Source organism: Trachemys scripta, chromosome 1, assembly GCF_013100865.1.
Source record: "Trachemys scripta elegans isolate TJP31775 chromosome 1, CAS_Tse_1.0, whole genome shotgun sequence".
Taxonomy (NCBI): Eukaryota; Metazoa; Chordata; order Testudines; family Emydidae; genus Trachemys; species Trachemys scripta.
The window spans coordinates 82,304,188-82,448,366 of NC_048298.1; the positions used below are offsets into that span (position 1 = coordinate 82,304,188).

A 144,179-nucleotide genomic window follows, 5' to 3' on the forward strand; every position below is an offset into this window, starting at 1 on the left:
AAAAGTACAATTCCCCTTTAAAATAAGGAATATCGTTTATAAGTACGAGGTTCAGGAGCCCGGGGAGCTTTCTTGGATCAGCAGCTACAGATAAATTTTCTGTTGTCTTCAGCCATTTATCAGAAGTGATGGGGTGGTTCTATTGTCTTTTTTTTTAAAAAAAAAACAACATTGAGAATTTAGGCCTAGATTCTCCTTTCTGTTTAAGGCCACGTTGGGCTGCAATGCTGCACAGCACAAAGTAGCCTTAAACCATCCAGAGCTGTGTTTCTCAACCAGGGTTACATGTATCCCTGGGGTACACAGATGTCTTCTAAGGGGTACATCAACTCATCTAGATATTTGCCTAGTTTTACAATAGGCTACATAAAAAACACTGGCAAAGTCAGTACAAACTATAATTTCATGTAGACAATGATTTTATACTGCTCTATATACTATAGTTGTTTTCCAATTGATTTATTTTATAATTATATGGTAAAAATTAGAAAGTCAGCAATTTTTCAGTAACAGTGTGCTGTGACACTTTTGTATTTTTATGTCTGATTTTGTAAGCAAGTAGTTTTTAAGTGAGGTGAAACTTGGGGTACGTAGGACAAATCAGACTCCTGAAAGGGATAGAGTAGTCTGGAAAGGTTGAGAACTTCTGATCTAGAGGTTCCCAGTGAAGAATTCCCTTGAATTCCTCCTGTCCAGGGATTTTTTTATTTATTTTTTTTTGCTGGCACAGCGCTTTCTCTTCCAGTGTAAGGGGAGGAGGAGGTATACTGCGGGTAGACTAAAGCCATGTTGGGGCTGGAAGAGTGAAGCTGGTGGGCAGAGAAAAGCATATTGACGAGTTTGCAGCCTCAGTGCAGTCTCTCTTGGTTGAAAACACCCCCCCCACACACCCATACACACACCCACACCCACACACACCCTGGTCAATTCAGTCTGTAGTTACGACTCTTAGATTCCTGTTATTGCTAGGCTCTCACAGAGCAGCATCTGAGAGTAACACTTTCTACCATCTCTAGTTGGCTAGGAGACTCTGTCCCATCTGGTCTCAGTTATACACACCTTTGTCATCTCTCGGCAGGACTGCAACTATGCAGTACACCTGGGCGTAAAGGCTTCAGTGCCTAGGAAACTCCAACTAGTACAGAATACTACAGAGCAGCGCGAGGCCAAACTGCAGTTCGCGAACGCATGTTACTCTCTTGCAGTTAAAGTGTGGCTCACGGAGCATGGGGGAGCTAGGGGCTTCTGCCCAGCAGGAAGGGGGAGCCTGCTGGGGCTTGAGCCCCACCATCCCCATTCCCACAGGGCTGAAGCCCTGAACCCCGGTAGGCATCTTCCGCAGGGCTGAAACTCAAGACCCCCCCCTCCTTGCAAGGCTGGTCCCTGAGCCCCAGCAGATGCCTCTCATGGGGCAGAAGCCATGAGATCCCCCCCCCACACACACACAGAGCAGAAGCCCCTAGCCCCGCCATGCTGCCACAGGGCTGAAGCCCTGAGCTCCGTGAGGCGCAGCTCTCGAACTTCTGAAGATTGTCGTATGCAGCTCGGAGGGTCAGTAAGCTTGTTCACCGTGCTGCAGAGCATCTCCTCAGCAACACAGGTTATTGTGAGCATATCAAACCAGTCCTCTGCTCTCTACAGTGGCTTTCCAAGGACTGTTGAATCAAGTTCAAAGTCTAGGTCTGTATATTCAAGGGACTCCATCACCTGGACCCAGCTAATAGAACACCTAAAGCTCCAGTATGAAGATAATGGCCAACACTTTGCTCCTCTGGCACAATGGAATACTCTGCCAAAGCTCACCTTTGCATGAGACAGAACTTTCTTGTGGGTTGGTTCAAGACTATGGAATGAATTCCCACAGGAACTAAGAACCATCACAAACTTCACTATCTTCTGCTCCAAGTGCAAGGCACATTGCTCTGTTCTTGCCTTCTGTAACAAAATACTTAGCTAGGAATATTTTTTTTAAACCAAAAACCTACCGAAACAAGACACGCCACTTCACATTCCTCTCCCCCAGGGATAGTGCGAGAGAACAAACAGCATGTGACAGATGTTGGTCACATTGACTAAGGCACTCAGATACTATGATGATGAGCATAGTATTAGATCTTGTATAGAATAGAAGAGTGTGTGGTGGAGCTTATGTCTGCTACACCTAGTCTTCTGCTGGGGTACATGGCATTTTAAGGAGTTTAAGTTAGAGCAGTCTGGGTACTGCTCTAACTTGTGCAGAAGCTGGGCTCTGGATCTCTGCAGCCATCCTTCTCCATTATATCTGAGCTGCAGGTGGATGTAGCTGAAAATCAGAGACTTCAAATGCAAAACTAAAAACAAAAATAGACCCGTAAAAGAATCAAAGTTTTTATCAATTTTTTTTTGGGGGGGAACAGGACAGTTTCACGGTAGCCATTAATTCCGATCGACACTAAGCTCTCACTTAGAGGCCCTTGAGCAAACAATTACTTGTGTATGCATGGCACTTTACCACAATTTTGCAAGCAAATTGGTTTACTTGTCCACCTGTATTTGCATGCAGTTGTGGTAAATGTAGATAATTGCAGGCACAGTTGTGGAAAATGCATGTGTAGAAGTAACCATGAAACTATACACGCATTTTTCAGTGAACAAGTGGACCTCTACTCACTGAAAATGTCTCTTGGTAATTTGTTCTGGGTTTCTTCTAGGCAATCAGTTTATATGCTGTGCTACTGGTTCCACCTCCTCCCAGTAGAAAAAAAAAACCTTTCCACATAAACTTGTGAATTGACACATAGATATTATGTTGATGGGCAGATTACGAATTCCTAGATAGAGTTTTGGTTAGTTCCCTTCTAGCTGAAATTCATATTGTAGGAAAATACTCTTTTCATTAAGTAAGGAGCATTGTGAATACAGTTGCTACATAATGCAGTCATGAAATTCCAGTCAGTGCCCCCATCAGCTTCTAGTTTTTAAAAATAAATATGTGCACTCCTCCAACAAATACAACTGGCATAGATGGCAAGCATGGATCAGAGCTGGCATATTTCTTAACACATCTGATGCTTTCGTTCATTAATGAATGTTTCCAAGAAATAAAATATCACAATTTCAGATATCCATATTTTATCAAGATGGAATGAAAGCGGAAACAAGGCAGTAAAGAAAGCTGTTGTGTGCTAACACTGGCCCAAATAATGCATACGTTTAACCATATTCTTTAGGAGGATGTGGTAAAGATCCAAAAAGATCACAATGATTAGTCCATATTAGTGGTAAGCTGCATTGCTGTATTTACTGTGTTGCTTTCTTTTCAGTTCGAATGTAAGAGACTATTACTTTATAAGTTCCACTTACTGCAGAACTGAAAAGGCATATCCTTCATCATGATGTTAAAGCTGATCTAAAAGGCTTTTTACCTTCCAAGACCTTAGTGGTGGGCTTTGATTCTTCTATTTAGAGGTACTGACTTTGATGACGCTTCAAGCAAGGAATTACATTCCTTTAACTGCTTGAGTAGTTAGTGATGTTGCCAACTGGCAGAAAAACAAAGTCCTGAATCCTGGAAATGATGGGTAAATAGAAGTTATGATTTTGTTTGGAACTGTAAAATTTTGATTGATTATGCACATTTTATTGAGGTGTGATCTTAAACTTTTAAACATTTTTAAAGTATTACGGTTTACTTTTCAGAATAGTTTTCAGTTTGAATAAGTGCAATTGCAGCCCAGATGTCATGGTTTCTGCAGTGGCTTCCTTCCAGGGGGGAAAGAGTAGCCTGGGAAACTACACAAAGATCCAAGAGGATCTCAAGAAATCCACTGTTTAGAGGGCAGACTCATGGAATGATTAGGACGAAACTACATGAGTTGAAACTAGTGAATTTTCTTACCTCTTACAGAGATTTTCCCTTTCTCCCTGGGAAGAATTTAGCCCCAAGTTATTTGATGATAGTTCAGTAGAATGTGCATTAAAGTAAAGGGGAAAGAATTGAGGTGCAGCGTCTGAAGAGTCTTTCATTTCTGTTGCAGGCGAGGTTCATAAAGTGAAGAAGTGAATTGTTTCTACAGTGTATTACGTGTTCTTTTCCCCCCCTGCTTGCTAGTGAACTGCTGCAGAAAGGACCCAAACCACTTGGCACAGCAAATGATCTTCTTTAAAATATATTTTAATAAATAACAGATACGCAGGACCTCTGGATCTAAAAGCACGAGCCATTGCTGCTTGGGCAAACAGATAGCTAAGATTGGACCTGGGAACTCAGGATCTAAAAGCATAAGCCTTTACTGTCTGAACTAAAAATCCCAGTTCTGTTAGCTCAAAGGCTGCCAGACTCATAAATGTCTATATGGTCTAGTCACTAGAGAGAACCAAGAGCCACATTGAGTAAGCATGGGTTACCCCTATGTTTCAGTTTTGATAAAGAGGAGGAAAGATTGTTTTGAGCAACCATCAACTACATGACAGAAGAGGTCACTTTCATGGAAAGAGATGTAATCAAACATATAGCAACTAAGGGTTTCATTATTTGGTAAGTTTCATGATGTTTGAGGTTTTCTGCAAGGCAAGTGTGCAGGAATATGTAGAAGAGAGCACAAAATTATTTTTGAACTGGACTTTTAATAAAGGATCTATTCTAAATGCCCTGTTTGCTCCCTACTGCCTCAAGAATTTTTTATTTGCATTTTCCTTTAATGATGTTAATTTCATAAGAGTTTCCTGGATTTTAAAAAGAAATGGACAAACTTCAAAAGCCTTGAATAACCACCCAGAAAGTCAGATGTTTTTGTGAATCTTATATGAACTATCCAAACTTCTTAAAGTGTGGAAAATTGGACTGGAAATCTCATGGGAACTTGATTTCTCTGTGAATTTTGGTATTTTGTTGCTTCCATGAATAAAGCTCTACAAATCTGCAGATATCCACTTTATATCTGCAGCTATCCGCAGGCCATGTTTGCAGATTGTTGTATCCACACAGGGCTCTAGCCATGAGACCAGCCTTTCTTGAAGTGTATCAGGATTTCCATCTCTGATCATAGCCAAACCAGGAAGAACAGAGGTGTGTGAAAATGAACTATAATTTTTGTTTAAAAAAGTGATCTGAAGCTTAAAAATTATTCAGTTTCAGCTGGCTCTTGTGTTATCCAAGTTAATTTGCTCATTCCTACAGTTTTGGGACAAAGCCATTACAAATGCTCTTTTTGCTGATTTATTTTTAAACAAGAGTTCTTTCTTAGACATGTGGAAGCTGTCTATAAAATGATTCAAACTTATGTTAAGGGACCAATATTTTGCTTGTGGCTATGTGCGTTTTTATAGTCCTAATCTTTAAATCATATGAAACTGAAAAATTGAAATCCTTACAGGAAGGACGGGAATCTAGTCACCTGTGTTGGCATGGGTTATCTTTTACAGTTTAGGAAGAGAGGCTGAGGAACCTAAACAATGGCAGTATTGTTGCTCTAAATATTGAGAATCAGAGAGTTACCTGACACTAATTTGCATACAGTACTTCAGTGGTCAATAAAATGACCCTCATGGAGGTTGCTGTGGAAAATTATTATAAAGTTAGGGGTAGATTCTGCCATCCTTCCTCACAGTGTGTGCTGCCTTACTCTGTGAGTAGCCCCATTGATTTCATTGTGACCTTTGCAGAGTAAGATACTACTCAACGTAAGTAAGGGTGCAGAATCTGACCAATCATCTGTTTCTATTCTAAATCTGTGCTGGGAAACTATTCAAACGTAATGTTTCACTTATCATGTGGTAAAAACCCTCTTTGTGCCAACAACCTGTATTGGCAGTAAGTATTAACATACTTCATGTTCAAAGTTATTGCTTGCTTAATAGATTTGAATACCCACCAGTAGGTTTTAATAGCCATCAACCAAAGCCAGATGCATAATCTGCCTCATAAATAGATGACATTAAAAATAAGGAGTTTGATAGTGCATCACTAGATAATATATTGAGTTTGCATTTATTTTCTGAAACATATGCAAAACAAAGTTGCCTGTATTTCCCTTTTTAAATTAGAACATCTGTTTTACTGTTACTACATTTTATATGTTTGATTTTTTTATATTTGTTCATATGAATTTTGCATTAACTTTTCTTATTTTCATACTGAATTGGCAATATCATTATTTTTATAGCCAACTAGAAAATTATTTTCAGTGCTAAGAGTTTATCTGCAATACATTTATCACTTCGTGATATGAATTCAGTATCTCTAAGAAGTTTGACTCAGAAGAACACAAATTCTCATAGGATTAGAGCAAACTATGACTGGGATTAACCATGTATCCTCTTACTATTAAATGAGATTTGAAAGAGAAGTAGTGAAATACTTTATATACATTTTATAAACTAAAACTCCATTTTAAAAGGGCAGATAACTATAAAATTGTATACTTAATTGAGATCAGTGTTGTGAAGGAGACATCTACATCAAGGAGTTAAACAGAAAATATTCTTCATGTTTGTTTGGTAAGGTTATTATTTTTTGCAGTACAGAGCATAACATACTTTGCCAAAAACAATGTAATTATTTTTTACAGAACACTTTTAAAGAGAATAAACTGTTACGAAAGAGGCAGAAAAAATATCACTGGCATAAACATTGTCTGTAGATGAGACTAAAATAATTAAAGTGAAATTGCTTTCATTTATGACTAACAAGCTCAGGCATTTTGCATGATCTAAGCTATATTAAAGCTTTTTGTGAAGAGATTATTTTTTGTATGATGAGTGCCTTAATAGAAGTATCATAGTTTATGGTAAAATAGAACAGCAGTACAGCTCAAATTAATTACATTTATTCAGATGAAGTAATATTCTACCAAACTATTCTACAGAAGCAGGGGGAGAAATTACTGAAACCTTTTTGCCAACGTTTATCCATTTCAATTATTTTTGACGGTATGTATTCCATGTGTGCTTTAGCTACAGTACTTTTATATCGACAGTTGGTAGCACAAGCCTTTTAAAGCACAAAGAATAGCAGCTCTTCAGCCAATCTGTGATAAAAGAGAAAAAAATGAAATCACTATGGAAACTGCAGGAAGAATCTAAAAGCTTTCTTTATAAAGTAAATGTCTGATGTTTGTGACTGCGGGGGCACAAAATTCATAAATCTGTATGATGCTATCATTTCTGATTTGTTATCACAGCAAATGCCAAGTCTAAGCAGCCTGACCTTAGCTTTATTAAGAGCTTCCTTTTTAGAAATAGTTACTATTCAACAATGGAAAGACTGCAGTGCTGCAAGGGGGGGGAAACTAATTTGTTTAAAATGTGGCTTTTTAAAAAAAAAAATCACACAGACCTTAAGGCTTAGAGAGTCAGGAACACTGTGAGGTTTTTAGTAATGCAGCAACTGACGGAGCTGAATGCAGTTCAGAAAACTTATGTTTTGTTTCCATTACATGCCTGTCTTTGATCTCAAATTGAAAATCTCCGACCTTCTTCCTCCAATGCAGAAGCAAATAAATACTAAAGAAAAGGAAACCCCCTCTTCTTTCAGCACACAGGGCCTCTAGAACTGAAAAATTAAGGTGACTGCTACTATGAACCTGTTTGGACACCAGACAGCAACAAATACCTGTCTCAGTGGAGGAGTTTAAGAGCACTGCAGAGATCTTCAGGCAGTGCAGAGTATCTTGGCTTACACAGGCCACGGTCTTTTTATTTCAAAACAGTACTAGTTGTGCTTTCTCTGTACCTGCAACTGAAGAACTAGAGGAACAGGAGGACAACAGTAAATCTTCTCATTCAAAACTCTTCATGTCACAGAAAATACTCTGAAGTCTAAGCAGGACGAAACTCTTGGTAAGTAGATCTTGACCATTACATTTGTTGCTGTAAACTTGTATGGATACTTTTCTGCCTTATGTGTCTAGTGCAAGTAAGATAAAGTTTTTTGGGAGGAAAGGCAGAGGAGATGGGGACAGCGTGTTCTTCTTTTAAGATTATGGCAAATTTCCTGTAAATTTTTGCTTTTCCGGTATTAATATCCATTGTATTTCATGTTGTGTGTGTGTTCCCATGCTGTTTTAGACATTTTATAAACACTGCTAGCCTGCTGTTTTGAGGCATTTATGAATAAATAGTTCTCCTTGATTAAATGAAAGTAAACAGGTTTGGTATTAGTACCCATATTATATATTTAAGCTTAATATGTATATCTCAATAACATAGTATTAAACATGCTGATAAATGGCTAGAGAAGCACAAATGTTTGTCAAACCACATGTTCCAAGTCTTCAAAACACATGGTGGGTATTTTAACTTCTATGGATTCAGTTTAAAATATTGATGCTAAATGTATAACAGGTATGATTTGAAATTATTTTACAGAAAAATAATTGATGTGGGAGAATACAGAAAAAAATCTCAAGTACTTTCAGATTTTAAGGTACAAAGGTGAATGCTACTATGGAGTATTATATTATTAACTATAAAGCTTTGTAGATTAGCAACGGGGAAACACTGACAATAAAATTTCTTGCAAAAGCTGGTAAATCTTTCTGTAATAAAAATAAATCCTAAAAATTGGCTTCTTTGTAGCTTTTTATGCATATAATGAAAACTAATTATCTGTGGAGAAAATTTGACTTGGTAGAATGAAATTAAATTGCTTTTTAAAAGACTTACTTAAACAGCGCTAGCTAGGGAGAAGTTCAATAATATTTTTAGCTCTGAATTGTCAATGCCTTTGCTACATTAATAAATCATGTTGCATTCTGCCTTTTATCAAAAGATTCAGAGGAGGGGAACTGCATATGGCACAATGAAGCTACAAGAGAAGCTCTGACTGTTTTGTTTTTTTCCCCCCTTCATCAAGCTACTGTACACATGGCCTTTCAAGATGAGCAACTCCCATAGAACAGCACTTACTGTGGTAGGTCAAAATTGGCTGTAAGTCAATGACAGTAATAAATGAATCATCAAATTATAATGTGTAGTACGCTGCTTAAACATGCTATATCCAATATTTAAGGGGAAAGTGATATATTGTCCTTTGATGTTTATCACATTTGAATTATTTTTTTGAAAATTTTATTTTTTTCTTATGATGTTTAGGGTTATGTATTTATTTATTGACTAACTATTGAAATGAATAAGACTAGAATTGACATACAAGTGCACAGAAAAGAAACTGTTTCATTTACCCAACAAAGCTGCAAATACAGCCTCTTTGTAGCAATTTATTTGTGGTATTTTGCTGTATATGAGTTCTAGGCATGCTGAACGGGTGTTTAAATTAAGCTTTTTTACTGTGGCTGAGAACAAGATGTAAAATATATATTTTCTGCAATTAAAGAATCCTAAACCTTGCAAAGAAAAGCTTTGGTTTTTTTGAAGATGGGGTACACTGACACAGGTCCTAAAAACTGGCTAGCTAAAAAGAATTTTTACCAACAGATCATGTATCAAATGTATAATTTGTTGATATAGGAATACAAACTGATGAAATATATCTTCAACACTAGTGTGCTACATTGTTATGTAGAAGTTTTGTAATAGTCTTGATGAGTTCTAATCTTTGACATTTGCTTTTACAAAAAGTCTAGTTGATAATTCAGTACCCTAATTATGTTTCTATGAAAACAGTTCAGACGAAAGATGTTATATGATCTTCAGCCCTGTACTATGTTAATAACTTTTTTTTTATATCAGAAGTGTCTCTTTGGAGAGTTTAATTATACTTTTTTTGAATACCTGTTGTTATAGCGTAATTTACAAATATAATTGAGCATATTTTTATTCATCAGTTTTTCTAAACTACTCATTGTAATTGCCCAAATGCTAAGCAAAATAGGCACTGGCTCCACTCTAATATTTACATGTTTTATTTTTGTAGTTGGCATTTATATTTTAAACATTTGCTGCAATAATAAAGACCAATATTTTAAACATATGTGTGTGTTTTGCAACAAGTAACTTTAAAAGGAAAATAAACAAGTGAAAAGTAAGAATTCTGCTTTGTATTAAGAAATCAAAGTCATTATGTTCAATGTAAATTATATCATTTGGGAATACTTTCCATTCATTTTGCAAAGCAATCTACTAGCAAATGTTAAGTTCGTAAGTGTTTATGTCCCTGGTAAAGTTAAATTTTTACACATAATTTCTGTACAAACTGAGACAAAAGGTTAATTAAGGTTATATGCCCTGAGATGTTATATGTATTTCTGCGTATATAACATTTACAGATAGTTGATATAATTTTTTATTCTGTTATATTTGATATGAATAATTTCTTAGTACATGGCTGTTTACTACAAAACCATTAAAACATTGAATCCCTGAGGGGAAATGGATACCTGATATTGGTATGTGGCTTTTTGTCTGAATGTATAACACTCTGAGTTAGCTGAAAGAGAATACTGTAGCAATGTGTCCTCAGGTAAAATTCTCAGACACTGGATTATTATGTAATATACAGTAGGAGTTCTGTTTTCTTTACAGTCTTCTTTGGGGAAATATAATCAAATTTTTCAGATCAAGTCATGTGGATATTTGAGGGTAAATAATTGACATTGTGTCTAGCGAATTATAGGTGTATAGCTCCTGGTTCTTTAATGGGAGTTGTGCACCTAATTCCCTATGTATATTATTGAAAATGCCCTCCTTAAAAAAATACAACACTTTAAACATAATTTCTCATATTTTGTGCTTTTACAAAAAAAGATTCTCATTGGAAACTGCTATAAAACACAAACTCTTGGGTATCAGTGAAAAGTCACATAGAAAAGGTGGAGTTTATTTATATATAGTAAAGTGCATATTATTGGGTGCTTGTGATTGACTTGGCTGGAATGAAGAGCCTTCCTTTATATCTAAGGTGGCTTTAAGGAAGTGTAGTAAAACTTCCATAAGAAACTTCTCTCCCCTTTTACTCATACCATAAAGAATATTCTCTCCTTAATGGACATGGTGAGGAGAGTTCTTCCTATAATATCATTAAGGATAATGGGAAGGCCATTATGCATTTGCAGGAAATGTAGACTAATCTGTCTAGTTTATCTTCCTATAATGCACCCAGCACAGTGATATCTCAATATCAAAAGAAAATTTTTCTTTTCACATTCCTCCTGCATCCTTTCAGTTATGATGTTTTTGACGTGTATATCTATATAAGCTAAGATGCAATTGTTTAAAACATACTCTAATAATTCTGCAAGACTTGTTCTGTTGAGTACCCAAGTATTGGGAGAAGTATTGTAGACTTGGTTCAAAATGAAATATTCAAGGCTAATGTGCTTGGGTAGGGTCTAATCAAGTGTTGACATCGAATGTAACCACACTCAGACATTTGTCATATGATCAACAGCTGGAGTTTAGAGTGCTCTTTTTACAATACAAAGTTAGTGGTCTTCATTTTGCTTTTCCCAGAAGTAGCACTCACGCTGCGTAGAAAAGAAATTGGCACATTATGGTACATACAGTCAAGCTGTTCTTTGGAATTGCAGGGATGTAAATCAGTGTAGCTCTGCTGAAGTCAATGGAGCTACTCAGATTTACGCCAGATGAGGATGCAACCCCTTTATCTTTCCCCAGCATTTTTCACCTCTTCCTTTTAATAGCAAATTCTTGTTTGTTATAAACTTGCATAAGATAGAAAGGGGAATCATCTTAAAACTCTCTGAAATTGGTAATAAAATGCCCTTTTAACATGGGGACAATGTTCACTTTTAACACATGTATATAGTAAAACATTCTTTACGTACCACTGCAAATACTTCAGTTGGTGACATAGATAAGATACATTTTCTTTATATACTGATATTCTGAAAAACTAAAATGAGACGTTCAGGAGCAAACCTTCAGCAGAGCATGAGAATCCACAGTCCTGGCCATGTAAAATGCATCCTGCACTGCAGAGGATTTTCTGCCCAGCAGGGTGTGTTCCAATGAATGACATTGATTTCCTATTAAAAAGTCACTCCTCCCTTCTTGCTGGACAGGGGTAATCTTAAAAGGCCACTTGACCCTTATCATTAATGGGGAAGCACAATAAAATCCTCACTCAAGTAGAAAATATTACTTTTCACCTTTAAAAAATGACCACTGACTGTTTTTCAAAGAAATTTCATAAAGCTTGTGCAGTGTACTTTTATGGAGCACACACGAGAAAAAACTGTACTTGTGCCACAGACAGTAAGAACCAATATTCTTTCCTGTTAAAAATCCATGTTTTTCAAGTGATATCTCTCATTTGCATTTTTATGATCAGTGGTAAAAATTATTCATCTTATATTTCATATTTTATCTTGGTCTGAAAGATTTTCTTTTCTGCTCCCCACCCTTTATATCCTTTAACTTTGCCTTTTTTAAAACAAAACAAACAAGCTCCCTCCCATTCCCCAAAGTATTTACTCACTTGCTTTTGCACATATACAATGTTTAAAATAAAGTCGAGACTGGCTTAAACAGAGGAAAAAAGAAATTGAGTTTAAAGGCTAAAATACTGACCCGACCACACTCACTGGGTGCCTGGTATGTAGAATCAATAGTTGTTCACAGATTATTGTATTGTCTACTGTAGGCCTAAGTGGGTGCATAAAAGCTAGAATATTATCCTTAATTTATGAGCTTGTGAGTTTTCTTGATTTTTGTCTTTACAATTAAACTCTTAACTTATTTTGTATGAAGCTTGATTTGCTAAAACGTGTGTATGAAAACCTAGGTGACAGAACTGGAAGGGGACTAGGATGGTTATCCCTCTACCCTAAAGTGAAATTGTTGACTACCTAGATAACCCTTTCTAACATTGTTTCCTTTTGGGATTTCTACAGTCACCCCAGATTAAAACCGGGAGCTGACTTCCAATGGAAAATCTTCTGTACGTTAAAGATAACACATGTAGCACTATGTCACATTATCACTAAACAATTCACTTTTATTAAAAACTAGAATATTTGCATAATATCTGTAAAACATGGCGGTGATTATCCAGAACTATTTCATTTAGCCTTAAATTATGAACATTCCATAAAGCACAGGGCATCAGTTATTGACCTGGTATAATTTGAATTCTTTATTACTACTGGAGTCTAATATTGCTATACCATGTCTAACACTGGGCTCAATCAGATTTCAGAACAAGAGAGCCTGAACTGAAGGTAGTATTTTTTAAGTTTTAAATGGGAACATTTCTATGTATAAGACACCAAGATCATTTCTTAACCAAAATGTAGTTATTTACAATTCATTTTTCCCCGTGGGGATATAAGGACATCTTTGTATTTCAGCAAAAGTAAAGCACTAGTAAATAAAGAGTTAAAGTGAAGGCAGGCTCACTGGTTTGTTGAGATCTGTCAGAGTCTGAGTGGCTGGCTACATATCTGTCTCAGGAACAATAGCTACCTGTATTCTGCACGGACTGCTGGGCAGGCACTAGCAATCTGGAAAAGGTCTGTCTCTGTTAGAGGTTTCTTAGTGAGAATCCCTAATGACAGTCCCACTTTTCATTGGGGGCAGGGGGGAAATCCTGTCTTCTCTCTTGATGAAGGACAGTGCTTTGATCATTGTCATTCAGCCTTGACTTGGCCTGAGGTTTAGGTTCTCAGCCTAGAAGACAGTAGGCTATCTTCTCTCTCTCTCTCTCTCTCTCTCTGACACACACACACGTACGTTTGCTGGTCTGTGCAGGCAGATTAGTGTCACAGCTGTAACTGAGGCACAGAGCAATAAACATAGCAGAAGCAATTTCCATGGTGGCAAGAGGGGGCACGGGAGGTGACGACAATGAGAAGGATCTCTTCTTCTGACAAGTTTTAGGTAAGAGAGACTATTTATACATCACTCAAGTATTTTATATCCTTCTAGAGGAGTTAGAAGTTGTTAGGTTTAAAATGTGCCTTGTTATTAAAATATTTTACTTTACTGCTGTATCCAGGCTGTTACTAGCCTATAAACCAGTAATTGCAGTGCTTTGTGTTACTAGAATGATTGGAGAAAATAGGCAAGGTTTCTTCACTGGCATAGTAGCTATTACAGTTGGTGTTTAATGAAGGTTTCTTCTAATGTTCACCTTTTTAAAATTCACCATGAAGCTTCATTCCAGGTAAGGTAAAATTATATTTAGCCATAATAAATACACGGATGCAATAAAATGGTGTGTTGCTGGCAGTACCCATGCAATATTAAAACAGTGCTCCTTCAACCCTAATTTGTAATTATTTTTACACTGTTAACTGCACTGGGGTCAGAGAGTTTTAAAAATTAATGAGGTTGCCTGCTGAGTTCAAATAGTATTATCTATGTGAGCTGCTGCTGCAGAAGGCTGAAATTATTCCAGCATATTTTTAATGTAGGTATAACCTTCTGACTTTAATATATTGCTTTTGGAACACTTTCCATTAAACAGTAGTTTATACACTCTACAATGAAAAGGGGATAGTGATCCATTTTAATAAGGACAAGTTGAGTATAAGAAAAATGCTTTTCCTGTAATGACAAGACGAGAACATTTGATAGAATGTTTTTAATTAAAATGGTTTAGATTATTACAGTTGCGATCAATGATATTGTACACTTGTTAAATGTTTACAAATAACTAATGTTCCAAAGACTGGAACAAGAACAAAAAACAATGTTTCATGTTGAAATAGAAAATTAAAATACTACACTGTGTAGCGGATTTAAAAGAACGGATAGAATAACTTAAAGAATAAAGTGAAGTAACTACAGCATGAGAGACAGTTGTGATAAACTGGAATAATGTACCACTGTTTTCAATCAAATATTAACCAGATAGTATTTCAGCACTTAAAAGTAGAATTTGGAACTAATCCTCAAATGGGGAGGAGGGGGGAATCTATTTACCGTACAATTCCCATATTGAAATAAACTTTCATATTGCAAGCTTTAAAGCATTGGTTATATGGATTATAATCTACAGTACATTGTTTAAATGAAGGGAAAATGGAAGGCATTTTGAAGCTGAATATACAGGAATCAGTGCTAAAGATTCATTTTATTCAGAGTCTCCCATTTACAAGACCGATTCTGAGCTTCCTGTGATATATTGTTATGTAAATATGGTGCAGCAAGGGAAAGCAGCACTATGGAGATTCAATTTACTTTGAAAGTTGTTCATTATAGAAGGGATGAATGTTATTTATTTGATGTGATTCAAAGGCTAGAAATGACTTTTTCATTGTGAAGCCTATTGTGATGGGTGCAGGGTGATCTAATCTTTTTAATTTTGGCTTTCACACCAGTGGAGATGAAAAGAGATCTAAGCTCATTTATTGGTTGCTAAGTCCTACTGGAGGCCTAAGTACCATTCGTGGTTGCTATGGCCAATCTGACCTCAATCTATGCAGTTTTAGGGACTTAAGCAATCCTTTTTTATTTAGGAGCATGTACCTTGATTTATGTCCAAAATTGAGCCTGAATGTCTTTGTCTGCAAGTGATAAATGGTGGCATACAATTCATCAGTTCTTACAAGTAAACACTGCTGTCCCACTAAAAATATGTTTTGTTCTGAGTTAATGGTATGGAACAAGCCAGTCTCCACAAACAGCTATCTTTTATTGTAGAGAGCCACTGAAACTTGGAGCAAAGTGAAGGAAATTGGCATTCATCTTTTTACATTAGCATTTCATTTGTGCTATCTGATGATGAGACTCTATGTAGATTGAGAATGAAAGGCTAGCATTCCATTTCCCTATCTGAATATATAATGGATAGATTCTGAATGTATTTATTCTATAGGGATAGTAAAAAGTCAGAAGTGCTTTCTCTGATAGTGTTTGTCTGCCACTTCATTATCACTAACTCTTAAAGTACATGCAGTCAAACAAACTGTGACTTAGCTCAGGGAAATTCCCAGTTTCAGTTTGAGGCAAGTACCTTGAATTCAAATAGTATCAGATTTTTGTTACTACCAGAAATGTTCTCCTTGTGTGATACTTAATGGTACTTGCACCTTCATGTATTATAGAGTCTCTTTCAAAAGAAACTACTGTGATTAAGAGGTTATTGAATGCAGAGTGGGTTTTAGGAGATGAATAGTAAAATGTTTCTTATATTAAAATTACTGGTTTGATTTGTCATTTGGAGTATGCATGCTAGGCTAATGTGATAATGATCCCAGATTAGCAGAGGCAAAATCATTTTCCGTTTATAGCATATTTCAAATACAGAATAATACTTCATAGTACTTTTCTTCAATGAGTTGTTAATTTTTGTACTAAATTGGCTACCTAGATTACTACTATGAGGGGGGAAAATGAGACAAATCAAGTGTTGTACCTGGTAGTTGACATTGTTAAAGAAAGTGAAACCTAATCAGTAATTACACATTTTTAAGCCAAAAGTGGGTTTGAGGCTATTCCTCTTTCTCTTCATGTAATAGCTTAAAATAGGAGTTTCTGAAGAAAGTCATTACTCTTTTTAAAAAAAATCTCTCTTGTATAAGAAGTGTAAGAAAAACATAATAGCTTAATGGCTAAACCACAGCCCGTTGAGAGAAATTTGGGGCCTCGTACATCAGGGTTGCTGGGGCTCCATGCCCTGCCATTTCACTTTATTTACACAGACATTAAACATGTTGGGTGGGCAAGCTTGGGACCCTGTGACAATTGTCCCCCGTTCACCTCCTCTCAGCAGTCCTGACAATGGCCCAGATGCTACTTGGATAGAACAAAATTAATTCCCCAAACAATTTGAGAATTTCTGTTTATTGTCTTTAAAATATTGGTTTTAAAACCGAAGTAGTGCATGCTGATCTTTTCATGTTACTAAGATCTGATGCATGTTTTTCTCATGTAGCTTTCAGTTACAGAATAGAACAGGGCGTTAGTGTTTTGTTTGAACACATAGAACTATTATTTAGTTTTTCTAATCTCAGAGCTTCAAATAAGAATTAACTGCAATGGCAGAAAGTTTCTCAATAGATTAGGCAGGTAATAATTGCAACTAGAATCAATGCCCAAAGAAATGGAATTTGTAAGGTGGAGCTTTACAGCACCATTGAGCTGCTTTTCAGCACTGGATTGATGGTAGAATTTGCCAGGACATTCCTTGGGGTTAGTTTACAATGATGCTACTGCTTCAGTGCTTCTAGGAGTAGCGCTGTGTTAGTAGTTAATGCTAAAGATGGTCTAAAAGACAGGAGACAGAAAATAAACGGGTTGATCTTTTTTTTAAAGTCTAATCATAACACTCAGATTTTCATTTATTGGATGTTTATAACTGTAAAAATCAGTATTGCATGGCTCAGAACCAGCTTGCTGAAATGTTTACATTCAAACAGTACCAAGCACAAAGGCCTTAATGACATTTTGATGACTTTCACTTAAGATGTAATAAAAGCAGAATGTAATGTAAAAACATAGTTTAAATAACTAATCTGTAATATTCTCATCTTCAAAACAGGAATGGGAACATCATCCTTTCTAGTTTACAGTTTGCCCATGTTGGTATTACAGTATTTATAAAAAAAAAAAATTCAAAAAGAAAAATACAGCCAGTTTATTAGTTGTATGTAAAATTTGTATTTCACAGTGTCCACAGCAATTTAACAGAGATTAGAATAGTTGCCTTGAATGCTTCTGGTGTATATTTGTGACCACACCCAAACCAAGTTGTGTGTCAACTGGGCTCCTCTTTTGGGTAACCATGACTCACAGGAGTAGCAGAATCAGGCCCCACAGTATATCCTTACTCATGTTTTTATTCTGCAACTTTTATTATACCTGTAATTCTCCGGTGTCATTTAAATACAAGTATTCATTGATACCACTGCTTCAAAATTCTAGATTTCTACTTAGAATTCCTCCACTTTACATTTTTATCTTCTTACTTCACTGATGCCAAATACAGCAGTATTGATTAATCAGAGGAGATGCTGTATAAGTGTTTCAGTTGTCACACTCCCATTGGAGACTGAGTGCATCATTTTCACCACTGACTCATCTTCCACTGGTCCATAGCGAGAGAGTTGATTTCTGTGCTTGGGGCTCCCTTGAGCTTATGAACCAGGTCATCTTTATTTGGTGTATGGTTTTAATATCTGTAGCAATATACTGACTTTCTCCTTTGGAAATATAATGTAATCAAGATATGTTTCAAAGGTGCAGATAGATGCAGGAAAATTGGAAATATTTTAAAAAACTCATAAAATCAGTGCTGCTCTGTTAATAAAGTTAATCATTGTTCTTTTCTCTCTCACACACTAGATTAACTGGTATATTAAGGGCCAGATTTTGAAATCTGGGTGTAGCACCGTCAAAACCTGTATTTGCTTTTTCAGATCATCTAGTTGTATACATAAATGAGTAGGCACTTGCAAATGTATGTAACCTTTAGCTTAGACACATGGATTTTTCTGGATACACCCATTGTGCTCTGCTTTGAAAATCTGACTCTGAGTCTGTATTTTTAAGAGAGAAATTTAAGAATATAGAAATAATAAAAAAATAATCTTATTGAAAATTGTCAGTTGTGTAATGTAGTTCATATTTATCCTGTGACACATACATGTGCTATTGGGTGATGGCATGTTCTTTAGACTCCTCCCCTGAGTAAGTTCCATCACAGAAAGTCAACTTATCTGTAAGAAAAATAAAAAACTTATGTGAAACAAATTTCTCCTAAAATTTACTGGAACATGGTCATTTCCGTCCTGGATTCTTTTACACTGTAATAGGATATTTTTGCAGAGGATTGGGTAGATCAAGTGATTGGTATGTCACATGCAGATAAATGCTTGAACTTGGCACAGGTTGGTGATAAAGATTTATTACCATTTGGTGGCGGTATGGCCACAGCATCACCAGTCTGCTTCCTGTCCCCCTCTTTTCTTGCTTGCTGTAGATCCTTGCCCCTTCACTAGTGCAGGTGCTGGATTTGATTTGGCTTCCAAGCCAGGCTCACTGCTATCACTCTGCTCCTCCATTCTCCAGAACAAACCCCTACTCTCAAGGTCTTCTGTTTAAAATATCCTTCAGTACAATAGCCCTACTGTATCCCCACCATTTTAGCACAGATCTATCCTGTGCACTAAGTGTGGTAACGGGCTTCAGGAAAATTCAGTAAGTAATCATGTCAGTAAAGACAATATCATAATGCATACATACAAGGGGGCAGAACTAAGGTTGCACAGGCGTATGAAAAGAGATTAGAGGAGCTTGGGTTGTTTAGTCTGACAAAGCGAAGGCTGAGGGGGGATATGATTGCTATCTTTAAATATATCAGAGGGGTTAATACAAGGGAGGGAGAGGAATTATTCCAGTTTAGTACTAATGTGGACACGAGAACGAATGGATACAAACTGGCCGGGGGGAAGTTTAGGCTAGAAATTAGACGAAGGTTTCTGACCATCAGAGGGGTGAAATATTGGAACGGCCTTCCGAGGGAAACGGTGGGGGCGACGGACCTGTCTGGTTTTAAGATTAAGTTGGATAAGTTTATGGAGGGAATGGTTTAATGATAAAACATAGTAGTCAAGGAAAACCAAGCAATGGTACATGAACAACATAATGGCCAACAAGGGTCAGGCTAGAGACTCTTGCCTATATGCTCGGGGTATTACTGATCGCCATATTTGGGGTCGGGAAGGAATTTTCCTCCAGGGTAGATTGGCCGAGCCTCTGGAGGTTTTTCGCCTTCCTCCGCAGCATGGGGCAGGGATCACTAGCAGGAGGGTCTCAGCCGATTGAAGTCACTAAAACACAGGACTGGGGACTTCAACGGTAGAGTACAGGGAAGGGTCTTGCGGCCTGCGGCATGCAGGGGGTCAGACCAGATGATCATAATGGTCCCTTCTGACCTTAATGTCTATGAGTCTATGAACCTTAATTCTGGCGTTTCCTATCTTGAATGCTTGACTTCCCTTGGTAATATTATTTTAATGTCATTTTTGTGTGGTTTTTATACACACACACACACTGAAGCTAATTTACAGTTTCCATGAGAATTATAGCTTTCAATATCATGAATTTTGTGCACGTAAAATTTCAATTATAATGTTGCACTGTCAAGGTTGTTTGTTTTGTTTTCCTACTTTTTTTCCCCTTATTCCTCTCATTCCCCATTCTCTCCTTCCCCCTGCCACTGGCCAACATTAGTTGACTCTGCCATTGGCCTGTTGGGTGAGTTTGGGCAAGTCACTTTGGCTCTCTGTGCCTCAGTTTCCCCATCTCTGGAATGGCAATAATGACACTAACCTCCTTTTTAAAGTGCTCTGAGACCTATTGATGAAAAGTACTATATAAGAGCTAGGTATTATTATTACATGGCAACAATCCTTGGTGAATCTGCATCCCTGCTCACACTTAATGTTTGTGTTTTTTGTGGGGGGAGAGTGTTAAATGTAAAAGCTGCTAGAATGATTGGATGGGCACTTATTAGCGTCCATGTGATTTATAAATTGAATACATAAATAATTTTATTAGTCAAAAATAACAGTTGGCAAGCGGTGTAACACAGTACTGCAACTTTCCTCTCATTCCTCACCTATTCAGTATGTGCTGGAGGTGAGTAGGAAACATGTTTTGGCTAGTGACCTGCTGGATAATTTCTCAAGTGTTGCATGACTGCCGACTATTCAAACATCACATGCTCTGAGGTTGTGTCCACAAAAGAAAAAGAAGAAATAATTCTGACTATATTTGCCCTCTGGCGTTTATAAATTCTTTAATCCAGAGATGTTCATTTTAACAGCTCCTGAATCCATCTGTGCTTAGCCCACGATTCCTTAGCCTTAATGTATCTGTAACAGATGATGTGCAAACTAAATAAACTCCTTACAATACTTTATGCCCTAAGACTGAAATTTACCTGTCCCTGCATAAAGGGTTGCCTGCAGTTCAGCCTATGCATACCCAGGTGCCTACCCTCAAACCTCCTGGTGCTCCTAGTGTCAGACAGCAGCAGCAGAACCCCTCCTCTCACTTTCTGTTTTCCATCTTGAAAAGGATCTGATCAGATTTCTCCCCAAACAGTGTACTGAGTTCATTTATCACATTAAAATGGAGATCCATCCACAATTCAGTCTTTTGGATTAGAATTTCTTTCCCTGTTCATAACCAATGTATATAGATGTGCTTGATATGCATTCAGTTATTTGCATATTCAATATGCTATTCTATATTCAATTTGTGAAAACACTAGTAAAATGGATTGAGTGAAATTTCCAGTCTCTCTCTCTCTCTCTCTCTCTTTTTTTTTAATGTCTTGTGGTTTTTCCTCCAGGCCATCAAGGCATTTCCTTCAGCTTCTTTTGCTCTCTTATCCTGTGTGCTGATCGTGGCTGCATTGCTTTCAAACCTCTCCTCTAGAGAGGTAAGAGAAGTTTGCAGTTTTTCATTTCTCACTCGTAATTCCTGAAGCACTTCTACAAAATAATCTTTATCTTCAATAGCAGTTGCCATCTTCCTCTGGGCCTGCAGCAGCAGAAAATGGCAGCAGCATGCTCATTGCTGAGGGCATAGACTTGAATATAAAGAAATCAATTTTCTCAGTTTTATTCATGCCTTTTGGCATTTTAAATACTTGAATCTACTTCTCAGAAATTGCACTATTCTGACAGCAAAGGGAGGAGATCCTGTACCAGTAAAACATGCACGTGCTTTTCTGAGAGAAAGCGAGAGAGAGGATCTGTCTATCTTAGGTACTTATATAGCCCCCATTACTGCAATATATGAACGCTCCACAATCTTTAATCCATTTATCCTGACAACACTCCTCTGAAGTAGGGAAGTACTATTGTCCCTATTTTATCCTTACCACTAGCTAAATTGAGGTCCTCTGGTCACAGAACAGGTGCGACACAGGCAGCAGCAGGGTGAACAATATGCCTTGAACCTGGCCCAAAGGAGCCCCAATTGAAATAAGACTGCATACTATTTGATCCTAAATGTTCAAACCAGAGTGCCACTTATACCAGTTGTGATGCAGACACCTCTCTGTTCAGCAAGCCTAAGATAAATTACTTTCACATAGGATACTAATTTATAAACAGCCATCAAGTGGTGACAACTTTCAGCCCTAAGCTGGTGACTTGAGCCCCCATTCTGCAACTGACTTCAGTGGTGTTCCACATGGCATAGCAGTACATTTGCATGCTCTCAGCCGCAAGATTGGCACCTTAGAGATTGAAGGATCGATGGTCTGTCAGCTCAGAGGCTGGCAGTCCCTCTTCCCTTAGCATCATGATTTGTTTGAATGGGCCAAGTATGATTCTTCTGCTACCAAGAGAAGACAAATCCTCCTTACTTTTCACTCAAATGCAGCAAAATCTGCAACAGAGATCACTTACTCACTTCTTTTAAATAGTTCCCAGACATTAGTGATGGAGAGTTGCTCCTCTTCCCTGAGGATTCCCAGAAGGATGGTTCTTGCCACCTCTTATTCAACATTGACTGTATATAAGAACACTAGTAAGGATTGTGAGCTGTACAGACTCCACTGCTACCAATAGGCAGATGATACCCTTTGACGTTCAATGTCTCTGTTTCGACAGAAAAACAGTGCAGAACCCCCGAAGACAGACTGCCCGAGAGAAAATGAGACTTGTGTCAAGAGTAACTGGCTCAAGTTTAATCTACATAAGATGGAAGTGATGTTGGTTGGCAGAGGAAACCATTTTGAGGCACTGGCTAAAACAGTGACCTCACTGAATGTGTCTGCTCCCGTTTGATCAGAGGGATGCAGTCTCTGCATCCTGCTGTACTCATTGCTGCTTCTGGAATCCCAGGAGGGACGAGTGGCAAATAAGGCCTTCTTTTACCTTTAGCTACTCTGCTGCAGTCACACTCTATTGCTGATTTAATGACAGTGACTCATATTTGTCAGCTCAAGACTCCACTTTCACAATATATTCATCTTTGGGTCAACTCTAAAGGCAGCTGGTGGAGAATGCAGCAAATTGAACATCTGTGTATACTCTCCCTCCCCCCCCCCCCCCCCCTCACTCTCTCTCTCTCTCTCTCTCCCTCTCTCCCCCCCCCCCCCAACCCCTTTGAGAAAGCAATTCTTCTTGAAAATTGACCACTGGCACCTGTTCACTGTGTAAAAGTGTCTTAAATTGGAGTGTCTTTCTAGGGGTAACTGATGTAGAGCAGCTAGATACTACAGTAATGACTGCTTTAGAAAGGTGTTTTACAANCTTTGAGAAAGCAATTCTTCTTGAAAATTGACCACTGGCACCTGTTCACTGTGTAAAAGTGTCTTAAATTGGAGTGTCTTTCTAGGGGTAACTGATGTAGAGCAGCTAGATACTACAGTAATGACTGCTTTAGAAAGGTGTTTTACAATAATAAAGTGCTATTACAAAGCACCTAGAATGGCCAGCCAATCAGATTGCTCGAGTGGGTGAATGTCCCTATGTCTCTTTCCATGACTGATCATTGTTCTCTTCAGGGGGTGGGAGCAATAGTTTTTTTTAAAAATCCCTTTTTCCTACTGCTCTGACTTAGGGAGCCACAGCACAGCTGCCTTCATCGTGCTGGCCACCAAGATATTGCATTTCTGTCCCCTGTGCTGTAAGTTTTGGAGGAGAGAAATGTCATCTCTTCCCTCTCTGTCACTCACCCCAGTTGGTTGCTGTAGCTCAGTGGGGAGCAGCGGAAGGGAAGGAGCAGCTGCTAGGCCAACCACTCAAGAGGTGGCCCCTGTTCTGAGCACCATCCTGTCCCACTGTGCTCACAGAGTGAGAGGAAGAATCATTAGTCGACCTCATATCTGCACAGCCTCCCCTTGTGGGGGGAGGCCGGCAATGCAGACTTTAACAGACTGCAGCAGCCAATGTCCCCAGGGTTATGGCCAGGCCGGATTTGGAAATGACTGAATGTGCAAACTCCAGAACAGTCCTGGTGAGATTGGGGATGCTGCTGCTACGGTTTCTATGGAAACAGAAGGGGATGATGGGAGCCAGCTGAGGCAGCTAACAAGAGCTCAGACTCAGCTGCTGGATGCTGATTTGATAATATGGACTTGTAAAAATAACCCTTTACCTTATTCCCCCACATCCAATCTCTGTTTCCATAGAAAGGGATCAGAAAGGCAGTAGGTTGCCAGCAGCAATGAATGAAAACTCTTGCTTGTCACTTTCATCAGCTGTCTGTCATGCGAGACCTGCAAATGCCAGTTTGCTAAAACCAGCTGCAGGCTCATAAAGTGTGTAGTAATTGTAATTTCAGAAGGAAAAAAAAGTGTGAAAGGCATTTTAAAGATATTTTTCCCCTACTATTTTTGCCCCTTTGTTGAATGGAATGACTTCAGGGATGGCATATTAGCTCTTTCCAACCTGTGAAGTTACACTAGATACCAGCACGGTCAGAATATTTTTCACAGATTGTGAAATCTCTACTTGTATAATACAGGCATTTTACAAATAGATACAGATATAACATATATTCTCAGAGGAAACCCAGATGTATCCATGCTCTTAACTGTGTATGTGCCTGGGTGGAAAAGAAGGAATATGGTTAATTTGTTATTCCTTTTAATTTGTCTTATTCCTTTTCATCTTTGCCAATATCATCCCTGCATTAGCATGTCTTGGTCTCAGTTTCATAGTGTTTCATAGTGTTTCAAGTTAATTTTTCTGGAGTTTTTCAAGTGATATCTCATGTGAAGGTCACTAAGTATTGATAAAAAAAGAGAATTCATTACTAAACCTTTGTTTATTTAATTGTTCATATTTTTTTATTTAAGATATTTTTACAGTGGGGGGACTATAGTAAAACATCTTCTGTATAAAATTAAAAAACTGACTATAGATTAAATTCAGCATCCATTTAGTTCAATGAGAATTATGCACTTGCATATGACAGGGCTGAATTAAGTGTAGCGACTGTTTCTAGTTTGGTAGATTGCTCCTGTTATTATTTTGCTAGTTGAGTGCTGCTAAATCTATTTTTTGTTTACTTTTAGAATGTGAGCTTGGGATTGAATGATGATGTAATTTCCTAATGGTCAACCTTCTTTAATAATTGAGTCACTTAAATAGAGATTTTGAAACAAAAGAAATCAGGACATTTGAGAGTGGGCTGGGGGAGAGAGCAAGAGCAAGCTGTCTTTCTCTCTCCACACAAAATATATCAGCAGCTTAGTGTTAAGGTTATTATTGCAGAATCCACCAGTGAAAACCCTAAAACATAGTGAAATAAGCAGCTGAGTGATGCAATAACTGTGCTACTCATCAGTTTTGCTTCTCAGCTTCAACTACCTCCTTTATATCAGCCATGTATCTCTAGCCTCATCTACTGCCTTGATGTGCCAGAGGTGCCTTGGCACTCAGCTACTGGGCGTCCAGACCTCTCCAAATTTCCACTCTCCCTGTCCCCCATGTCACACACATACATTCCTCCTCACCCCACCTGTGGCCATGCTGAGGCCTGTATCTTCTCCAGAGACCACTCTCAGACCCTCTGCTTCCCAGTCTGCTGAGTTATTTGCATAGCATAGCTTTCTAGAATAAACTGGTGAGAAAATGTTGACAAACATGAAAATTAATATTTTAGGTTTTGTTTTTCAAAATAGCCAGTAGAACTTGACAATTCTGTCAGCTATCTTGGCCAAACTCAGGTTCAGAGGAATAAATGTGTGTCTCTAATTAAAAAAACGGCAGAAGTACCTATGGTCTAACATGATATCTGAGTGTCTGTATGTGAGAGAGAGGGAGGGAAAAATATTTGGAGATGGTGGGGACTCTGGTTGTTTACTTAGAGGAACCCAAAGTATTGTGAGAAAAACAGGGCAAAATTTCAAAAAGTGGCATTTAAAAATATTTCTTCAGCACAAGTTAGTAAATGTTTTTTCTTAAAATTTTACATGGAAAATATACTAATCCTCTGAAGAGTTAGTGGGCCAAATTTAAAGATCTTCAGTGTATTCATTGAAGTGTGAAACAAAGGGATTTTAGTTCCACTTTCAGTGCAAATTTCAAAGCAACCTTTGCTATGGAGACTCCACCAACACCTCCAATGATACAGATAATAATTTAAATTTTTATTTTTTGAAAAAAAGCTTAGCATAAATAAATGTACAGTTTTAATGTAAGCATTTTTCAGTGTCTTTAGCATTTTTCAGAAAAGAAATAATTGAGTTCCGTTTACTGTATTAACTTTACTTTTAGCTTTGATTTAGTCTGCCTTCCTACTGCTCATTATAATATATTTAGCTGTTGCTGTGCTTCCAGTTCTACATACTGATTTGTCCTCCCAGAGGCATGGAAAATTTGACATGCAGTTTTTGAAATATTGTACTTATAGCTGTTGAAATGCTTCTAAAACTATAAACATCATTAGATGCTAAATAACACATCAGTTGCTATAGCGTACTGTGTTTGCATACACACAGGTATGATTGTAAAGTACTCTGAATAGCCTCGAGTGTGCAGGGATAATATAGCTCTTATAATAGGTGAAAGTACCTCAAAATCATATGATTTGTCTGCTTTAAAATAATCTTTACCAAAACTGCCACCTTGCGTACTGTCCACAAAAGGACTTCCTTTTATATTTTATTCCTTTCTCAGAAGTGTTTGCATAAAACTGCAGCTGGCTCTGTGAAAATATTTAAAGATACCGTTTCCTCTTGATTCTTTCAGTGAGACTTAGGCTTCTAAGACCCAGATCCTCAAAGGTATTTAGTTACCTAATTCCCATTGGTGAAGTTAGGCACCTAAATACCTTTGAGCAACTAGGCCTTGGAGCCTGGCACCTTTGAAAGTGGGACATAGATTCTTCAGTCCCTTAGCCACTTTTGAAAATTTTAGCTCACTGACTCTGCCCAGTTTGCTTTTAAGGCTCCTGCAAAGTGGCAATGATGGGACTAATGTCAGGGGAGATTGGTTAGAAGTACCTAAACCTTTACGAATGTGGTCTGGGGATCTATATACCTCTCCAGGTTTTTTTATATTAGCACCCATCGCCATAATATCTGAGCACCTCCCAGGAGCAAAACTGCAATCTTTTATTTCTTCTTAGTGTGACTCATTCCAGCAGGGGTAGTTTTAAAATGAATGTATTTATATATGAAGTGCGATACTCTTGCAATGTCAGCATATAAGAGTGCTATTGCAGTACAGTTAGTGCAAACGCATGAGTTCTGGAATGCAACAAAGCTAATGGTCATTCTTATTTCAGCCAGGAATGGGTTCCTTATGCTCCTGTGAAAGTTCTGTCTTCCATAGATTTTAGTCTCTCTCTACTGCTCAACCATTTCATTTTTCCAGTGGAATGTAGCCATCATGGGAGGTAATGGTTATGGTGAATGAGAGAAGAGATCTTTTAGATTTCTAGGATAAATCCCAGGCACCCTTCAACATCATTTCTATTGTGCTGGAGCCATATACAGTGCTATATGTATGGTAATCAGTCAGACTCTGCAACTCTGCTGAGGGGCTGTCTAAGGCTAGAGTCAGCTACTTATTACAGAATCATTGGGGTTGGAGATGGAAACAAATCTATTAGGTGGCCTATTCCAGTTCCTGTTGCCAATGCATTTTAATGCATTTTCTTGCATTTAGTTTTTAATATCCCCAGAAATTGAGCTTTTACCATGGCCTTTTACCTGGTTCCATACCTTAATAGAACCTGCTGTCCCAATACATTTTCCCCTTAATTTTCCCTTTCTTCATTTCATCCCATTATTACTAGTTATATCTCCTTGTACCACCCTAAATAATTTTTCACTAATCTTTTAGTGCTGAATCCCTTCAAATATTTACAGACTATTATGGTTCATCCAGTCATCATTTAGACAAATGATGCATATTTACCACTTTTAATCTTTCTTTATAAATTAAACATTCCAGTCAATTTCTTTGTTTCTTTATGTACTCTTTCCCTGATGGGGGAAGTGTATGTGGGGGGATACTTGGTTTCTGAGGAGGCAGTACCACTTCAGACTAAGCTTGGGGCAAGATAGATGTCTGAATTATTTTAAACCAGGAAAACCAAATAACTGGTGAGGTAATTATACCTAATTAGTAGTTACAACATCTACAGTTACTATAGTTAATTTGGTTATAGTAATATCTAATACATCTGTCAGTCAAGTCAGGAAAAATGTTAAAGCCCCATGGCCCAAAGAAATTCTTCAGTTGACAGCTCTTTCATGGGGCTTTGGGAGGGGAGCTATCAAGCAGCTGATTCCCCACCAACACAACACCTATGGCAATAGATGAAGTGGGGAATGAGGCAAACTAGGAAATGGACAAGATCATCAAGTTCCTCACATCATGAGCTGTTCAGAGACACCATACACAGGGCCTCCTGCCTCCGGTCAGTTCTTCTCTCCAGTGATGGGAGATCTCCATTTCACTCTAACTGCATGTTTTTGTTTTTTTTTAATAACACACCAAAAGAACTGACCTGGTCTCCTCAGTCTTCCCCTCCTGTGGTTTGTGTGAGGAGAAAATGCATGGATTTGAATGGGAAGTAACAGTGATCATGGAACCAGAATCCCTTATATGAGCTCACTCCCAGAATAACTTTGCAACTCTCAGTCATGGTGTGATTTGATTTATTTATTTGCCATTACACAGTCTGTCTCCTGTATAGGTCAGACTGGTCCACAAGTGGCATAGACAGATTTCTAGATCTAATGTGCCCGAATAGTCTGTGCATCTTTTATGGTGGATTAAATCCTTAAAAAGTAACAAATCTTAAACTGCTGGTTTGATTTCTTTAATTGTGTACTAATAATGTACTTAGTCTTTTTTTCTCAGAAAGGACAATGTTTTTTTAATATGATGTAGAAAAAAATTACCAAAAACCTATTTGTCTATAAATCTGCTCAGAAAGACTAAAAAGAAAAAGTTTTACCATAAATAGATTGTGGATTTTACTTCATTTTCTCAGAGAGAATCAAATACCGTATTGGGTTAGAAATTTGCTACTTATTAAGCAACTTCAAACAATTACTAGTCTAATTAATTACTAGTCTAATTTGAAAAAAGAGAAACAAAAGTTGTTTTGAGTAGCCAGTGAAGAATCATTACAGTTGCACACTGACACTTACTTTCAGAAATATGTATATAACTGAATCAGATTCCACTATTTTCAGACCTAGATGCCTACATTTGTGCAACTAAGTTCATAGGTACTCAGTCCACCTTATAGACCTAAGGTTATACTGATTTTCAGAAGTGCTGAGCATCCTGCAACTCCCACAGACTGCAGTGGGAGCTCTGCAAGATGCTCAGTGCCTCTGAAAATTACATAGGTGCTGAAAGCCTTGATACAGCATCTGGGATCTGGTAGTGTAGCTCCCCTGTGCCTGTGCAGAGTCCCATGGAAGTCACTGGGACCATACTAGAAGGTTCCCAATGCAGTAATGGGTCCAAGCTGTAGATTTAGGTGCCCAACTTTAGGCACTCATGTTTAAAAATGTGGATCTGAGTCTCTTGATAGACTCACACTGTTACATTTTCATCACAGTTGTCTTTGCTTTCTGCCATGGAGGTAGAAAATACCACTAAAAGAATCTGTGTCATAACAACAACTTGGAGGAACAGAACAATAGAGGTAGTTGTTAGTTAATTTTAAATTATGTTTTGGTGGGAGGGGGTTTCTTAAGTATATTCTGTTGTTTTTTAAGAGATTTTTGGAAGAAATACTCAAACCAGTAGGAATCACCTCTTATAAAATTCTTTACTTGTTCTGTAAATTGTTGGCCAATGGCAGTCATTTTAATCCTTTTTTTTTTAAATAAATGATAAAAGCGTATTTAGTGCAGGTATTCTAACATTTGTAGTAATGTGTTGGCTGAAAAAATCCTCCAATGTAGACCTGCTACAACTAAGTTATACTGATAATACAGCCAAAATATGATTAACCTCTTCAGTTTGCTGAGATAAAAACAAGCAAATGAATGTGCTTTCATCCATTCTTATATCATATGTCCCTAGTGAAATATGTTACATCCTACCAGCATATTTAAATAGGAACTTAGCACATTAGAGTAACATTGGAAAGAGTATCTTGTGTGAGTGTGTTTAATTAACAATACTGGAGAAAACAGATGGTTTATTTGCTTTTTTCTTTAGATGTTGCAATCGCCCTAAAATGTTTGATAGCAATTTAAATAGTTTTGAAATGTGGTATGTTCACCACAGGATGATGATCGTTTTAGGTTTGGGGAATTGTATTTCATGTTATCTTTTACCAGTGGTAATTCTCCTTTTGGCACAGTGCTAGGGCACTGTACACTCAGAGAAATATAAATCCAGGTTTACTTTCAGGTTTTGGGGTTCATGCAAATCGTAAATTCAAGGGATGTGAATGTATATACATCAATACTGAAATAATGGTTCACATGAATCCTTGAAAAACAAAATTACTGAGTTCTGCTTGACTCTTCCTTTACCCTTGCATTATGCTTATGTCAACAGATTTGGTACCATATGAAATGTCATCCACCATTTGGAAACATTTTTCAGTTTGAGCATCCTTTCATATTATGTGTGAGGTTATTTTTGAGTGTGAATGTTAAAACTTTCCTTGAGTCACGAGTTGTTCATAATGTTGGGAATTGTGCATTGAGTAAAAATTATTTCAGCAGTAAATGAGTGCAACTCCATTAAAGTCAATGGAGTTATTCCTCCTTACTCCAGTGTTGAATTTGGGCCAAAATCTGCTCTGGTTTATACTTGTGGAAATTTAGAGTAACTCTGTTGAATTTCATGGAATTACTTTTGAATTGCACCAGTGTAACAGAATAGAGATTGTCCCTTATTCCTCAGAGGTCTGCCGTAAGTATTTTAGTGATATTAAATGGGGTAGAGTTATGAGATTTTTTTAAAGGCCCACTAAGGCTGTAATTTTCCTCATTTCTGATGTCAGTGTTGAGACATGAATGTATTTGATGTCATCTACGCCCAATGACCTGAAAAGTTCTAGTACTGTTATGACTTGAATACCATAATATGGTGCTTAAGTTGAAATTCTGCTATCATATCTGCATTGTGTATCTTTTGTGATGTGGGTTTAAAGTGAATGTGACTCTGAAAACATATAAGATATAAGCTTGTCTTACATGCTTCCAGGTTACCTCCATTCTTCAAAATACTGGTGTCTACCTGTGGGAGCAGATCCCTTAAAAGAAATGTGTGTTGGTCAAAAATGGAGAAAAATGCTCAAACACTAAGGGTCTTTGTATTCCGTAGTTCTTTCCAGGTGGATTTGAAACCAGTTTTGGGTATCTGTTACAGTTGACCTTTGATAGAATAATTTAGATGTTTGAGCCTACTCAGACATGTAGCCAAAAGGGAGCTGTCTGGTTGCATGCATTTTTAAACATTTGCAAGCTGAATCAAAGATCAGAATGCAAAATTTAGGACTCGGAGATACCTGTGAATTTGTTATACTCTCTTGAGGACTTTGGGGAACTCTGAGCCTATGAACATACATTATTCTGAATACTGTATTTTCTGCACTGAAAATTGTTTTTGATTCTACAGTGTTTGCCTTAATTTTCAGTAACTCAAAAATATGTAAAATGGAAGTAGCTTAGCAAGCACGTGGCAGTAAGATCTGAAAACTCTATTTTATGAGCTAAAGTAAACGTTGTTTTACCTTTTCAAGTAGACCTCATCAGAATTTGAGAAATTATAATACGTGTCCTATAGCTTCCATTTCCACAGTTATAAAAGAATGATATACATGTCTTTGTAATTCACATTTGTCAAAAACTTTAGTATTGTAGCTGATGCATATTGTGTGACAGAATAATTTCTGACCATGTTTTAAGTGTAAATAGCATTCTTCTGATAATCTCAGTGTTTTCATAGAATAGTAAGATCCCAATAGAAATATTTAGAAGAATGAGAAGAGGACTGGGCATTAGGAGCTCTTGAGTTAAAAATCTAGATTCTGTTACTTGCTCACTCTGTGACATTGGGCAAGTCAGTTACCTCTCTGTAAGATGTAGATAGTAATAGCTTCCCAGTTCACAGGGGTGTTGTGAGGATTAATTAGCTAATGTTTATATAGCACTTTGAAGATATAAAGCTAAAATGTATAAGTGCTAATTATTTTAAAATTGATTGAATATTCTGTGCTTTATTTACATAATATCTGTTCTATATTTAGTGTATAATGATTCTCGAAATTCTTTTATAGTTTATTCCAATGAGTACATTTCTTTAGAAGTAGCTGCTAGGATACTGGCATTTCAGCATAACATTGATTATTCATCAGTTAATATTGGAGGAAAATGCTTAGTGGTCTAAGCATTACTTTTGAACTACCTAAATTCCCTGCAACCATGAGTTTGAATCCCAGAAGGGACCATTCACTCTTTCATCCTTCAATGGAGTGTAATATGAGCTCTATTAAATTTTCTTTGTGATGGGCATCTGGGTAAGGCCTTTGTAAACCAAGGTCCTGTCTGGTATTTGTGGACATGAAAGAACCCCATGGCTCTTTTCAAAACAGTAGAAGTTTCCCTTTGGCCAAACTTCTACTTCTTGCATAATATTAGCCAGCTGGCTGCCATCAACCACCCCAAACATGGTTGCATTTCAGCATGCAAGTGATTCCTATATGCTATAGTTTGTGTGGTGCTTTGTGATTCTTCAGCATGAAAGATGCTGTATGAATGAGACATTATGAGCATTAATCAAATCTAAGACGATGATCAACATTTAAGGAAGTAGAAATACCAGTGACTTTGTGATCAGGTGCCTTTCACCCCATGCTCCGCTCCAAAACACTCACGTTCAAAACTCAACCCCTTCTTGGCATTTGGCTTTTATTAACAATGTAAACTCCAGCCCTAGCCATGTCCCTACACTTGGCTGTTCCTACCGTTCCTCCACGAAGATTGCTTAGTCCCAGACCCTACGTTCCTCTGCTCTTCCCTTGTAGCCAGGGGCGCAAGTAGCTACACCTGCCACAGTGAGTCAATAGACTCAAGTAGCATTTCTCTGTAGGGTTCCAGTATCACTGTTAGATACCACAATAATCCTCTCTCCCCTTCTCCCCAGGATAAAAAAAATTGAATATAATATGCTATCCTGTCCAAAAAAAAGTTTCCTGAGTGTGCCCCTGTCAGGGATAACTTCTCTGGGTCTGAGGTAGAGGAGAGAGGATGGATCACGGAGGCAGTGCCTACCCTGTCTAGAATGTAGTATAGCTCAGTGGTAATTTCCCTCCTTATCATCTCCTAAGTGCTTTAGGAAGTTGGGGGTCTGATTGACCCAAGCTATGAACTTTTCTGCCTTGTTTAGCTGGGAGAAGGTTCACAAACTATTTGGTATCCTAACATTGAAGTACTACGACATAACAGCTCTCCCAGTCAATTTAGACATTACAGCTAGGCTAGGAGCTGTGGTTACAATCTCCTTTTTCCCAATCTGTGGCCTGGAAATCTTCTGTCTTTTCTAGGTGCTCCAACAAATTGTCAGTTTTTGGTGGTGGAAACCTCTCGTGGATCTAAAGGGAGTTAAATCTTTTAGCCCTGCTCCTCAAAACAGAAAATTGAAGAATCTAAATCAGATGGGAAGTAAAGCTTACTCCTTAGCCATGCTGTGTATGGAGATAGGAGTCGAGGTTTGGGGTATCATAGAACCTCTTTCCATACAGGGTCCAGGAGCAAGGTTACACAAACTCTCTCTCTTTTTAGGTTGTTTCTCTGTGTTTATTTTTTTCTGGTTGTTGCGGGAACTGTTTAAAGAGCAACAACTCCTGAAATTTATAAAAAATATGAAGAAAAAAAAAAAGCAGTGTTCACATGATTTTACCTTCCACTGCCTTTTGCTGGCGTTTCGTTCATACTCATTCCTAGAGCCCTTATGTCTGCAGGAGTATGAATCTATTTTATGGAGTATTTGTAAGGGAGGATGACTCACCTATAATAATTCTCCTCTGAACATCATAACAGATCAGCATTCTACCACTCCTTCCAAAAGAGAGCTGATGCTTTGATAACCTGTTCTATCTTTATCATTCGAATCCCTTTGCTACCTGTGTGAGTAACTTCACATCTTGCTTTAAAAGGAACTGATGACTAAAGCACGAGGGAGTGCATGCCTTCCATTGCAGTAGCTGGTAAAGCATGCCCCTTGTGGGACCAGAGCTTCAGAATGTTGAGCTTACGGAGTTCCCAACTTGGCCTTGTTGTAGGGATGTGGAGGCAGGAGTGGGTGATCTTTTATGTTGCATTTTCTCAGAGAACAACTAATATTCTTTCATAGTTGTGACTCTTATGATTACATCAAAATGTTTCTGCAGAGTTTCATCATAAGGTAAACTGCTTAGCATTTTGAAACTTGTAGAGTGTTCAAGACTTAAATTGATGATAAAGTGAAGAATAACTTAATTTATAGTTTGAAATGAAGCAACACTCGCTCTGGCAACAGTTAAGCAAGAAAATATCACGTCAAAGCTTTATCATGATCTTAACTCACAATCTAAAAATTAAAATGGCACACATTAAATGGTTTACAAGCTGGCTAACTGATAGGTCTCAAAATATAATTGTAAACTGGGAATCATTGTTGAGTGCATGTATTTCTTCTGGGGTCCTGCAGGGGTCTGTTCTTGGACCTATGCTATTTAACATTTTTATCAATGACGTGGAAGAAAACATGAAATCATCACTAATAAAGTTAGTGAATGACACAGAAATTGGGGGTGTGTTAAATAATTAAAAGGACAGGTTGTTAATACAGACCAACCTAAATCGCAAGGTGAACTAGGCGCATGCAAATAATATGCATTTTAATACACTTAAATGTAAATGTATACATCTAGGAACAAAAAATTTATGTGATACTTACAAGATGGGAGAATCTATTGTGTGAAACAGTGACTGAAAAAGAGATAGGAGTCATGGGAGATAATCAGCTGAACATGAACTCCCATTGTGATGCTGTAGCCAAAAGGGCTAATGAGATCCTTGGATGCATAAACAGGGGAATCTCAGGTAGGAGTAGAGAAGTTATTTTATCTATTTGGGATTCATGTGACTGCTGCTGGAATACTATGTCCAGTTCTGATGCCCACAATTCAAGAAGGATGTTGATAAATTGGAGGGGATTCAAAGAAGAGCGATGAGAATGAATAACGGATTAGAAAACATGTCTTATAGTAAGAGACCCAAGAGCTCAATCTATTTAGTTTAACAAAGAGAAGGACTGATTACAGTCTGTAAATACCTACATGGGGAACACATATTTAATAATGGACACTTCAGTCTAGTAAAGAAGCATATAACAGTCCAATGGCTGGACACTTAACCTACACAAATTCAGACCAGAAATAAGGTATAAATTTTTAATGGTGAGAGTCATTAATCATTGGAATAATTTACAAAGCATCATGGTGGATTTTCCATCACTGACAATTTTTAAATCAAGATTGAATGTTTTTCTGGAAGATCTGCTCTAGGAATTATTGTGGGGAAATTCGATGGCCTCTGTTATACAGGAGGTCAGGTGACATTATCACAGAGGTCCCTTCTGGCCTTGGAATCTATTAATCTGTGGATCTGTATTTGGCAGGATAGCTGTTCTTATGGGTTTATATCTGTCATGTCTTAATACAGGGCTTGTCACAGAATAACATGAGCTGTGTCATTTCAAACTAGGATGTCACATATATTGCGGAAAACAACCTTTATGCTTTCTCTCTCTCTCAGGATTTGCTGACAGAGCAGCAAAGTTACCAGAAATCATCTTTCTCTCACACTGCATTTTCATTCTGCAGATACTACAGGCTTATTGAACAATCCATCGACCCTTCTGTAGTGAGTCCACTTAGTGCAGAATGGCTGCAGGGAAACTATTCAGACATCCCGATTGGAACAAATCCCTTCAGGATTTAACGCAGGTGTGTGAAAAATGATGGGAAGATGACTCATTATTGGTTTTACACTAATGTTTGACAAGTACAGTGGGGGGAGTATTCTAATGACTATTGCCATTGAGAAATATACCATTATATACAATAATGGTCATAGCTTAACCCCTCTGAAAACCCCGAGTTTAAAGGGACATTGTTAACCTGAAGTTTTTGAAATGTGAAGTTTTCTGACAGAGCACACGTTAATTAGTATGTCCTGGAATATTTAAAAATCCCTTTAATACATAAGGTTTTCTTCTGCTCCTGGTAGATGTTTAGAACTAGAAGTGTCTTGGGTGGGCCAAAATGCTCAGATCCACTTTACCCTACTCGCTCTTTCTGTCTGCACACACCTGTCTGTTGCCCCCTTAGTTTCAGTTTCCATTTCAGCTTTGCTGCTGCCCTTATTGATAAGTGCCCTGTTGGGGGCACTTGTAACTTGAGGGGTGAGCGGCAACAAGAGAACAGTGGCGATGACCATATGTCAAAGTAAACAAGCTGGAAAAGTAGAGAAAATATTGTTTCACTTGCAATAATCACAGAGGCCACTCATCTCAGTAATAGCTATAGAGCATTGCTAAACCCAAATCGTGAGTCAAGCCTCAAAAAAATTTTGAGATGAAAATTTAAAAACATAACAAAGCCAACACAAAATGCATTTGTCTTCTGGTGGTCTGAGCCTTTAGGGTGCACTCGGGTCATGTTTTCAAACTTTTCTTTGCAACCATGATGGCTAAGAGATTACTTATTTAAAAATAATAATAATGACAGCTTAGATTCATGTAATCACTTGACTCCAGGAGCTGCGTGTTTGAGAAAAATGCCAAATATCACAAGATTCAGCATAATATTGAGAGTCTCTGCAACACTGGGTACAACATTTTCAGCGGAAAATCTTGGGTGGGATTTTCAGAAGCATGCTTTGTGTTGGCCTAACACTGCTCCCATTGAAGTCAATGAGAGTTTTACCATTGCCTTTAATAGGAGGAGAGAAAGGTCACTAATAAGCACATTTGGAAATCTCACCGGGGATTTTCAGATTGACTGTGGCTCTTCCATAACTCCTTGTTTGTTGCCTTTCATAGAGAAAAACCTGAACACACATTCCCCTTTCATTGTTTTTTACGATTTTTACATGTGAATTTAGTATTAATTTAAAGTGTCTACTTAGCAACTCCAGAGCGTGATGTCCCCCATCCACAGAAGATGTGAATCACAGAAAGGAAATTGGCAAGCTTCCCTACTCTGCTTTGCTAGTGAACCTCAGATTTGTTATTGGACCAGCATTAGAGTGGAGAGAGACCTCCATGTAGATTCTCTTCCAGTTCCTTTCTAAAAATCTCTGCATGAGTGACAATCAACACCAATTTTGTGGTGGAGACACATGTTCAGTGACAAATGGATCAAGGCATCCAACTGGTTTTTCACTGCAGTACAGCCCCATCAAATAGTTAAATATTTTGGTCACGACTGGTCTTGACTTCATTCCAACCTGGAGTCTAGAAGTGAAAAGCTATGAGGGCGCAATTCTGTTAAGTGCTGAGTCCTCTTAGCTTTCATTTAAATCAGCAGGAGTTGTGAGAACTGGGCACCTCAAAGGAATGCTTGTCGGATCAAAACCTAAATCCCATTACCTCTCCTCTAAGCTGTCCATTCCCCATTAGTATTCTCTAAATTTTTTACAATAACGAGATTAGCATGAATGGGCAGGAGCATTGGATTATTAGGCTTTTCTTTCCCTTGTGCATACGGTGCTCTTGAAGAATCAAGGAAGGAAGCATGATGTTCCCTTGAATGTAAATATATTCATTTTCTTACAGTGTCTCCTTGTCTTTAGGATATTGTTAGATTTCAGTGTTTTACTTTTCATCTTTGAACACTAAGCAAGTGATTATCAGTCCAATTGTGTGATTCAATCTGAGATAATAGATTTAGATAATTATGATAAATGAGATAATCTGAGATAATATAGAAACATATGAAATGTTTATGCTTAAATGCTTAAAACTAAGCCTGAGTTGTTATACTTTGGCCTCATATTCAAAGTTTTGCGTAAGTAGCATATTCAGAACTTAAACAACAAAGATTGCGTTCCATCATCTATTGTCAACAAATTCTGAAAGATTGTTACACACATTATTTTGTGATATAGTAAGTGACATTTATTTAATGCTTTTAATGACTGCATGTTCTTTGTTGCTGTATGTTGTTGCATAGGAAGCACGGGACGTTTACGCAGGTACGATAAATAAATGAATATTGGACTACATCACATAGGTCCTGGACAACAAAAGAGGCTTTGCACTGAAATACCTCCAAAGGTTAGTAAAGAAAATGTTGATTCTTTTCATGCCTGAAGAAATAAAATACAAATTACAATTTAAGTTGGTTAGAAATAGAATAGTGAGCAGGTTTGCTTGAAACAGTATTATTCCATTATTTTGTTCTTGTAAGTTGGTCACACTATAATTAACACTGAGTGGATAATTGTTTTTTCAGTTTGGTGACCAAACCAAAAAAATTAAACAAAAAAATCCTTTAAATTTTACCTGAAATTAATTTTTGTTTGTTTCTTTATTTTTTTAGTTTTGGGTTATTTTTACCCTTTTTTGTTTTTTTGTTATGTTTGTTTAAATAAATCTACATAAATTTCTAAACAAAATATCATTACTAAACGAAAAGTCAGAACATTTTGCTGTGAACACGTTAAAAATGAAATATTTAGACCTTTTAAAAAAATCATGTTTTGGCTGAAACTATTCAGCAAATTTGACCTGAATTTGTGAATAGTTTCAGTCAACTTGAAACCACATTTTTGGCAAACAAACTAGTCATCTAAAAACCTTTGCCCAGCTCTGATTATAATGCATTTCTTGAAAGCAAAATGGGACAGAAAACTTGTACACATTTTGTACCAAGTAGGTTTTTTTTAAAGGTTATTGGAGGTTCACCAGTGTTTTAATTTTTTTCCAATAATTCTACCGTTCCTCATAAAAAATAATTTGGCATAGAAAATGTAATTTCTGCATAAGTTTTATATTTTTAAGGCTATTGATTAATTGCAGTTAACTCATGTGATTAACTCAAAAAAATTAACTGCGATTAAAAAAATTAATCACGATTAATCGCACTGTTAAACAATAGAATACCAATTGAAACTTATTACATATTTTAGATGTTTTTCTACATTTTCAAATATATTGATTTCTATTTCAACACAGAATACAAAGTGTACAGTACTTACTTTATATTAGTTTTTATTATAAATATTTGCACTGTAAAAATGATAAACAAAAGAAATAGTATTTTTCAATTCACCTCATACAAGTACTGTAGTACAATCTCTATTGTGAAAGTGTAACAAATGTAGATTTTTTTTGTTACATAACTGCACGCAAAAACAAAACAATGTAAAACTTTAGAGCCTACAAGTCCACTCAGTCCTACTTCTTGTTCAGCTAATCGCTAAGACAAACAAGTTTGTTTACATTTACGGAGATAATGCTGCCTACTTCTTATTTACAATGTCACCTGAAAGTGAGAACAGGCATTCACTTTTGTAGCCAGCATTGCAAGATATTTACATGCCAAATATGCTAAACATTCGTATGCCCCTTCATGCTTCAGCCACCATTCCAGAGGGCATGCGTCCATGCTGATGATGTTCATTAAAAAAATAGTGCGTTAATTAAATTTCTGACTGAACTCCTTGGGGGAGAATTGTATGTCCTCTGCTCTGTTTTACGCACATTCTGCCATATATTTCATGCTATAGCAGTCCCAGATGATGACCCAGCACATGTTGTTTGATTTACGAACACTGTCACTGCAGATTTGACAAAACGCAAACAAGGTACCAATGTGAGATTTCTAAAAATAGCTATAGCTCTCGGCCCAAGGTTTAAGAAACTGAAGTGTCTTCCAAAATATGAGAGGGACGAGGTGTGGAACATGTTTTCAGATGTCTTATAAGAGCAACATTTTGATGCAGAAACTGCAGAACCCAAACCACCAAAAAAGAAAATCAACCTTCTGCTGGTGGCATCTGACTCAGATGATGAAAATGAGCATGCATCGGTTTGCTCTGCTTTGGATCATTATCGAGCTGAACCCATCATCAGCATGGACGCATGTCTTCTGGAATAGTGGTTGAAGCATGAAGTGACATATGAATCTTTAGCGCATCTGGCACATAAATATCTTGTGACGCCGGTTACAACTGTGCCATGCGAATGCCTGTTCTTACTTTCAGGTGACGTTGTAAATAATTGTCTGAGCAATTGGCTGAAGTAGGACCTAGTGAACTTGTAGGCTCTAAGGTTTTACATTTTTATTTTTGAATTCAGTTATTTTTTGTACATAATTCTACATTTGTAAGTTCATGATAAAGAGATTGCACTACAGTACTTATATTAGGTGAATTGAAATATACCATTTCTTTTGTTTTATACAGTGCAAATATTTGTAATTAAAAATCAATATAAAATGAGCACTGCACACTTTGTATTCTGTATTGTAATTGAAATCAATATATTTGAAAATGTAGAAAACATCCAAAAATATTTAAATAAATGGTATTCTATTATTGTATAACAGTGCGATTAATCGTGATTAAATTTTTTAATCGCTTGACAGCCCTAATGTTTTCCTCTGGTTTTCTAGTAATTTAATTGGGTATTGTACTGAATATATCATCATTTTTTTTAGCTTTCTGAAAATGCTAATAGAGAGAAGTTTTCCTGGCATGAAAAAGTAAATCATACACAAAGTTAGTTGAACAACATTTTATACATCACTCATCCTGTTACATCCATGAAGCTGTTCCATTTTCCTGTAAGGTAAGAGACCGATTTAGCTTCAGTTACATACAGATGAAAAGATATAATGCTCCTTTATTCAAATTATAAATTTTTAATGAAAAAAATGGGAGTGTCAAAATGTTTTTCTTCAGAAAACAATATAAGGAATAGCAAAAGCTGTGTATATTAAGCGCAAAGTGCTTTTCTACTCTCAAGAGATGCACATGCTGTCTATTTTAATGCAAGTATGTCAGTAAAGTCTTGTTCTCCCATTGAGCATTCTAGTTAGTTTGCAGCTTCCAGGTATAGAAAATTGTCTTATTGAAGCTAAATAGGAATTAAATTAGTAACAGAATGGTTTCATTATATCGTGAGCAAGAGAGCAAAGTTCATATTACTAAAGTAATGACTTTGTGGGAGGACATAAAAATCCTCTTTGAATAGATACATAACCCATTTATTACTTCTTCTTGAGGTACCAATGGACAGACTGGTAAATATTGGGAACCTCTGTCAGGTTTTAGTCTATGAGCTAGTTAATTACATGTCTTCAGTTTCCAAAAAAGAGCATTTATCCTGCAGGAAGAATGGTTGAAAGACTATTGTTGCATTATTAATAAAAATAGAGATAACACAGGATTCCTGATGCCTCAGGACGATAAGGTGAGACTGTAATGTCCCTTAGGAAACAGTTTTATTTTATTTATTTTTTCAGCTAGTTTTGCATTTCTTTATTTCCACAGGCAACTGTAAAGTGTGGAATCTGAAATGCATACAGCAGTTCTGCAGTAATAAATGATTGGAAGTGTTCAATGTCATATGAATGGATTATCTCATTCATATATTTCTGTTTTGTATTACATCTGCATAGGCTTATTCTGCAGCTTTGACTAGTAGCGCACAGTGCATGATGATGTACATAATGTTCTATGTCATGCAAGTGAAAAACAGTATAAGATAAAATAGTTTAGAGGAAACATCAAGCAAGATTAGCATTATTCTTGTGAAAAAATCATTACTAATCAATAGCTATAAACAGAAGAATGGATAGTGGATTAAACATGAAACTGATAAGTATACCTATACTATATGCCTGACAATGACATATGTGGAGGTGTTTTAAAGTTAACATCAAAACATCATGTAATGGTACTTAGATTATAATGTCAGGCTGTCTATTTATTGAATTAGCATTTAATGCTGTAGTGGCCAAGCCTGAGAATAAAGGCTAGCAAATTTGTCCAGTAATATTTAACAGGCAATGGAGCAAGGAGACCTAATGTGTGCGAGATATAAAGCAAATGGGAGTCCCTAAGCCTCAATATTCTTACCCTTCTGACTCAGCTTACAAGCAATCTATTTTCACTGACACGTCTCTCAAATGGGATTGATTATTTTTGAACTATATTACGTTGTCTTCATATTTACTGTTTAATATCATATGGCACTAACATTGTTCAGAAATGACAACATAGTAAATCTTCATATTGCGTTAATATTATGTTGTCTAATTGTAATAGAATTCAGGTTATTGAAATTTCTGGGCCATGATCATAATGTCTTAGGTAATTAGGTAAAAAGTGTACTTTAGGAAAAAATATATATCTTGTATTCAGTGTAATCATGTAATACTGAAATGAATCACAATATTGTTTTTAAATGTCATTTTTTAGTCATTGAGGTTTTGGGGAGTTTCCAGGAAGGACCATGGTTGTACAAACATTTATTTTTACCACTCAGTCTATAATTACAGCTTTAGTTGCAGAAATAAAATAATTTAGAAAGGGTCCAGTACAGTAGGTGACATTTGGGAGCGTTAGTAGGAAAAAATAATATAATGGAATATAATATATAATGTGCTATTTTTCTGCCTTACTAGGACACTATCAGGTTAGAAATGAAGCATGTAAAACTTGTGTTTGCCTTGGATTATATTTTATGATCTAATTTACTCTTCCACGTTTTTTGCTGTGTGTTTACTTTTTATACTTCACTCTGGCAGAAGAAAAACGTTCTTATCCAGTTTCACTAATACAATTTACTTTTTTTTTTCAGAGCAAACATTGCAAGAAAATGTTCAAATCCAAACACAAAACTGTTTTCAATTTTTTTTAAAAGGATAATTTTTTTTAATATTAACTTTTGTAATATTTTTAAAGCTTAAACTTTGGGTTTTAACTATTTCACAGTGTCTTTTTAAATGCCTCGGTTGTCAAAGGCTCATATTTCCAAATAAAACCTCTGTGTATTTTAAACCATGCTTGTATACTGGTATAGGGCAGAATTTTCAAAAGCATTTCAGTGACTTAGAGCCTAAGGCCCATTTTCAAAAGTGACTTAGGTTATGGCTTCAGTGCATAATTAACCCAGGTGATTGGCATGTGGCTCTTAGCACCCGAGTTAACTTAGCCTGGTGTGAGTGTCCCTGCAGCAAATCCTTACATGCGTTACTGTGCTCTCACTGTTTCTGCATTTGCCTGTGTGTCTAGAGGCATATCCCATGGTTCTCTGTGTTGAGATGCTCTAGGATTCTTTCCCAGTCAATTGTGGAAGAACTTGGGGGGAATTATGGAGGACTATCAGCACTCAAGTGATTATGTGTGCATCTTCACTTCAAAATGAGTGGGTTCCAGACAGAGTTAGAGCCCAGGCTCTGTTTTAACCTATACCTGAGGTTTAAAGAATGTACTTTAGTCCAGGCTTAAAGAATGAGGAGTACTTGTGGCACCTTAGAGATTAACAAATTTATTTGGGCATTAGCTTTCTTGGGCTAAAGCCCACTTCATCGGATGCATGCAGTGGAAAATACAGTAGGAAGATATATATACACAGAGAACATAAAAAAATGGGTGTTGCCATACCAACTATAATGAGACTAATCAATTAAGGTGAGCTATTATCAACAGGAGGAAAAAAACTTTTGTGGTGGTAATCAGGATGGCCCATTTCCATCAGTTGACAAGAAGGTGAGAGTAACAGTAGAGAAAAAAATTAGCATGGGGAAATAGTTTTACTTTGTGTAATGACCCATCCACTCCCAGTCTTTATTCAAGCCTAATTTAATGGTGTCCAGTTTGCAAATTAATTCCAATTCAGCAGTTTCTCGTTGGAGTCTGTTTCTGAAGATTTTTTGTTGGAGTATTGCGACTTTTAGGTCTGTAATTGAGTGACCAGGGAGGTTGAAGTATTCTCCGACTGATACAGACTAACATGGCTACCACTCTGAAACCTGTCTCCAGGCTTAAAGTACCTCCAAACCTGGGTCAGAGGTTTTTCTGTGTGGCTAGTAGGGAGGGTTGGGCTAAAATTCAGGTAAGAGCCCAGGTTAACTGTGCAGTGAAGACACATCTTTAGGCGCTTAATCACCTGAGGCTGGCCCATGCCCGCTGATTCAGGGCTTGGACTAAAGGGCTGTTTAATTGTGGTGCAGGCATTTGAGCTTGGTCTGGAGCCTGGACACTTGGACACCAAGAGGGCAGGGTCCCAGAGCTCAGGCTCCAGTGTGAGCCCAAACATCTACACCACAATTAAAGCATCCCTTATCGTGAGCCCTGCACGCCCGAGTCAGCTGCATATCTTTAATCGCAGTGTAGACATACCTTTAGGGGCCACACAAGTTTCACTGGCAGTCAATGAAACTGTGGCTCCAAAGTGCCTTGGTCTCATTGGATAAAGGAACTTAGGCTCTTAAGTCAGGCACTTTACCCATTGTCCTCTATGTTATAAAATTAATTAAAACGTCATTCTTTTGAAATGTGATTTGACAGTAAATACCCTGGTATTATTTAGAGTAGTTTAATTTATTTAATCAAGTCATGGGATGAACTAATACAATTGTAGTGCGGTGCCAAAGTCCAGTTCAGTGTGAAAAGGCAAACAGTGATATCCTCTGACTAAACTTAAGTAATCAGCGTAGTCTTTGGAATGACAGCTCTAGGAATCCCAAAGCTGGAGGTGAGGGAAGAGGAATGTTTTTTGATGATCACTGTTGTTCTTTCCCCCTTATGTTCTTTCTAAGTGTCTGCCCATTCTTCTTTCTGCATCCATCTATATTAGTCTAATAAGAGGCTGGTGAAAATATTTGGGGGCTGGGAGAGAGGGGGGCTGAATCCACCCTGCACTCTTGCTGCAGCCAGCGGCTCCTGTGCCACAGGGCAGGGCCTGGCTCCCTGCTCCAGCTCTTTGAGTCTTGCTTCTCTCAGATTTGGAGGAGTCCACCTCAGCATCACTAGATGCACATGTCTGCAGGAAGGCAGGGCCCTCCACTTGTGATGCTCTGCCGCTCTGTCTTCCTGGCTCTGGCACTGCCAGATATGGGGCTTCAGCTGCTTAGCTGGTCAGGTGCATAGGTGGGCAGGGTGGCTCAAAACTAGATTTGAGAGGGCTGAGTTCTCTCTAACCCTAGCCACCCGCATGCATAGTCTTTTTTTTTTTTTTAAATCTCTCTGCCTTTTTGGTTCTGCCCAACAGCTGGACAGTGGGAAAATGGTGCTGGTGTCCTTAGTTGATGTACATGTCCTTTGACACCAGCTGTAAGTTAAACTGACTAATCTTGTGCAAACCCAGTCCATTTTACTCGCAGCATGGGAGATGAGTAAAGCATTTCAGCGTAGGAATCATAGCATTGTCTCCCCCATGTCTAGCTCCAGATGTCTTTAGGTGTGGGTGGGAAAGGCCATGCAAAGCCTATCAGTGTTTTTAATTAGAAAAAAACGGTAATCTTTGGATTTCCAGTCAGACCAATGGACCTTTGAGGCTCCCCTGAAATGCTGTGGGACTAAAAATGCTGTGGGGTGTGTGCCTCCTGCTCCTTTACACTTTGATCCTTTGAAGAAGCACAGTTACAAATGGCACTTTGCTGCTGTTGCCATAGACTAGTGCTGTAGCACTTTTATAACGAGAACTTTCACTTTGAGCCCCATTAGATGGGAGAAGCCTTAAACAGGGAGAAAAAAAGTCTAGGTTTTTTTTTTTTATAGATTTTGTTAATGTTCTGTTTCTTTTCATGAAGCAAATAAAGGGCTTCCCATGACATACAGGATTTTGGAAACCTACTAATATAGTAATTAGCTAATTTCCAGTGCCAGAATCACATCAGTAACTGGAGGGACCCCTCTGAAGCAGCAGGAGTTGGTTGTGTGTGGGTTGGTTTTTTGGACTACACCACTAACTATGATGAGTTCCAAGCTTATTGGGAGTACAATTGCCACAGTACCATGAAAATTAAGACAGGCATTTAATTACTGTTGCTAAATTATTTGGTGTTATATCATACTAGTGCAGCATGAAACACACTATAAGAACATCTTACTTATGTTCCAGCATGTATTTACTGTGCACTTTCATTACATATTTGTAGAACGTACTCATGAGGAGATGTTTATATTTTATATTAACTATGAGAGATCCCAATTTTAAACTTTAGAGTGAATTTAGTTAACCTTCTTGAACGATCATTGCCAGTGGTTAAGGGATTAGATGGATGAATAGATGGGTGTTGCAACTTGCCATGGAGACTAGCGGATCCTGACTATTTCAGACCAAGGATGGGAGTAAATTTCAAAATTGAGGGCCCAGCCCGGGAAGCACACTGCCAGCAGCTCTCTCTCTTTTTTATGCCAAAGAAGCTTCAACTTGAACACATCTACATGCTACAGCAGCTACAGCATTGCATAGGGGGAGAGGGTGTTCTCTCAAGTAGGTAGGTTGCAAGTCATTTAGAACTTTACAAATCCAAAGTGATGCCTTCAATATCCACCTAGAAACCAACAGGTAGCCAATTCAGAGAATTACATCACTTCATAAGCAGGCTGCCACATTCCACACTAGTTTCAGTTTCTGGGTTGATTTAAGATAAAGTTGGAAGAAGAGCACATTGCAGTGGTCTAATCTCCAGGTGACAAAGACGTGCATCAGAGTAGCAAGGATCTACATCTGAAAGAAGTGGTCACATTCTCCTGGCCAAGTGATGATGAAAAATTGTCATTCTTGAAACTGCTGCTGTATGTTAATCTAGCAGCATTTTGAAATCTAACAATCCCACCAGTTTGAATTCTATTAACAAATGGCTGAGACACATCCTCAATATAAAGTAGGCAAACATGCTCAGTATAATATGGAAGGTATCTTTGCCATATCTACTGGCTGCTTCCCTCAAGTTACCAGCATTACCTTACCATGACCAGTCTTATCTGGATTGAGTTTCAACCAGTTGCCAATGATTTCAACCAGTAGTTTCATCCATTTCCTAATCTCAACCAAACACTGGACCAGACATTCAACAGCAGTGTCTAGGTTAGGTGAGATTGATACACTTTGACATCATCACCATATTGATAACTCTGCAAGATTAATAATTGCCATCATGCCTTCTCCTCATACTTCAGACTTGAATATTTTCCAGTGACTTACTTTATGCTCATTCTCTCTCGTGTGTGTGTGTGTATTTATTTATTTGGGTTCTAAATTATGCTCCGGGGATGGGGAGCTCTTTACCTCTCTCTCATAAGGGAACCTGGCTCTGAGGGAACAATTCTAATCACTTGTCCATGGACATCTACACCTTTACATTTGGATTTCCAATAAGAAAATATGATTGTGCCAGTTTCAAGATGGGGTTTCTCATTCTGTTAAGTAAATTAAAATGATTTTTGCTGCTGTCACTGACTACTAGTATTTTTCTGTATTTGCGTATTCTAATTGGGATTATTATGCAAGGATTTCTGGCTATTATTATTTTATTTTAATGTGTATGATAATCACTTGACCTTATGTCTAGATTTATCATTATTGTAATCTAAATTAAAATGTCACGGCCACCATCAGTCTCAGACTGACAGTTAGAACACGGACCTTGCCGTAATTTATTTCCTATTCAAGTACAAATTTTAATACCTAAATAATAATATAAATAATAACCACCTAGTTTGAAATCTAGATATGATCATACAGAATACCACCAGTCTGATCCTCCACTGGGGCTACCTTTTGCTGTGGAATGCTCATTGTGACTCTAACCACTGATAAGATTTGTTCCTGGTCCTCCTTCAAGCCAGGAGCAAAACATAATCTTAAAAAAAAAATAGCCTGATGGGGCTAGACAGTATCACCCATATCTGCATGAAGTCCTGGCCTTTGCTATTCTGCATACATGCGTGGTCGTGAGACCATAGTTAGCGTTGCACCAGAGATTTCAGTTTAACAGGAAAGACTTTGGGATCTCTGATGAATGTTTGGGAACAGAAATAAACAAAACATAGATAACTTAATTTGGAAGGGTTTAATTGTCTGTATATATAATATGTAGGCCTGTTTTGACTAAATTAATTGGAGAAAACCCCATATTCTACTATTTATTTGGTTTAGTGAGAACAGTATTTCCACCAAAAGCAATATTTCCTGTCAAGTGGGTGGCCTGGTACTTAAAAGCTTTGTTCAAATACGTTTATGTACTGCCATTATTTTGTGGATTTGGTGGTATTTAAGAGGCCACCATAGACCTAGATAGGGCACTCTTCCTTTCCTCCTCATTCGGTACTTGCGTAAAGTGACCTAGCAGATTGTCAAGTTGCATATTGCCATAATGAACAACGTTTTGATCACTGCGTGAAGTGAAGCAAATGACAAAATGAAATCACACAAATGATGGCTGCTGTTGCTATAGCCTGGTGAATCAGGCATCCAGGAGTTCAATGGCAGCTTCATGCATATAAATCTGATTTTTCATTCACCTTTGCCACTAAAGACCCAGAACTAACTAAGCACTCCGAAGTGTCAAAGCACTGTAGGAGCTTCCTCCTATCACACTAAGTGCACAAGACCAGTGAAATGATAACTTCAGAGAAGCAAAATTAGAGAGAAATAATTTTCTCATATGGGGGGCATTTTCAGAAAACTTTCAAACAGAAATTTGAGTTTTTTAAAAGTCTGACACATTTCTCTAAATGTTTATGAAGTAAACTAAATTTGAATCTCGTTCTGCACAGGTGAAAGATGGCTGTATTAAGTCACTGGCCTTTTCCTCACTGAGCATTTTCTGGCATTTTCAACCAGCATGCCAATTAGATCTGCCCTGAGTAGAGTTAGATGGTATAGTAATAAACATGCCTGTGATCAGTCTACTGTGTCACTCCCATTAGTGCTAATACCAGAGGATCAGTGTCAGTGCTGGAACAGTAGTGGGAGAATTTCTGACAATGCTCAGTGTATATTCAGTCACTGCACCACCTGTACCTTAGCTGAGAATATACTGTAATACTGGTGAGCTGTAGCTACGGTCATAACTAACTTAAACTTTGTTTTTATTTGGCTTTCTCTGCTCTTTTCAGTCCAGTGAGTACCAGTGATGTTCTTCCAGAAAAGATCAGGAATGGAACTGACTGAGTTGAAAAAAGTCAGGAATTCTTCCATGTATTGGAATTATTAGATTTGCCAAATAATTTTCTCCTTCACTTTTGAGTACAGAAGAAATGGCTGCAAAATATTTCCCCTCATCACTGCTGCATCTTTAATAACATGAGTATGTGTAAGTTAGGCTAGTAGTAGCTCCTCCTTTCCATCCTTTGTTTTTATTTTTCCTTAGTCATTTCTTCCCTCTTTTCTATTTCCACGCCAGTCGGATATGTACATGAGACTACAATGTTATTGAATATAGAGACAGTACTGGCAACTCCACACCTCTGTGCATATCATGGGATATTCAATACAAGGGACGGGCTAAATAAGAAGTCATGTCAAAAAAAGCCAATTATCTGAATTCCAACCTGTATAGCACAGCATGTTTACATTAAGCTTTAAAATAAAGTTTTCCTTTTCTTGAACTCTGTTTCCATTCAGCTTCTTTAAAAAAAAATCTCACCTTAGATCTGTCCCTTATTATTCATAGATTTTAGTTCCAGAAAGAACCATTAGATCATCCAGTTTGACCTTCTGTATAATACAGGTCATGAAATTTCACGGAGACAGTCCTGTGCTAAGCTCAATAATTTGTGTTTGACTGAACCATACCTTCCAGGAAAGTATTCAGACTCTTGGTAGTTTGTTCCAATGGTTAATTGCCTTCCCTGTTAAAAATCAGTGCCTTATCTCTGATTTGAATTTATCTGGTTTTAATTTCCATCCCTTGGTTCTTATTGTGCTTTTTTTTGCCAGGTTAAAGAGCTCTTTAATATCTGGAATTTTTTTCCCCGTGAAGGTACTCGCACACTGTAATAAGTCAGTCGTCTTTTTTATAAGCTAAACAAACTGAGAAGCTTAATTTTCTCACTGTAAGGTATTTTTTCTAGTCCTCAAATGATTTTTATGGCTTTTTTCTGAATTCTCTTTAGTTTTTCAAAATCCTTTTTAAAATATAGATACCGGCACTGGACATATTATTCTAGTATGTCTCACCAGTGTTGCATACAGCAGTAAAATCATCTTCCTTTTCCTACTCATTACTTCCCTATTTATATATCCAAGGATGGCATTAGCCCTTTTTGCCACAGCCTCACAGTAGGAGCTCATGTTCAGTTGTTTGTCCACTAGTCTTCTAAATCCTTTTCAGAGTCACTGCTTTACAGGCTACATCCTTTTTTTTTTTTTTTTTCTTCAGTAGTGGCAACTCCACACCTCTGTGTATATAATGGGATATTCAATACAAGGGACGGGCTAAATAAGAAGTCACCCTCAGTTTTCTCCTTTTTCCCCACATTTACAACATCTCGTCCCTATCTTTTTATCTTCTCTGTTATCCGAAACTCCAGTTTTTGAATGCACATTTTCTGTGTTGAGGTGGTGGGCAGGGCTCTACTCTGCTACAGCCACTTAGTTACATTTAGTGGAATATTGATTTTTCAGCATGTGCTGTAAAAGTCAATATTTCAGTAGACAGAACAAAATAGAACCATTATTACATGGATCAGTCAGTCATATTACTTCAGTGCCATGCTTAGCATAGATAATTGGCCTTCTCCGTGTATTCTTCTCCTTGTCTGTTCTCTTCTTCACACTCCACAGGGAGAATTCCAGTTTCTCAAGCAGCTTCTCTCAGGATAGTTAGCTCTTCTCTCTTGATAGTCACTTTTTCATCCAGACTAGCCATAAGTTGCCTCTGTCATTCAGTTTTTTTACATGACAGTCTAATTTAGGTTCTTCCTCCCCAACCTTGCCCATATATATTTCTTGCACACGCTTCTGTACTGCTACTTCTATGGCTCGGCTTAGGACAGTGCAGATTCTGGGTTCCTACTGCTCACTCTCTCTGACAGACAGAATGATGACCAGTCACCACCTAGCATTTACTTGCCCCCTAGAGCTCCTTCCTTCCACTTCCCCAGTTTGATTTCATCCTCACTCAGAGTAACATACAGGGAAGCAATCTCAGTGGCCTCTACTGGATGCTATTTGATCTCTTCTTAGAAGGTGTTGCTAAGAAACAAAAGAAAAATCCTCATCTGCGCCTTTTATCCCTGGCTGTCATAAGCATTTTTTTAATCTCCCTATGAGTAACATCCACTATCACAGTAAAGCAAGTCAGCAGCTGAGATCAGTTTCTGGGGCTGGGGCAGATAGACCTTTTAAGGAAAGAGAGGCCCAACCAACAGTAATGATAGCAGGGGTGTCATCATCCCAGGCTGACCTGGGGTGCCCCTTAAAGGCAGTCATGGTATTGCAGGTGAGTCCTTACTTGATTTTTCCCTTACCCAGGGTATCAACACATCTGGACTGACTGTTAGATGCTAAAGAGCACCACGTGCTGGAGGGTTTCATTTCTTAGCAGAAAAGCCAAGGCAAACCATAAACAAAATGCTCACTCCCGCATCTTAGCTTACCCGGTCATTCTTTGTTCATTTGTCCCTGAACTGAGTCTAGTGTTCACCTCTATCCAGACTCTTCACTAGGGGTTCTCTCAGTTCCAGTCTCTCCCCTGGTATTAGACCTCTTGCTTCTTATAGAGTAAGATCCTGCTCTGGAGTCAGGGATCCAGGCAGGTCCATCCACTGTGAATCTTCCAGGGAACAACAGGTGATCCTTGCCAGGCTGGGCTGCTGGCCAGTGTCTGGGAGACCCCTGGCTCAAACTATGCCCTCTTGGATGCTTGCCATATGCAGCCCTCTGTCTAGGAAGCTCCCCGCTCTACAAGCACCTCTTATAGGCTCTCCATTCTAGTGGGTTATCTGGAGAGCTCGCCCTCCGGATTCCCTGCTTGGCCCTTTGACTCAGGCATCTTTTGGGATTGCCTCTTCACACAACAGCCTCCTGTTTCCCTTGGGAGTCCCCACTTCACTGAGCTTGGGTAAACTTTATTAGTTCCAGGGGCTCATTTGCTAATCAGCCACCTGTGGCAGTCAGCTATCCCCAGGAGAGGCCTTCACATGGCAGTCAGAGGCAGACTGAGCCCTAGCTCCCCATAAAGGGCAGCTGCCCCATAACAGGGTGTGTGTTTGTGTGTGTGTGGTTAAATGTTTTTTTTAAAGAATATATTTAGATTTTTTTAAAGGGTTTAATATAGAGGAATAATATAATTAGCAGTTTACTAGAGCAATCGTATCAAAAATCATCATGAAAGATAAGTATAGTATACCAGGATTTCAAGATTTCATCACAACCACAGTACATAACTTCTAGCAACCTTCTCCTCTTTAGAATAAATAAAACAAACCTGTAGTGCAACAATGAAGGATATATGTCAATGTAATGACTGCTTTTTACATTAAGGGAATACAGTAAAGTGCTATAATTGTATAACATATCTCTGTCTGTGTAGAGCTTTTTATCACTTACAAATTTATGTATGTGCTCTGTTTGTGTTGTTTCACTGTTTCAGGTAAATCATTTTAACAAATATTTTATTATGACTTCTATAATTTTCTATTCCAAGACACATGCATGTGCGCACACCCACACCCAGCAGCAAAACCAACAAGAAACCTTTAAAATGGCGTTAAGGTTGAGTGTATGTATCAGTAATGTAAGGGTTAAAAACATTGCATGGATGGTGTAATTACCTCAAAACCAAGCATTACAAACCCAGGAAATTCAGAATTGAAATTATACTTACAAGAAATCCAAACACTATAGAAATGCAGAATCAAGACACCCCAAAAAATTTAACTCTGACCTTTACTGATGCCATGCAATTATAATATAATTATGATTAAATCATTCAGTGGTTGTGGTCCCAGAATAGATTAAACTAATTCTTAAATTTGTATTCATTTTTTCATATTTTCCTCTTCAGGATATCACTTTAGGGCAAAGTTGAAGTTGTTTGTGCTTTTCTTAACCTGTTTAGATTTCTGTATTTTAACTTAATTTAACTCCAAAAATCCTGGAATTATAATGCTGGGTTTGGGGATTATTATTACATCCCTGTTGTTTTTTTTTTACTTTTACATTATTGATATGTACTCTCAACCTTAGCTCCACTGTAACATAGTTTCCATCTCTTAGATACCCTGGGGGAGTGTTTATTAATTGTTAAAAGTTGCATAAATGAGCACTAAACAACAGCACGAAAAAGAATACTATCATGTGACATTTGGAATGGTTTGAAGACTGTAATACGAACCTTAAATTCTTTATTAATTTTAACTTTTAAGAGCAATTTCACCTGTAAAGTAGAGCAGCACAAAGCAGCCAAAGTGTACTAATGAATCTTGCAATTGACTTGTTGGCTTAGAGGACTTTCTGAGTGAGACCAGTGCTATGTGAAGGAAGGGCAGAGGGAGCCAGTTCCCTCAGTCCTAATGTCTTTCCCCTATGCTTCTGTCTCCGTTTCCCCAGCAGTGTTATTGGCAGTACACAGTGGAGCCAAGGCAACCGTGCCATGAGGAGCCTTTCAAACACTGATGTCCAAGCTAACATGCAGCCATGGAACACTTAGGGTCTGTCTACAGAGCAAAAAAAAACCCATGGTTGGCCTGTGCCAGCTGACTCTGGCTTGGGCTGTGGGGCTGTTTCACTGCTGTATAGCCTTCTGGACTCAAGCTGCAGTCTGAGCTCTGGGATTCTCCTACCCCCCAGGGTCCTCGAGCCAGCCATGGGTTTTTCTTTGCTGTGTAGACATACCCTTAAAGAGCAGTGATGACTGGGCCAAGTAATCAACCAGTGAGAATCCTTGAGTCATAAATCCACTCTCTTATACTACTTACTCATTATAGTCAATAGAATTGTTGCATGCACATTAGCAGAGGAAGGGTAGAGATTGGTTCAATTACCTATACTGTCACAATGGTTGTTGACCAGAGCCTGTCTGCGGCCTAAATAATCATGACAAGTAGAAAAAAGAATCATTAATAACTTAGTTTAATTGCAACCTATTTTCTTCAAATATAGCCTTTGCACATTAGTTATTTTTAACTATATGGAAGAAAATTCCTAAAGGACCCAGTTTTTAATTAACTTTAACTCATACATTAATTAGCATATTGTACATTTTCAGAAAATTTATAGTCAGAGTATGGAGTAAGCAAGAGGGGGGAGGATACAATGTTCATACATTTCAAAACAGTTTGAATCACTTCTTTATCTGCAAATCAAAACTTTCCTTGTGGGTCAGCACTCCACACAACTTAATTTAATAATAAAGAAGGTAATGGCTGCCCCGTTTTAAAGGGTTTCAATCCGTGTTGTTCAAAAAATGAAACACAGTGCTAGGGTGAGAGATGTCAACTGTAGTGGCTCACACTTAGTTGTGTTTAGTTGGTCGGCATCCATATACAGCATGAATAACAGACTGGTCCTAGTTTCAGCTGTATAAATAATATCTTACTCTTTCAGTTTGTGGATAAGAGTGGGAGAGGTTCTCTTATTTCAGTAGTCAATACCAGCAACATCAAAAAGCTCACCTACTGTATTCTTTGGCAAGCCACAAAGCCACAATGAACACAGATTTCCAGGTTTGCAGTTTACTGGAGCACCTCATGTAAAGTTTTGCTGCTGTGCCATATGTAGGGTCAGCTTAGGTCATGTCAAGTTCCCTATCAGCTCTGAAGTGAATTTTTTCTATTTAGGTTTGGCTCTTCTTCCTCTGACTCTGGCCTTCTCCCAGTTTAGTAGTGCTGCTGTGGCTCAGGCGGATGGAGCAGCCTTATAGCATTCCTACTGTGGCCTCAGAAACCCGTTTGTGGCATGGTGCATGAGGGTCTACACAAGGGCTGAGGTTGCTGCCCTGCCCCTCTTCTCTTCACTCATGGTGATGGCAGTTCTTTTAGGGTCTACCATTCTGCCCAGGGCATTGAGTCTTACCAAAGGAAGAGATTAAAGCTGCACCCTGGGGGAAGAGTTGGGAGCTGTTCTGTTTTCATATCAGCAACAGGACTTGTGACTAGATATAATATCTTCCCACATCTGGACTCCATGCTGAAGGAAGAACTGAGGTGGCAATGGAAACAAGTCTCTTAAGAGCCACTGCTGCAAAGGAAGGGCATGGGGTTGTAGCAGTGTCTCTCTGAAGCTTGCCCACTTAGCTCAGTGTTGCTGGCCAATTCCTGTGGCCACCTTGGGACCAGAAAGCTTCATCCTGCCTCTTTGAGCAGTAGCACATACCAGAGAAGGAAGGGAGGATCAATAGTATATAGAGAAACCCTATTTCAGGTCTTTGCTGAGTGCCAGGAAGAGATATTGAAGGAAATGTGCGTTCTTCTCTGAGGAGAAATGAGCATCACCCACACCACTGGCACTCTCAGCAATCGCCATTCTGCATCCTAACTAATCTGTACTGGTATGTCCCCTGCTAGTGTGAATGAGTGAAGTTCTGCTGTGTGTGTGTCATTAGAGTGAAATATCAGTGATATTGCATATCCATCTTTATTCTTTCAGTACCCTTTGGCCTCAAGCCAGTAAATTGAGTTTGCAATGGACTTAACACAAAATGATAAAACATAGGAAAAGAAGTATCATTCTTAACTATGAAACTTTTTGATTGGGTGGAACATGTAGGAAAAGGAAAACTCAGGCTGGGGGAAAACTGAGTGAAATGTATTGTCATAGTCTGAGAGGCAGTCAGACTAATCTGGTTTGGGTTATGCTTTGCGAGGGATTTTGTCACCAATGTTTCTTACTCTCTGTTTCTGTGGGTGGAATTACACAGAAAATGAAATTCTGTCACCTTTACTCTGTAAGCAGTCACATTTATTTCATTTATTTGACTTGTAGTAGAGCAGGGCCCTTTTCATTGTGGGTATGGGTGACAGAACCTGACCCTACATAGAGAAAGTAATAAATTGCTCAAATAAATTATTAAAAAGGACTAAAAAGTCACAATTATACCTAGCTTTGTATACAATATGTAAAAAGAGTAATCGAAAATGGTTTTCATAGGTTTTAATTTTATACATAAAGTACTCTTTCTACCTGTGAATAGGCTATGTTAATAAATAGTAAGCAAAAGGGAAACTAATGACTCAGGGATAGGCTACAGAAGTCTTTCATTTATGTATCACAAGTTCAAATCCAACCCAGACTGGTAGTGATCAAAAGTTGTTACCAGCTGTGACTGGGCGCTACCTGGTCAATAGCAAAATGGGGATTAAGGACTTCTCGTCGGAGTAAAACAGGGAGGCAGGGCAGTTGTTTTTAGCAGGAAAACCTCCATTTTGGAATATTAAAGTCACATGAAATACATAGAGTATGGGAAAATAAGATTTTCACTTTTCTCCATTGGAAATAATTTGAGCAGGATGCACTCTCTGAATCTGTAGCATGCTTGCTATGGTAAATTGAGTGGGGCTGGAGACTTTGTAAGGCACTCCTTGTTTGATGATCACGGCTGCTGCTCATTTAGAATCAAGCCAAATGTTGAAAAAAGTAAGTTTAAGCTTGAGCACTTTCTAAGCCACTTTGGCTGCCTTTTGAAAAAACTTTAGGCCTGAAGTCTGCTTTATTCATATCACCAGGAGCTTTTTATTGACTGTAATGGAAGCAGAATCCAGCCCTTATATTGTAATTTTATTGCTCTTGTTAAGAAATAGATGACCTAGAAGTTGAAAGAATTTAATAATACAGAGAAAACAAGGTATATTAGATTCTCTTATAAAATAAGAGAAGAAAACTCTTTAAATAGATTGTAACTCCTGCAGAGGCCAGGGTATTTGCATTGTTACCTAACAAGCTCTAGAAACATTGCAATGATATCACATTTCACTATACTGCTTTATACCCAGGGAAAGATGAGGAAAAAAGATGAACCACTTCTTTGCTTGTGTTGTTGTAACATATGTGTCCACTCTACTTAGGACGAATCTTTGGCTGACCTCGTTGAGATGAATGAAGAACATGGCAGATGAAATGAGAAGGAGGGGATTATCCATCTGAAAACTGAGGACATCCAGTTAAAGCTCATCTTCTTTTAATCTTCATGGTATGTTCACATTTATTTCACTTTGTCAGTAAGCTCATGTAAGATAGTTTAATTGAAAAATACCCTTTTCCCTTTTCTCAGTGGGATTTATGCTTTCAAGCAGGTAAAACTCAGTTATCAGTAGTGTGCAAATTATGTCAATAAACCCAAGGAAAAATCAATGGGAATATTTCCCTCAGGGCCTAGCATACTGATTATAAAAATATTAATACTTAATACCTTTATTACTCTCATATCTCTGCAACTGAAACATATAAAGATCCATCTTATCCATTTATAAGGAATACAGGATGTGTGCAAGTCCTTCAAATGCTGGTTTGTTTGAGAAGATTTATATTTTGGACAAAAGTGCAAGAGGGGCAAGGGGAAAGACAGCTGAATGCAAATTCATGTCTATCTTTGAAGGCGTTGTATATACATACACATAACCATTTTGTAACCATATGTGTAAATCTGACACACAGCAGACCTGACAATGTAGATAGGAATATCTTATGTTTTGAACTATCTGTAGTAACACTTTGTCATCTTCTGTAATAAAACTTCAGCTTTCCTAGGCTGAATTACAAATGTTTGCGCTCATGCAAAGCATAAATATAAATGTTGACAGTGTCATGCAACACTAACTTCTGTCATCCTTACCAATAGCTTGCCACTACATGTATAATAGCAGGTGAAGCTCATTTGTAAAATAGAAACTACACAGATTGCTTGGGGGGAAACATATGTTAGTGTTGCTGGATTTCTGTTTAGTTTGACTTCTGTTGTTTAAGAATGCAGAGATATTTTTAATTGAATTATTTTTAGCTTCCTGTGAGAACTGCACTATTTAACGGTCAATTATCATGTTCAACGTAAATTGATTTTTCAAGAACTTTTTATTGGCTATAAAGAAACTTGACTGATGTGTTTTCAGCCTTAGGATCAAATTCTTTTACAAAATGAGAACAAAAAACTAGCTTTAACAAATAAATAAATAGGAAAAAAGGGGCATATCCATATTGTCAGATACTTTTTTTGCCCAATCTTATCTCCATTGAACTCAGTGGGAGATTTTCCCATTAATTTCAATAGTAGAAGAATTGGGCCTAACATGTACAGGTGTCTTTGAGTATTTCTGCCACAAGGGTGAAGAGAAGAGGGGTCATAGGAGACTCACATTTAAAGTATTAATTCTATGAATATATTTTAAAAAATAATAATTAAAGACTTTTATGATGTGGTTTTAGCACACATGCCTCTCGCCCGGCAGACTTGGAGGTGCTGGGCTTTCCCTCTGGGCCAGCAGAGGGAAGAAAACTGTTGTTCCCATAAAGGATTGTGCCCCCTGTCTAGAGTTGAGTGGGATACTGTGGTTCATTGGCTGGAGCAGCATAAGCCTCCTGGCTCCCACGCAGGGCTAATAGACCCTTCCTCGTGCCCCAGCAGCACCACTTGCACAGGGAAAAAGAAGAACAGGAGTACTTGTGGCACCTTAGAGACTAACAAATTTATTAGAGCTTAAGCTTTTGTGGACTACAGCCCACTTCTTCGGATGCATATAGAATGTATGTGTGTATATATATCTCCTCAATATATGTTCCATTCTATATGCATCTGAAGAAGTGGGCTGTAGTCCATGAAAGCTTATGCTCTAATAAATTTGTTAGTCTCTAAGGTGCCACAAGTACTCCTGTTCTTCTTTTTGCGGATACAGACTAACACGGCTGCTACTCTGAAACTTGCACAGGGAAGAAAACCTTGGATTAGAATAGCACTGGGTTTGGTGGCCTTGCTGTGGTATCATGCTAGTAACCATTTGGGTGCTGGGAATGAATTTATCCCTTGACTGCCAGGTTGGCCAGAGTTGTGTGAGGTTTTTTCATCTTCCTCTCAGCAGCGGCTAGGTTAGGTTGTAAAATTTATTTTGTTGCAACTTGGTAGGTGCCCAATGCAGGTACTTGTTCAGAAGGCTGGTTCCCTGAACTGGAATTGGAAGCAGATTAGAAGACATCTCCTAAAGAAAGTGGGGAATTGGGTTCCTAACGTCTGGCTACAGTAGGGAGACAGCCCCCTCTTCCCCACCCTCCTTAGCCCTCATACAAAGGGAGGATGATGGGGTCTCAGCAACATCGCTGAGACCAGGTTAGCTGCTGTCAGATCTCCACTAGATGAAACAAATTACAAAGGAATTACCTGCATTGGGCAAGTTAATGCTAGATAGTTCCCAGATGTGTTACTTAAAAGTTGCAGCCTGGTTAAACCACATTCCTGGTGTCTTGTCTTTCTACCCATGATGTATGGGATGATGCTTCAGATTTGCCATAAATGGAATGCTTGCACCTTCTAATGAGTTTTGGCACTGTGGTCACAATTTTTGCAGAAGCAGATTTAATGACAAAAGAAGACATAATACAATTAATTCTTACCACAAGAGTGTCCCTGGTCTACCTCTCAACTATGGGTAAGTTGTCCAAATCAAGCAATTAAAGAGATCCTCAGTTCCTCATAGACTGCCTCACGCATTCAGCCTACTCAGGCCTGTATCGCTGACTTAGGCCTCAGTCCTGCAAGTGCATGTGCCTAGGCAGACCCCCATGCCCATACTCAGAAGTCTGCCCATTTCCCATTTTTGGGGCTTTAAACTGTAAACTCACAAATCATTACCATTGTAGAGGATATCAGGTTGCCATCACTCCAACTCTGGCAGTATTTTCTGGTAGGTTTCTCTATGCCGTCACATAAATTCCTCTTCTTCGTTTTGTTGGCCGTACAAGGAGACAAAAATGCTTTCCTCCAAATACATTGCTAATTCTACTAACATTTAACCCACTGTACAAACTTATCTACAAGACATAAAATCTCTAACATGATTGCAACCTGAAATACAACTTTCAATATTAAACAGGATGGCAATAATAGCCTGATAGAGTAAATCAAAGGATGGGACAGATGAATATACATTGAAAATCAAATATTATTTCACATAAATCATAGAATATCAGGGTTGGAGGGGAGGTCAGGAGATGACCTCAGGAGGTCATCTAGTCCAACCCCCTACTCAAAGCAGGACCAATCCCCAGACAGATTTTTGCCTCAGAACCCTAAATGGCCCCCTCAAGGATTGAACTCACAACCCTGGGTTTAGCAGGCCAATTCTCAAACCACTGCAATGTTCCAAGCAGTTGCAGTTTTTGCTTTTTATGCTGCAACTTTAAACGTTATTTATTAAAACCAACAAAACAAGGGAATTAAACAGACAGTCATAATCAAGGGTGACGTGTTTTTGACAGTTCTGCAGATGGCAGTAGAAGGGAGGGAAGAAGGGAGACCACATTCCTAAAGTAGTTATTGGTACCTTTGTTAAAATTAAGGAGTGTTTTACATATTGTCTTTTGAGAATTTGACACTAGTTATTATTAAACTTACAGCTGGACCTTTTCTAGATCTTTAAGTTACAACAATTTTACTTGTGGATTTTTCATATGGTCCACCAGAAGACTTTGAACAGTGCCATAGTGCAGAATGTTGCTATTTCGTGAATATGCAGGCCTCTCTTTGCAGTGCACTCCGAAGTGTTCAGGTATTCAGTGCCACCACACAATCTTTGTTTTGTCTTACTGCTTAAAACTCAACAGTGCTTTTGATATTCTCTCTTGTCTGGAGCTATGTTTTAAAATACAGGAGACTATTTATTCTTCCAGTATTGATACAAAATGAAAATGATAACAGAGTAAAAAGTTCCTTTTATGTACATGTTTTTGGGTTTTTGTCTTTGGGATTTGAGTGTCTAAATCTATGTTCTCTCCAACATATGAAATGACAGGCCATTCAAAATGCCCAAATATTAATTTTTTTTGCAAGTCTGTATATTCATCTGTCAACCTTGGGTGAGTTTTTTGGATTTCTATTAGCTTGTCCCAAACTGCTGGCAAGCTAAATTTCTCTAACAGGCATCAATTCGCTGTATTAAATGCCTGTTCTGCCCTGCAAGACATATTGATTATTTTTTTCCTCAGCAAAGTGACAAATACCATTTTCATGACTATAATAGAGATTGATTACAATTTTATGGAACACAGAGGGAGCTGATCTTGCAGAGACAACCTTGGGCCATATAAAAATTGAAAAAAATCATTTGAATTAATAAAGAAATTAATGAATTCATCTGTTGCTGATGAAGCCAAAGCATTTTTGAGATAATGAAAATACTGTAGATGCATGGTCATTGCTGAATGGGGAGGCGAGCTTAAATGTATTTATAGCAGCTGGTGTCTGAAATCATTTGCAATCTTTAGGAGCCCAAACTTAAACGTGACTTCAAAATCTTCTTTGTCTATTAAAGCACACGTAATTATATAATGTAGGACCAAGGTCGTATCTTTATTGATACAAAATAAATCTGAAAAAGTGAGGAAATAGTTTGAGCTTTTTGTGCCGTGTGATTTGTTTTAAGCATAAAAAGAACTACCAATTCCTTTAAGGCTTTTTCAATTTGCCGTAGACAAATGTTCTTACATACTGATTTACTGATTGTCATGTTAACTTTGAACCCTTATACCCTCACACTTTAGCAATTTACTCCACTGTTAACTTCAGTGGAGCCATAGCGGGGCAAGGTGTATAAATGAGGTTGGGTATCTAAATCTGACACACAGTTAGCTTATTCATGGCACTGACGCCACAGTAAAGTGAATGATAATACCAACAAAACTTATGCTGATCTTGCAGAGACAACCTTGGGCCATATAAAAATTGAAAAAAATCATTTGAATTAATAAAGATTCCTTATTGATTCCCTTTTTAGTATATATATTTTAAAAGTAAAAACATGTTTAAAATGATTGTATATTCATCCTTTTTATTTCCATTTCAGAAAATATTTTATCTTTTCCTATACATATATATTTTTTTACAAATGAGGTGTGAATAGCAGTTTAGCTGAGAATCACAGGCTGAAAATAAAACAAGGGGGGAAAAAGTCACACTAGTTAATGGATACTTCCCCCTTTATTAAATGTGTTCTTTATTACTGTAGTTTACAGTAAACTTTATTCTTTTATAACTGAAAAATATGTAAAGAATAACAACTGTACTTGAATAAAGTTTTACATTTAGAAATATAGACACTGAGCTAAATTTTCAAAAGGATGTGCGTGATATACAGGTGCAAACTTGGTCACAGTACAAGCAAATTATGAAATTTTACATTTTGCACATATGACACGGGAAAACATGAGGTTTCAAAAAAGTATAGTCTTGTCTGCCTAACAAACTGAAGGCTAATCATGGCTCTTACTTTCTGTCAAACAAAATCAATGTGTGTTTTTAAAAAAAAACATTGGTACATAGAGGTATTATAGTCAGATACCAAATATAAAAAAAGAAAAGCCTGCTATGGTATATGGATGAACAATGTTTCTCCAATTTTTAGTATTAAAAAGTGGATTTGGATTTTCTTTTTTGTTGTTCACAATATAGTCAAAACATAACTTTAAAACTAACAAGTTCAAATTCTTTTGCTGTAAAGGAACTACTATTGAAAGAGTCACATGTCAGATTTTCCCCATCTGTTGAAGAAATTGTCCACGAATATAATTTTATAATGGAAAATTTGGTTGTCAATAAGTAGCAGATACTAAGAGCTGAACACCCACTATTCCTAACACCCCTATTTGGTACTTCAGTAATAATTAAAAATAACAATGAAGCCAGTTTGTGTTTAGCCATTCTTTTCACGTATTAGATTGACGTTTTCCAAGCCTGGTCTCTGCCCAAAGGGGATTTTTTTTAAGTTTAAACAAGAAAGTCCTGCTGTTTTCAGAGGAGAGGAGAGTGAAAGAATTTATCCATTGTCTGGCTACACCGGAAGAAAGACGGGGTGCAATGGATGGATATTTTAGTGGTAAAAGTAGCCAAATATAATCTTCTACTAAGCCAAAATTAGGAAATCTTTTTCTTTAAAATACACCCCTCTTTCACCCCGAAAAACTTAAACTAGTCAATTATATGATGAACATTGCACGTTTACGCTCTGAAAACTCAAGAAATGATTATATTGAGGTTGCAGGCACAATCTTAGTTTATCCCTCCTTAAATATACGTGTTACTATGCAGTCTGTAATTACATGATCACCTACTGTTTCTCAGATAATACAGTACAATATGTTGTGTGCCCTTTTTTATTTTAATAGCCTCTGAATATAATTCCATAAAAACTGTCTTCAAAAAATTGCACATCCACACCATTTTGTGAAGCAATAAACTTTGGTGGTCATAAAATGGCTACAGAGAGTGAAAGTTAAAATAAGCTCTATTACTCCCCTTTAAAATAGAGACTTTGTTTTTTAACAGAAGCAGTGCAATATATTTAGCTGCTTATGCCTCAGTGACAATTTTTAAGTTATTTTTAAAATTAAATTTCGAACCAATACCTGCAATGAGGAAGCAATACATTAAATGGCAAAAGAAAAAAAAGTGTTATCTACTATCCATAGAATCTGACCCTTGGAATAATTTAACTGAAACTGAATAATGTAGGTATTTCAATAATAAGATGTGTAAAAAACCATATTCTGTGTTTAAGAGATCTGATAGAAACGTACCCAAAACTATTGAAGAATGAGGATAGGGCCGTCTTAATCCTTTGCAGCTGTTCTTGCTGTAATTCGTCATGAACATTTTAATTTTGGGGCTGTCTTCTGAAAGAAACTGTCAATATTCCATTTTATTTATGAAATGGTTTCATACAGAAGCTGCTTATTTTTACAGCCATATTTTGAAATCTGTTGAAATTTTGGAAACTGCAGGTCATTTATTTTAATTTGTTTTGTAAATATAAATCCATTTTACATATCGTAAGTAAAGTTATGAATAATGAATGTGTGTGATTGAGAATTAACTTGTATTCTTTCTTTCTTTCTTTCTTTTAATTAATTGTGTTTTGCATTGGAGTCAATGGAAGTTTTGCCAGAATAGGGACTGCAGGATCAAGCCCCGCATTCATGTAATAGGTGAAGCACTCTTAAATCAGTCTCTGTGGAGTTATTTAGCTGTTACCAATTACTCCTGCATTGTAAACAATCAAAGTGCTTGTATCTGCAGGCAGTAGATAACCTGGAAATCAAATATATCAGCTCTACACAGATCCATGAAGAGATTGTCCTGTCAGCTAAAACAAGAGTAAAAGAGCTGATTGTAAATAACACTCATAGGCCAAACAAGTTAGTGACATTTATATAAAAGAAAAAAAGGGAGAGAAGCCACCTATGGCAACCAGTTGAAATCTAATTGAAAAGTTGGTGAAAATAAGATCAAAGCCTTAAAAAAGTTTATTGTAAGTTTATTTTGCTTTGTACAATACTCACTTTCAGCTTATGGATTGCAGGCTTTACTCTGAGTAAGACCCGGAATAGCATGTTGATGATGCCACAAATTTGTAAAGCCTCAGCAATTTACCCTTTGTTCCAAGTACGGAATATATTGTTACTACTTAATTTTTTATAGATAGGGATTGCATTTGGAACTAAAAGTAGTGGACAATATAGGAAATAGTTTAAAATTAGGTTTTTAATACTAAAATTAATCTAGTTTCTATTCCAGCATGACTTGAAAAATGTTATCTTAATTGGTTTGTTGTCACGACCACTATTTAACATTATAATATTTTTCCTGGTTTTATTTCTCATTACCAATGAGAAAAAATAAGAGCAAAATAATCATTGTCCTTTACTGGGATTTTTAATTTTTATTTGTTTAGTCTATCTGATGGTTGAGACAAGAAAGGGGACTATGTATGATACTATTTAAAATTATTCCTTTATTAGAAATTATGTCATTTTTCAGTGATCTTGAAGTTTCATTCTGCCCCAAAGAAGTCATTGATAGTTTTGCCAGTTAGCATCATATTTACAGAGTAAGCAAATGGATTCTAAATCAGAAATATTGTTGCTGATATTTCTATACATAGTCCTAGGCTGACCCTATTATGTAGTTTCTTAGGCTTCTATCACAGGAACAATACTTAGTAGGCTTTTGTTTCCTTTATAAGTGAATGTGAAGATGATGGTAATATTTGCTTTACATTCATGTTTGAATGAAAATGTTTGGTAAACCAACCAACTCTAAGGATAAAAAGAATAAATCTATAAATTGTAATTTTCCTGAACTGAAAATTTCTTATCAAAAGTGTGCATTCGGGACACTTTTCCTTCTCCTAAAGATAGCTATTTAGTCCATTAGTAGATTTTTTTTTCCTGCCAGCCTGGCTTCCTGTTGGTTTGACTGTGGAGTAGCAGGTGTACAATTCCAGAGTGTCTTTAAAAGTGGCTCAGCGGGGCTTCTCTGCCGTGCGTTCACAGGAGACAGCTCATCTGTTTAATCCTTATGTTTTAGTCAACCTTTCTTATTATGCGGACAGAGCTCTGATGCTCAGCTGGATTTTGACTCTCAGAATGAATTGATGGAGCTCTTTGATCTTTCTGTGTATTGCATCTGTTTCATCTTTCATCTTAATGCATGATCTTCACAACTCCAGCTAGCGCTTTATTTATTTATTTTTCCACTTGAATCCATCAATTTTACTTTGTTCTCCTTTTTTGGCATTCCTTTTTATGTGCAATGAACTTGATTGCATAATTTTAATATAATGATAATTAAGTTGGTATTTGTATTTAAAAATACAGAGGAAGACCAAGACAACCGTGTTTATTTAGAAACATTTCCAGAGACTTGATCAAAATCTTTAAATAAGACATACACATCTTTACAAATTTGCAAATTATTGTATACAATGTGTGTAATTAACAGACCCAATAGTGAAAGGGAAGAAGATGTAATTTCATACATATTTGGAAAAGCCCACCACTCGAACTAAAAAGTCTCGTAAGTTAAGATTTCTAAGAGTATTTAGAAGTATAACTAGAACTAATATCATGTAATGCATTCTTGAGATTTCCCATTAACATTTCAGGCTATAGGCCCTAATTCAGTAAAGCACTTAGATGCAAGTCCTTCCCTATTCAGGACAAAACTTAAACATGTGCTTAAAATTAAGCAAGTGCTTAAGTGTTGTCTTGAATAGGGACGCTTTTCTGAATCATGGCTTTAATCTACGTCAGACAATTCTGATTAAAAATATTCATAAAACCATGTAGTAGCTCTGTTAAATTGCATATAATTGGTAGCAGTTTTTTAGCTTCAAGTACAACAGACAATAGGGGATTCCTTTTGTTGTTTTAATGAAACCAAGAAACGTGCAATTTAGATTATTCTTTTAGTTCAACTGAAAGACTGTAGAAGTGAAGCATTTTGTAATTGTATGTTTGATTCTTATGCGTATACCAGAGAATTTGTGAATTCTTTTGTTTTCTGTAATATTTAGTCAATGTTCAGTTGTGACAGTCCAGTTGTTGTGTGCGTGGGTAATGTACAGTGCTGCAGGAGCTTTTACAAGTGAGCAAAAAGCTGTTGGGTTTCCACAGCCAAAAACTCAAGAGAGTTTTCAAAAGGTCTTTTCTCATGAGGGGTTTACTGGCATATTTGATTGTCATGCACATCCTAAATATGTATCACAAACGGCATATACAAAAATGTTCGAATAACCTGAAGTCAGGTATCACCTACAGGGAAATGAACTTACTGCTTTTGTCCACCCACACAGAATGATGAACCTAGTTTGATTTAAGAAATCTCTTGGAAATAGACAACAACTGTGGACTGCACCTCTTTGTGGAGTGCTCCCAATGCTGAAATTCACTTCCTCGGTTGGTCTGACAAAGCCCAGCCATCAACTCTATCTGTAAAGTCCCAGGCTCCTGTCTGAGGGGGAGGATTTTTTTTACGACTAATGGGTTAGTCATTCAGTAATGTTGCCTATAGTATAGTATAGTATATCAACTGAATATTGATACTTCTTTAAATATTTTTGTACATGTGATATTGTGAACAGTTCATTTTTATACACCACAAATAAATTAATTAAATTAAAACTTTTACTGTTTTTTTCAGATATGTTTTTCCCTAAAAAGATAGCTTAAAATTTTCAAAGCCACCTAACTGATTAGGACACCTGTTACTTTAATACTAATGGATGGTGGCTATCCAAATCTTCTAGGTGGTTCTGAAAATCTCAGCCACATAGTACATACATATGAACCGTCCATTATGTGTATGCCAGGACCTTGTTTGCAGTACACACATTTATAAAACTGGTCAGACATCACAAATGTTTCTGAATGCTTATATATCTCTCTAAATGTTTGTAGATAATCATATTTTGCTTTGTGCTTACTTGAGGTCATTGTGTCATGGATAGGTAGAGTTGATCATAAGAATAGTTTCTGTAGAAAAGAAAGTGCTGTAATGTGGTTATTTTGAAATTAGACATGCTTAAAAAATGTGTATTTTCCCACAGTATAATAAACCTCTTTCAACCAATTTTGTTCCTTTTTTGGTTTGATCATCTTTTAGTTACTGCTTGACCTTGGAATCTTACAAATGCTTGCTGTCCCCAGTCACTAAGAGTAATTTAGATGTGTTCATTCTCAGTGAGCCTCATTTTAGAGTTTATGAAAAGGAAAATGAGGCTTTGAAGAAAATAGCTACTGAGTTGGCCCATTTGGTCATTTTTGTGCCTTTGGTGCTGCTGCTCTAACTTCTCTGAAAATAATCAGGTGCAGTATATTATCTTTAAGAAAATTAAATAATAGACTTAAAATTAAGAAGCCCATTAAAATAACTTGGAAAATTATTAAGTCCCTGACTGGTCAGAGCTGGGCAGTTTGATCCTTTAATTGAGATGCAGCTTTAGGTGCATCCAGGTCCTAAATATTAGTAGTTGGGCTTTCTCGACTTTCTCTTCAGAGGATAATCCTTGTGAACAACAGATGTGCTGTTCTAATACATTTTTGTTTCCTGATGGTTTGGGTATTTTAGTTTTATACTGATTTGCTTCAGAACACTGCAGATGTGTTCTTTCAACTGTTTTATTAAGAGTCATGTACTAGAACATGTTTCTGTTGTATTATTATGCATGTTCCAGTTTAGTAGAGATCAAATGTCTTCTTTGAGAAGAGGCTTCTGCTGTAAATGCACCTTTATTTTTGGAAAAATATAAAATGCTGCTTTGAAAATTAAGTAATATATCTAAAATGGAATACTATGTTGCTTAATCAGCTCAGTATTTTTTCCCCAACAAAATGGGTTATATTCATTATCTCTGTAAAAATATCCATTTAATTTAGGTTAGGTGCAGCTATCGTTCACCGTGCATATTTACTATCACATAGTATAATTCTTTCCAGTTTTCTATAAATGGGGTGGGCCTGGCCTTTAATCAGGAGAGGCTCATGGGTTTCAGGAAGTGTGCCAGAACCCGAAAGTTGTGGGGAAGGGCATGGGAGAATGACTCTCCACCCACCAATCCACACACAATGCTGCAAGCCCTACCATTATAGGAAGAAGTCATAGGACTGTGACAAGTTGACTTGGACTGATGCTTGATTCCCAAGAAAAGTTTTCCCCATGTGGAAAGCATCATTTCTTCTTCCTGAGGATGATGCAAATCTTTTCCATCCACTCTTCATTGTATAAGGCACAGGTAGCGTCTCTTTTGTGCAAGACTGTTTGGTGTCTGCAGAATCAGAAGTTAGAGTTCCCTTTTCTGGCTTGGGTGTGTTTATTTTAGTAGGCATCCATTCATTTTTTGTATCACATGGAATCTTCCTATAACACAGGTATGTGCTGACTTGTCTGCTTTCTTGTGTGCAATTGTTACTGAGTTTTGTCTTTCTCGGCCATAGCGAGGGTTTATTAAAATCCTTCTTGCATTATGCAGTGACTTAGGCAAGAAGGTGCTTCTGCAGATAACTACAATGGGAATGAGATTGCTTGTTTACCCTGTTGGGGAAAAGGTGTATGTTGTTTCTACCTGCTGAATAGACATTGGTCCATCCACCTCCTGGATAGATGGGCCCTATCCCAGGCCTGCAAGCCAGAAGGGGTAGTACAGTTGGTGCTGGTATTCAGCTCCAGTGTAGTAGAACTTGATATTGTGTCTGGTGCAAACAGTGTTTGAATATCCAGAGTAACCAAGGAGATCTCTTCAACAGGTTTATCAATGCAAGAAAAAGGCAGTGGCTGACAGAGGCAAAGGAAGTTCTTCTTACTGCTCTCAGGTGCGTCTCTTCCTTTATCATCTTGGCTAGAGCCCAATAAAATCAAAGCCCTTCAAGCCAACAATCTTCTTACTCAATAAAGTTGAGTCTTTTGCCATTATAAAAACAAACCCTAGAATGTAAGTATTATTATTTTTCTTATGATTTATCTGTTTTACAGTAATGCCCACAATGGGCTAGGTGCTAGCCAAACATATAGCTTCCCTCACAGCGCTTATGATTGACGATGCCAAGAGTGATTTATTTCAGAGGTGGTTGAGTTTTGTAAAACATTTGAAGTTTTCATTCTGGTCAATAAAATACACAAACATTTTGTCATGCAAGATGATTCATGATCTGCAGTACTAAAAACAATATCAATTTCTATACTGTTGTATACCCTCCCCCCCCAAAAAGCCTGATTCTTGGCTCACTCAGGAACCAAACTGCTATAGGCTCTAGGGATGGCTGAAAAATAATAGTTCAGTTTTGAAAAAATGTCAGTTTTAACATTTATTTTTGTTCTAGAATGAAACAGATCTTTTGAAATTTTTCGTGAAAAAGTGTGTGCATTTGCGTTTGTGTGACAGAGACCCACCTTGGAATAGCTACAAGGTACAGAGCAATATAAGGGAAATATGAGCCCATGAGAGCAGGGACTTAAATATGGGTCTCCCACATCCCACATCTCCCTTAAATATGGGCCCTACCCACTGGCTATTGGCTATTCTGAGGTGGGTCGCCATCTCTCTCCCACTTTGACCAGAAATTCTATCCTGGACCTGAGAAACCTTGCCTATGAAAATTTTGTCAAAATGAATACATTTCTACAAAACTTAGTGATTTCAGTGTATTGGCATTTTCTGACAACAAAACACAACTTTTGTCAAAAAAAAGTCCTGACCACCTCTAATAGGTTGTTTCCCTGCAGTTGCACATAGAGGATAGCAACTTTAAAGGGGGGAATTAATGCAGCACTGAGCTGTTCTAACTTCTGATGGGTTGGAAAGGCATTTACCATGAAGAGATGCTTCCTTCTTAGGTCTGTCTGTGCTCCTGCCCCATATGTTCCTCCAAATCTACAGAGTTGTGCCATGCTTCGTTGGCTTCTTGCCCTTATATTGCTCCTCTGTTCCCCTCTGTACCTTTTATCATAGTCAAGCATCTTAGGGTTCTTATTAATTGGCAGACACTTGACACAAAAAGACATAATTTTTAAAACTACACCTCTACCCCAATATAACGCAACCCGATATAACAAGAATTCGGATATAACGCGGTAAAGCAGCGCTCTGGGGGAGCGGGGCTGCATGCTTCGGCGGATCAAAGCAAGTTTGATATAACACGGTTTCACCTATAACGTGGTAAGATTTTTTGGCTCCCAAGGACAGCATTATATTGGGGTAGAGGTGTACTGTATTTGAATATTGAGCTTTCCCTTAATTACATTTTTCATTTTTATTTGAATATAACATTTACATACTTCATTTTATATCATTTACATTTCACTTAATATTCTGTAATACAGTGTTGAGTTGTAACAAATGGAAGTTTATTATAGTTGTCTTTTTACAGTTAAACCACCAAGTACATTTATTTTATTTAAAAGTAAATGAGCTTATATTAAACTGGCTTGCGCAGTGCAGTTTTGACAGGTATCTTGATCCAAACAACTTAAAATACTCATCACAGTTTTTTTGCGTGCGTTGGTTGTTCCTGCTCCTTCATAAAGTTGTTTAATCTTGTTTTGCCTTTTCTTTGTGATCCGGGATCTTGCTTGCTACAGCAATCTCTGTGGAAAGTTCGGGAGTGTGTTTTGCTCAGAGCAGGTGTCTCCGTTGGATCTGGGTGGTCACAATTATGGTCCCTGTGAGATGTTAGTGGAGGTGTCTTCCTCTCTCTGAACCTGGAGCTGCTGCACAGTAATTATGCTGTGCTTCCTCCTGGTTGAGGATTCTTTCCCTAGAGTCTGTTCTTTAATTATTTTCTTGCTGTGCATCTTCTGTGCCCTTTACTCCACCATACTTCTCTCTCCTCCTGTTCTAGGCATAACGTCTAGCACCTTCTACTAAGTTCTCTTCCTCTGCTTCCTCCTTGTGCATTCCCTTTGTGATTTCCCCCCAAGCCCTATACACTCCTTGCCAATTTGCTATTTTCTTGAGATACCATTTTACATTAGATATCAATAGAAAGAACAACTGATACTGGGATTTTCAAAGGCTGAAGGGAATTAAAAGCCTAAATCCCACTAATTTTCAATAGCAGTTGGGTGCCTAACTTCCTTTGCCCCTTTGAGAATTCCAGCCTTAGAGTCCAGTTGTGTAGTGAATGAAAAAAACAAAAAGTTTGTCACATTTATACACAATGGCCAAACTTAAATGCCGGTGATGTACTACTTTGAACATTCTTTCATGCTGCCCTTCATGGATGGTACAGCTTCCCCAAATTAAGCAATTAAACCACTACCTATTCTCCTTCACATCCCTCCTCAGCTGACAATGCCTAGGAAAGTAGCCAAGTGAGGATGCCACTACCAATATATTTGTATATTTCATATTATTAAAAATGAGAAAGACTTAGCTACCAACATATGGTGAATATAGATCATCTGTGCAAAGAATAAAATAAAGTAATATTATTGTTGTCTCAGCCTCCCACCACTCCCCATTTCTTTGTTACACTCGCTTGTTGCATGTGGTCTTAAACCCAAGCTGTATGCTGGGTCTAGCGCCTGCCTCATCTTCATGTTTGTACAGTGCCTAGAACAGTAGGGTCTGATACTGATTAGGGCCTATATGCAGTAGGGAAATGCATATAAATAATAAAAGACATAGTGCACAAATGGTTTCTTAAATAACCAGTGAAATCCTGGCTCCATTGAAGTCAAAGGGAGTTTTGCCATTTACTTCAAGGTTTACCTCTATAAGCAGAGGTCCCTGTTTCAGCATTTTGTATGGCTGTAAATATTTTCCTGCCTACTTTCAGTCCAATAAATAGCAGAATAAAATTCTATTATAAGGATCAATTTGGGCAATTTGTGTTTTGATGATTAAGATAGGTCTAAATGATCGTTTCATCCAGACCCCTTAAACTCTCCTCATCAGACAGTGGCATAAAAGCAGAATTTCACACTTAGAAGGACAAAGCAAGCTCTGATAGCATTGTAATTTCAAGGCAACATAACCAGATTATACCTGATGCTCTCATAAGCTGTTACATTTTCTATCCGCAGCTATTTTCTCCCTGGTGTTCAAAAGCGTGTGAAATTTTTATCAATCTTTGAAAACTTTAAAGAAAAACAAAGAAATGACTTTCAATATGATCACTGAAAGTGAATAAACAAACAAGTACATGAACTCTGAAAGGATATGTTTTTTGGAAAACAGGCTCTGATCCAAATAGTCAAATGTTCACTGCAAACAATTCGGCCAAAACTGAAGTCCATCCTATAGTTCCTATGTAAATGCCACAAAATAAAAGGAAGAGTTCACAAAAATGTTTGCATGTTATTATAAATTGACGAGCCTCATGAACGGTACTTACGCCTAATTTGTTAAATGTAATATCACCATGCCTTTATTATTGTACAACCGTGCTTAGTATTAGTTTTTTTTTATTTTCACTACTTCTATACTGTTTACTTTTTCAATTCCACAATATTTAATTCACGTTTTGGTACTTCACAATATGCTTAGTTTTTAACAACAATCTTGAAGCCAGGATGCAAAGCTGTCCAATTTTCTAGTAAATAAAAAAGGTCATACATAGTGTTGCTTCCTAGAGCAAGGCTGAAATTAACTATCAGATTAAATTTAGTTAGGGTGCTTTTATATTATGAGGTTATAATTTATTTGCATTTTTTAACCTTCTCACAGTGTAGGCTCCACTAATCGGAATTTATAGACTATCAAACTAGTTGAGAAGGATGATGTCTACAGAGAAGCCTTTAATGGCAGCTAACTGCTTCTATGGGCCCAATTAAGGCTATCCAACTGTGAAACACAATCCCTTGGGTAACAGTGCAGTCATCCTACCCATATTTTTGGGGAGGAGGATGGAAGGGAATATCCAGTGTAGCTGTAAAAAAGGGAGTTTTGTAAATTTTCAAATTATTTTTTTCGATTCTTTAAACTTTCAAGATGCATTATTAATAAGGTCAGGGTTGAAGTTCCTCTCTGCAGCGTTACATATGCACCACAGTCCGAACTTGAAGCCCTAGTCACTGTGCTAGAGATATGGATGTGCTTTTGGTCCCAAATCAATCTTGTCACTCCTCAGAAAGCAATGAAAGATAATAAGTACTATTCACCTGATTGCCTTCCTGCTCTGAGACAGCTGGTGACGCTTGTCTTCCTGATAACCAGGAGCTTCAGATCTAAGGCAGGGATAAAGAAAAGCTGGGAGCTTGCTGAATCTAAATTTGACAGTCGATGGCTGTGTAGAGGGTCAGGAGGGATAGAATCTGTGACACGTATAAGAAAGGAACAAAATTTATCTGCTCTGGTTGCAATGATTAGATGTCTCGTTGTCTGGCTTTCTTACAGTGGATGATTGATCATACCCGCCAGCTGGCTAATATCATAATTAACAAAGTTGCTACCACGTCTGAGAAGTATAATCGAAAAATTTACCAGCAGCGTGATGCCATTGTCACAAAGATCATAAGCACTGCAGAGTCAACTTTTGCACTCGGGAGCTGCAGAACTATGTAGATGTGCTGAGAAGGGGTGCACTTGTACAGCTAAAGGTATGTTTGTTCTTTGCACAATAGCACTTGCTCTAATTGTCTCTCGTTAATTTAGGCAAATGTTCTTATGACTTTGAGGTGCCATTTCATGGTGCCACAAGGAGAAATTTGGTTGTTTTATCATTGGATTTTTAAAGCAGTTATAACAGAAACCAAAAATAAATCTTACCCAAAAATAAAAAGATGAATAATCAAAAATATAGTCGGGCACTGTGCACCTTATTTTTATACTAGTCATTATCTTATCAGACACGGATTGTCAAAACCGTTGTTGTCATTGCTGATTTTCTCAGTTATAGGTATTACAAAAATGTTGGCTGCTTATCATTTAGAAACTAAAAATATTGTTCAATTTGTATTTTGTGATATTTTCTTAGGGTTTTTATTTTAGTTTGAATCTGATTAAAAGATGAAAGGAAACAGTTAAAGCACAGGGCTCTTCCATTTGTAATTTAATGTTAAGGAATGTTGTTGCTAAATAGATGGTGTTGCTAAAATATACATGTTTGTATTTACATCTAGATGTAAAAACTGAGAACAATGTCTGAGCTGCTATCTAGAGACCCAATTCACATTGCATTTATAAAACATTCTGTAAGCATTTCACTTATTCTTTTCTATATTTACTTGATTCTCAGAGTTAAAAATTATTCCGTTGAGCCTTTTCTTCTTTGCAACTGTATTTTTATATTTGTGTGCTCTACTTGGTTGTTCAGTTATGCGCCGGAGTATGTGTTGAAATGCCAGCCTGACATATTGCTAATGAGTGTGAATATTGACAGTGACAGGAGTGTTTGTGTATGTGTGTCTGTGTGCCATATAAAAAAACCAAAAGAGGAAGAGAGAGAGACAGAAAAGGAAATTCTGGGAGGTAAAAGAATATTATATTTATATTACAGTGTGTGACAATGCTATCGTTATAGTTAAATAATAAATTTGAAATATAAATGGGGTATTATACAAAGGTTCCTCCACTTCCTCTCAGGGATTAGTAAGGCCAGTGTAGGAGCTTTTTGCTTATTACTCTTTGTGTGCACAAGTAATTGTAACTTTTCAACATCAATTTCTGGAATTTTGGAAGCAAATTCCTTGTGTTGCACTCTAGTTTTATATCAAGGCTTCAGTAGGTGTTCTTTTGGATTTCTACATACTTAACAGTGAAGGTAAAATTTACCTTAGGAGCATTCAAATTATATTGTTTGACTGGAAGCTGGAAGGATTGTGTTACAAATTAGCTAATATGATTGATTTATTTTGGATAAAAAATGGAAATATCTATGCAGACCCTTTATGTTAGCAGCTAAGTCTTGTATGGTTTTCAAGATACGTTAAAATCATTAATAATGAAACGTAATTCTGGATAGTATTTTAGAGAGCTATTTTGCAGTCCTCAGCCTAATTAAATGCAGTAAGATATTACTTTTAATTAATAGACAAAATAAGAAGTGGCAACTGAAACCCTCATTTTTAATGGACAATGCCTTCCTATCAGAATAGGACATTGCTCTAGCTGGAAAATGTTATTCCTATCATCAATTTCCTATTGTCAGTGGTTTTAACATAGCCTGGTATTTCTATTGCTATTTAAGAGCAGTTTAAAAAAATTACAAATCAATATTTTGTTTCGAATAGGAAATGTAGTGAATAGCAGCAAAATAGATTAGTGATGTAATTGCAGACAATAGGCAAGATTAAGTTGCTAAAACAGTGTATTATTGTTTTAACCTAAACCCCATAATATTTTATGTAATTGAGACTTTGTGCATTGTTAGAACTCAGCTGGAGTATCAAACCTCTATGAGGATTAGAGGGGTCCACTAAAGCAGTGTCACAGCAGATGTGCCTGGTTTTTAACAGGATTATCTCCTGAGATGTGAAGAAATGAACTCTTGTAATAGTTTTAGAGGAATTAATAATGTTAGTAAAATGTTAATGGTGAATGTGCTAATGTAAAGAGTTAGAAGATTAGTAATGCATTCTTTTGCATGGAAATAAGAATATAATAAATGTCCTGCAGGTGATTGGAGCGGCAGCAATTTTATTGTAGATTAAAGTTTTATTGACCTTTGCTAGGGTGATTAACCCTTCTGAAATTAAAAGCCAGGGCTAAATTATTCTGTCCAATTTAAATGCAAACACAGAAAAGAGTGGTATGTCATTCACGATTTTAAAAAAATGTTTTAATTTTCATTTTTGCATGTCAGTGAGATGCGATTGCAGAAAGAGGAGGATTTAGTTCTGGCAAAACTAGTCCAGTGGCAAAGTGCAGAACTGATGTGGCTGTCATGGTAAAGGAATTCCGGAATAAAGAACCATTGTCTGAAGCTAATCTTTACATGCAGGAGTAGATGGTATCAATGGGAAAAAATGGGAACTCATTAAAGAGGTATGATATATAAGTCATATTGATGTGTTTTGTCTCCCTTAGAACTTGATCCAACAAAGACTTTACACAAGTAAGCAACGTTACTCTTGTGAGTAGTCCTATTGAAGTTAACAGGACTACTCTCATAAGTAATGTTGCTGACCTGCGCAACCCTTTGCAAGATTGGTCTGTAAGTTATAAACATACTTCTATCTAACACACAAGCATTTGGATCTTGATCCTGCAGGGGACTGATAACTCTGGTTTTGGATCAATAAACCACATAAGCGCCTGCTTAAATATAAGCATATGAATAGTCCCATTGAAGTTAAGATCTACTCACGTGCTTAGATGCTTTGACTTCGGTGGTACTACTCACATTGTGTAATATTAAGAATATGCTTAAGTGCTGAAGACTACAAAATCATATAGCAGGATTGATCCCAAAAGTACATTTGCACTTAACCACATGTGTTACTTGAGTAGTTCATTGAAACCAATGGGACTGGTCACATGCATAAAGTTTTTTGTGTTTGCTTAACTGTTTGCAGGATTGTGGGTTGGGTTACAAGGACCACTGTACTGCCTTAGACAATTTCAGCAGTCTCCAATATAATTTCTGATAGATTTGGGTTTTACATTGGGTTAGTTTTACATTAAAATTACATGTTACAAAGAGTTTTAAACCCTATTAATTTATTTGTATAAAATGGTAATATCTTGATTTTTACATACCTTCATTGCATTCTCAGGAATTCTTTGGCTCAGAAATGGCTTCAGAACTATCTAACTTGTTCTTCTTATTTAGTTTTGAAATAAACAGTAACTCCAAGTTAGTGAATATTTTTGTAGTTATTTATGGCTAAATTGTGCCTTAACAAATCACCCACGATAAGGATCTGTGTATTGCTGGGCTGCCCCGAAGCAATTCAGGAGGAAGATAGTGACTGTCTGAGGGCTTGCTGCCACAAAAACTGGAACCAAAATAATTCAATCCATTTAAATTCATACCTTCCATTGTTTCAGTATAAATCTGCATGTGGGATGTTCACGTGTTGGATAAGAGGCTTTCACCAAAATATCAAAATGTGTGAATTAAAACCAGTACAGTTATTTTGGATCCAGTTTGTGTGTAGACAAGCCCTCAAATGGTCACTGTTTCCCTCCCAGTTCCCCCCACTCATCTGGAGAAGGAGTAAACTGTACCAGGTTAACATCCAGTGCATCTTAGGTTCTCTGGTGTGCCAGTAGATTGCAGGGCTCAAGTCTTCCCCCATTCCCTTCCCTATTCTGTCCCCTCCTGGCCATCTGCTTCTCCTCCATGGCTAGCCACAGTGCAGGTATCTGGATCAGCTGTGTAAGGAGCACTTCACTAACCCAACCCTTAGTGGCTCAGTGAATAGTAAAACATTCCTATCCTTTTCTATAGCTCTACGCTATTAAAATGATAATAAATGTGCTATCTCCATTCCATATTCATTTCTTCCTCTTTCATCAAAGAATAACTCATACTGAATCTGCCAAGGTAAAGCAGTCCAAGGCATTGTAGTGCAGAAATTAAGGAGCCTGAGGTAGCAGCTCACTGCTGTCTAGTCTTTTCATTTACACTTTAAACAGCCTTCAGAAAGACAGGCTTCTGCTTGTGGGACCCCAGGAAGAAAGTGAGGCAGAGATGAAAACTACACTTGTGGTGGAGTGACCTAGATGGAACAGCTGGCAAAACTATAGAGGGGATCCTCTAGAGTAATGAATTATACCTTGAGGCTTGGATTAGCAGCATGTTTAACTAAGAGATCCATTTGCTAAAAGGATCATTGCCTGATTCTTAATTATGGGACTTGCATTCCATTCCACATTTATAAACAACTCATTGTCTCTCTTTTGTGAGGGTGTAGATTACTAATTATTAGCGATCAGCTTTTGCCTCTGCAGTTCTCAAACCTTAAACTTACCGTATAAAAATGATGCCAAACTAATTTGTATTGAAATATCCTGAATAATCAAATCCACACTGGGTATACCAAATAAATATTGAAATTATAATGTCCGAATTCATTTAAATACATGGAGTATGATATTTAGTACTACCTACTGTAAATTGAACAAGCTTGGTCTTCTCAGACCTGAGTTTCTTTAATAAGATTTCTTTTAATGCTAGGTATCCATCACATTTTGCTAATAAAGGGTACCTCTATAATCGCATGCATTTTTTCTTTTCATTACCATTAAATATGCCCATTCCCTCCCATATTGTAAAATTAAGTGATAAATGAGAGGGAGACGAATTAAGCGTGTATGTGTGAGAAATTCTTCATGTACTAGTCAACTTCAATGTGAACCTCTTTAGTTATTTAAATATGCAATAATTCTTTGATCAATATTAGTTAATACCAGCTTAAATTTCAGTAAATCTCAATACCAATTAATAAATGCAAAATGCAACAAATATTGGTATTTCCAATGAATGGTGAATTGTGCCGTAATGGTGCTCAGTGAAGAGAAGCTCTGAACTGTATTTGTTTATATTTACTGATGTAGTCAGGGCATAACAGCCAAGCCAACTGTGTACAGTACTTGCATACATTCCATCAAAACCAGCTCTGTAATGACTTTAGGGTGGGGGAAAGCACCAGTTGGGTTTTATGTTGCTACTGTAGTGTTTTCGCTACAGTGTGTACTGTTTAAAGCAGCATTAGTGACTACAGCTTTTGTTTTGCTCTCTTAAGAAAACATTAATCAAGTAGAAGGAAGTTCTTTCAGAGACAGGTCAAATCAGCTGTTTTGATGAAATACACTGTATGTCAATGTAAAGGAACTATTTGAGAGACTATGGACGACAACTGCTGTTCAGTTTAACATTTGTATGACAAGTGGGTGAATGTCCTTCTCTTACAAGTCAATGCAGAGGAAGTGGAAAAGAGGTGAGGTTATATTGTTGCTTCATACTGCCTTCAGACAGGATGGCAGGGGGAACTTTATATGCTTTTAGTTTGTTCTGATAAAAGTTAGAAATTGCCTTATCCTAAATTCCAAGATTTGATCATAGTAACAGCAGTCACTGTGGCTAATTGATATTTTAACAGCCAAATACTTCAGAATCCTATTTTCTACCATACACTTTAATTTGTTTTCTTTTGAATTCTTTGTGAAGTGGGTAAGGTGCACTCGATAATGTACTAATACATTTTAGTGGTATTCAACTCAGACAGCTAAATTAAAACTGGAGGTTTGTTAACCCATTTAACTACGATACTTGAAAATTTAGCATTTTCATAAGTTCTACACAACAGCAAATTACGCAGTACAGTGTGTGTGTGTGTGTGTGTATATATATATATTTCTGATTCAAATAAACACTGTGCATTTTCAAAGCCTTTATTGGGTGAGTCTTTACACTGATAATTACAAAGAGTTAATATAGTAACATAAATATTTTAGTAGAAATGAGTAATTTTATAATATTCATATTATACATTGTGGATGTTAAAAAGTTTATTTGAAAGTGAGTATTTCTGAGCTACAGGATAGGAGAGACTTGCTGTAGTCTAAGAAATGATAACATGCTATTTTGAAGAGAAATCAATTTTGCTTTATATTGGTCTCTTATGAGAACAAGAATTAGCCTGAGGTAGGCAAAATGGTAGATTAATTTTAGACATCTGTTAAAAATCAATAATTCTCTTTGTCAATTTTTTTTCATCAGGTTTAGAATTTATGGAAGACTAGCTACAAACTGACAAAGCTATTTTGTCAACTAGACTTGCATAGCCTTTTGAAAGTGCCCACAACTATGAAAACAAAAGCTGAAAATTTTAAAATCAACATGTCACTTATAAAAGCTCTGTGTACGCCTGGGATTTAGCCAAGACACTGGAATATGATGAGTCAAAAGGTAAAAGACTATGTATTTATTGTCATAATGCGTGTTCCTACTTTGAATGTATTGTCTAATACAAATTAAATATTGCCTTTGACATTAATATACAGTTGTCCCTATACTTTACTAAATGTTGTTTGGTGAAAATGTAGAGGAAAAAAAACAGGGGAACTGGTATTTAGTAAGTGGCTTTGAAAACAGAGCTGTAGAAATTTAAAGTTAAGTAATTTGTAGCAGGGAATATTTTGGTGTAATCTGGTATTTACTATTTTACACTGTTAAGATGAGATGAACATGGTAAGAGAGCTCTTACATGAATGGGAAAAAAGAGAGACATTTTTAGTGGTGTTTTCTTTAAGATAACTAACATATACCTTCTCTGAAGAAAAGAAAATGAAAATGCGCTGAGGGCATTTTCATTAAGAAATTGCTAGACAGGATATGAGAGCATGTTTGACCAGCATAGCCCATAAATACACAAATATTTGAAGAAACATTAACCTTGTAAGTCCTGTCTGATAATCATTAAACCTCTACTCAGACATGAAACAACTGTTCTATATGGAAACATTAATGAATACATTTATACAAAAAATACAGTCCTATTTCTGAAAATACAGGCCAATTAAACAGTGAGATTTAATTTAGGTATTTTTCACTGAGGCTGCATCAGGTATGTATTAGTGCTGATTTACCCTTATTTCCTCATCTTATCTGCAAAAAGAGACTCATGCTTATTGGAATATTACTGAAGAATCTAGCTTTCCCCCCAAATTACACACTTTTTGCATAAATGTGCCTAATTACCTGAATTCAGTTTTGATTAGCAGTGTTAATTGATGCAGCTGTGGATGGGATCTGTTTACCTAAATTACCATGTGCAAACAGCAATACGTCTGAAAGTGAATATGCTAAACTGAAAATACTAATTAACTAAGACAAATTGTTATTCAAGTCACATCTCAGAGCTTTTTAATGAAAGCCTGGATGTGTCAGAGCTTTATAATATTCAGACAGAAATGTCTATATTACATATGATTTCTAAATTTAATTCCTGGGAACAGATGGGATGTCGGCCGGGGTTCTTTTGAGTTGCTTCCAGTATTAATGTGAAAATTTTACTCTATTGGCAACATTCATGGTGTGTGTTTGTGTGTGTGTGTTTGTGAGTGTGTGAGGGAGAGAGAGAGAAAGAAAGAAACTCACTCTGTGCTTTGACCATATGCCAACCCAGTGCATTGAGACTGGTCTATTTTTTGACCAATGTATTTGCAAATTTTATCCACCCACTGTCCCCAAAACGAAGATAAATATACTATCTTGCAAATTTAATAAAATCAGTTAGTAAATTTAATCACACCATGTAACAGAAAGGTTAAACAGGCTGCTCTCAATGAAAAAAAATTTTTTTTTCATTTTTTGTAACAACAACCTGTAACCTTTCAGCCTAAGAGGAGGAGTGCTGTGTGCTAGCAAATACACATTCTTTGTCTTTAAAATTGTTGTCATAGGACAGAGTATTGAAGAATTAATATCAGAAACAAGTGAAAATTCATTATTTCTGTGCTTACCTTTTGTCTGAGGTTCTCTTCCACTGATAATGAGAATAACTACCATTACTGTTAATAGGAGTTATATATATCAGTTGGAGTAGAGACCCCTAATATTATAAATATGCGCCCCTTTCTTATACCACAGTTTGTATTCCTGAGAAACAAAATGGTAGAATACCACTAATGACAACATGGGTGACTGATTTCAATTGTAGACCTTGAAATGGAATTAGATTAAACTATATTCCAAAAGTCACACACAAGAGTATTTTTATATGTTGTTTTATTTTAATTTCAATAATGCAGAATCTGGTGTACAGACAATGTATTGTCCATTAGTTTATAGTGGATACTACAATGTAACTATGCTGCAGTCTAGTACCAAAGAGCATTAAGCACATATGGAATGACTTACACCAAAGTAAAGAATGAATCTCAGAATAATGTGTGTACTCTATAGGCGCATTGTCCAACCTATTTATTATTGTGTTTGCGCGAGAGCTAAAATGTCAACAGGTCTGTAATCAGCTTCAATACAAAGCCCCCAAATTTCTTCATAAGCTTTCTGTACAATGCACTGTCAAACTGCAAAGCACAGATTACAAATATTGTGTCTAATTATTAATATGAAAAGAATTATTACAGTTGTAATGGCCTGACGGATTTAGACATCTCTGCCATAATTTTCTCAATCTTGATAATAGGACTAGTACATTTACGCATGTAGGGTTGTATTTTTTAAAATTGTTGCCAAATTATTATTCCTGGTGAGTGAGCCAGATTTTGTTCTCTGGGCTGGTCTACACTGGGCGGGGGGTCGATATAAGCTATGCAACTTCAGCTACGAGAATAACGTAGCTGAAGTCGACGTATCTTAGATCGATTTACCTTGGGTCCTCACGGTGCAGGATCGATGGCCGCAGCTCCCCTGTCGACTCCACTTCCGCCTTTCGCTCTGGTGGAGTTCTGGAGTCGACGGGGAGCATGTTCGGGGATCGATTTATTGCGTCTAGATGAGACACGATAAATTGATCCCCAATAGATTGATTACTACCCGCCGATCCGGTGAAGACGTACCCTCTGTTACTCCAGGGTAAATATATAGTACCTCCATTTATTTCAATGAAGTTACTCCAGATTTACAGCAGTGTAATGGAGAGCAAAATTTGTCCCTAGTATTGTATGTGTATTGGATGCACAATATTATTTTCAAAGTTACAACAGTCTTGCTTTTGCACAAGTAAATGTGTGCTACTAATTATGTTGTCAACCAGGCAGGCATTATCTACGTCACTGTATGTTCTAGTAATTTACTAGATGTTGTACCAGGAAACTTCAGTCAAGCCTTCTTTTACTTAGGTAGGCTCTCCTCACATGAAAACCAGCATATCTAATTATTACTTCCTATACTTTTCCTCAGTGTGTGCTTAATATACTGAGTATTTTACAAGCAACTTAGCAATAAATGTATATGTATGAAAAATTAAGAGACTGAGTTGAAAGATAATACTCTAAACATGTCTGGCAAGTTTAAATGTATACTTTCACTTTGTCTTAAAATGAATACAAAAACCAAAACCGGTAAACTCCCAGTACATTGTTCTTGATGATTGCCATCGTGTAGCCTATAGCATCTGTACTCCTCTCCTGCATGGAGCCAATAGGGTTCACACAAAATATATCTGGTCCCATATGTTTAACATGCTGGACTGATCTTTTAGCCTAGGATCACTACCTCATCTAGGTGGAGATCATTACCTTCCCTCTTCCATTAGGGGAGAAAATCAACAAAGCTGGGTCACCCTGAAGGTTCTTGAATCCATCTATCTTGTAATATTTTCTAGAAATGCAAATTATCCAGTTGCAAGGCCCTCCTTTCTCACCAACCATGAAGATTTCCACTGACAAATTACTGAGGCAAAAGAGTAGAACGCTAATGATGCAAGCCAAGTCTGTGCCACTGCAGTAATAGAAGTGAAACAAAAATTCTACTCCACTACCATCACTGCAAAATCATGACTAGCTAACCTATTCTGTATAGTGAAGTGGCTCTTCAATCCAGACTCTATAATCTAGATACTTGACCTAAGCACTAACTACTGAAAATTCAGATATTACTTGGGGAGGGGGGAAAATTCCAGCCCTCCCTGCAGCAGGGAACCCATTCTGTTTTTTTGCTTATGCCCCCCCTGCACCTCCCACAAGGACTCTGGGAATCTCTTATCCACACAGTGTGTGAGTCTGTGCCCCCTGGTGTCAAGTTCTCAAAGGGCTTCCCTGTGTTCTGCTGTACAGGAAAAGACTCCCTGTGTGCCTAGCTGCCCTCTGTTGTCTGGTCAGACTGGCAGCCAGGCCAAATTTAAATGGTGTTGAGATCCTGTGCACCAGGCTGCAATGCAATTTAGCTTGGCCTCCCCTCCATCTGTATGGAGGGGCAGCTGAGTCAAATTTCAGTGGTGGTGTGACCATGCAAGACGGAGTGATGCTCCGACCATTCCAGCAGCAGCTGTACTGATTTAGCGTGGGAACGCTGCTTTAAAGTGGTGGGCCTTGGCCCCCTGGCTCCGCAGCCTGTGGAACTTTGAGCAAGTGCAAAAACTTGGGGGAAGGTGAGATGTTTTCCCCCTCCCCCAGCCTCTCCTAACTGGTGCCACTGCTGTGAAGAGCTCTTATGTTACTTTGCAGGGGAGATAAATCAAATATGACAGGAATTTACAGAGCTAGAGACGTCCATAACAGACCCTTTGGCAATAACCCGCCACCATCCCCAGTGCAGTTTGCTCCCATCATGTGAGGTGAACCTCAAGAAGATTTAGGAATATTTGACCCACCACCTTTAAAACACATCAGTGCTCATCCAGGCTGGAGAATGCCAGGAAAGAACAAGTGTGTACATTGCTAACGGAAATTGTCAGTGGCTCCATCAGAGAATTGAACCTGGCAACTTTCCTGTAAAGTGCAATCCATTCACTGAGCAATGTGCATTCTCAAAGTCCTGCTTGACTCTTTATATGTGCAGGAGACCAGCCTGCGTCAGTTGCAGAAAACAGCCTTCTTCATCCCTTCTGTGCACAGAAGGATCTGACCATAATGATCTGTATTTGTCATCTAGCGGCTGCATTGCTATAACTGTGTTCTGATCTCCCCCACTGGATCTCAGACCTCTTCTATGCCAATTCACTGCCTTGGTTGTGATCTTCAGAACTAGAAACGGGCCAGTACTCTGCTATATCAGTGACTACTTTTCATCCATGGCTCACTAAGACAAATGCATCTCACAAAGCTTAGGATGAAATGTTTGAGTATTGTATATGGCAATCAGATAGAAGTACCTTTATAGACAGATGTTGGGGGATGTTTCCAAATGGTGGGGTTAGTTAACCTGTGAAGAAGTCTTTTGAGGGAAGTGTTGGAAGCCTTATTACAAGAGTCATTTCAAATTAGATTGAACCATAGCACTCAAAAATACTGTTGGAAATAATTATTCATTGGCAGCAGGATAGACAAAAGTGATAAAGGCTTTTCTGTATTGAAGTTTAATTCATTAATGGCCCAAACCTTCAAGGTGCTGAGCACTTCCTGAAGACAATTAGAGTTGAGGGCACTCAACACCATGGAAAACTGGGCCCTACAGCTGTTCATTCAAAGGCTACAGGTATTGAGCTTTTGCTTTTATTGGTAACATACAACATAGAACAACTCCTCTGTTTTTAACCTTTCAGATCTTCAAGACACAGGTTAATCCATCATCATGTATTTGTTGTAGTTTTATTAATAACTTGTTCCACAGTGAAGTATCAAAAAGAATAACAGCTGTGTCCCTGTGGATTAATTTTTCCATGGGATTCTCTCCTAAATTTATAAGGGTCTTTTTATAAGGGTCTAAATTTGTCTTTTTCCAAATTAAATACATAGGTTCTTCTTGCTAATGTGAGGGAATAGAGATAGTCCTCCTGCAATTTATATAATTTTAGGCACTTCCATGTTTCTTACTCTTGGATTTAATGAATAAAATTACATAATTAAAATAAGGACTTTTAAAATTTTATTTCCTGTCTTTTTTTATCACCATCCTTTGTCCAAGTATATTTGAGAGGTGCATAATACTGAGTATGCCTGTTTAACAACACTTCTCCTTCTCCGTATATGGAGTTCTATGCCTGCGAGTCCATCCTCAGACCTGTGCCCCTCCTTTCCCAGGATCTCCTCAACTTCGTTAAGAAGATTGGAAACATCCTTCAATACTGTGTTTCTCCTTTCACTCCAGTTGCTAACCTTGAGCTATCTCACAATTACTTTCACCCCATTTCCTTTACATGCCCCTGACCTTACCTCCTCACTAACTAACCACATCCCTCTCCTTCACCCTAATCCTCTCAGTATCCTCTCTCCATTTTCCTTACCCTCAGTGTAGTATCCCTCCTCCAAATGCTGAGCTTTGAACCCACCTGTCTGTTAAACTGCTGCCGCTCCTCCCTTCATCTTTAAACTCCTTGGCAGGCAATGTATAATCTCTGTCTTGATTTACCAGTATTACTGCTGATTGTTTCTGCTAGCTAGCACCCTAATAGTTTTAAAAGAAGGCACTGACCTTGTCACAAGGCATTTCCTTCTCTCCTGATTCCCTCCTAGCATTCCTTATGTTCCACTGAAATGTCTCTCAGCAAAATATTTGGTTACCTCTTCTGGACGAGTCTGAGGGCCTCTACTCTGTACTCATCCTCCTTAATCTTTCTGCAGAGTGATTTGAGAGATTGGAGAGTATGGGGCCATGAAAGCCAAGGGAGATCAGAATATCAAGGAGGAAAGAGTGGCCTCTGTTCTTGGTACCCTCCTTTACTCCCAAATCCTCCTATCTGCCTGTTCTATATAGGTTCTTATGCTTGCCCCATCACCATAGTCTCGGGGTGCCTTCGACTAGTGAATTCAATGGAATGACTAACATCATTCTTTCTCTCATCCTCTCCTCAGGGGAGTTGTTGACCATGGTCCTCGTCCTGGAGCTTGAGGCTATGATTTAAAAATGCTGGGCCCCGGCCATTGAGCACCTTGAAGTTAAAGACCAAGACCTTGAACTTGACTCGATATTCAGTGTAGGGAATGGAGGAGGGGTGCTTACGATAGCCTGTATTGCTGAGGTTACTCACTGCAATATTCTGGACTAGTTGGAGTTTCCTGTGGGCTGATGGCTTTATGCCCAGGTGTATTGCATCTTTGTGGTTCAGATGGGAAGTGAAGAAGGCATGTGTAATTGAGGTCAAGTCATCTGCCAGGATCGGACAATCTCCTGGCCAGATGGAGACGATAGAAAGTTTGTTTTGGGATGCTGCCATGTGAGAGCTTAGCATCAATGCTGAATCCAGGAACTCTCTTAAACTATGGACTGAATTGGCCAACTAGGAGCATGTGCCCTCAAAGAGAAGAGACTGCACCATGACTGCACACAATTCCAAATGCTTTTCTCTGTCCACTGGTGTAACCTGCATCTTGTGCAGGTTCAGCTTCAACCACCTGTTCTTCATCCAGGAGCTGATCTTGTCCAAGCTTTGGGCCATCTTGGGGGTATGGTCATATACAGTGAAGGATAAGTAGAGCTGTATATCATCTGCATAATGTTGGTCCAACTCTGTGCAAATGAAACATTTGTCCATGTCCTGGTTATCTCACATCTTGATTACTGCAACTTCTTCCTCTCTGTCCTCTTTGACCTCACAGCCAGCTCAAAAGATAGTTTCTAAAATTATCTTCTTCAGCCATTGATCGGACCACACCATTCATGTTGCTTTTCTGTACACAGAGGAAAACATATGCTTTCAATCTAAACATACTTTTGTTTTAGATTATGGGAATCAGGAAGAAAGAACAAAAATAGAGTCTCCATGAGAGAATGTGTCTCCTAAGACTCTGCATCAACTCTGTCTTTCACAGTGGCTCCCTGTGTCTGCAGGCAGCAGTGTTCATATGTATTTAAAGGTGTAGTACAAAGTAAACTAGTTATGTAACTAAATGTGCCACAATTGCCCTCTTTAATCAGTCTATTTGGCTCTCCTTTGCATACCATATTAAGTTCAGATTTTGCATCTTCATCTTCTAGACCTCATATAACACCATTCCAGTCTTTATCTTGTTTCCTATTGTTACCCTCTTGTTCCCTTCACTACCCCCAAATTCTTTCTTTCTTTCTTTCTTTCTTTCTTTCTTTCTTTCTTTCTTTCTTTCACTGATTCAGACATCCATAGACTGAAATGTCTAATAATGAAACACTTGAAATGTTTCCTCTGTCAGCTCAGTGAATTGAGATTAGAGCTGGCTGTGTTTGTTAGCATATGGTTTGAATTTTCATTTTAGTAGCTGATCAGACTATAGAGATTTACATACCATATCTCTGTAAAGAACTGCTTTTCAGTTGTGAGCCAGTTCTGGTGTAGCATTTTTATACTGTGATAGGCTCAGACTTTTCCATTTTAGTATAATTATAATTTTCTGAAATGACAGAATTTCAAAAACAATATTACATGAATAGATTCAATTATGCTATGGTGTGTTTAGACTGATGAAAGAACTGTCTAAGTAGCTTTGCTATCTTACACTGTGTACTCTGTGTGTGTGTGTGTGTGTGTGTGTACATGCTCACAAACGTGTGCTTGCAAATGTTCTCCTCTCTCTGTGATATACCTATGTGCACCCCCACCCACCCTCAACATATATGTGACGGTAATAACCATGTGAAAAATTGCTTTTATGCTGTCCCTTTAAGCACCTCACCTGCACTTTTTCCTCTAGTTCATCTAATTAGGACTACTAATATTCCAGTGCTCCAGAGCAACCATTTTCTTTTCACAAAATAACCTGCCAGAGAAGTGTTTTTCCTTCCCCCTTACATGGGGTTTCCCCCTCCATCTCTCCACCCACCAGGCCTACCAAGTGAGAGTTATATCTTTAGATAGTAGAAAAAAGAGATTCCCAATGGAATGCAAAATACTTGCTTCTAACCTTATCAGGCCCTGAGATGTCAAACACAAAACTGGGCATTATAATATATAGACAACAAACTGTTTTTGTTAATTTGTAGAGATTTGTAAATGCGATTGCTTATAATTGTCATCTCCCTTTATGGCCTGTACAATTGGACTCGAGTGTAGTAACACATAATAAACATACGCAACCTTAATTCTGCACCTTGTTCATATGCATTATATGGTCTTTAGTTACATGATCACATACTATTTTTCCCTGCAGGGCATTTCCTTCATTCAGTTAAAAAGGGACTTTGGGCAAGTCACTTCACCACCTCTCTTTTTTACTTCTATCCTTTCTTTGTCTTGTCTATTTAAGTTGTAAGCTCTTTGGTAGAGCTGGTTGAAAAAAAGGATATATTTTAATGAATTTGTACACTGCTACCATGGGCCAGTAATCTAGGTAGGGGGTTCTAGGCACTACTGAAATACAAATAATAAAAAATAATGATAATTAACATAAATGGGGAGATATAGAACAGAGGTATAAATACTTTTAAATGCCAACAGTACCACTTTAAACTTCATGCTTGCATATCAGCAACCAATATACTGTACATGAACAAATAATGGAATGACATGAGAATAGCAAGAACAATAGGAAAATTATCTAACAGCATCATTTTAAATTTCATCGCAAGCTCTTCAGGGCAAGAACCGTGTCTACTTCTGTTTGTACAGTACAAAGTACAACAGTTCCCTGATCCTGATCATTGCCTCTGGGTGCTGTCGTAATACAAATATTAAATAATGTAATACTAGTAAAGATTGGAGGCTGTGCATGAAGAAAAAAGGGTGGCTGGCTAAAAGGAAATAAATATTACAATTGTTGAAATAATGATACAACTAAACCGGGAGCCAATGTTTTATCAACTGAGAAGGCACAAAAAGCAATGTATTTCAGCAGTATTAAAGAAATGAAGTCATCAACATCAAATTCCTCCGCTAATATTAGACGATAGAGGAAAGGTTGGGATAAAAAAGGTCTCTTCGCCACAGCTACGGGGTAAATGGTTCTACAGTTAACTTCTAAGTCTTGAAAGCAGTGAGATTGAGTTGAGAATCTGAGGGCTGAACAAGATTTCCAGCTTGCCTGTATGTAACTTAAGAAAGAAACGTAAGACATCTGTACCCTGTGATATGAGCCTTAAGTTGGATAATATGATCATGGATAGCATCAGAAAAACTAGTAAATAAATAATAAATCTGAATATCATCAAGATTTTAATATTACCTTATTCCCCCACAGTGAATGCAGTAGGAATTCCATTTTGGACTTGATAGTGTGTTTCACATAAAATGTGACAAAAAGGCTATTTAAGATCTCTGTGTGAAGGTTTGCATAGTCAAACTTGTTTTATCTGTAGTGGTATGCTTTGTAAAATCCATAACCTTTTCAGCAACAGTCTTATTTCAAAAGGTAACTTTTAGCTGCTATTCTGATGGGAACTAGGAACTCTCTGTCCTGTTTTGATATTCTCAGTGGGGGTTTTGCCTGAGTTATGACTGCAGCATTTGGGTCTTTATTTGTTTTGATAAATGTACAAAACTGTAACAGCAAGCTGGATGCTCAGATACCACCTTGATGGACATGGCATAAGAATCTAGATTAAAAGTAAGGCTCAAAAAACGTTATGCTATCAGTTCCAGGAGCTATAGGCCAGGGTAAGGGTTTGATCTGGCTACAGAGTTTCCTTCCCCTACTATGGGCCCCCCTCTTTGGGTTGGAAGGAACTGGGGTCTGGGCTCCCTGATTCTCACCCTACTTGGCACCTTGATTGGCTGCTGCAGGGATCCTGACTGGTTTGGTGCTCTCCTGTTCTGTTCGGAGGGCTTTTGCTAATTGTCTTTTGGGGTTAGGAAGAGATTTTTTAAATCTTTTTTCGGACCCATGAGGTTTGGTTTCCTGACGTTTTATATTAAATGTTTCTATCATAACATTTTCAGGAGTCCAACATACAGGAGTTTGGAAAGTCCAGCTGGCAGGTTGACAGACCCATTAGGCTCTGGCAGCTGGAAGGCTTGGTATATTAAGCAGGGTGTTTTTCTCTAGGATTTGTGCATTCTAAGGCCTCCCTTCATCAGTTCAGCCATCACTTCACTGTGAGGTAGGAATTTGGCTGCAAGGCCAATTTCCTTATCATTGCAGGGGTGCAGCTGGCTTACCCCCTCTTTGATGTTTTGCAGATCCTGCAGTTGGTGTACAGGCCAGTTTTGGAGTGCAGTGGTATTTACCTGCTTGCTAGCATATGGGATGAAGGGATGATTGAGCATTTTCTGTTTCTAAGTGACAGTTCAGAGTTAATAAAATTAGGGCCTCATTTTTACCACATGTATTTATTCTGTGCCTTATTCGAGGTACGTGTCACATTCATGTGCCCCTCTGCCAGGGTAAGAATTCTGCTGACTTCAATGGGAGCAGAATTAGGCCAATGCAGGGGGTGTTTGAAAATCTGACCCATGAATTTGAGTCAAAACTACACAACCACAAATGATTTTATAAAAGGCCGGCATTTCAGGCTGCACGCGTGTAAATAATACTATACATGATGTAAAATGTTATCGTTTGGACTTTGATAGAACTAATAACCCAATTCCAGGTAGTTAAAGTAGGCTTAGAATTGGAAAAATGAATTTTTAAAAACATTTGTTAAGGCAGTGGCAGTGTGAGTGAAACATTTCATAGTGTAAGAATAATTTAAAATTTGTCATTTCAGGTTCCCTCACAATAGAACACAAAGCCCAGTAATTTCTATCATTTTTGAAGCTTTTAGTTTTTTCCACATGGTGAAGATGCAAACCCATAGCCCCGAGAGATAATTTTTAAATGGCCTCTAAATGGTCATCTGCCATTATTCACATTCACTTGCATAGGCAAATAGAATTTAGACATACAATCGAGATAGAGGCACACAGACTGGGTAGCTGAACATCCAGTTTGCATTCACAAACTATATTATTTACCTGTGTAAATAATTGTGCAAGTTTGGGTGCATATATTTAGAGGCTGAGTTGAGGTCTCTGAAAATATGGCCCACAATGAATGGGCAAAATGATTTACCTGTTAGTTCGTCAAATTTAGGGCCAAACTTCTGAACTCCATATAGGATTTTTTTCCTTAGCTAGTCTTTTTTCTGGTCTTACATTTTGGGGGTTTCTTTGCTTTCAGTGAAAAGCAGTGAATCTCTAAAGTTTTTTCTCTGTCCATTGTATTTGGTAATAACTATTTTTTAGATTGAAGAGAGTTCCAATTGTTTTCATGCTAAGATGTTATAGTTTCAATTTGTGCTACTTAGGTTGGATTCAACATGACCCTCCAGGAAGGATCTTCTCTGGAGGAAGTTTTAGAGATTGCCCTTGAAAAGTATTTGGAAGATTTAAGCCATTTTAGCTCCCAAGCCAGTAAAGAACATGCTTTGGAGAAAATCCTTAACAAAATGAAAATGGATTGGAAAGGTGTTTATTTTAGTTTTTCATCTTATATAGATGGAGGAATTCTTGTTCTCACAGCTGTGGTATGCATATGAATCTTAAATTGAAATGCTGAAGAAACTGTACAAAATCTTATTTTACCTTGTTAGAAGAGCTTTAATTAGTTCCTTTAATGACTGGAAGAGAGAGGTTTCTCTCTGTTTTTTTCCCCTCTAAACATGCATGAAACATTATCAGCTCCCGCTGAAGTACATACAATATTTTAATTGCATTTCATTGTTCCCAAACCTAATTTGTTGGAAGTTAATTCTAATGATATCAGTGCCTGAGCTGAATCAGTGCTTACATGAGAGATTTGGTAAAATGAAATTTTTATACACAATAAGTCCACCAGCTTTTACTAACTACTTTTATTATCTGTCTTTAGGAAGATGTAATTTATTTTTAAGAGTGAGTTGCTGTTTAAAACATAAACATTACAACTAACTAGTGAATGATAACTTTTTTCAGAGCAGTCAACTCTCACGGATAAAAAATAACAAGGGATTCAAAAAGCTGTGTTTCTCAGAGTGATTTTTAAAATAGAATGGTTTGGTGATGGTGAATATTTGAATGGACATATTTTGAAGGCATCAAGTCTGGTTGAGCTATCCCCAGTATAATACCCAGAGTTGCATGTCTCTTCTGTGCTTTCCTTGAGCATTTTTCATTTTATTTTGAAAAGGTTTGCCATTTATTTATTTCCATCTATAGGATTTTAACAAGAGACAAATAATAAAACTAGCACCTAACAGCAAACCCTGATCATTAGAGTCAACTCTCAACAAAGATTCTCCACCCGCACATAACCCTCAGCCCCCTGCCTCTACATGCAGAGTAAGTGGATATTCTTTGTAGTGAGCCATGCAGGTGAACAACATTTGACTGGGCTAGAGCAGTGGAAGAAGTTGGTTCCAAGCCACAGGTCTCTCAGGGAGGACGCTGTAATCAAGATAGATCCAGCTCAGGCATCTGTACTGATCAAAAGGACAGAGGCAATCCCTCAAATAAGAAGGTCCCAAGCCATTTAGGACTTTATAGGTTAAAACCAATGTCTTAAACTCCATCTGGAAACCTGTAATCGGCGAATGCAGATTGCCAAGCACTAAACAGACCTACTAAACAGACCTTCACTTTCACCACCTCCACCGTTTTAAGTTTATGGATTGATTTAAAGTGAAGTGCCATGTAACGCACATTTCAGTAATCCGGACTTCAGGAGACAAAGGCACAGATCACAGTAGCACAAGGTCGGCATGTGAAATAAATGGTTGCAATCTCCTGGCCTGACAGGTGAAAAAAGAATGCCTGACCACTGATCCTATATGATCATCTGGGAGCATCTGGGGAGCTAACTTTGCTCCCAGATTCACAGATTTGAAGACGAGAAGGGACCAATCTGATTTCTGCATGGGAATTAGAGCATATCTTTTAAAAATAAAGAAATTCAATCTTGATTTAAAGAATCAAACTAATCGAAAATCTTCCACAAATTTTAGTAATCTATCCCAGTGATGGATTAAGCCCACTGTTAAAGAGTCGCATCTTATTTCCAGTTTGAACTTTGCTGAGTTCAACTTCCAGCCCTCAACACTGGGATCACAGTATGAATCACAAATGGCAGGCACAGTTTCACACTCACCATTTCTTCTGGTTGCTTCTCGGAATATGGGGACACTCAGATACAATGGCAATGGGCAAGTATGTAAAAACCTAGATAGATGGCATCACTTCAGTCGTCTCTGGATCAAGCTTCAGCAAGATGGCTCCCATCCATGTCTCCCAATGGCTAGCTTGCTCAGTTGAGAAAGAGAAAGATGGATGCTGTCAGCGTACTGAAAATGTCATAAGCCTATCTTGTGCCAAATACCTGTGGAAATAGGAGAGATGGGACTGTATGCAACTCCACATAATAGTACCCTTTCAGGAATAGGAGCAATTGCCCCACACCGCCTTCTGGGGAATGCTCAACAAGAAAAGAACAAAACTATAAATGAGCTGCACAACTTACTCCTGCTGAAGTCCAAAGACAAGTCAGTACCTCATTATTGATGGTATCAAAGCTCTCAAAACAAATAATTCTAAAAATAGTGAATGCCATTGAGCTCTTTTAATACATCTAGTGCACGGAATTGCTCCTCTAGAAGTTGTTGTTCTTCACAGCTACTAACACTGCTTGTTGGAGGAGTCAAGACAAATGTACAGGAACCAGAAGTAGTAGGCTAGAAGGCGGCCACTTTTGCAAAGAGGGAACCAAGTAGGGACAGCCAGCATATGGCGTTAAAATATGTAGACAGGACACTCTTTTAAAAAATTGAGACTTGGCTCCTCAAATTGTGATATCTAAATAGTCCTAATTTTCAGCATGCAGGAGCATTCCTGTGGAGAAATTTCGAGACTAGATGACCTCATCATTGGATGAGTTCAAAGCAGGGGAGTAACAGAAACTTAATTTCTGTGCCAGTTCTTCTGTTTGCAAAATAATGTTCGAGAAAATCAAAATACTGTTGGGGGGAGGGATAGCTCAGTGGTTTGAGCATTGGCCTGCTAAACCCAGAGTTATGAGTTCAGTCCCTGAGAGGGACACTTAGGGATCTGGGGCAAAATCAGTACTTGGTCCTGCTAGTGAAGGCAGGGGGCTGGACTTGATGACCTTTCAGGGTCCCTTCCAGTTCTATGAGATAGGTATATCTCCATATATTATTATTATTATTATTATTATGTAGCCCAGAAAGAATGTTGGGGGGGGGGGCTCCCATGCCTTTACACTTCTATCCCCTTAAAGTATTAGATTCTCATTGTATTCCATAGACCCAGAAGACAACAGTAGCTAATAAAATACTAATTTAAGTTTTAAGGCTGAATTTGAGGAGTCCAATTAAGTTGTTTTAAACCCTAGTATGTGATTTGTTTCCTCCAGTATATGCAAGAGTGTTTGTCTTCCTTTGAAGCTTCCTAAATTATTGAAGAAAGTGTTGTGTTTAGGAACCCATGTATCTCTTTTCCTCTAAGGAACAGCCCCAGTTCAGTTGAGAGTATCAACTTCCATTAGCGGAACAATTCACAGTCCTTTTCATTCCTTGCTACAACTAACCCTTTCTGACTTGCTTTAAAGGCTTTGTTGGTCTGAAGATGTATGCTACTCTCAGTTGCAATTTCTTGTTGTTCTGAATGTTTTGGGCTTAAGGGGAGGGAATATGGCCATATGGAAATATCTTCCTGATCAAAGTGGAAACAGTTTTAGTGAGCCTTTAAGCAGGTCCCATAAACATAATACAGTAGATGAACTCTCACAGCCCGTACTTTAAAGCCTGTTAAAAATGTCTCTGCAGTGGATGCCGAGCAAGTGCACAGTGAATAGTGTTTGTGTTATGACTGGAAGATGAATGACTTCTTAGTGAAAGAAAGTCTAATGTAAATTAAAACTTTTTCAGGGTTTGGGTGAATACCACTTTTGTGGTGTTAAATCGCCTGTCATTTTAATTGCATGAAAAATGGACTGTGTAATGTTAGCAAATGTTCATATTGATTACAAGCCTCTTGTGTACGCTAAACCAAAGAATTAAATGTTTTGATTGTTTTTTTTGTTTTTTGTTTTTTTTTGCAAAACAGCCATATTGATAACAAAGCTTGTACTATGAATATGTTGAAGGTCATTGTTATAATCTTTTGCAGGGAGGACTGTCACCTTAAAGCAAAACCAAAAAAAATAAAATCTACCTAAAATTGTCCAGAAAATCTTATTCTACGTACTGGGCTTCAGATGTATATGTCCAATTCATAGGGAGTTCACTGAATACAAATACAAAAAAAATTACAGCAGGTTGTCTAGGGGACATATGCATTCTCTCCCTTTTTGTCTGCCGTAGAGAAATAAGGCATATTCTCTCAATAAAGCAAAGGACAAGCTGAAATGGTTCAACCTAAAAAGTTACCTAAAACTGTTAGATATTTTAGAATAGGAAACAAACGGTAGGTCTTATCTGATCCATCTGTCTTGCCTCCTCGTATGTCAGTCTATCTCTCTATACCAAGTCGATAAAAATGATTAGAGCAGGCATCTCACAAATGTACACCCTTAAACCATAAAGCCGTAATACTGTGCAGGAAATTTTTTTCTGACCTTTTCAAATTACATCCAACTGTCTGGGGAATTTCTCAGTGACTAGAGGTAATAAGGTTCAATCCGTTTTGCTGGTTGGCTTCAAATTTAGCTCCTCAGAAGCCCTAACTTATCTATTCTTTTTATCATGGCCTTGGCATCCATTCAGTACTGTAATCCATGCATCTAATCTTTTTTTCTCCCCTCTCAGGTTCTGCTGGAGGATCACATTGTGAAAACTACAGCCATGAAAGTCCCTCCATTTATTGCACCCTTCAAAAACGAAATATTAGCATGGGAGGCTAAGCTGGTATGTTGCCTTTTGAGAGGCTCTTGTTGAATTTAATTAGCTTTTAGATTTTCATCTCCATGCTACATCTCAGTTTTCACCACCCTATGTGATTTATGCTTCAGTAATTTTCATTATATAAAACTTTTCAAAGTTTGCGGTGCTACTTGCACTGTGTAGAATGTTAAGAAGGGGGGGGAGTATAAAGTTCTTTATGTTAAATTGATTTCACTTTAGTTTTTATTATGTGAGCCCAAATGCAATAGACACAGTCATCCGGTAAGTAAGTGAATCATCCAAGTGAAACTCACAAACAGGCAGCTGTGCTGGCCCATTCTTCATTATGCTTCACAAAGTAGAGCAGAAAACAGAAGTTGAGACCACTTTCTTTTAACTTTGTAAGAATATAGTGGTGTTGAGTGATTTTATATCTGGTAACAGCTCACTTTATTTTTAATATGTGGTATAAATGGCATTTATTGGATGTGGTAAGGGAACACGTACATTCCTCATTGCTTGCAACAAATGAGATTTCATGTTTGTTGTCTCCAGCGCGACTAATGCAGGAGATTATGGAAACCTGGCTGCAAGTTCAAAAGGCCCTGGTGATGCCGGGAACCCATGCTTTGCTCACAAGATACATGTAACCAAATATCAGTAGAAGGAAAGCACTTTGAAGTTGTCAGTAGGAACTGGTAAGTTTGTTGTTGTTAGCTACTTAGGGTCTGATTCCCTCTCCACATCCTCTGTTTCCAGAGCTGCTTTTTAGACTCAATGAAAATTCTGCATGCAAGTGGGTATGAAGAACTGGGCCCTTACTGCAGTAGGTCCTCCTTAGCTTTGCTTAATCTTTAATTGTATCAGTCTAAAACAGTTACTACTCTTACCTTAATTTTCAGTCATGCTAGAATTTCTCTTGAATGTAAGTATAGCTAGTTCATAGTATAGAACAGTAGTTTTCTAAACTTTATACCATGATTTTTTCTGAGGCATTCTTTAGGACAGTGGTTCTCAACCAGGGTTAGTAAACCCCTCGGGGGGTACGCAGAGGTCTTCCATGAGATACATCAGCTCATCTAGAAATTTGCCTGGTTTTACAACAGGCAACATAAAAAGCACTAGCTTTTTACTAGGGGACATATGCATTCTCTCCCTTTTTGTCTGCCGTAGAGAAATAAGGCATATTCTCTCAATAAAGCAAAGGACAAGCTGAAATGGTTCAACCTAAAAAGTTACCTAAAACTGTAAGATATTTTAGTCAGAACAAACTAAAATTTCATACAATGACTTGTTTATACTGCTCTATATACTATACATTGAAATATAAGTACAATATTTATATTCCAATTGATTTATTTTATAATTATATGGTAAAAATGAGACAGTAAGCATTTTTTCAGTAATAGTAATAACACTTTTGTATTTTATGTCTGATTTTGTAAGCAAATAGTTTATAAGTGAGGTGAAACTTGGGGGAACGCAAGACAAATCAGACTCCTGAAAGGGATACAGTAGTCTGGAAAGGCTGACAGCCACTGCTTTAGGAGATCTTGGTGATTTTTTTTGAAGTGAAGGGAAACACGGTTTACTGAATAAAGCACAGGACTAGAAATTTGGAAATCCGTGTTTTGTATCTAGGTCTGTGGTTGTGTGTCTTAGTTAAGTCATTTAGTCATTCTGTGCCATGGTATTTCCATCAGTAAAAACAGGTATAATACTTTTACTGATGTATATAGTTATTATTATCATTACTGTTAGTATTACTCTTATTACTGTTTTTATTATTATAATGCTCCCATGCCTCAAAGGGATGTAGTAAGGCTTACTTATTTAATATTTTTGAAATGGTTTGAGATCCTCAGTTGGAAGGCAATATAGAAGAGTAGAATAGTATTATAAAGTATTCTTGATTTGTAAGAAAATATTTTGCATGTCCAATTGTTTAATTTACTTCCCTTTTTTGCAAACAAGATAACTTAAAAAAATAAGACTATCAAGTAAAAGTTTGAAGAAAAAATATGAAGTTACTATAAGGAAAAGTGTGTATTTTTCTTTGAGGAACATGATTTTTCTAAAGCATTTCAGATTAAATATTTTCTTAAATTAAAAAACAAACAAAAAAAAACCCTTGCCCTAAACTTTTCTTCACTATAACGAATCTTTTGCTGGCATCACATAGTTCACTCTCCTTGTGTGTTATCCCCTTTTCCCCTGTGTCTTGTCTATTTAGATAGTCCCAGCCCCAAAGAGCTTACTATCTGTTGCGCTGTGTTTGTACAGTGCCTTGCACAATGGGACCTCATTCTTGGTTGGCCCTGAGGCACTGCCTTAATAAACATGATTAATAATCAATTGTGTTTTGAAGCCTCTTTTGACATGTCAAAAGAGAGAGAGAGAGACTGAGTATTCATATTTCACCATTATAACCACAAGTCAAATCTTACTATGTTTTTATGTCCAATAACATATGTTTAATGGTCTCAAAATGGAATCTAGTAAACTGTGGTCAATATCTAAAAACTATCACTGCAATGAGCACTGGATGTTTTGGCATCTGTCAATTTCTACTAAATAGGGCTTAGTCTGGACTAATGTAGAGTATAGCCTAACCAGTTCATTCTCTATAGCTTAGCTGAGGCTTTGTGGAAAAAATGGAGATTTTACATCTTATTTTTAATCCAATTGCTTGCATAGTACTGATGTTTGCAATGTTAGAGATATGTGAAGTATATTTTAATCTGTAGGACAGTCATATTTCCAAATTACTCTGGAAAACAGTCAGAAAACATGATGAGAATAGTCCACTCACACTGATTCTTAAATTTTGAAAGTAGTTTAAACAAAATAACGGCCGCCGTTGAGTAAAACTTCCTCCTTTCCATGGTAATTGTTTTACGGCCTTGATTTCCTGTCCAAGAAAAGAAGGCTGGGTACATGGATAGTCCAAAATTATTTTGTAAGGAAACAAGATTACACAGTGGCATCTTATTTTTTCTTTTCACTGCAAAGTTTATCTCATCTAAATCTAGACTCTGTGGTGAATATCCTTGCTACAAATATAACAACAAATACAGTTGTTATATATGTGTGTACACACACACGTGCGCGCGCCTGCGCGCACACACACACACACACACAGTAAATGTATTTTACCACCCTAAACTAATTGGTACTAACCTGAAACTTTTAAAAAACAAATACAACTGAATGTCTTCCTCATTTAAGATAATATTTGCTCAGTGCAGTCAGCTAAATTGATTTTTATGTTGAGGTGTTTGTTTAATCTCACCGTTTTGAAGCTTCTGTAATACACTTAGGTTTATTTCTTCATGGAAAGGCTTTGCTATTCTTTATTCTGAGCAAATTAGGCTTCTCTTGGTACTACAGCATTAGATTTGCCTTCTGATACTGAGACCAGCAACCTAAAGGACCCATTGTTTGCCAAGAATATCAGAACACTGAGAAATGCCTTATGGCAGTAGCAAGCTTTAGAATCTCAAAGTAAGGTCCCACTGTTGGCTGTATTTATAGATCGTCTTGCAATATATGCTTTGAAAAATGTAGGCAACATCTCAGTTATTTATTATGATCCCTCTCATAATATTTTAAATTGTAATACATCGGGGTAGCATTGTTTTGAGTGCATATAAGATTTTAAGACTGTCACAATATGAGTTTTCTTTTACTGCACATGTGTGTTATCAAACTTGTTTTTATGTTTATAACCGGGAATGTTGTGCAGGTACAGTTCTGAGGGGTCTTTGAGCTTTTCCTACCACTCTGAAAGTTTTCAACCTCATAAGTATTGAAAATAAACTTACACTAATAAGTAGAAAGGATTTCTCATTCATTTTCACACAGTTCATCACATTTTGTCAGTTGTTGACAGTGTCTATTGCATAAAAGAAAACTGGCGGTGATGTCTAAATCTGTAAATTTCATTTATTGGAGGTGTTTGTGTAGCAGCAGCTTTGACTTATTTCCAGTACTAGAGTAGAATTTATTTTTGTGCAGTTGAAATGCTGTTATATATTTTTAATTTGTCAAAGTAAAACATTCTGAATCAATTAGGTTTCAGGGTCATGGCCTATTTAAGGGCATTATTTGGAAATAACAAACTTTTCTTTCAAAACTAAGCCATTCTTTAAATTCAATGAATATATTTTCATAATATTGTTATAAATCCAAAATTATATAAATATATTCTTAAGGAAAAAAGCAATATGAGTAGTCTTGATTTTAATTTATTTTAGTATATTCCTGGAGCTGATTTTATTTTTTTGGTTCCTGATTTACAATAGTGAAATGTGATGGTGGCAGCAGCGATAAAATGATGGACAATCATATATATATGCAAAATAATGCAGTTCAGTTTTACCTTTTTTCTTCAGTCCAGAGAAGAATATACATAGTGGATCAATATTTTATTGAAAGAAAATTCTGTAGATTGTGTTCAAATAGCATCCATCTATACTAATCAGTGATGCTAAAACATGAGATTGCACTGTGCACAGCAAAGGATTGATGTGTTGTCTAGCTTTGTTGTTGATACAGCATTCTCTATTGTCTTATGTTATTTCTATTTTTATCATTAGTCCATGAAGTCTTAATAATTAGCTCTGTAATTTGCCAGAAAAACATGTTGATTTATTGAACTGGCTGAAGCAAAAAAATAGCAGATCAATCTGGCATTGTAGGTTAATAGTACAGAACAAAGCACAGTCATAATTAGATGAGAAAAGGACTTTCCTTGTTCATTCCAGTTTATAATAAAAAGTCCCTCACCAAAGTGTCTTAGAAAATAATGCATTCAGACTGAGTGGAATTACCGCCTAGCAGATTCTATTTATCTGTAGCTTAAAAAGCAGCTGCGTTTTTGTAAAAAGCAATGAATGTGGCAGTCCTACTTAAAGGTAGAAGAAAAAGAACACCCCTTGTTTTGTAATAAGGGGATTTTCAATTTAAAAGAGAGAGAGAGCCTGTTGTGTGAAGTATGGTTATTACATTCACTGTATTCTATCTCACCCACCAGGAGGCTAATAATGAAGGAGTCAGTGAAGGAGGCCAATGGCATGAGGGTTATCTCACAGCCCCAGATGCTGGATAAGTTGAAGGAGGCAGAATCGCTTTTGGATGACATTCAGAAAGGCCTGAATGATTATTTGGAGAAGAAAAGACTATTCTTTCTAAGGTAAACAGTCCATTTCATCTGTTGGCTGTGGGCATTGGTATAAAATGTGTTTATATAAATATCTATAAAGTTCATTTTTTATCACCTTTAGGTTTTTTTCTTTCTGTGCAACGATGAGCTCTTAGAAATCCTTTCTGAGACAAAGGATCCACTCCGAGACCAATCACACCTGAAGAAATGCTTTGAAGGAATTGCCAAGCTCACTTTTAATCATGAGAAAGAAATTACTCACATGGAGTCAGCAGAAAATGAAAAAGTAGAGCTCGTGCTGCGAATAATTCCAGCAAGTGCCAAGGGGCTAGTTGAGAAATGGCTTCATGAGGTGAATATCTTTAGCTCTTACTTAGGGTTTAGTTACTGTATAATCATTTTCTCTTTTAGGAGCAAGGAATATCATAAGCATATTTCCTAAGTAAATAGCTCTCTGAGAATTTATCAGATTATTTGACAGATTGAATATCAGCCTCATTGTTGTTATTTATTACAACTAATTGACACGTGCAAACATGCACAAATTAATTTTAATAAAGAGGTTATCAGTGTGTGAGACACTTAATAAAAGTGTGTGTGTCTGAAACCATATATGTGACTATATGTTCAATTCTATGTATATGTATTTTTGTTGTCTTCTCCCTGTAATTTTTATAGTTTGGAAAAAGAGATTTTTTTACAAAGCAGTTTAAAGGAACGTGAAGAGATTTTTTTACACGCCCCTTTCCCCAAAAAATCTTAATTTTCAATAATATTAAGCAAAGGGAAGAGAAATATTTAATTGACAATATATTAACCTTTCCCCTTTGGGCCTATGATCCAAATTAATCCATTTCAGTGTGAAATTAGTTTGATGATCTTTATTGTTTGCTTTATTTTTACCTTCTTCTGTTACACAATCAAAGTGGGTCTTTCCTCTGATATACAATTCTAGGCCAAGTCCACTTCCAATCCCTCCTTCCTTCTTTCAAGATAGAATCAGCCCCAGGTACACATCTTTCCTTTCTGTTGTTATTGCAGGCACTGCTTTTACCCCATTAAATCTGTCCCTTTACCTCTTGCCTCTTCTCACTTCAGGCTATCAGCCAACCAGGGTCTACAACTGAGAAAAGCAATACCTTATACTAGAAAAGGGAGAAAAGGAAAAACAAAAACAAAAATCACACAGAGAATGTTCTTTCCAAGGTGGATTCTGTGGTGCGGGGGGAAGGAGGGGAGGAGAAATTTGTCAAAGGAACTGAGAGTGAACTTTCGCTAAGAGTATTACTTCTGTTATGTGCCGAGTTTCTGCTGGCTGGGTGAGCAAAACAAAACAGCTCAAGTCCTCTCATGATTCCATGTTTCCCACATAACTGAGCCACATATCACCATGCCAACTTAGAATTAATCTTTTTTAAAGTGACTGCACGCAATTTAAAACAGTTCATCACAGTTAGTCAGGGGAGGGTAAGGACAGAGCCTACTTAGGCACAAATACCTCCTTCCCTACTCTCCAAAGACAATTATTACACTTCATTTTTGTACTAATTTTCAGCACAACGTTATGTTCTTTGGAAAAACATTGGAGCTAGAGAGCTGTGGTAGGTATGAGATATGCAGTTATGAGGAGCCTAGGAAAGGCAGATCTCACCATACCGGAAAACCTGCAGTATGTTGTTTAGTTCTCTCTCTCGCTCTCGCTCTCCAACAAAAGAGAGAGAGAGAGAGAGAGAGAGGGAGATGAGCAGCTGTGTTTATTTTAATACATCTCATTTAACCCTCACCTAAAAACAAATGGAAAGGTTTGGGAGTGCATTAATCTGGACCCAATTAGCATCTCTTTCTCCCTCAAAAGTGCAACCTGAGATTGATGAATATAAAATAGAGTTTCATATGCAGTCTTTAAATCATTTGCATGTTTTATGCATGATAATTGAATTTATTTATGCACTTCCTTTCATTTAATAATTTCCTGCTCTTTCCTGTGCTATCCACATTGTACTATCCAAGAAATAGGATTTCATAGTCAAGCAAGGATAGGAGTATATAAATAAAACCAAGTTAATTTTTAGGTCTAATGTAAACTGTAAATAAAAATTAATATTTGTGTTACTTTAATTGGGTTAATGTAAAATATTGTAGTTAAAGTATATACTTTTAGCCTTTTCAGACACTTTGGATATTGCTTAGTATGCTTGTAAGTGTACAAGCAAAATTATTTTCAAAAGGCCATGAAAGGCAGTTAAATTATTGTATTGACATTTCTATGACCCTAGAGACTTGTGTTTCAACTTGGCCAATTAGTAGTAATAGTAGTAATAAGATAATCAGAAGATGAATAGTAATTACATTAATAACTAATGGTATTCAGCCCAGGACCTTCAGAATCAGTCTGGTTTAGAATATAATAGTACATTATAATTTGTCTTATTCAGTATTTGATCAGTAGAAATATGAGCATTGGCTGCCTAGTAAATTTATCATAGGCAGGATGTACAAGTTATAGAGATCAGTTTGCCACATTACTGGCCCTGTGATTGTGCCTGTAAAGTGCCATAATGGGGAAAATTGCTTTTTTTCCCCAATTAAGCTCAGATGTCTAGTGATTCCATGGTGCTGGTGTCTGAATTCTTTGCAATGCAAAGTCCATCCTTGTGATGGTCATGCCAGGAAGCTACTTGGGAAAGGATTTTTTTAAACAAGGGATTCTGGTAGTGTTTCTCATAGTTTTGATTTGTGCCAGTGCTTCTCTTGTCTCTTGTCTTTCCGTCTGTGTTTAAAGATGTATGTGGAAGTGATCTTTTTCTGTGGCGTCCTGTCTTTTTCAGTGACTTAATTGGTTTTGTGTTGTGATTGTTTCCTGATCTTTGTAGGTAGGAATGTCTTTAAAGGCTAAAGTTCTGTTAATTTGTGATGTAACAATTTCAGTGTGTTTCTTGTCATTGAAATGTAGTTTAAAATGTTCAGTAATGTAGCATGAAATTATTGGTTAGTTTTGAAATGGTTGTGAAATCATGTGAAGAAAATAAGTATTGCATCTGATCAAGATAAATTCACTCTAGTGTTTTATGGCTTTTTATTCCTATGTGATAGTAATAAAGTCTCATGTAGGGATGGAAGCCATGAAATACATTGTGAAAAATCATCAACTAAGATGGGGCCATGAGTATAGAAAAAGGTATAGTTGTAGAGCTATTGAAAATTGTTGGGAAATGATTTAGTATGTCACCATGTTGATTACCATGTTTGCATTTTATTTCTTCATCCCTCACCCATGTAATTTGGCAAGTAAGGAAATTAGTTTATAACAGGTTGATTCACCTTTACATCAGTGTTAAATGTTTAAATTGTTTATACATTTTTTAAATTTTCTACTCAAGATAACACTGTACATGAAACACTAAACTAATTAGTTAATACTGTAAAAAACCAACAAAACGAAACAAAAACCCAACTTGTGAATTTCCAAATTCATGTTATTGCTACCTAAATTAAGAATGAAACAAACTAAGGTATCCCATTAGTCCATGGTCCAGGTTTTTTTACTCCCACACTCAATAATAGACCTGAATGATGAGCTAGCATGTAAATAATAATTCTTTTTCTATTGACATGTTTTTCTGAAAATATACATTCTCTTCTCTTTTTTCCCTATTCTGGAAATAAAACAAGGGATTATAGCTCCGAGGGCAGAAAAATCACCTGTGAGAATGTTCATAATAGTGCCAACATCCCATATATTGCTTTACTATCCAAGTTTTGTCAATCTTTGTATATCTTTCTGTCTTGGGTGTCATTTTGTTTGTGGGACACTTCTGTGAATGTGAGTCATTCTTATATAACTAATTTATTTTTACAGTCTTCTTTCTGTATTCCTTCTCTAATGCAAATTAATAAAAATATTTTTGTTACTTTGCCTCTTTTATTTCTCTGAAAAACTGTGGATTTCTTGCCTGTTTTCAAAAAAGGGTTATACTTCCATTAATTATAAATAGGCAAATCTTATTCTGATATAAAACACTGGCGACAATTAAGTAGAAAAGATATTTCCCCCTGTATTTCAATAGGTTTCTCACTTGTAACTTACATGGTTTTTTTTAAATAATTGTCAGTGTGAATAAAATAACACCCCAAATATGTTAACCTTAATTAAATCACAAGTGCAGTTTGCATTTGGTAATTATCGTTTTGGTTTACAAAGATCTTAGAGGTTGTTTATATCATTACTGTCTTGTGGAGCAATAGTTGTGGAATTTGCAAAGCAAGTTACAATCAGACCTCTATTAAAAGACAAAATATCTGCTTCCTTGTGTTTTAATGAAATTGCTACCAAGATTATAGAGGTTGTACTACCTAGAGAGTAAACTGAGCTTGTTAACCAAAATAGAAGAAAAATTATACAGATAAAAAAAATTGTCTTCATCATTTACCCCCAAATGTTTTCAGAATGTACTTTGGATATAGCAGCTCATTTTTGGTAATCTGGGAGAAGATTGTTTCAAATGGACTAATCATTAACATATTAGCCTCTTTTTCTCTCTTCCTCCCTATTCCCTGCCTAAGAATAAATTTTAGTTGAATTTCTTTTTTGTCACTTCTAAATAATATGCAAATTGAGGATTTGTTTTCATTTTCAGTACCACAGGGCAGACTCTCTTAATGTATGTGTGCTTATACTCTGAAAATTAACTCTACAAATGACATTATGGAGCTCTATATTTATTGCCTCCAAATGATTTCAAGATCTAAATGTGCTCAGTTTTCAAGTACAAATATATTTTTTTCTAACTGCCAACCCTGCAGACTGAACTTGGGATCTGAAAATAAAGCAGAGTATTTTCCTTTACCCACTCAGCATCACCAGTAACAAAGGGTTTTTTAGGCTAAATTATACCCTCAATTACAGCAGTACAACCCCCTACCACCATTGTCTTCAAATTATATCCTCAGCAATGCTTATGCAAAAACATTGCTCTCAGTGGGTTTGCACAGGTGTGACTAATTGGAACTTCATAAATAAATCTGTTGATGACTCTCACAAGAATGAATAGAATCCAGATCAGTCTCTCTTAGCTGTTTTGGCTCTACAGGGTGAAAAGCCATGAACTCTTATTTTTGTCATTAAGTTAAGTACATGTGACTCTGAAAATACACAGAGTACAGATTTGTTGAGTAAAAATATGTCATTTTTAAATAGGCAATCTGGTGTAGTGCAAAACTATGGTAATCCAAGGTTGACACTTTCTGCTTTGAGTGCAGTATAATCCTCAGTACATGTAATGGCCTCTCCATCTTTTGTCAACAAGAGGGGCTGAACTCAGGACTTCCAGAGCAGAAAGTACCTGCAGCTTGAGCTAAAGGGGCAGGCGCTACAGCTGGGGCATGTAACAGGCTCTCGTTCTCTGTGGATTGAGCACAGAAGGGGATACAGACACTCTTAGAAAAATGCATATACATTTCTTGACACATGTTCCCCAACATGGAGCAGGTTTATGCAATAGGAAGAAGATGGTGTATTTCCTGTAAGTGGTAGAAGGTTTCACCTTGCCAGGTTTGTTTGTGCCATTTGAGATATAGCACAAGATTTAAAAAGTGAGAGTGGTGGCTTCCTGGATCTACCTAAAGAAAATCTATGCTGTGTTCCCCCAAATTAAACTTACAAAGCTGTCCACAGAAATAAATACAGAGGAATGCCAAGAGAGTTATAAAATAATGAAACAAAATTAATCTTTAACTAGTTCCTGTGACCAAGCTACCAGAATGACCCTATAGTATCTTTTCACTATGGCACCTTCCCCTTTCTGTAACATGCATGGGCCAAATTGTCTGCTGGCATAATTCCGTTGATGTCAGTGGAGTTACACCAGCAGAGAGTCTCTTGTATTTACTTGTTTGTGATTGTGGTTTATAAATAACTCACCCGTGGATAGGGAATGAAACTAATTTTAAGTGACCATCCCAGGGGTTAGCAAAATATTGGTTATCTTGTAGATGTAGGTTTTAATTAAGTTCAAACTGGACAATTTTGGGATATTTTAGTAATCCATTCAGAAGGGATTGTGGGGAGTGGAAGAGAGGAAGTGGGTAACTATGGTATAGAATTCACTATTCTCACCCAATTATTTCCCCCCACATCTCTGGCAAGGATGTGGATATTTGTTTGGTTCCCCCAAAGGAAGGGATTTGTTTGTTCATGAATCCTTTAGGCCTGCATCAGAATCCATCTTTTAATTTTACACTCTGAGGGCTCAGTGTTCCAGTCCAAGGCGACACCTTGCCTGATGGCAAATTAAAGTATTTTCCTTGGTGTCAATTTGAGTAACAAGTCAATTTTCTGAAATGTGGTCTCTTGTCGGAAAAAAGGAATGTTTTGTCATTGGGATGAAATGTTAAATTCAAAGCTGACTGAAAGTTGTTCCTCCACTAAAGTGACTGAAAGTTGTTCCTCCACTAAAGTGTTGAACATTGTTTTTTATACCATAAGTGTACACATTCTGTCTATTACATGTAGTTTTATTGCTGAGCCTGAACCTAGGAAAAGTATTATTTAGGCTAGAGCTTCCCAGCCTTCTCCAGTAGAAACACAAGTTTAATTTGAAAAAAGTTTACTGGGGATCTGAAATATAAAGACTTTTAGCTCTAGTCTGTATTTATTTGGCTCACAGAAAATCTATTGATGTAAATGCAAGTTCTGCATGCTGACAGCGTCCAGCATGTGTTTCTTACCTAGTGTGACCTATCAGAATATTTATTATTAATAATGATTTAATATCAACAATATTTCATGCTGTTCAAAATGTGTAAATAAGTCGTGATCCAGCATTCATGATAGGTAATCTTATAGGTATCCAGGATTTAAACACTATCCTATAGGTCTTTCTAAATCACTAAAAACAGCATGAAGTTCACATGGAAGTGAAGAACAAGCCAATATAGATCTCTGAAAGAAAGTGTAATGTACTCTCTGAGGCCAACAGTGAGGGGTTGGGTTACAGAACCCTCCTTGTAAACTGCCACCTCATGTGCTGAGACTACCTCAGAGCCTGTTTTCCCTGCCAGCTTGGGATTTAGGAACTTGTCTTGGTGAGCCTGCTGCAAACACAGACCCAGGTCTGAACTATGTCCCCCAAAAGCTGCAGGCTTAACTGAAAACAGCTTAAGAAGTTCTCCTGTCTCCAGCACCCAGATATCCAGTTCCCAATGGGATCAAAACTCCAAATAAATGTGTTTTATTCTGTATAAAGCTTATACAGGGTAAACTCATAAATTGTTCGCCCTCTATAACACTGATAGAGATATGCACAGCTGTTTGTTCCCCAACGTATTAATTATTTGCCTTGGTTTAATTAATAAGCAAAAGTGATGTTATTAAGTATAAATAGTAGGATTTAAATGGTTCCAAGTAATAACAGATAGAACAAAGTAAGTTACCAAGCAAAATAAAATAAAACATGCAAGTCTAAGCCTAATACATTAAGAAACTGATTACAGATAAAATCTCACCCTCAGAGATGTTCCAATAAGCTTCTTTCACAGACTAGACTACTTTCTAGTCTGGGCCCTGTCCTTGGGTAGCTAGGAGATTTCTCATGACTGCAGCCCCCTTTGTTCTGTTCCACCCCCTTATGTAGCTTGGGCACAAGGTGGGAATCTTTTGTCTCTTTGGGTCCCCACCTTTCCTTCTAAATGGAAAAGCCCCAGGTTTAAGATGGATTCCAGTACCAGGTGACATGGTCACATGTCCTGTGAGACCCCCCAAGCCTTCATTCTTCCCGGCCTGACTCACAGGAAGGCTTGCAAGTAAACAGAGCCATCTACAGTCAATTGTCCTGGTTAATGGGAACCATCAAGATTCCAAACCACCATTAACGACCCACACTTTGCATAATTACAATTGGACCTCAGAGTTATATTTCATATTTCTAGTTTCAGATACGAAAATGATACATTTATACAAATAGGATAACCACACTCAGTAGATTATAAGCTCTGTAATGATACCTTACAAGAGACCTTTTGCATGAAGCATATTCCAGTTACATTAAATTCACACTCATTAGTATATTTTCATAAAAACATATGGAATGCAACGTCACACCAACACCACTAAATAAAGGGTAGTTGCATTTTGCACTAGCTGTAGCTTCAGAGCAGCCTTTCAGGGTAACCTCATATAGAATACATTACAATTATCCAAGCCGGATGTAACAAAGGCATTGTTAATGGCTTGAAGGACCATACTGTGAGAGGGGTGTGTGCATAGCAAATATCCATATAAATGCAGACTGAAGGGGTGAATTCTGGCCATTGATGATACTACCTTGTTATTTCATTGCCCTACTATCATTACCTATATCTTGCCTGGAATAATTTCCATCCCCCCAACCCATCCAAACCCCTATACTGGCTAGATACTGGAAAACTAGGCGCTTCACTATATAACAAAATGTTCATATGGTACAGGGGTCGGCATCGTTCGGCACGCGGCTCGCCAGGGTAAGCACCCTGGTGGGCCAGGCCAGTTTTATTTACCTGCTGACGTGGCAGGTTTGGCCGATCGTGGCCCCCACTGGCCGCGGTTCGCCGTCCCAGGCCAATGGGGATGGCAAGAAGCGGCGCGGGTGAGCGATGTGCTGGCCATGGCTTCTCGCCGCCCCCTCTTGCCCGGGACGGCGAACCGCGGCCAGTAGGGGCCGCGATCAATAGGGTCTAAATTTACTATAATCTATTAAAATAATGTAAATAAATAACAATTAAAAATGCTGCATGAATGAACCATCCTCAAATTTTAATGAGTTAAGGGGTATTGCTTTTTTAATTATATACAAAAACAGAGGAAAACCTCTTTTACTTTTGAGGACAACTCAAGCCTTATAAATATTTCACAATGTTATGTATTATATTAAATATATTTATTATTTTCAGTCTTTACAATGGAGCAAATGTTGGTATTTACATTTTTCCAAATTTAAGTACTTTCAGTTTCTGTTGTGCAGAAAATCTTTTGCCTCAACTACTTTTAGTTTCAGTTTAGCTAGCGGTTTTAGAGAGAGTATTTTCATCATTTGGATTAATTCATTCAAAGTTGAGAAGCCAATTTGGAGCTGAAAAGGCAGGAAAGCTTGTTTCCTCTTCCAATTTATGAATAAAAACGATCTGGTAGAGGATGAAAACTAGTAATTTTGAAAACTTGAAGGACATGAGGCCAGATATTCAAAAGGATCATCTTCTTATGTGACATCTTCATTACTAGAGGTTTCCAACTGTGGTAGGCCATTCTGTACATTCTCTGTTAAGTTTTGTGGATTACTAGTCATTTTGATCCACCCAAGATACTACATGTCCATCCAAGACCTTGTTTTTCTGCCTCGTGTTCTTCTGCCATCAACTTTCCCTTCCAGTGCCTGTAAACATTCCTCATCTGCTTGAACTCCTTAAAATATGCCCTGCAAATCAAATCTTTCTTTTCATAAGATCTCCGACTAACATTTGCCAAGCCCAAACATCTCCAGTATTTTTTTGTTGGTTATGTGTCTCTCCATGATGTTTTCAGAATTCTTCTATAACACCATAATTCAAAGGACTGTAATTTCTTTATTACTGATTATTTGAACGTCTGTGTTTCACAGTCATAATTTAACACAGACCAAATGTAAGTTTTTAAGAGTCGGAATGTAGTCTTTGGATTTATGTCCCTTCTCATCAGATGCCAGAATGTGTCTTTCTCTCTTGCTGTTCTGGGACTGATTTCAGTATCCAGTATTCTTTGTAATGGAAGATGGAAAGGAATATAGGCACCTAAAGATGCAGATAGGTGCCTAGTGGGATTTTCAAAGGCACTTAAGAAGCAGGAGAGGCATCTAATTCCTATTTGTTTCAATGGGTGTTAAGTAGCTGTCTGCTTTTTTTAGATATCTAAAATCATTTGAAAATCTGGCCCATGGTGACCAGAAATAATTTGTCAATTCACAAACCATAGTTAATATTTCTTGTGTTTAATAAGTCAGTTAGTTTTAAACATAAAACGTTTTGATAGACTTGCTTTTTTTAAATGCTTTTTGTTTTTCTACATTTTGAATTGAATTCCAATTTCCATCCAAAGGCAGCTTGACACAAATCCCAAGTAAAAAATTATTGTCTAGTAAATAAGAAATGCAACATTGACCATTTTCAAACATAAACAAATGTATTCAGATTAATTTTACATGTATGTTAAGCTAGGTGATTGCTTAAAGAAATGTGTATGGACAAGGTATATTCTAGTTAACAAAAAGAAACATCAAATTTAATGTAAATGCTAGATTTGATTGCAAATCAACATGTTTTAAGGATTATTCCAGGCAATGAGAGTGAACCTTTTTTTATGGAAATAATTAAAAAGTCCATATACAAAATGAGATTAAAATCAATTGTTTAAATAAAGGCTTCCTGCTTGCTGATTTAAATCATGATTAAAATCACTTTGATTTAAATCAATCCACCCTGCTTATAATTTGACAATTTAGCAAGTATTGCAGTTAATTTTAGTCTTTCCTTTCTGTGAATAGAGATGTGAAGCTTTTCTTTCTAGATTGCTACACCTCAACTATCTGCTCATGTATCACATAAAACTAAAACTTTTGCTATGATGTAATTTACATTATAATACTTCTAGGTTACTTCTGAAACTGTATCAAAGTACCATCAGAACAACCCCTACAGACGACTGGTTAGCTCATAAAGACTATAAAACTTCATTTGGGATAACAGGTATTGTTCTTACCTGCTCTCATTGATGGGGAGGGGACATAAAAGGTTGTTACAAGGAGGAGGGAGAAAAATTGTTGTTCTTAACCTCCGAGAATAGGACAAGAAACAATGGGCTTAAATTTCAGCAAGGATGGTTTAGGTTGGACATTAGGAAAAATTTCCTAACTGTCAGAGTGGTTAAGCACTGGAAGAAATTGCCTAGGGAGGTTGTGGAATCTCCATCATTGGGGATTTTTAAGAGCAGGTTGGACAAACACCTGTCAAGGATGGTCTAGATAATACTTAGTCCTGCCTTGAGTCCAGGGGACTGCACTAGATGACCTCTCGAGGTCCCTTCCAGTTCCATGCTTCTATGCCTCATATTCAATATGTTAGTTTTCCAAGTAATTAGAATGAGGAAAATGTAAAAGTGCTTCTCGTTGGTCTTTGCTATTCTTCCATCTGGAAACAAATATGCATTTGAAGAAAATTGTCAGTGTTAGGAGATTGTTTGTGTCTACATGTAATCAAAGCAAGAACAAGCCAAACTAAACAAATTTGGCATGAATTATTGGAAAAGTTGTGATGTGTAAGTGTAAGACAGCCCCAAGTAGCTCTCAACTTGTATGTACAGTTTCAACAGGTTACTGTAGGTCATTTTTGATATCATCAAAGTAGTGGCCTTCCCCAGTGGAAGCCAGACTAGTCCAAAAGATGTGGGGGATAAATGAGAGAGAGCTGTAGGGACGTAGGGCAGAGGAAAGGAGCAGTGGAGTTGGGGAAAGCTGCATGGCTCTGGATCCAGTCCAACTGGCCCCTACAAATGTGCTCCTGTAACACTCACTGTGACTGCTATGGAGGTCTAATAAAACTAGGCGCAGGAGCAGATCGCATTTATGGGGCTACAGGATCATGAAGCAGCTCACCAGCCTGAACTTTGTATCTCTGCTCTCACAATGCACAGCACAGCACACAGCTCCCTGTAGCGCTACCAATGAATGCCACCCAGGGCCAGCTTCAGCTTTTTTGCCACCCCAAGCAGCGAAGCGGGGGGGGGGGGGGAAAAAAAGATAAAGCCGCGGTCAGTGGCTCTACCGTGCCGCTTCATTCTTCGGCGGCAATTCAGTGGCGGGTCCTTCGCTCGGAGAGGGACTGAGGGACCCGCCACCGAATTGCCACCGAAGACCTGGACGTGCCACCCATTTCCATTGGCCACCCCAAGCACCTGCTTCCTTTGCTGGTGCCTGGAGCTGGCCCTGATGCCACCCCAGCCTTGAGCAGCACAAAGCCGGTCCTGAGAGAATGGGTGGGGAGGGGGAAACAGAAAGAAAGACATGAAAAATGAATTAAAAATTAGAGGGGAAAAACGAATAGAGACATAAAGGGAAATGAGAGGGTGGGAATGGACATAAAAAGGTAGAGGCACAGTAGCTGGATCAGATAAGAGTAACGGGGAGCGGGATTCTATAGATGGAGCAACCATCAACCAACCTGTAGCAAGTTTGCTTCCAACTAAAAAGGTTTGGGAACCACTGTAGTTAATAGAAGTTTTTGCTATTGACTTCAGTGGAGCAGGATCAGTCACAAATATATTTTCACATGATCATTGCTTGAGTAGGCACGAACAACTTTTATCACCACATGTGCATTTGTTATTTTTCAATTAACATTTATTTTGGCTTTTTATAGAGACAATCCCATTCTCCATTAACACCTTAGGATGGGGGTAATATTGCTATTAAATATGTTCAATGCATGTATTTTACAGTTTTAGGTTCACTTTCATTTTTGCCATTGGGACAGATTATGAGTTTTGCTATGAACTCAGGTCAGGCTTTGTTTGGTTTTGAAATGGTTTCCCTTAAAAATTCAAGCGGAGTTATGCAATTGTCAGAATTTATGGCTCTTTTCTGACTGTAGTGCCATTTTGGGGGGTTTTTTTGTGTGGGAGGAAGGATTGATTATAGCCATCTTGTAATACGAAGACAGTATGTGTTCCATGCAACAAACAAATACACGTTCAAATAGAAACTCCCTGGAAACATATTCAGAAATGTTTGGATAACAAAACCTAATTTAAAGTTGAAGGGAGCTTGCGGGGGGGAGGGAGGGGGAAAGACCTGGGAAAAGTAGGCTGGAAATTTTATTTTGTGGCAATAGTAGCGGAGTATTTGGGTGGTCAACAGTTATGATAATTTATATATATTACTGAGTCTGAACTGCTCATTGACCCTTTTTATTTAATAGACGATTTGTATTTAACTAAAGGTTTGACAAATTAGAACTGTAACTGTTTTGGGGATGTTAGAAGCAACAGTTCACTTTGGGAACCAGTCTGTACAATTTGCCCTTTGGGATAGTGCAAAAATAAACTAAAAAATACACATGAAAATAAAAATTGTCTATATGCCAATATTTATTTATTTGAGGCTAGTTCCTTTCAGGAGATTTCTCATAATAAAAGTTTCAGAGTGGTAGCCGTGTTAGTCTGTATCAGCAAAAACAATGAGGAGTACTTGTGGCACCTTAGAGACTAACAAATTTATTTGGGCATAAGTTTTCATGGGCTAAAACCCACTTCATCAGATGCATGGAGTGGAAAATACAGTAGAGAGGTATAAATACACAGCACATGAAAAGATGGGAGTTGCCTTACCAAGTCGGGGGCTCAGTGCATAATAAAAGTGTTACTCAGCGTATTGTATAAAGGCTAGTTTAGGATTCTGACAGTTACAAGACTCAGATATACATTCTTTCTTAAAATAAATGAGTAAATTATTTGGAAATGTAAGCATTCCTGGAGGGCCTGGTCTTAGGGTAGAATGGGTGTTTACCACTGATTTCAAAAGGTACATTGACAAAGCAGATTATGCCTCCCTTCTGTAATATGATCACTTGAAGCTATGTTTTAAGGAATACTTTTCTTGTTCTCTTCAGTTAACAAGCACTTCTGATGGGTGTGGTTTGCTAATAAAAATCAAATTCATTACAGCAGTGGTCCAACCAGTTGATGTAAACTCTCCTTAGAGTAGCGTGTGCTGGATTCAAATCTGAGCACAGCTGCAAATAATCTGGAAACTGAATTGTATTTTTACATCAGTGCAGTTAGACAAAAATGAATTATTAAATAATTGGTATTGTGACATAAGTTTGACACAAGTAGTGGAATTACTTGGCAGAGCTATAACCTCAAGCTACCTTGAGAATTTACAACATTCTTTAATTTTCTGATTGATTAAATGGATTATTTGACATTTTGGCAGAGCTTTGAAATCACTGCATAACAAAGACTCCTTTCATTGCTTATTATTTGCTCTCTTCAGGCTTAATGCAGATTCTTTGAAACAAAGGTTGTAGATGCTTCTTTCTTGAGTAATTTTTGTTTCAGTTCACTTTTTTACCGGTAGTGTCACATTCCTTCTAAACCTCCCCTGGTGTATCGATGCAATTCTCTATCATTACAATAGAACCTATGAAGAGAGGTTTTCTAAAAATGCCCAGACATTTATATTCATATCACTCAGTGCTGATAGAAGAATTGAACTTCACTATATGTTGTCAGAAATGTTCTTAACCCTTACATCACTGGCATTTTCCAGGCTTCCTGTCAAATGAATGCTTGGGGGATGTGCATATGTGTCTGTTTTTCAATTTTTAACTTCAATTTTCGCTGTCCTCTGTTGTCACTGGAAGAAGTAGGTGACTTAATGTCAAGTGTTTATGTAGACAACGTAATGGGTCCAGCTTAGATGTTGCAAGATGGGTTGAAGGTCACTTGTTTTTACCAGCTCAACACTGATGAGCCAGTGCATCATCAAAATACATTTAACATCAGGTAATGAGGAGCAGCTGGGGAAAGAGCTCCTGCTCTCACTTCAGCTGTGAAGTCTTGTTCTATTAAAAACTTGCAGATACTGAAGATGCCTAACTGTACACACTGCTCTGCTTCAGAGTGCTGCTCAGAGACAGGCGTATTGGAGCTCCGTGGCAAGCGCACAGACAAATTGACACTAGAATCTTGTTAACGTGCATTTTAATGACGAAACTCCCCGGCAGAGGTGTGTAGAAGGACTAATCTCAGTCTCAAGGATTTTCTAACAATAAACTATTTGAGTCTCATGCATCACCCTCATGAAATTGCCTCTGCACTTCCCCACTGAGGAAGTTATCTGCCATGTCTCACAAGTCTTGAAAAGAATTCTATGGGTATCACTAACCAAGTTAAGAACATGCCTTTTTTGTAGTGAAAACATATCCCAACCAGTAGGGGCCACACAAATGTATATAAAGTGATTTGAAATCGAAGGCTAAAAAAGCATTATATAAGAGCTAAGTCTTGTTATAAGGATAAGCGGCACAGGTAACAAAGCCTTTTGTTAAGGATGCCTGACACTTTACATGATAAGACCTGATTTTCAGTTGCTAAAACTTTGCTAACTTTGAACTGTTTAGGCTGAAATTTTCCATGTTCAGTGTCTGCCTGATGCTGATTTATTTTTACATTTATTTTAGTTTAGCAAAAATGGTTCAGCCATTTCAAAGAATGAGTTTGGGGACCAATACATTGTTTCCTCCCATCTTAAAAAATGTCTTACAAGCATTTCATTCAGATGCTGTAGTGCTTCCATGCTTTGGAGCAGTGATTTGAAATTTGGCAAGGGAGAGAGGGCACCCTGCTATCAGAGACATGCCTTTTGCCGGTCCGCCGCTTGTTCAGGGAAAGCTCCTGGCGGGCCGGGCCAGTTTGTTTACCTGCCGCATCCACAGGTTTGGCCGATCGCGGCTCCCACTGGTTGCAGTTTGTCACTCCAGGCCAATGGGGGCTGCAGGAAGGACAGCCAACACATCCTCGTCCCGCACCGCTTCCCGCAGCTCCCGTTGGCCTGGAGCGGCAAACCACGCCAGTGGGAGCCACGATCGGCCGAACCTGTGGCTGCGGCAGGTAAACAAACTGGCTTGGCCCGCCAGGGGCTTTCCCTGAACAAGCGGCGGACTGGCTTTGAGAACCACTGGTCTAAAGTCTGCGGGGCAGGTGGAAACTGGGAGGGCAGCTTGTTGGGTCAGAAACAATGTGTTTGTTTGGAATAGTAAATGAGGTTCAGATACTTTGGCCTTCCCTGGCTGGATTCAGAGACATGTGGTCACATGTGGTCCATAGTGATTTTCACAGTTCTGGGCATTGTTGGAGTATGTTATCCATAATCTGCCAGATGGGAAGTTCTGGGTCTTCGACGCATTTAAGTTCTTATGATGTGGCTCTATCTCGACGGAAGTTCACTGTTTGCTAATACAGAAAGACTCGGTAGAGGTGTTGATTTTAAAGTTCCTGTGCTGATTCACATGGTCTGATTCAGCTGTCTATCCACAAGTTGGATATGGCAGCTTCTTGTCCACACTGGCACACGGTACTCTGCCACTGAGGACACCAGGGCCAAAGCCGATGTTCATAGCACTGGGGCAGTTTATCCCCAGCTTGTTCCCTCAAATTTTGAATAATGTTGACATGAGTCTTCACTTTAGAGGCTGCTCTCTTGAGGTGGTCATGAAAGGTCAGTGTACAGTCAAAAATGACACCAAGATATGTTGGTTTTGGGTCATAACGCATAGCTTCACCAAAAAAATTGATGGAATGTTTTGTGCGATTCTATTGTCAAGGTGGAAAGTACAGACTGTAGCTTTGCTTGGATTTGTTCTCAGCTCCCATGTTTGGAAGTACTCCTCCAGGATCTTATGGTCTGATGTAAGGGTCACAAGTTACAAGTGCCAAATCATCAACATACACAAAGTACTGAGCTATCATTTCAGGCATACATTGAAGAATGTCAGAATAAGTACAGAGCCTTTTGGTAGCTCATTATTCAAAGTGCATGGCTTGCTGGTTTGACCTCCAAGGTACAGTAACTCCTCACTTAACATTGTAGTTATGTTCCTGAAAAATGTGACTTTAAGCAAAATGATGTTAAGCGAATCCAATTTTCCCACAAGAATTAATGTAAATGAGGGGGTTAGGTTCCAGGGAAATTTTTTTCACCAGACAAAAAACTATAAATATATATAGTTTATAATAATAATGCAGAGAAGACAAGTGTTTAATAAATATATATATATATATACACACACAGTATAAGTTTTAAACAAACAATTTAATACTGGTACACAGTGATGATGATTGTGAAGCTTGGTTGAGGTGGAGGAGTCAGAGGGTGGGATATTTCCCTTACTGATAAATGATGAACTAGCAATTGACTGAGCCCTCAAGGGTTAACTGTCCTACTCTACAAGGCAGTAGGAATGGAGGGAGGGGAGACATCGCAGACAGAGACACACCATATGTGTGAGAGAGAGATATGCGCATTTCCCCTTTAAGTACACTGCCTTGTTAATTAGACCAGCTTGCTGAGACCGCAGCTGCTGAAAGCTCCCTCTGTCCCCCCTGCTCTATGGAAGATGGGGTAAGCGGGGTGCAGGAGCAGGAGGGAGGGGGACATCCTGACATTAGCCCCCCTCTTCCTTCCCTCCCCCCTGCACAGCAAGCAGGAGTCTCGGGGAGCAGCTCCAAGGCAGAGGGCAGGCGTAGCATATGGCAGTGGGGGAAGGGACAGCTGAACTGCAGGCAGCTGCTGCACAGGGAACTTAAGGGAGTGGGGAGCTGATGGGGGGCTGCCAGTCTACCCTGGTTCCAAGCCGCCGCCAGCTAGCTGCAAAAGGCTGCTCTTCCTGCAAGCAGTAGACAAAGCAGGCGGCTGCCAAACGACATTAGAAGGGAGCATTGCACAACTTTAAACGAGCATGTTCCCTAATTGATCAGCAGCGTAACAATGTTACAACGTTAACCGGGACAACTTTAAGTGAGGAGTTACTGTATATGCACATTGTTCAGCCTCTAAGCATAGTGTTCAGAAGCCTGAGAATCCACACACAGGGGCCGGCTTTGTTAGCAGACCATCCTTCCAGACTGTGTCATATGCTGCTGACAGACCAAAAGATGTAGAGCTGATGGCAGGGGATTGGAATAAGGAGTTTTGGAGGGTCAGGGGAGGATTGGGATGTGGAGCTGAGGAGCAGACAAAGACTGGGATGAGGGATAGAGGATGGGATCTAGGTATTGGTAGGATCCCTGCCTCATTTGTTGCAGAAGTTGGAAGTAGTGAATGTGAATGAAATGGGATTGTAGGAAGAGAAAGGCTGGCCTCCTGGTTTAGGAAGCTGAATGTTGCCCTGGAGAATGGATTTTAACCCTGCCTCTGCCAGAGAGCTCTTATTTTCTGGTTGCCTCACGTGAGACACCTGAGGTCTGATTTGAAGAAGTACTGAGAACTCACAGCTGTAGCTGAAGTTAATGGGAGCTGTGCTTTCAGAAAGCTGAAAACAATTATGAGCCAAAACAGTTGCAAAGAAGAATTTAATCTGAAAAATTTGAATTATAATTGGGAATCATTTAAGAACTACTTACTAGATATCCAAAAAGTCACAATCCCACAACTGAGGAAGAAGGCCATAATGGTTAAAAACCAATCTGGTTAGAAGGGAAGTAAAGGTAGCTATACAAATAATATAGAACAAATGGAAGAAAGAGTAATGAATATAGATCAGAAGTTGTCCATTCCAGAAAAATGATAAGGGAAGCAAAAGTCACAAGGAGAACTCATGGTCAGCAGAGTTAAGAACAACAAAATGGAGTTTTTCAAATATGTTAGGAACAAAAAGAATCTTGACAATGGTATAGATCCATTACTACATGGAAATGGCAGAATCAATAATAATGCAGAGAAGACAAGTGTTTAATAAATATTTCTGTTCTGTATTGGGGGGAAAAACAGAAGATATAGTCTCATATGGTGATAATACTCTTTCCATTCCACTAGTATCTTTAGAGGATATTAAGCAGAAGCTACAAAAATTAGACATTTTTAAAAACAACTGGTCTAGGTAACTTGCATCCAAGAATTTCTGAAGAGCTCGCTGGACAAGTAATGTTGATTTTCAGTAAGTCTTGGACCACTGGGAAAATTCCAGATGACTGAAAGAAAACTAATGATGTGCCAATGATTAAAAAGGGTAAACAGAATGACCCAGGTAATTTTAGGTCTGTCGGCCTGATGATCCTGGGCAAGATAATAGAGTAGCTGATACAGGTCTTGATTAATCAAGAATTAAAGGCAGGTAATGTTATTAATGCAATTCAACATGGATTTATGGAAAATAGATCTTGTCAAACTAATTTGACAAACATTTTTTGATGAGATTACAAGTGTGGTTGATAAAGATAATAGTGTTGGTGTAATCTAGTGTTGGTGTAATCTATTTAGACTTTTAAATTGATACCACACAATATATTGATTAAAAAAATAACTTGATATCTTTCTAACATGGCACACATTAAATGGATTTAAACAGGCTAAACAATAGCTCCAATGTAATTGTAAATGGGGAATCATCAATAAGCAGGTGTGTTTCCAATGCTGACCTGGAATAAAACATAAAATCCTCACTGTTAAAGTTTGCAGATGGCACAAAAATTGGGGTAGCAGTCAATAATGAAGAGGACAGGTCACTGATTCAAAGCATTCTGAATTGCTTGGTAAACTATGCATAAGCAAACAATATGCATTTTAATAAAGCTAAATGTAAATATATGCATCTAGGAACAAAGAATGTAGACCACACTTACACAGGGGGGAGGGACTCTATCTTGGGAGGCAGTGACTCAAAAAGTTTTGGGGTAATGGTGGATAATCAGCTGAAGATGAGCTCCCAGTGTAACACTATAACCAAAAGAGGTAATGCAATCCTAGGATGCATAATCAGGGAACCTTGAATAGGAATGGAAAGATTATTTTACCTCTGTTTGGCACTGGTATGGCTGCTGCTGGAATACTGTGTCCTGTTCTGGCACACACATTTCAAAAAGAATGTTGATAAATTAGAGAAGATTCAGAGAGGAGCCACAAGAATGATTAAAGGATTAGAAATCCCAGCTTGTAGTGATAGACTCAAGGTGCTCGATCTATTTAGCTTACAAAAGATGTTAATGTGGATTTCAGTTTATAAGCAAGGCCACGATTTTGTCATGCATATTTTTAGTAAAGTCATGGACAGGACCCCAGTGTCACAGATTCTGTGACTTCCACTATCTTAGTGACATATTCATAGCTTTATTTATAAGCATCTATATGGGAAACAATTATTTAATAATGGGCTCTTCAGTCTAGCAGAGAAAGGTAGAACACGATTCAATGGCTGGAAGCTGAAGTTAGACACATTCAGCATGGAAATAAGGCGCAAATTTTTAACTGTGAGAGTAATTAACCATTGGAACAATTTGCCCAGGGTCATGGTGGATTCTGACTCACTGACAATGCTTAAATCAAGATTGGATGTTTTTCTAAAAGCTCTGCTCTAGGAATTATGTTGGCAAAGTTTCATGGCCTGTGCTATAGAGGAGGTCAGACTAATGATCACAGTGGTTCCCTCTGGGCCTGGGATCTATGAAATGTAAAGTGATATAAAATGCTAAATTCTTTGAAAAATCAGGTGTGAGGTGTCTCAAATAGGGGACCCAAAAATTAGTGGATACTTTTGACCTTAATCTCTCTGTGCCTCAGCTCTCCATCTGTCAAATGGGAATAACAATACCACCCTCTCACCTCCCAGAAGTGTTGTGAAAATCAATTTGTTTAACATGTGTGAAGCACTCAGATACTGTAGTGGTGAGCACTAGAGAAAATCCCATGAGGAAGTTAATAATCCTGCGTTCAAAGTGAGGCTTGAATAGTGTAAAGTAAATAAAGCATAGGGCCACACATCAAACAATGGGGATGAAGTGAAATATTGAATAACTGCTCATTCAGTAAGTGTAGTCCATTCAGTGCACTGAATGAGGAAGGGGTTCTGTGGAAAAAATAGTATGTGATTGTGGAATTAAGGAGTGTATCATAATGCATACACACAAGGGATGGTGGGGGGTATGTGTGGCATAGACAACCTTAATTCTGGCATTTCCTAACTTTCAAGTACTTGACTTTGCAACCTTATCATTCTTTTAAAATTTCTTGCATGCAATTTCCATATAGTTTACAGAACCACCTTTGTGTATTGACAGACTTATGACTTACAGATAAGGTACAGGTGTCTTCCCTAATGTGTTGTTACAGTTAAGTAATAATCAAGTTTTAGGTGTATCAGTTGTATGTGTATGGGTCCTACATATTTTAACATTATACAGTATTTTCTTATTGTGCCAAAATAGCTATTGGCTTGTAAAAAAAGCAATATGCCCCACCACACAAAAAAAGCGCAACCCCAACAACAGATTTTTGCAGTTTAAATATAACAAGATCAGATGCTACATATTTTTTGTCAAACTGTTTAAAGAATATTTATAAATATGCCTTTAGCAAAATATATTTAATCTGCCAAATTCATGAAGGCCGGGGTAAAGAGGTGAAAAGTATTCCCCAGTTGTGTATCCATATCCTGTGCCTGCTAAGCCTGTTTCTCTAGAGGGAAATGCACCCCCCCCACCTGGAGAGCAGGCAGAATTTCTACCTGTCATCTGCCTCAAAAGCGCAGGAAAGAGGAGGAGCTGCCACTTTAATTTCCACCATAGCTGCAACGTACAGCACAGTCAATCCTGGTAGCCACTTCAGAGAGCCTTTGAATAAGCATTGATTCTGGCTGAGCTTGGGCTAGCCACACCCTTTTCTCATCAGTTCCCAGTATCAAATCCTAGTGGAGACAAGTCACAGGTAGCTTTTATCTCTATGTAGCCAATCAACCCTGTAGCCCTAGCTGGGTTTGACCTTGACTAGCTACACTGAGGTAAAAGCTACCTGTGATTTATCTCCACTAGGATTTTACACTGAGATAATTAACTCTAGATAACTATCTCAATGTATAGAGACTTTTCTTTTTGGAGTGAAGACATAGCCTTAGAATTTAGCCCAGTGTTAATATTTTTTTTAAAATAGCATTTGCAGTGTGGATTGAGGTTTATAAGGCAATACTTCATAATTGTGAAAGCTCTCGTTCTATCCAGTATAAATGATAGTGCATGAAACCTTTTATTAGTAAAGTTTGGAAAATTACCTCGGTAATTTTACTGACAAATAATTCAGTAATTAGGAATTATTTATCCCGAGTATAATGATACTTTATATCATTTTAAGTACAGCTTAACTTGTTAATTACACACTCTCATGAGACTTGCAAAAAGTTGTTATAATGATGATGTGTTATTAATTCTCCAGTAACGCTGCTTTTTGATACAGCACCTGCCGAGAGAAATTCAAATGCCAAGTCAACACACAATATTAGTATTTAGCTTCTTTTTTCTCTGTTCAAATTAATCAGCGGAGACACTGGAATCCTTACCAATCAGATCAGTCACAATGATTTTTGTTCCTTTAGTGTTGGTGCCAATTTAGTCCTTATAACAGTGAGAGATTGCTACTACTAACTAGCCTCAATCATAGCGTAGGCAGATGCAGTTCAAGTGTCGTCACACTGCTGTGTCGGGGGGATGGCAATCTTGACATGAAAACAGACTCTTGTCATTTGATCCCATTCACTCCTGTGCATTCTCAATCAACTGCTATATTTTGGGGTTCTTTTGTGAGGTGGCTAAAAAGTTTGAATGAAGAAAAAAAAATTTGATCAGTTTTGATTTAAACTGGTTGATAAAGTGTAGCCTTAGATATTTAGGTTAACCACTGGCCAACAGAGTACATTGTTTCCGATTACAGTTGAGTGATATTTTGCTATGCCATATAGTGCTTGTCTAATAAGTACAGAACACTGTACTTTTACAAACACTTTGGAGGTCTTCATTGTGAGTAATAGCATGTAACAGATGCGCTGGTGTGCTGATGTTTAGTACCTCTAGTGACTGAGAAATTATCTACCAACTGTGACATGCCATGGCATATGATAGTCCACCCATTAGACTATATAAATGACAGTGTAAAAAATAGTTAAAAGTTAAGTAGTTACAAGTAGCACAGATTCAAGCCAACCTATTCTTGCACAAACTGGACATTTAGCCAATGAGACTGCTGCCTCAGAACTACCTATGTTGTAAATGCCACTTGTGACTGGTTGGGTCACAGAGACCCTTGGGACTGCCACCTGATGTGCTGAGACAACCTCTGAGCCCATTTTCCCTGCCAGCTTGAGACTTCAGTACCCTATCTTGTTGAGCCAGATATGCTAGCCTGCTACAAACACAGACCCAAGTCTGAACCACGTCCCCCAAAAGCTGCAGACTTAACTGAAAACAGCTTAGAAAGTGCACCCAGATACCCAGTTCTCAATGGGATCTAAACCCCAAATAAATCAGTTTTCTCTGTATAAAACTTATACAGGGTAAACTCATAAATTGTTCACCCTCTATAACACTGATAGAGAGATATGCACAGCTGTTTGCTTCCCCAGATATTAATTGCTTACTCTGGGCTAATTAATAAACAAAAGTGATGTTATTAAATATAAAAAGTAGGATTTAAGTGGTTGCAAGTAATAACAGACAGAACAAAGTAAATTACCAAGCAAAATAAAACAAAACACACAAGTCTAAGCCTAATACAATAAGAAACTGATTACAGATGAAACCTCACCCTCAGAGATGTTTCAATAAGCTACTTTTACAGTCTAGACTCCTTTCTAGTCTGGGCCCAATCCTTTCCCCTGGTACAGTCCTTGTTCCAGCTCAGGTGGTAGCTAGGGGATTTCTCATGACTGCAGCCTCCTTTGTTCTGTTCCACCCCCTTATATAGCTTTGGCACAAGGTGGGAATCCTTTGTCTCTCTGGGTCCCTACCCCTCCTCCTAAATGGAAAAGCCCCAGGGTTAAGATGGATTCCAGTACCAGGTGACATGGTCACATGTCCTGTGAGACCCCAAGCCTTCATTCTTCCCGGCCTAACTCACAGGAAGGCCTGCAAGTAAACAGAGCCATCTACAGTCAATTTTCCCGGTTAATGGGAGCCATCAAGATTCCAAACCACCATTAATGGCCCACACTTTGCATAATTACAATAGGACCTCAGAGTTATATTTTATATTTCTAGTTTCAGATATAAGAATGATACTTTTATACCAATTGGATAACCACCCTCAGTAAACTATGAGCTTTATAATGATACCTTACAAAAGACCTTTTGCATGAAGCATATTCCAGTTACATTATAGTCACACTCATTAGCATATTTTCATAAAATCATATGGAGTGCAACGTCACACCACTGATCTCTTTTTGTCACCAGAGATAGATACTTTCCTTCTTTTTAAACATATAATTCCTCCCCTTCCGCCCCCCGCACCAGCCCTTTTCACCTGTCTGATTGGGAGACACTGATGTGCAAAATTGTTCGTCCTACTTGTGAAAATGGCCTTCCTCAAGTCCCTCCCATGCCTTATTACCACAGGACAGGATGATCTGGCCTTTGTTTTTTCACTAAGTTAAAGACTGAAACTTCCACCCCCTTAGGATGAGTTGGAAAATTGCTGGCTTCTGTTGAAAAATGACTGTAGTTTGTTTATAATTTTTTTAAAAACTAACAATTGTTCCATTTTGTTCTATCTACAATTATACATACTATTTAGAGTAGTGTAGCAAAGATAATAAGATGAAGAATAGAGCACCGAGGAGATAATGATGTTGGGAGACCTGTTGAAATTGACAGTAAGGAAAATGAAGTCCTGAGAAGTAGCCGTGTTAGGCACATCATATGCAATTTATGTAGCATAGAAAACCAAAATCATAGATCATTGTTTAGCTGTATTCAAAATGTACCAAACAAAGATTGAATACTGCACTCATGTTATTAGAAGAAGAAATAAAATTGCTTGTAGTGGTTCATTTGGGGTCATCCTAGGCAAGAGTACATTTATCATGGTAAGCCTGTATCTGTCTGTGTGAAACACTCCAAAGGGAGGGTGTATCTGATTAAGTTAAGACAAACTTTAATGGATGATGCTTCATCTCTAGGCCAGTAAATTAAGAGAGCCTTTCTAGCCAAGCAGAAAAGTTTATAAATGAATAACTTTGTGCAATAGCAAAATTTATCTCTTAAACTAGTGCTGGGAAGGAAGACCTGGGGAAAATTAGGGAATCCCCAGGGAGATGAAATTCATGATTGGATTCCAAAATCCCACTTACAAGCAATGCCAGCAGTCAGTGGCTTTGACAGATGGGGAAGTGCAGTAATAGATCATGTGGAATTAAATGGTGGTGTTTGCATCCCTAGATCAACTTCCCAATTTTGCCTTTGAGGAAGGAAAGCCTAGAGCTGAATCATGTATGAATGAGTAAACAACTGAAATAAAATTTCTAATGGATTGTTTCTTAGAGAAAAAATATAGCTGTCTGGGATATAATGTATTCAAAAAAAAGCCACTAATGAGTAAATGATGATGAAACACTTGTTGATGTCTGAGAGATTTAGACTCTAACCCCTAGATATTGTAACAGAACAATATCCTGTAATTTGATGTGATATTGTTTTCCCTGCTTCTGTAGGAAGTTCATGAGGATGCCCTAGGAAAAAAAAATCTGACATGACTGTTAACCTTCATGAGCTCATTGTGTAGCTACTGGATTAAATTGCCTGGTGGCAGAGTCAAAATGGATTCAATATCCATGTTGTACAAGAGTATAAAGTGCTTGAAAGCAAACTGGAACCCAAACTGGAATTAAGTAAAACTACTAATATAATCATACATCTCCTATGAGGATAATTTCATTATAATTAACATAAGTTAATGTCTTTGGACACTTGACATACAGGTACATATTAAACATATTATTGCATTACATTGGTATTTCATAAATGTCTTGGAAAGCTTGTAGGAACACAAGTTGGATTTAAAAAAATCTTTTTTCTCTCTATTCTTCATTTTTCATCTTTGCATGACCTCACTTAATCTCTTCCGTTTCTTACTATATTCTTCTTCTTCCTTTCTTTCCATACACTGTCAGCAAATGGGTGGAGACCATTCAAAGCTATAAATCTAGGCATGCAAGTAAAATCTTTAAAGAAAACATTCATTGGCAAAGGCTATTCTCATAGAAAACCTACCAGGAATTCAAATTACATGGCTTAAAAGTTAATTATTTTTTTTTTTAAAAAGCTGAATTTAGTTTATTCTCACTTTATGGTTGGCAAATTGCCTCCTAGCAGTTGGATTACAGGAAAAACACCATCACACAGGCTCAGGAAGAAAGATGCTAGGTGGAAAATTCACCTACAAGAATACAGTTAATTGTCCTTTTGACCCTGAAGAGGAACAAAGGGAAATAAACCATGACACAGAAACTATTTTGGCTGCTTTCAGCATTTAAGCACACAGAAGTCTATACATATTGGAAAATTAATATTGCGCCTAAACTATCAGCCAACGTGTATGTTAAAACATATTTCAAATGGAAAGCAATGTGATAGGAGTTGTTCTACAAACAACCAGCAGTGTGATAGGAGGAGTTGCCTTGCCTGCATTTCATATGACATGATACTATTCTAACAATTCTAAGAGCTATAAAGTGAACACTTACAGATTAGTTCCTCTGCATCATGCTGGTAAGCATGGCAGATGGGACAATCTCTTCCTTCATGACTGTTTTTAGAGCCAATGATTTGTGTGGTGAGTTTTATTTACACCTATCAGAAAGATGCTGGCCAGTGTATTATGGGTGGAGCTGGGAGTGATGCCTCTAGTTAAGCATGCCTAATCCTTTCTGTTATAAATTCCAGACTTTTAACGGTTCATGCTGAAATTTTCTTTACTTCTCTGCCTCAGGTTGATTTTTTTTCTCAAGTTTCAATGAAAATGGTTTAGTCATTTCCAAGAAAGCGCCTAATGAAAACTAGGTAGTTTTGTCAAAGATAATGTTTTTTCCCAATGTTTTTCTTTTCTTTGAAGAGCTTTAGCTCCTCCAGGAGCAGGATTTGAAACTGAAGATGAAGTTGCTGAAATTTCAGAACAGTCTATCTGCACTGACCATGCCCACATTAGTCCCTAAATGCTCCAGTAACACAGAGCTCGCTGCATGGAAGGTACAAGAGATTTACACAAGGAGATGCAGCAGCCCATCCCCCAGATTCCCAACCTTTTTGACCTAGAAGAAGGTACATTGGATAGGAGACCATGAGTTCTTCCACTGACTGGTGTTCGCAGCCTTCATTACCAGGCAAGTCCTCATAACACTTACCATAGGAAGTCAGGAAGTAACACTCATTTTACAATGAGGTAACTGAGAGATTGCACAAAGTTGTTTCTGGTGGAGCTGGGAATAAAACCCAGGTTTCTAATGTGGCAACATGTGTCTGACGAAGTGGGTATTCACCCACAAAAGCTTATGCTCCAATACATCTATTAGTCTATAAGGTGCCACAGGACTCTTTGTTGCTTTTTAATGTGGCAACTGTTGTTCATTGATCTACACAGCCTTTCAGAATGAATATGCCAAATATCAGTGCTTGTTTGTTCTGTCTGTTACCACTAGGGCAACCCTCCCTCCACAGCTAAGAATATAAACCAGAATCACTGCTTCCCAACACATCTCTCCTAGGTAGCAAATAGTTATGTAATCCACTGGCAAAGTGCACGCCATGACCCTATCTAGTGGGGCACAGAGAAGATACAGCCTACTATTGTTATCAGTTATTCTTCCTTTAGTTCAAGTGGCAGACATAGGAGCCAACTTTCCCCAGTGCCGGTGGGTGCTCGCGACTCCCCCACCCCTGGCCCCACCCCGACTCCACTCTTTCCCCGCTCCCATTCCAACCCCTTCCCCAAAATCCCCGCCCCAACTCCACCCCCTCCCTGCCCCTATTGGAACCCTTCCCCAAATCCCCACCCCAGCCCTGCCTCTTCCACGAATGCGCCGCATTTCCCCTTCCTCCCCCCTCCCTCCCAGCGCTTGCCGTGTGAAACATCTGTTTCACGGCAAAAGCGCTGGAAACTGGGGGAAAAGCAGGCACGCAGTGCGCTCAGAGGAGGAGGTGGAGCGGAGGTGAGCTGGGGCGAGGGGGGTGGGTTGGGGAGCTGCCAGTGGGTGCAGAGCACCCACCAATTTTTCCCTGTGGGTGGTCCAGCCCCGGAGCACCCATGGAGTCGGCGCCTATGGTGGCAGATGTCCATGCTATGACGCTAAATGTTCTGGCTTCCACTATGCTGATGACCACTATTAGGATCACTGTGGTTCTACATGATGGGATTTCTCATTTTCAGTTTCCTTTAAAAAAATAAACTTGGAAAATTATAAACTAAAGATGCTATTAAAATAAAGTTCACGTTACAAAGGCAAGTGCTCAGAAAATGACAGAATTAAGGTTATCAGTAATTTATACCCATTTGAGATCTATTGATGAAAAGTGCGATATAAGAGGTAGGTTTTATTGTGCATATGCATTATGATACAGTATTTAATTACACAATCACATATTGCTCTCTGAGACCCATGCCTCATTCAAGGCATAGGCCAGTCAGTGAATGAGACAAACCATTGGAAGAAAAGAGAGCATGTTCTCCTGTATTTAAAGCGCTGGGTTGGGAACTTGAATCATAGAATTGTAGGACTGGAAGGGATCTCAAGAGTCATATACTCCAGTCCCCTGCACTGATGGCAGGAGTAAGGATTATTATCTAGACCATCCCCAACTGGTGTTTGTCTAACTTGCTCTTAAAAATCTCCAATGATGAATATTCCACAACCTCCGTAGGCAATTTATTCCAATGCTTTACTACCCTGACAGGAAGTTTTTCCTGATGTCCAAACTAAACTGCTCTTGCTGCAGTTTAGGCCCATTGCTTCTTGTCCTATCTTTAGAGGTTAATATAAACAAATTATTTCCCTCCTTCTTGTAACAACCTTTTATGTACTTGAAAACTGTTATCATGACCCCACATTGTCTTGTCTTTTCCAGGCTAAATAAAACCAGTTTTTTCAATCTTCCCTCATAGTTCATGTTTTCTAGTCTTTTAATCATTTTTGTTCTGGACTTTCTCCAAATTGTCTACATCTTTCCTGAAACTTGATTATTACTTAACTGTAACAACCTTCCCCCCTTGCGGGATCCCAGAGCTTAAACTCCAGCCCGAGCCTGAACATCTACACAGCAATTGTACTGCCCAGCAGCCTGAGCCAGGGGAGAAATGTTGGAGCAGGCTCTATGGAAGACAGCCATAAGTTTGCCTGCCAAGGATCCCCTCACAAGACCTGGTATGGAAGATGTGCTGAGGTTGGAGTTAGGGGCATGTTGGGGGCAGAGCTGCAGCTTGTAGTAGAGATTCTGGGCAGTGCTGCGGCAACCCAAGGAGACAGCCATAACTTAGGCCCCTAGGGCTGACTAAGTTATGCCAGGGTCTCTCCAGCTCCCAGAGCAGCCCAGGATTGGGAGGTCTCAAAGGTGGCTTAAAGCCACACTAGCCACTCCCCTCCCCTAAACTGCGAGTTCTGTGCTACACTTCTTACGGCACAGCACAGACTGTCACCCTAGTGTTTCTCAGTCAGTAGGGCATGGCCCACAGGTGTCTTTCAAATCACATGGATTAACAAAAAAAACAACACCCCAAAGTCCTATAGGTGCCAGGGCCTAGCAGGAATCAGGGGAGAGGTGACTTGCTTCATTCTGTCCCTGGACCCTTTACTGCTGCTAACTAATGCTAGTGAAACTGTCACCTCTTCACTCTTCCCCTGTCTGCACATTGTTCAGCCTTAGGGGAGGAAAAGAGGCACTTCAGGAGAGTGCCACATCCACTTGAAGCAGCACTGACCTAAAGTTGAGTGCTAAGCAGGTGGTGGTGGGGTCAGGGGAGAAAGCACACTCCCCCACTCAGCACCACCTGTCTCCCATGCCCTTAAACCTTAGCCCCTTAATATTCCTACCCAACAACACCACCAGCAGCAATAGTATTCAGGATATATTAACACCCCACTAACAGCCCCCAGCTACCCCACAGAACCCCACCCCAACAGCCATGTTTTCTTATTTTGACCACAGTTCCGCAGTCCTTTGCAGCCACCGGATGAGAAATGGGTGGGCCTCAGCAAGAAACCAAAGCTGGTGGTTTTGGGGTCCCAGCAAGGAAATGTTTGAAACCACTGAAATAGAAAAGAGTAGCTGTTGACTGAGAACTTGTCCTTCAGTGAAGTTCAGAATGTGAGACCATGCATCATTTTGGATCTCTGTAAGAAGCTCTGACAAATAAATCATATAGGAGCGGAAATGACCAAGAAAATTACTATTCCTGAAAAAATCTTTGGCAACTTCAAGTTGCTCTTCTAAGGAAACCTAGTGATATGGTGCTGTTCCTGAACTACTTAGAATGCAAAACTCCAACAAAATTGAAATCAGTGGGAGGTTTGCCTGAAGGAGAACTGCAGGACAGGGCATTGCACTGGTTTCCCTTTTGCTGTAGGACTTTAGATGAGTTTAATATAATTCAAAATAAGTTATGAGCCACACTTGGAACCAATAAAGATATGGCTCAAACTAATTTCTAGACAGGATAATCATTTCATTCCTGATGTGATTTAGAAGATTAAAATATCATATTCTAGTGTGGATGTCTGAGAATAATCAGTTGCTATAGTTAATGATCTACAATAAAGTCCACTATTTAGTTGAAAAGCTGAAAATATTTGTTAACATAATACAAAAATGGACTAAATTAGGTCAGACTTCTAAATCACCTTTTCTAGATGTATGGTTATTTGTTTTGTATGTAGTTATTTACTTTACAAAATAAGCCAATACACTGAACACATAATGCAAAACAATATTATAGTGGAGTGTTTGCTAATGACTTCCATTTAAGGAGAGTCTGTCTAATAGCCAAGATAAGATGCTACTAAAATTGTGTGCCAATGATTTGAAAATTGCAGCAAAAACAGTGGTTAATATATTAATGGTTGCAAACATAATTGTGCTAATAAATATTCAAGTCTACCCCAATTTTCAAGCCCATTTCTTGATTATTCCATGCTTTAAAATGAAGACACTGGGCTTAATGCTGCTTGCCTTACTCACACGTGTAGCCTTACTGACATTGGTGGTATTACTCACTTGAGTAAAGAGAACAAAATTTCTCCAAATGCTCCCCCTTCCAAACACGTTATACATAACTTACTAGCCAACATTACTTGTCTATGCATGTTTCTTGAAATTCTAGTTCCTAAAATTCCCCTTTTAATACACACACACACACACACACACACACACACACACACACACACTATAATGCACACAAATATCCACTACCAATCACTACCAATCATTCTTTAAGGCGCCAATCCTACAATTCACAGTGCATGAGTACACTGCTGCAGTCCCCCGTGGAGTCCCACTGACTTGTACCTAGGAGTGCCCACATGCAGTGGATGGCAGGATTGGACACAAATTAGTTAATAGTTTGTAACACGAGGAGTGCAGCTATGTTTGCCAGACAAAGACATTTTATTGTTTTCCTAGATGAAATCGAGGTATGTAAATGTTTTAAGGCTAAGTTAAACATTTCAAAATACTGCATATTTCTCTGCTTATGAAGACGGCAATATGCCAAAATATTAACCTCTGTCTTGGAAATTGGCTTTGTTACAGTTAGTAAGGTACAATATGGATATAAGCGATAAGAGCGACTTAAATAAATAAAGTATAGGTTTCAAGATCTTGGTTTGCAGATAAGCTTTCTTGCTTGCAGGATGCAGTTTATGGCCAAATAGTGCTAGCATTTATGATTTTTTTTATGTTATTGGTGTATTTAAAAGCCAGGCAGTTGCTCAGAATGGATAAAGAATACTCAGGCCTGGTCTACACTAGGCGTTTATGTCGAAGTTAGCGCCGTTACATCGAATTAACCCTGCACCCGTCCACACCGCGAAGGTATTTAGTTCGACATAGAGGTCTCTTTAATTCGACTTCTGTACTCCTCCCCGACGAGGGGAGTAGCGCTAAATTCGACATGGCCATGTCGAATTAGGCTAGGTGTGGATGGAAATCGACGCTAATAGCTCCAGGAGCTATCCCACAGTGCACCACTCTGTTGACGCTCTGGACAGCAGTAAGAGCTCGGATGTTCTGAACTGCCACACAGGAAAAGCCCCGGGAAAATTTGAATTTGAATTCCTTTTCCTGTCTGGCCAGTTTGAATCTCATTTCCTGTCTGGACATCGTGGCGAGCTCAGCAGCACTGGCAACGATGCAGAGCTCTCCAGCACTGATGGCAGTGCAATCTCAGAATAGAAAGAGGGCCCCAGCATGGACTGATCTGGAAGTCTTGGATCTCATCGCTGTGTGGGGCGATGAGTCCGTGCTTTCCGAGCTGCGATCCAAAAGACGGAATGCAAAGATCTATGAGAAGATCTCTAAAGACATGGCAGAGAGAGGATACAGCCGGGATGTAACGCAGTGCCGCGTGAAAATCAAGGAGCTGAGGCAAGGCTACCAGAAGACCAAAGAGGCAAACGGACGCTCCGGATCCCATCCCCAGACATCCCGTTTCTACGAGGCACTGCATTCCATCCTCGGTGCGGCCGCCACCACTACCCCACCACTGACTGTGGACTCTGAGGATGGGATAGTGTCCACGGCCGGATCCTCGGACATGTTAGCGGACGGGGAAGATGAGGAAGGAGATGAGGAGGACGAGGCAGTCGACAGCGCTCACAACGCTGATTTCCCCGACAGCCAGGATCTCTTCATCACCCTTACAGAGATCCCCTACCAACCCTCCCCAGCCGTTACCCCGGACACAGAATCTGGTGAAGGATCATCCAGTAAGTGTTGTAAACATCTAAACATTTATTTGTAACAGAACATGAATATTAACAATTTAAAAAATGGGTTTCTCATGATTAGTTTGATTAACTTTACGGTTCAGTCATGGGCAGTGCAACTATTGAAAAAAAATCTAGCAATGTCCGGTTTTGCATGATTGTCCTGCCCAAGCCGCTCTACTGTTTAGTCCCTGCTACTGCAGCTACAGTAAGATGCGGTCTATATGTCCGGGGATGGAGCAGAAATCCTCCTGGGACATCTCAAGGAAGCTCTCCTGCAGGTAATTTGAAATCCGCTGCATTAGGTTCTTGGGGAGAGCGGCCTTATTGGGTCCTCCGTAGTAGGACACGTTGCCGCGCCACGAGACTAGCAAGTACTCCGGAATCATTGCTTGGCACAGCATGGCGGCATACGGCCCTGGTCTTTGGAGGCTTTCCCGGAGCATTCTCTGTCTGTCGCTCTCAGAGATCCTCATGAGGGTGATGTCGCTCATGATGACCTGCTTTGAATGAGGTAGGGGAATGTTAGTGTTGGGACTGCTTTACTGTTCCTTTACAGAACTGTAACCGCTGGTTTGCAGCCACGCGGTGGAGGCGGGAGAGGGGCAGCCGAAAGGGATCGTTCCCGGGGACAGCCGCGAGGGTGTGGCACAGGAGCAGACTTCCTGCTTGCCGGATTGCTGGCAGCAGGGACCGACATTGATTTCAATGTGAAATGAGGCCATTGCTAATATTAAAGTTTTAAGCTGCCACGAATCTACGGCTTACCATGTCTGCGTGCAAGAGCAATTCCGTTGTCCTGACACGGTTCTCAAATGTGCTCTGCAAAACCCCAGACACTGAATGCGAAGGCCGAGAATTCGACCTTGTGCTGAGTGCGCATGTGATAGGTGCTGTGCATGGTCCTGTTCACAGAGAAAGACTATGTTCTTTGTTCACAACTACATTTATCTTTCTGAGGAATTCACTCCCTTTTTCCCATTCCCACAGCCCCATCTGCGACTGTCTCACAACCTAGCCTGTCATCACACTCCCAGAGGCTAGGGAGGATTAGGCATAAGAAGAAGAGGACACGGGAGGACATGTTCTCAGAGCTTATAGCCTGCTCCAGAGCCCAGGCAGCACAGCAGACCCAGTGGCGGGAGAACTTGACCCGAATGCACCAAGCCAACATGGATCGGGAGGAGAGGTGGCGTCAGGAAGACCAGCAGGCGACTCAAACCCTGCTTGGACTACTGAGGGAGCAAACGGACACGCTCCGGCGCCTTGTGGATGTTCTGCAGGAACGGAGGCAGGAGGACAGAGCCCCGCTGCAGTCCATCTCTAACCGCCCTCCCCCGCCACCAAGTCCCATACTCCCCTCACCCAAAGTGCACAGAAGGAGAGGCGGCAGAGTCCCTGCTAACTCTCACTCCACCCCTGCAGAGAGCTCGAGCAGCAGAAGGCTCTCATTCCCCAAAGTTTGACAAGTTCTTTCCTTCCCGCCTGACACAAGCCCCCGTCCAAGTTTCACTTCCCAGTTCCATGTGTAGTTGATAATAAAAAATATGTTTCTGTTAACTACTGTTTCCATCATGTTCTTTTGGAGGAGGGGGGGAAAGGGGGTTGGTAATTGGACAGGACAGTCACCTTTGGCAGGGTACATAGTCGGGGGCAGGCACAGCAGCAGGGCACATACATAGTGCAGTGATGCAGTGACTACTTACCCTGGTTAGTCTGGGAGGTTGTTTTCATGTTATGTGGTGGGGGGTGGGTTGCTCTGTGACTTTGTGGCAGGGGAGGGCAGTTAGAGATCTTAAGCGGCGGTCCTTAGGCAGGATCACAGAGCCACACAGCAGGGGATCTGTAACCGTCCTCCCCCTGCCACAAAGTCACATAGACCCCCCATACACACAGTCCCTATCAGGAGGGGTGACAGGCTCCGTTGAAACAACCATCCCACCGCAGCGGAGCCTGTCAGTCCTTGAGTTTAGAAGCTGCATTCGCGCGACTACACTACACCCGCTCCGCACCACAGTCTGCGTCCCAGTTTTAAAAAATTCCCGCGAAAACAGTATTAAAGAAAACGGTGTGCTTTAACAAAGTAGAACTATTTTTATTTTGAAACGTGTGTTGGAAGTGGGGTGAAGGGGGTATGTAACTGGATAGGATAGTCAACATGAACTGGGTAAAGAAACGGGGGCAGGTTCGGCTTCTCTGTACACAAACTTTAAAGTCACAGGTTACCCTGCTCACTCAGGAACTTTGCTTTCAAAGCCTCCCGGATGCACAGCGCTTCCCGCTGGTCTCTTCTAATCGCCCGGCTGTCTGGCTGTGAGTAATCAGCAGCCAGGCTATTTTCCTCAACCTCCCACCCCGCCATAAAGGTCTCCCCCTTGCTCTCACAGAGATTGTGGAGCACACAGCAAGCTGCTATAACAATGGGGATATTGGTTTCGCTGAGATCACAGCGAGTCAGCAAGCTTCTCCATCTCCCCTTGAGACGTCCAAAAGCACACTCCACTACCATTCTGCACCTGCTCAGCCGGTAGTTGAAGAGTTCTTTTTCAGTGTCCAGGGCACCTGTATAGGGCTTCATGAGCCAGGGCATTAGCGGGTAGGCTGGGTCCCCGAGGATGACTATAGGCATCTCCACATCCCCAACAGTTATTTTGTGGTCCGGGAAGTAAATACCTTGCTGCAGCCGTCTAAACAGACCAGAGTTCCTGAAAACACGAGCGTCATGAACCTTGCCCGGCCATCCCACGTAGATGTTGGTAAAACGTCCCCTGTGGTCCACCAGTGCTTGCAGCACCATGGAAAAGTAGCCCTTTCTGTTAATGTACTGGCTGGCCTGGTGTTCCGGTGCCAGGATAGGGATGTGAGTTCCATCTATGGCCCCACCGCAGTTTGGGAATCCCATCGCTGCGAAGCCATCTATGATCGCCTCCAAGTTTCCCAGGGTCACTACCTTTGGCAGCAGTACATCAACGATTGCCTTGGCTACTTGCATCACAACAACCCCCACGGTAGATTTGCCCACCCCAAACTGGTTCGCGACTGACCGGTAGCTGTCTGGCGTTGCAAGCTTCCAGAGGGCTATGGCCACTCGCTTCTGGACAGTCAGGGCTGCTCGCATCCGGGTGTCATTGCGCTTCAGGGCAGGGGACAGCAACTCACAAAGTTCAAGGAAAGTTCCCTTCCGCATGCGGAAGTTTCGCAGCCACTGTGATTCATCCCAGACCTGCAGCACTATGCGGTCCCACCACTCAGTGCTTGTTTCCCGTGCCCAGAATCGCCGTTTCACAGCATCAACATGACCCATTGCCACCGTGATGTCCTCGGCGCTGGGTCCCCTGCTTTCTGAGAGGTCTGTGCTACTCTCAGACTTCAGGCCATCACCGCGTTGACGTAGCCTCCTCGCCTGACTTTTCTGCATCTGCCTCAGGGCAACCTGTATGATAAGCTGCGAGGCGTTGAGAGCGGCCACAACTGCAGCGATGGTTGCAGCGGGCTCCATGCTCACAGTGCTGTGGCGTCCGCGCTGTCAATGACTGGAAAAGTGCGCGAAATGATTTCCCGCCGGCGCTTTCAGGGAGGGAGGGAGGGCGGGAGTGATGGACGGATGACGACAGTTACCCAAAAGCACCCTGGCCCCTTTTTTTTTTACCCAGAAGGCATTTGCGGCTCCACCCAGAATTCCAATGGGCGGCGGGGACTCCGGGAACTGTGGGATAGCTGCCCTCAGTGCACCGCTTCCAATGTCGACGCTTTCCCCGTTAGTGTGGACTCACAAAGTCGAATTACTGTCCTTAGTGTGGACACACACGTTCGACTTTGCAATATCGATTCCAAAAATTCGATTTAAGTAAAATCGAACTACTCTCGTAGTGTAGACAAGGCCTCAGATCCATTCCAGTATATGTCTGATGGACTCAGGGAAATACAACCCTTGCCAAAGAAATCCAATTATAGCACCCACTCCTACTTCAGAGGTGAGCAAAGTAAACTATGTGGGCAATGGCTTATCCTCTCACTATAACCTTAATGGTGCTTGAACTGAATTCCCCTTGTTATAAAAGAGGCAGCTGGCAGGGTGTTCTCAGAAAGGACCCCACGGCTATGGAATTTGCTCCCTGACCTCTTGGTCTGAAGTAGCCCATCTATGCTGCAAAAGCCATCTACTTCAAGTTGAGTTGTTGTCCATTTCAGAATATATGCTTTTTATTGCTGCCAGGGATATTGTACTTTAATGGTATGTCCAGGCACCCAAAGCCTTTGTATAGGTGTGTTTTGTTTTTTAGGGCTGGTCAAAATTTTTCCATCTAAACTGTTTTTTGACAGACAATTGTGATTTTGGTTCAATGGCATTTTTTGCAAAAAATATCTACCTGTGCAGAGACAAGATGGGTGAGGTGACATCTTCTGTTGGACCATCTTCTGTTAGTGAGAGAGAGAGACAAGCTTTCCAACTTGCACAGGGCTCTTCTTCAGGTCGTCACCTGTGCAGAGCAGTTTGCAGGATTGGATATTTATAAGGTATATTGTAAAACAAAATATTTCTAAATCAGTTTGTCCTCCATTTACCTGCCAAGATATGAGTTTAATATTCTGTTTCCCCCTACAATAAATGGGATATCATTAACACCTACAACAAACAACATTTTTCCACAGCGATTTTTCCTCAGCCCTCCTCCTGAGATTTGTGACTGTTTCATCTCCTAGGGTTTGTCTTGACGATAAAAAAAATATTAGGACATTCTAGCTAATATGTTCTAAAGGGGCGCATAGAGGTAAGTTTATGGGGAAGATAGGAAGGTTATTTATGAGTGAGTGCTTTGAATATATATATATATATATATATCCTCTGCAGATCTACACAGTTCCCTCCTGTTCAGGCTTTATTGTATTTTGTCTCCCTTGAAGTTCAGAGGAACTGAGAGCCTGTTTGCAGGGGAGTGTCCCTGATTGTTTTAAGAGTGGCAAATGCATGCACCCCCCACTGCTATAAATGGCTCATGTCTTATAAGGCCAGGCATAAAACTGCTAACCCCATTTCTAACATAAATCCCACTGAAATGATGTAAATAATAAAAAAAAAAAAACACCCCCTGCAAAAAAAAAAACACACAAAAAAACCACCAACCACCAACCAAACATAGAACTAACATGATGTTTGCAGCCATCACATTGTTCACTCTCCTTGTATGTTCTCTCTCTTTTCCCTACCCTATGTTTGTAAGATCTTTGGGACAGGGACTGTGTCTCATTACATGTTTGTACAGTGCCTCACACAATGGCCTCCTGATTCTCAGTTTGCACTACTATAACAAACAAGATAAATAATAAATGAAATGTGAGGCTGGAAGGGTAATGTGTTCGGAGAACTCCAGTAACTGGAAACAGTCATTTCCTGTTCTCTCTGGGGTTTTTTTAGTTATCATTCTGCCCTTCCACCCCTTTGTGTAACTTATACTAACGTAAGCTAGCATACACTTACGCCAATGTATCGCGATTTACTTCCTGAACCATACAAATCACCTCTTCTTTTAGTACTCAGTCTCAAGGATTTAACCTAGATAACTTTGCTGTCCACCTTCTCTGACTCTCCCTGCCCCATATCTTAGTCAATTATCTGTAGACAAAACCACACTTGATGCCTTATCAACTGGAAAGGCTGAATTAATCAGCTTTGTTAGGCAAAGGTTACAGCAATGAGGTGACCATCCTACCCATCTGTTCACTGTCTCCTGAAGTGTGACCATAACAGAACTCTTAAAAATCCTATTAATGGATTATAGGTCAATAGCTAGACACTTTGATAAGACAGCAAGAAACTATGGACAAAAATGTCTGGGATTAATGGATTTTCTGAAGACCTTTATAAGGATGTTTTCCTCTTAAATGTTAATATGCCCATAGAATAGAAAGAAATTGCCTTTTAAAACCACAATACTCCCAGGATTCTGCTGCGCAAGACAGGAAGGTACCTTAAACTATGTAAAATGCATATACTTCATCAATGCAGATGTTCCAAGAGAAAATGTTGCTCCTTTGACTTCAAAAGTAATCACCCAAGGAACAATATTATCTTATCTTGAAGTATGGGGTGCCACATGCACCAAGATTAGCATATTCTCCCAATTTACTACTGGGCATTCCATGGCAAAATGCATGAGGGAAACATCAGACAAATAACGTATAGTACATCTATGCTTAGACAAATCTAATCTCCCATTCCTTCAGCCTTTTTAAAAGTGTTTTGCAAGAAGGTTAAGAATTTCTGTCACCTCTATAATCCTTTAATTATGGAAACTTTCTTTTATTTAACCTAACCTATTGAAATGTCAGGACATGGAATACAGGGACTGTACTTGTGCTTAGTTTGCAATAAGCATAGTTATGACGCAGGGTGACCATTTATCTCTGTTCCTTTTTGCCTTGACACAGCCTGACATTTTGAATTTTTCTCAGGCAAATATTAGCTTCTAAAATAGTATCTCCAGTAAACCTTAATGTACAGTTTTAGAAGAAAAGGAGTGGTTTGTTATTCACCCATCTTCTAAAGAACTCCCCATTATGATATCAGTTAAGGATCTTTTCCATCACCATTAGACTTTTCCAGCAGTTCAGATAGGCAGTGAAGCTGCAGGTTTACACCTTCCTCTGAGGCATGGGTCATGAGTCACTTGCTATGTAGAGTCTACAGAGTATATTCTCTGTAACTTGATGTCTTTATGTCATGATTTCAAGATGTCAGTAACTCAGCCAGAGGTTATGTGCCTATTACAGGAGTGGGTGAGTGAGGTTCTGTGGACTGCGATATGCAGGAGGTCAGACAAGATGATCATAATCGTCCCTTCAGGCCTTAAAATCTATTAGACTTGTAATCAGTGGGAGATTTGTTGGGTGCTCCTCAAAGCTTTAGATATCAGAAGAGATTCTGAGGAGGCCCTGGACCTCCCCCCCCCCCCCCCAAACCTAACAGATTTGCCTAAAGAAATGAATAATCTGAAATATTAAAAATCCTTTAAATTAGAAACTCTTTAGATACCCTTGTCCAAATTTTCAGCTGGTTGGTCCTTTTCTGGTTTTAAGGCTCAGTTGAGTGGTTCTACAGAGGTAAGTCTGGAAATCCTCAACAATACCAAGCACCAACCCTCTCTAAGGGCAAAAACTTCCAGAGTGCTGTCTGCCTCATTCCCATCATCCCTAGAGAAGAGCCCATCTTTTTATCAGACTCCTTATCCTCTCAAGACAAGGACTGGGGCTCTTCTGGAAATTTACCTCTTGCCTTCCTCTCTTAATTTTATGTCAGAGGAAAGGGATCAGGCTCATAATATTTCTTCCCAACATAAGGATCCACAAGGAAACTAGACATTGCCAAAAGGAGTCACTCCTCTCCCCAGGCTGTGGAGGTTCTCCTACTGCTCCAAAAATCCAAGGAAATAAAAAAAGTCTGAAGAAAAAGTGTACAAACCAGGGCAATTCTCCTCATCCAGTAATAACAGACAGAGAGTCAAAGCCCACCGGTGCTAGACTGGGGGAGAGTCCACTCCTAAAAAGGAAAGATTCAAGGAACAAATTTTCCATTTTCAGCTAAAGCTCCTGAGGGAATTTAGACAGATAGAGTTGAAGCTACCCAAACTGGAATTTACCAGGACACTGGTTAACACCCCTACTCTTTCAACCAGGGACAGTGAGATTTTTAATTATCAAAAATGATAAAGACCTCAGATGTAAGGTGCTTCAAAAAAGTGGGGTTTGCAACTATGTTGGAGCATTGATTAAGTGCTGAGTCAGTCTACCATCAACAGTACCACATAGGTTTCCTTAGAGGTGTCCTAGCCAAGTACTGCCCTAGCCTGCCCTTGCTTTGCTTGTGAGAAGTGAAAAGATCACAGCATGAGCAGGTATGAAGGCAGGATTTAAATAACAAGTTATATATTGCAGGCAGTTTGTGCTTACTTGTTTCATTTGTCTGAAGTACTGTCCAATCAGATAAGCACTTAATTATCTTTAGTTGCACAATCCAGAAAAAAAAAAAAGCCCCAAAACCAAAGTTTATAAATACTTGCTGACATTTGCAATAGCTTTAGGAATGTGTCAGGATTTCCACATAATTACATCTGAATGTCTAAAGATTCTGTCTTGCATGTATGGTCTGTATTGTTCTATGTATATAAATCTCTCCCTACCATTTCCTTTGAAGTCTAGGTTAAAATGGTGTTCAGCAGGCTATTTTAGGCTTAAATATGAAACTACAGCTCTAAACTTTCATTTCATTTTGCTGTTGTCCAACCTTTGCTGGTGTCTATGCAGTGGTTCTCACTTTTTTTTTTTTGGCCCCCCCCCCCCCCCCCCCCCCTCCCCGGGCCCACCTGTGCCACAATAACTGGTTTCTGCATATAAAAGTCAGGGCCGGTATTACAGGGTAGCAAACCGGGCAATTGCCTAGAGCCCTGTGCCACAGGGGCCCCCACAAAACTACATTGCTCAGGCTTTGGCTTCAGCCCCGGGGGGCAGGGCTCAGGCCCCCAGACTTCAACCCCATGCTCTGGGACTTCAGCTTTCTGCCCTGGGCCCAGAAAGTGTAATGCTGGCCTTGCTTGGTGGCCCCTCCACCCCCAAAACCTGCTCATGGGCCCCCCAGGGGGCCCCAGACCCCTGGTTGAGAACAACTGGTCTACTGCATATTTTATTTGGAAATACAACAGTAACATTTTGGCTAAAACATAATTCGCTCAAAGGACAAAAGGAGAATCTGCTTGAAAGGTAAAATAATTGATGGTAAATTATGGTTGCAATAAGCCACATCCTGCTTGCCTTACATGAGCGGTCCCATTGTAAGTCAATGTGATTATTTGTGTGAATAAGGCGAGCAGAATTTGGCTCTTCCTGTAGTTCTAACCATCTTTTTTCTTTGTAGAGGAACAAAATCACTATAAAATTAAATAGATCTCGTCCTCCACACGTTTCTAGTATAACTATTTTAACTGGAATGCCTCATAAACAGCTAAAGGCACTCCTGAGCTTTTGGCTGATCATTTGTAAAATGACCATTTAGAGCTGGATTATGGTTTTACATTTCCACCTTGCAGCTTTTAAGGGCTATTTAGGCCATTAAATGCTAACCTATCAAAAGCCTAACCTGAAAGGCACTGTTGCCTGCAGTCATATAGCCCAGTGAAACAGACTTTTGCTGCTCTTAATAGGTAAATACTTTCCTTTATTGAAGAAAATGGTGATTCAGGAATGTTTGATGCCACTAAAATGCTCAGTGCTTTTCACAGCAGTTGGGTATTTGACATTGGTTCCGATAATATTCTTATGATAACATTTCTATCCCACAGGGGTCTGCTCGAATATCAGAGCACTCATCTTTTTTAAGTTTTGCATAATGTGAGATATTAAAATTAAGGCTAGTGTTTACTGTTCAGTTCTTGCACACATATTCCCACATTCACAGCTAGATATTATTTCCCTTGGAAATGCTTTCTGTCCCTGCCAGTTACTGAATGCAATCAGATAGCTCTGTGTGGGCTAGCATACCAATTAAGTGCCATGTCTAGGTTATGTGCTCTTCCCTCCCTCAGAAATTCAATGGTTCATCGTCAGATAAACAGCATATATTGATAAGGAAAAAACCCAGTTCCACAATAGACACAGAATCTGTTTCTTTAAAACATTTTGTACCTGCACTTTGAAAGGGTAAAAGCAACATGGTTTTAAACATGAATCAGGAGGAAAGTAGATTAATGGAGAAAGGATCAGAAAAAATATTCAATTAGAACGTGGAGGTCTGGTCATATTACTCTGTATTACTGTACATGTTGTCATTACCCGAATCTGTTGCTAAACTGTTGGCATTTATCGTCATTAGGTAGTAAAATGACATAATGAATAGGTTATAAATATAATGGAAAAAATGCCCTGAAATTATTACAGTGCAGAAGAATGAAAAATGCCTTAATTTAAATTATTGGTGTGTGGCATCTGCCAAATGCACATGCAGATGTTTGGTAGAGAACATGATT

General features: G+C 38.4%; 1 long non-coding RNA gene across 4 annotated transcripts; it reads left to right on the top strand.

The window, feature by feature from the left end:
• Nucleotides 1–7,734: 7,734 nt before the first annotated feature.
• Nucleotides 7,735–105,572, top strand: LOC117878797. 4 transcript variants are annotated; one of them, XR_004646098.1, is made up of 16 exons: nt 7,735–7,818; nt 8,750–8,890; nt 35,671–35,793; nt 38,023–38,126; nt 40,513–40,643; nt 56,822–56,946; nt 69,036–69,101; nt 73,625–73,827; nt 74,350–74,421; nt 76,032–76,213; nt 78,919–79,113; nt 79,896–80,084; nt 96,423–96,521; nt 97,053–97,195; nt 101,533–101,691; nt 101,783–105,572. It is a non-coding gene; the product is annotated as an uncharacterized LOC117878797 (long non-coding RNA). The 4 variants fall into 4 exon arrangements; XR_004646095.1 differs by lacking the exon at nt 7,735–7,818 and having other exon boundaries at nt 8,046–8,890; XR_004646097.1 differs by lacking the exons at nt 7,735–7,818; nt 8,750–8,890 and adding an exon at nt 12,845–13,776.
• The last annotated feature ends 38,607 nt before the right edge of the window (nt 105,573–144,179 follow it).